Here is a 143,764-nt window from a genome sequence, read left to right as displayed (position 1 = left end):
TCTGTACCCCCAAGTGGGCCTCTTCCCCTGTGGATTCCTTCACCATGTGGCCGTGGTGAGGACTCATGGACCCGCTGCTTGACGGCAGGAAGCCCACAGCTGTCATAGCAAGAGGTAGCACACAGTGACAGCATGGAGCCAGAGCCCGCCTCAGCGCCCAGGACCCCCTCTTCGCTGTTTGACCTGACTTCTCTGGGTCTCAGTTTCCTCATCTGTGAAGTAGGTTGCCAAGGGCACCTAGAACAGCACATAAGTCTCATCAGCGTGGCTATTCTGATTCGCGTCTTTAAAGCCCTCTCTGGAAGTAGGTCACAGGATCCACCTACACTTCAGAGGCAAAGAAATGATGTTGAGAAAAGCTAAGTGGACGCTCCAAGGTGATGCTCTGGCTGAGTGAATTGTGCTGGGTGGTTGGCAGAGCCAGGCATTGCCGGGGGCTTTTCTGTGATCTTATCCTGTCTCTTAAAAGCAGCTGGCACTCCTGACTCCCTGCTCCAGCTTTTGCCAAACAGAGGTGGGGGCTTAGGCAGTGAGACAGACCTTTGTCCTCTTGCCCTGGAGCTAGGCAAGTTTCTGTATGGTGTTTGCATCCCCCTGCCTGCAGGGCCCACAGGGTGTCACCCAGTCACCTTGGCTCCTGCCTCCTGCCTCCTGCCCTCCCCTTCCCCACCTGCCCCTCAAAAAGGCCTCCATAGGACCTGGGGGCCCGGGCTCTGCGAAGGTCCTGGTGGTGCTGCCTGGCCGTTCCCTCCCCGACCCCACCCTGAGCCGACACCTCACTGCTTCCTCCTCTCCCCTCACAGGAGCCTCCTCCTCAGACCCTGTTCTTGGCCTTCCATCCTCTCCCCACGGCTGATGGTCCCGCCAAGGCCGACTCCTAAGGAATCACCATCACCCTCCTTTCTATTCTGGGGGCTTCTGAGAGAGCCCAGCCTGATGCCAGGACAAAGGACAGAATTTAAGCACAGAAATCCCAGACCTGTTGTTCTCTCCATCCAGCGTGACCGGGGCCCAAGAGACCTGAGGGTCAGGGTGGGGTGTCCAGCGCCAGCCAAGCTGCTGCTCCAGCATGCCTCGCCGGAGCTCCCCACACTGACGGGGCTGCAGGAGCAGGGGCAGTGGCACCCACACCAGCTCTGCAGTGATGCAGGCGGGAGGGAGATGGGAAGACCCTGCAGTCCAGTGGAGCATGGCTCTCCCTGGCTCCCTGCCCCTGAGCCCAGCACGACCACACAGGGAATTCTGACGACCAGAGAGCAGGCCGCGGGCATCACAAATGCCCTGCTTCTCTCCCCAGCCCCTGCTCTTTCCCAGAGCTGCCCGCAAATCAGACATACCTCTGTGGCTCTCCTCTGGTTCATGTTTACAGAGCATACGGCTGTCTTTGATCCCAATGGGCACCCAGCCCTGCATGGGGGGGAGCCCGGGGCCTAATAGGCACCCCTGTACCTCAGGCTGTAGCGGGAGCAGGGTCCCCTCCTCTGGCCCCTCTTCCCTCATGCCTTCTCCTCCAGCACTGGCAAGGGTGGGCTCTAGAGGCAGCACAGGTCACTGCCCGACCTGGACTAAGAACCCCACGGCACCTCTGTCCACACACTGCCTCCCCGCCACCCACCTGGGCTGCTCGGCCCCTCGCTTGGACTGGACTGGACTGGGGAGGGAAGGCGCCTTTTCCTGCAGTTCCTCAGAGCCACAGACTTCAGGGTGGAGTGAGCCCACGGTGGGCAGTCAGCAAGGCGGTGGGTGGCGGGCAAGGCGGGACCTCCTGCAGCCTGGAAAGAGGAGGCAGGCCAAGGCCATTCCCTAACTCCAGCTCTCTCCTGCCCCTGGCCTGAAGAGGAGGGCTCTGGAGTAGCAGAGGGACGGAGGAAAAGGGGACCCGGGCTGGTGGGACACTGAGCAGGAGGAGGCCCAAGCACACTGCTTCGGAAATTACTCTAAACACAAAAAAGGGAAAGAAAATGTCACTTCCCCTAAGTTGGGAGAATGCAAAGCTATCCTGCCTCGTGTCCGGCTGCCCACTTTCCACCCTAGAGAAAGGACAGTGTGCCTCACGCCCTCCCCAGGCCTCCAGGGCCGCTGGAGAGGGCCTGGGCTCCCCCTGGCCCAGCTGGGTTCTCTGGTGGTGGTCTGGCTCATTCTCCTGCAAGTTGGAAGCACAATTTTCCCCCTACGTGGAGGAAGAGGAAAGGGCCCCAGCCCACTGAAGAGGCATTTATTCTTTAACTAACAGCCTCCCACTCCATTAAGACTGACCAGGACAGGTCTGAGGACCATTCAGAACCCACACCTCACTGGGCAGGTGAGTGGGGCTCAGTCCAGAGACCTAACATTCAGAATACAGCATTGGCTGCCTATTTTGAGATGGATTTAACCTCCCTCAGTGTTCATGAGACCATCTGATGGAATCAGATCTCCAAGCCACCTTGCAGGACATTTTTCCCACCTCTTACACTCTGGATGCCATTTTGGAAACCAAGCCCTTGGAAGCAAGTGAGGTGGCATGCGGGGAGGTTCACAGGGGCTGAACTTAGGTGTGCTCCTGCCTCACTCACGGAAGCCAGCCCTGAGTGCCAAGATCAGCTTGACTGGTCTGAGGCCACCTTCTTAGCCAAAAACCCAGGTTTCATTTTCAGGAAATTGACAACGGACCACAAAATGGGGGGACTTCTTTTGGCAGATGCTAGGTCAGATGTTTTCACCTAATATCCTCTTTTAGCTGCATGTATATTTATTTATAATTATAACCCTGGTGGGCTGCAGCCTTCATCTTTGTTGGGAATGAGTTTGTTATAAATCAGAAATGGGTCCATGATGACGATTGTTTTCCAAACCCAGTCTGTTCCCTGTTCCCTTGCTGGCAAGCCCCACCACAAAGGAGTGAGGCCAGGGGCTGGGAGTTCCAAGAACAGAGGCTGGGGCGAGGGTGGCATCCAGGCAGCTGCATCTGGTCTGTTTTAATTTCACTGTATTTAATTTGCTTTCGAAATTAAAAGTCAAATACAGTTTTTAACAGTCCTAATCCTCTTCAGCCCTGCCTTATTTTATTCTCATTTGTTAATTTAGCTACCCAACAAGTATTTATCAGATGTCTGTTACAAGCAGGCGTGCTTCTAGGAGCCGGCACACAGCAATGAAAAAGATGGCCCCCGTCTTCACGGAACTGAGCCACTGACGAGAGGAGACGGGCGATAGTGAATGTGGGGTATTTCAGCTGCAATCTGTTGTATGGAGAATGATACTGAGTCGGGGAGACAGAGGGTAGCAGTGGAGAAGGGTCGGAGCTCTGTAGGGTGGCCAGAAAGGCCTCCCTGATAAGGTGACATCTGAGCAAAGCAGCAAACCCTGACATGCAGCTCCCTGGGTCCAAGGAGAAAGAACTCTCCACCAGGTGGAACACAGGCTGCTCAGCCTGCTTCCAGAGCAACAGAAAGACCATCGGGCTCAGCTGACCGGGCAGGGGCTGCTGGGCAAACAGCAGTGAGGGATGAGGTGGCATGAGAGCAGGGAGTCCCCAGGCATCAGGTGAAACCAGAAGGCAATCGGGGGTCCAGCACAGCGGACTAACAATCTATCCACCTCTCAGAAGAGCTGCCCTTCTCCTGCGCGGAGGAGAAACAGAGGGCAAGGGCAGGTGGAGGCATGGCTCCTGCAATCATCCAGGCCAAGATGCTGTGGGCTGAATGGGGGGCACAGGGGTTGGGCCAGAGAGAAGCGGTCAAATTCTAGCCGAGTTTAGGAGGCAGAGCCGGTAGGATCTGCCTCTGGATTGGATGTGGGAGATAAAGAGAGACACCCAAAATAGCCTGTGAAACGGAACACCGCTGCCATTTCCGGATAGGAGGCTGCGTGCAGGAGGGGTAACGTGGGGAACTGGAGCTCTGTGTCAGGTGCCTGTTAGATACATGCAGAAGAAAGGTGCAGAAAAGCCTTCCACACGCCTAGAGCTCAGGTGCAGGCCAGCATCAGCGGGTGTGTGTTGAACCTACTTCCAGGTGTCAGGTGAGACCTTGCACAGTGAATGTGGACACAGGAAAGAAACAGTCCAAGGAGTGAGCCAGAGAACCCCAGCATTCAGAGGCTGAGGTATGAAGGATCCTCCAAAGAGACTTAGATGAGGCCATACCATGTGGAATATATGGACAAATCTTTCGTCAACAATGGGGTGTATGTTCTGCCAAGAGGTACTTTGAGAGAGAAGCTGGGGAGTTAACTGGCAGAAGAGAAGGGCAAGAATAAGACGCTGGCACAAGACGACCTCACCTTCGGAAACAGCGGTGTGTCCTGCTCAGGTCTGCGTGGAAGCGTGATCCAAAGGCACTTTACAGGAGGATTTGCAGGAAGATGCCTTTCCATTCCAGTTCCATCACTTTCCTACAGAACGCAGCTCATACACAGCTTTGCAGAAGCACACACTCAGGTAAAGTGCGGCAGATGACCTGCGCCCAGCTCAGGCCACACCCAAGTACCCCCGGTCTCACCCACACCTTAGCCCCAGGCTTGCCGTTCCAAGGCAGTTCCAGAAGAACCGGTGAGTCTGGGCAAAAGCGAGGACACTGTCCACAAGCTTCCCTTTAATGAGCTTCATTTAATAAGCCCTTGACCCAGCTCAGCTGCGGGGCTGCACACCATGAATGTCCCCTGCACCTTCCCCTGGGCAGCCATACTCGGGCAGCAAGCCTGCTGGCCTTAGTGAGCTCCACCGCCCACCATTCCCCAGCCCACCTTCATGGGGCTCAGAGCTCTCACTGTGCCGGGGATGTGTGTGCTACTTGACTTTTTGACTGTTACTGGAGATTATTTGCTTTTGGCAGTAGATGCCAGATGTAGTTTGTGAAGCAAAACTCAGCCCCACAGTTAACTCATATATAGCGCCCCTGGCTGCCTGGCAGATTCTTACCCCTGTCCGCCAGCATGAGAATGAATTTGCATTTGACCTGTCCTCTCCAGGACACTTCTAATCCAGCAACATTTGAAGGGGAGGTGGGGTCAGGAGGAGAGTATGAGGCCAGGATCAGGGCCCACCCACCCCACAGATGGTCCAAGTCTGGACCCCTGGGCAGCAGTGGGGCCCAGCAGGAACCTGACCGAGAAAACAAAACTCATCTTACAGACAGCCTTCCCCTCTGCAAAGAGTGGCACACGTGACCACTGTCACCAGAGGGGGTGTGATTCAACACTGCCGCTTTACTGCAACTCAGGACAGAGAGCCCATGCCAGCTGTTGGGCTGAGCCCCAGAACAAGGCTCAGAGGCAGATGTGGACACACTTGGGAGGAGGGCTTCGGGGCAGGGGCCACCGAGCTGGGCCTTCTGTCCCTCCTCCCTGGACGTGCAGATAGGGGCCATGGCTTCTGCCGGGACCCACACGTCCTCCTCAATGAGCAGCAGAGACACTCGTTAACACAGGAAGACGCAGGGCTGAGGACTGGTTTCTCCAGCCCAGCCTGTCACCGTGGGAAGCAGCGAGTGGGAAGGGAAAAGGGAAGTCACATGTTTCTCACACAGAGTTCCTTCCAGAATCCCAAAGAAGGCTCAGAAGGTTGCGAAGGAAGAACAAAGTCAGCTCAGGTGAGACACCCCCTCCCCACCCTCTCCACTGGTGACACGCCCACAGTTTTGGGGATAAAAGGAACTGTGAGGGATGTGGCCGAGCCTCCCAAGAACCAGCAAAGAGCACGCCTGAATCCAGCAGACACTCGAGGGCTGTGATTTCCGGGGCAGGGGCACGTTTCAGCACCTTTTCTGAGGCCAAAGGCTTGACGATCTGATCAGCCGCTCCCACCCCAGAGACAGCCCGGCAGCCTTGGCAGAAGAGCAGGGCTGTAAGAAATGCATCATCAACACAGCCAGGCCCAGAGCCACCCCACCTTTCCCTGCAGGCTCAGGGTTTGGAGCGGAGGCAGGGCAGACTGCAGCGCCCAGTCCCTGAGATTGCTACTGAAGGAGACGCTTTTGCAGGGGAGGGGTGAGGCAGCAGCCACCAGGCTTCAAGTCAGGAGGAGGCGGCAGTCTCCCACAGGCGCCAGCAGGAGGGGGCGCGGCTGCTCACTTAATGTACTGGTTCCTGCCCAGGTGGGGGGTTTCCGTGAACTGTAAGGCAGGGCCCGCCATCATCTCCTCAAAAACGATGACCTACGGAGAGAGGGCCCTGATGGGAGGGCAACTGAGGTCTGTCCTGGAGCCAAGGGAGGTGCTGGCGGGCAGCAAGGTCAGAAGGAAAGGGTTTGGGAACCCGGCTGGAAGGGACAGGGACCAAACAACTCGTCTGCAGCGAGGAGGAGGGAGGAAGAACCCGGCTGACACCCCTGCATCCCCGCCACCCTGACCAAAGGCTCCCTGGGAGGGCAGCTGGGCAGGGCATCTTAGGGAATGGGCAGGGGCTGGAAGCTCCCACCTGGTTGATTCCGCTGCTCAACCAGGGACCTGGGAGGTACAGCGTCTTCTGGGGTCCAATGTTCCAGTAACGTCCAAGGTTCTGGCCGTTGATGAATACAACCCCCTTCTCCCAGCCCTTGAGACAGAGGGAAGGGTGTTCGTCTCCCACAAGAGCCACAGCAAAAGTCAAGGCAGACACACACCATGCGTGCTTCTCTCGGGTCCGAGAGACCAAAGCGAGCCAGTGTCTGGACAGCCATAAGGGTGAGCAGGCGGGATGCTCTGTTTCCGTGCCCCAGTGCCACGCCTCCCAGGCATGGCCCCCAAGCTCAGACTTCTGCTGTGAGCCCACTCCCCAGGCCCAGGAAGGCCCCAGCACCCTCTCAGACCCTCTGGGCACAGCAGCCACCAAGGGCTCCCGCCAAGCTCATGTGGCTTTGGCTCAGAGACCTCTGAGGTGAGAGGGAAGTGGGAGAATCCAGCAGAGAAAGAGGGCTACCAACCTCCAGCTTCAGAAAGGTGTCACAAGGAGTGGAGCTGATGGACAAGCTACTCAAGAAGAAAGCAGGGAAGGTGGGTGTTTCTGGGAGGGAACTCCATTTGTCTGGGCCGAACCTAAGGACAGAATGAGAGGCAGGAGAAGGAGGAGGCCCTTCCTCAGATCTGGTCCCAGTCCTGCAGCTAATTCCAAGGCCGCCCACCTCTTAACCAGGACACAGAACGGCAGCAGAGTAAGATGCTGAGAATTCCTAGTCTGCAAACGAGGCTTCCAGTGCGGATGCTGCCCCTCACCTTGGGCCAGCTGATCTGGCCCCTGGGTGCATTCACAGCTGGGTGAGGGCCAGGCCACAGTGCCCTAGGGACCCCCGGGCCCCACTGCACAGCGCTGTACCTATGAGAGCACGTGCTGGTGCTGGGCAGGGACCCACCTCTGAAAGAAGCTCTTCTTCATATCCAGGCTGTAGATTCTGAATTTTTTCAGGGGTGAATCATTCAGATAGAGATTTCCAATTAAGCCTGTGGGAGGAAGGCAGGACACGTGGGTAGTCCAAAGGCAGAGGCCGAGTTGGCCGGGCCAGGGCCCCGAGGAGAGGCCCTGGGAAGCTGGGGTGAGGAGTGCTGACGTGCACGCTCCCGGAGGCACTGTTCACTTGCAAGCAAGGCTCCCTAGCAACTCTATGGGGGATGGGAAGGAGGAAGTCCCTTGGTTTTGCCATGGGAAGGACATAGAGCTGAGGTGTTACAGGGCAGGAACAGCCTCTGGCCTCTCTCTGAAGGAACCCGAGAGGGTTCCAGCCTAGCTGTAGGGCCAGTTTCAGTGGGGCCCAGGCTACACAGACCGAGTAACTCAGGCAGAAGTCATCTGTGCCACCCAGGATGAAAGCTGTGCTTTAGGAGTATCTGTACTGTGATCGGATGACACCCTCACTCAGGCATCCAGCAGGGAGAAGCTGTGTCCCCTTGAGGAGCCACTCATCGGTCTCCGGGGCCCGGCCGGCACTGCCAGTCTCAGATCTCAGAGCGGCTGAGTGGGCAGCGTGGGAGTTTGGAGGCTTGGGACTGTGCAGAGGCCTCATGGGGCCTACAGACTCTGAAGCAGCAGGTGCAGGTGTAGGTGGGCACACACATTTCTCAAGGGAGGTCTGTGACTTGTAAACATTGAACTGTGATCCAGAAGACAGGCCTCTACAATGGGGGCCCGGGGACCCTCATCGAGGGGTCAGGGAGGCAAAGACAGGAACAACAGTCAGGCTGGTGCTCCTTCCAACTCCCAGGGTTGCAACGGAAGTGTGGACCGGCCCAGGGAGGGAGCTGCTGAGGGAAAAGGAGTGTGGGTCTGGGTGGTGCTGGATGCAGCTCTGAGGCCTGTCTGGAGGGGCCGTGATCCCCAGGCCCCAGGCCCCAGTGTCTGGGCCATGCTGCTTTCCTGGCAAGCCACCAGACGGCTCTCGGATGACATGTGGACCAAGAAGAGCTCTTCAAGTTTCCTGCACTATACATGCAGACACCACGAGAGAACGGGGAGGTCACCAGTGCTGCTCACCACAGTGGCATTCATTTTTTAATAACTTACCTGAAACCACCCACATTTAGCTAGAGTTTTTTTAAAGGAAGGGCTACATTAAAGCATGAAAGATCCAGTAGGCCAGGAAACGTAAAGCAAACTGGCAGCCTATTCCCAGAGGGGCACTGTTTGCTGTGTGACTCGCATCCTCCTCCCCCAGCACCCGAGGTAAGCTGTGGATTTCCCAAGATGGATCAAGAAGAGAAATCAGTGTGGAGGCCCAAGAAGGCAGGGGACTTGTGCCGTTCCTTGGATTCCTGGAAATCCCATTCATTGCTCCTCACCGCCATCCCCCAAGCAGACATCCCTGTGGAAACCGACTGCAGCCCAGGAGAAGCAAGAGGCCAGCTCAGTGATCACCGGCACTGAGCACATGGACGATACACATGTGCAGTGCTCACAGGGCTGTCATCTTCCAGACAGCCTTCCAGAGAGCCCCAGCGGCTTCTCCTCTTCCAGACAGCCCCAGCAGGGCTTCAGTGGGCCACTCAGAACTGGCCTCAGATATGGGACAACCCAGCCTCCACCTCTCTCTGCAAGGGGCCTCCACGGCCTGGTGGCATGCTGGCATAGAGCAGCAAGAGCCACCTACGTGCCCAGCACATCTGCTCTTCTTTCAACATGTGCTGGGACCCACCTTTGCGCTGGTCATCAATATTCTCCCCGTAGTTGACTCGCCCGCGATTCTCCACCAAGATCCTCAGCACGGTGTAACCCTGCCGGGAACAAGGGGCCAGCAATGACCTCCAGAAGGCCACAGCCACCCCTCAGAACTGGCCTGTGAGCCCCAGTTCTTCCGTACACTCTGGGGATCCCAGCTGGGCAGAAAGCCACGCTCGCCCTCTCCACCTGCAGCCTGTGGCTAAGGAGCCACGGGTCCCCAGGTCTGCCTCAGTGACTCCCCCCAGGCTTCCTCGAAGCGGCAGGGGCTAGCCATCACCCAGCTCCGAAAGACAACAAACCTGGATCAGGGGGACAGTGATCTTGGTTGTCTTGTAGTCCAAGAATCCTATGGATACTGTGTTCACAAACACCTGTCAAAGGGAGCAGATGGGAGCATCCATGGCCCACAGGAAGAGGGTAAGCGGGGTCTCCACAAGGCCAAGAAGGGCAGCACTGTGTGCCCGTGGGCAGACGAGGGGCCAGTGGGCACAGCAGAAATGAATGCCCCTGTGAAGACTCGCAGAGCTGATTCAGACGGGCCATTTTTACACACTGGCAAGTGCTGATTCTGAGGGGAGGGCATGAGATGCGTATTGCAGGGCTGCTCACCAGAAGGTCACAGGAATTAGAAGAGAAGCTCCTACCTGTCCCCGATCACGCACGTGGCCGCTGAGGATGCCGGACGAAGCGATGTTGGTCTCATAGAGTATGTATCCAAAGGACTGTCCGTTTCCCCCATTGACGGGCAGGTTCTCCATATTGATGGGCTTTTCCGATTTGATTGGCTGCGTACAGAAGAGACAGAGGAGCAGGCAGGCTGAGGAGAAGTGCGGTCATAGACAGACTCTGCCTGGGAGCTGGCACATGGGGTGGAAGCTGGGGTGTGGCAGGAGCTTTCTGTTTTGACTTCTAATGGCACTGAACCTACAACTCTCCAGGGTGACGGGGAAGCGGGCGGGACAAAGGGATGTGCACCAGCAGACTGCAGCCTGCAGGTGGGGGACACTCATCAGCCCCCCTCAGTCCGCTGGAGGAGGCACCCTCTTCACGGGGAGGGGGCAGCCTGTTCCTCTTCCCTCACTCTCCTCTCTGAGGCTGGAGGAAGGAAAGGCCCAGGGGCCCCCCACTGTCCCTCAAGGGCCTTTGTTTCTCCCCACAGCACACTCCAGCATGAGTTTGTCCTTTCCACTCTGGGCTCCAAGGCTGGAGAGCGGACCTCAGAGTCGTCAGGCGCTGGCCTTTCTCCCCCACACCCCCTATCTGCAGGGGTTCTGGGCCGTGCTGCCCCCACAACTGCCCCCAGCACTCACCTCCCCCATGCCCTTGAGGGCGTCCCACAGGGACAGGTATAAGACTGGCGTTATGGGCTCGTATGACATCTTGGGAGTAAGGTCAGGTGGGGGAGGCAGAGGGATGCCTGCAACACACAGATAACAGGGTCAACCCCAAGGAACCCAAATGTCACCACCTGCTCGTCCTCCCCACCCAGCTCCCATCCATAGGTCCAACGTGCTGCTGCATCCCAGCACCAAGAGGAACAACAGGCCAGCTCTTAGTACTGGCCGAGGCCAGGGGAGGAAGGCCAGGCCTGGGGGCAGGCTGGGGGCGTTCTCCCGTCCTCCAGAGGAGATAAGGAGCCTTCACACCTGTAACAGGTGAAGCTGGCAAGGTGAAGACTGCGAGGAAGCAGCCTCGCACACCTCCCTGTCCTCGTCCAGGACATTCTTCCACACAGATGAACTAGGGTGGAGGTGGGTCAGTAAGGAACTCTTTAGGGGTCCGACAGCAGAAACGGGGACCTGAGGTGACACTTGAGCCTGCTGCTGCTGGGTACCTGAGATGGAGCCAAAGAAGTCTCGAAGCTTCATGTACTTGGCCGTGTAATCTCCAGCTTCTGTCAGCACCGCGTCATAGTCTACAAGATACCGGGCCCTGTCATGGTCATTCCTGTCCCCAGCACAACACACGTGGCAGCATGCACAGGGAAAAGCTCAGAAGGGCAACAGGTCTTGATCTCAGCCATTGGGGAGGCAAGAAACTTTTGAGCCATTCAGACAAAATACCGTAGACACGAAAAACCACGCATCTACAGCAAGTGTCCATGAGGCCGGATGCAGTGGCTCACACCTGTAATCCCAGCACTTTGGGAGGCCAAGGAAGGAGGATCACTTGAGAGCAGCCTGGGCTACACAGCAAGACCCCATCTCTAGACAAAATTTTAAAAATTAGCCAGGGGTTGGGTGCATACTTGTAGTCCCAGCCACTCAGAAGGCTGAAGCAGGAAAACTGCTTGAGCCCAGGTGTTTGAGGTTGCAGTGAGCTATGATCACACTACTGGACTCCAGCCTGGGTGATAGTGTGAGACTCTCACAGACTCGAAAAACGCAAACTGTCCATGATCACAGCGGGGCCCTAAATTTCTAGCTGCAGGTGTAATTTCTACTTTCTGAGACTCTCAAAGGGTGCAGGTTCACACCTCCTCAAGGGCCTGGGCAGGGAGGGCCTCCCTGACACTGTCCCTCCCTGTCACCCTAAGGGGTCCTCTTTCCAATTCCTCTGGCCAACCTCTGCCAAAGAGGCCTCTCTGCAGCGTGGCCTGGTCACAGGCACACCACCTGGCCTGAGGCAGCCCTCCTCTGGAAGTGTAATATGACTGTCCAGGCAAAGCCCCTACCTTCTCCAGGTACTCTATTGCCAAAGACACTGAAAGTGCCAGAAGTTGACCCTGAGGGCCTCTCCACAGCAAGCCCCAGCCATGCCCATGCAGGGCAGACCAGGGAAAACAGTGTTGTTGAATACTTGCCGTAGCTGGTGACATCTGACTTGTAGTCATGGAAGTGCATGGCTCCATTCATGAAGCCAAAGTTGGTGCCTCCATGGAACATGTAGAGGTTGATGGAGGAGCCGGCGTCCACGATGGCAGACACTGTTTTTAAAACCTCTGCCGGAAGAGGGAGAAAGGGGATGTGCAGAGTGACTTAATGTCCTAGATGAGCCGGGGTCTCTTCACTACTCTCCTCTTTCCCAGTCCCACCTCAAGGCCAGCCTTGTTACTCTGTCCTTCTAGCTCTCACTAAAACCCCAATCACAAAGGATTAGGGATGGAGGAAGTATGGGCCAGAATCACGGCCCCGGAGCTCCAGCCTCCAGTTGTTTGTAAATCCTGGTCAAGCCTCCGAGTTCCATGCAGACCACCTGCAGCCCAGGCCGGCCCGGGCCTTGCAGCCAGCACGATCTCGTCAGGCGAAATCTGCCTGACCAAGTGTCTCCAATGCACAAAGATGGGACACATCCCTAGAGAGAAAACTCTGATACCTCCCCTCTTCTGCCTTTGTTCGGAAGTGAACCCTGACATGACAAGATCATAGCAAAGCAGAAAACGAATGGCTGATAAATATATATTTTATTAATATAAATCAAAGAAATGCAGACTAAAAACTATGTGCTGAGTAGACAAATATTAAAAGTTATTTTAATACTCAGTGTTGCTGAATCTGTGGGAAATGGGTGCGCTCATTCAGCGGCTGTGGTTGAAGCGGCCACCGTCTTTCAGGGGGCTGAGGGGTGACCATGCGCATCAACATGGCATCAAGGCGCGGCTGTGCGCACATCACAGGGAAAGCCAGGTGCGCAGAGCGCAGGCTCCGGGACGCTCACCCAGATGGCGCTTCACGGAACCACTGACCCGAGGGACTGGGTCGTCAAAGCGTGGGTTAGAATGGGGTTCCTCACATGCTTTAAAACGGTGATGTCAATCTGTATTTGGTCGTATAGAAAACTGTCCGTATGTGCATTAACTAGCACAAGCAGGTGATGCCGTGGAGTGTGAGTGCATCTGTCTTTGTGTGTGCCTACAGAGCTGTCGGTAGAGCTATATAAATAACTGCCTGCATGGGATACATCTAAATGTTTTTTCTGGGCTCCGGGATTTTTATTTCTTCTCTATCCTTTTTCTGTAATTTCCGGATGTTTCCAATAAGCATGCATTATCCTTCTAATTACAAAAATATGAACAAGCAATGTTAAAAGCCTTCCTATTCAGCAAAGTGTCAAGACAAATGACTCAGGAATATCCAGTCAATTTCTGCACACAGATAATCCCAGCAGTCTTGCCCCCACTGTGGCTGACTTACATCAGTTAGCAGGTGACTGAAACTCATCGTCACTTCCTAAGTAGCACACATGCTGGATGTAGTAACTGCAAGCACTCACCAGAAGAATCCAAGATATTGTGAGGGCCTCCCCACGAGTCAAACCACCCCGTCCAGTACTCCATCACCATCTTGGGCTGAGTCCCCTGGACACCACAAAATGAGAGTTAGACATGCAGACTGGCCAGACAAAAAAGAGGGAAGCGCTTCGTGGAGGGGAGCCCCAGGATCTCTGCCGTCTCCACTCTCCCCTGGCTGCATATCCACTGCCTAGAGGCCTTTGGAGGTGGGACAGAGGTGAGGGCCAAATTCACCTGCACACCACCAGCTCTCCTGTCACATGTGGACTCCACACCTGCAGGTAGAGAGCCAAAAAAGCTCCCAAAGTCACTATGGCAAACCCTGATGGTTTTCATGCTGCACGTCTGCTAGCAAGAAGACACCCATTTGCTTTCTGGATCAAGCCAAGCTTTGCCTGTCCTCTTCCAGGGAAGGGGGATGTTCTACCCAGGGCAACTCCATATCTGAGAGGGATATATGGACGCGGACCCCCCGGGTACTCCCTTCATTAGCAGAATAATCAGATGCCGTAGAGTGGGCCCTCTTCAAGGTCCAGCTCAGTTTAAACAGCAGTTTGCAGCATTTTCTGACCAGAAAACCAGGGTCTTATAGCGCAGCTATTCACAGTGCAGGTTCTGCAGCCACAATTTGGATTTATACCCTGGCTAGGTCACTCAACAAATCTTAAATCTTCTTTCTGAAGACTGACTTTGGCATAGGACTGCCCCAAGCAGGCCAAGATCATTCCTGGGACCATGTCCCACTCTGCCATGTTTGCAGAAACCCAGAGCGCCTGGGGTTTCTACTAACACGCTAGTATTTCAGGCTCTGTGCAAGGCGGCCTTCCTCACTCATTCAGTGACAGTTCATCAAGTATTCTCTAGATCAGTGATGGCCTTAAGTTCAGAGGGCAACTGCATACACAGGGAACAGGACAAACTTACGGTCCGTTAAGTAGAAGGTTAAAGCCAAAGTAGTTACAAGAATTTTTTTAGCAAGACTGGCAGCTTGGTTTTCTTTACAAGCCACCTACCTCCCAAGAAGGAGGCACACGGCACCACGTTGAAGTCACTAAAAAGGGAGATGCGGATTCGAAGTCCCGCAAGTCAGAAATCTCCCATGCCAGAAGCGAGCTGGTTGGCGTGGGGGTACCAGGGCTGAGGAGGTGGGTGTCCACACATGGGCCAGGCCACTGTACTGCACAACCACCGGCTAAGAGCTGGAGCCCTGCGGTCAGACTGCAGTTCCCAAGCCACCCCTTACAGGGTGCCTTAGGCCCTCTATGGCTGTCTCCTTCACTAGCTTATGTGACTACGGAGAATAAACAAGAGAGTACAAGTAATGCCCTTAGCACACTGTGCCTGGCGGGTAGGAAGTGCTCAAGAAACACCTGCATAGTTCTCCCCATCGTGAGTCGTGGACACAGAGGACAAGTGAGGTGCCACTGGACATCGCCACGTGGAGCACACGTGGGGTCTGCACTGTGCATTCAGAGAGGCACTGATTCAGACAAGGAGGTGTCCAAGTCCCCTTCCTTAAGGACAGCAGACATCTTTGGACTGTGCACAGAAAGCACTTCAGCAGGGCCATTCTGTTAGCAAGACAGCCAGCCTGGGAAGGCTGGGACATGGCTACCTCTCTAAGCATGACCTTGCAGGCTAAACATAAGGCATTCTGCTGTATCAGCTGCTGTGCTGGGTACTTTCCAAATATTACCTCATGTAATCGTCCAACAACCCTGTGACTTGACACCATAAAGTGATGGACAATCATCATTCTCACTTAGAAGAAGAAAGAGATGCACGGAGAGGTTAAGTAACTTGCCCAAGGTCACACAGCACAGGGCGGGAGACCCAGTCATCTTAGTCACAAGTATGAGAGCCCCCCACCCCGAACCCCACTGCACACACGGGTAGGCACTCAGGAAACGCTGAGGAAGGAAGGCTGGGACCCTGCTGGATCTTGTCTGAGCCGCCACACAGGAGCCCACCTGGGAGTGGGGCCAGCCCTCCCATTTCCTCCTGGGAGCCGCCTGCCCACTCTGGCATCTGCACTCCAGGAGGAGCCACAGCAAACACACATGCGGTCACATACAGCCGTGGTGGCTCCACACAGATGTGCCTGAGGGCGCAGCCCTGCTCTGAAAGACCATCAGCTGGAATGGAAAGCAGCCCAGCATCTCCACAGGCACCCATGCCTGTCCATCCTAGCACAGCTCCACTCCAGGCCCTGGACCAGTGTGACCATGTGGCAGGGGGACAGTCCGGGGTGTTCCCACCACTCAGTGAGCCAGGGGACAGCCAGGGCCTCCAGCTCTGCAGAGGGCTGCGGCTTGGCCCCAGTCCATCCGTCTCCTTCTGAGGGGCACATGAGCTCAAGAGAGGTCAGAATGGGAGTGCGGCGTCGATGCTCATCAGTCTGACGGATGTTGAGGGACATCTGGAAACTCCTCCCTCTCTCTGGACCTAGAGTGGACCATGTTTTCTGCCTTGCTGATAATACTGATCTTTCTAGGACTGCAGAGGCCTCACAGGTTAAGGCTAGATGCCTTATGTAGTATAGGACAGGGAAATTTTTCTTCCCCCTCAATCCCTGGGAGCAAATCTAGAGCTGGCTGAGGCGACAAAAGTCGAGTCCTCTAGGAATGCACCAAAAGGGCCCCTCTCCCGGGGCAGTGGGTGCCGTCTGCCCTGAGTCAGCCTGCACAGCAGCCCTCGGAGCTGTTTGTGGGTAGCGGGCCTCGCCGGGACACAGACGCATGGGCGGGCGGCCGGCCGAGAGGCCAACAGCTCTGAGTCCAGCTCCCCGCACTGGGGAAGCTGAGCACATTGGCTGGCATTCAAAACTCCTGCAGGCCGCTGAGCAGGGCGGGTGGCAGTTTCCCTAGGGCTGGACTTACCTGGACGTTGAAGAGAAAGGTAGTCAGTAGCTGCAGCTCGTGTGTTGACTGCAGGTTGATGGTGGCCAGCACTGTTACGGGGAAGAGGAGAGAGAGGAGACAAAACATTGCCCCCGAGCCCACTGTTTCCCACCTCCAATTAGGAGGCAACCACAGCCAGGCACAGTGGCTCACACCTGTAATCCTAGCACGTTGGGAGGCTGAGGCAGGAAGATCACTTGAGGCCGGGAGTTCAAGACGAGCCTGGCCAGCATGGTGAAACCCCATCTCTAATAAAAAAAAACACACAAAAGTTAGCCAGGCTTGGTGGTGCATGGCTGTGATCTCAGCTACTCGGGAGGCTGAGGTGGGAAGATCACTCGAACCCAGGAGGCGGAAGTTGCAGTAAACCAAAAATCACATCACTGCACCCCAGTCTGGGTAACAGAGTGAGACTCTGTCTCGCAAAAATAAATAAGTCAGCCAGACTTATTCTGTGGTCTTGCAGGTTCTGCCACGCAGCACAGAGCTGAGAGGCAGTCACTCGCTAGACACCCGACCTTGATCAGCTGTCACTTCTTTTTTTTTTCCCCAAGAAAGGCAGACTGCCACATGCAGCACCTCATTTGGATGTGTCTGGAGTCTTGGAAGCTTGACTACCCTACGTTCTCCTACAAATGGACCTGAAGAGCTTGTTTGGACGTTCTGGCAGGGAAGCACAGCTAGTCGTATACCCTCGACCGAAGACCAGTCCTCCTCTATCGGAGATGGTCATCCTCTTCCACCGAGCGCGCAGCTTCGGGAGGGACGCACACGGAGCGGTGAGGGAGGAAGGGGACACCCACCTAGCCAGCCAGATCGGCCGAATCAACCCTGGCGATCAATGGGGTGACAGATGTCGCAGCCAGATCGCCCTCACATCCGATCAGCTGTGACTTCTACAAGCCGAGTGTGCACTTCCGTCCCTTTCTTTTGTAAGAACCAGAGCTTGATCCTTCCTTGGCACCCCAAGCATCTGGTCCAGGGTAATGATCTAAATGAAGACTCCTCTCTGACTTCTTGAGAAGGGCTAATTCTGTATTCGACCCCGTAACACGTTCCTTTTACAATTTAAAATGCTATTTTCAGTGGCTTTCCATCAGTGAATATATGTTCAATAAATGTGCGTTCTGTTGGACTGACAGCCAGGGATCCCCGCACCCACCCCAGCAGCACAGCCTGACCCCGGGGCCCCTCACCTGCCTGATGTCTGCCTAACAGTCAGTTCAGGCGCATGGCTGTGGCCTGGGCTTCTACAGGCCTAAGCACACACGAGAGAGGCTGAGCTGGCCTGGCAGGCCCAGCCACCTTGACTCTGTGCTGCAGGACACAAACCTCTGACTGCCAGTGAAGAAACGCAAACAGCAGCTGAGGCTCTGTGGAGGTGCGATAACTTGCCTCCAGGTCACAATAATTTGACTCAAGGTAGTTGCAGAACAGGTTTGAACACTGGGACCCCGTGACACCAACCCATGGCCCTGCCTGAGCACTGCCCTCCAGCAACCCACTGGGTAAGACCCTGCACCCAGACCCCCCTCCCCTCAAGCCAGAAGCCCTTTGAAGACAGGAGGCCACTCTGAAACTGAGCAGACTGAAGCCTTAAAGTCCACAGCATGCACATAGCTAAGTGAACACAAGCATCTCCGTCCTTCCTTCCTGACACCTCTCACAAATACAAGACGGGGGGACACATAGACGGGCCACCAGGAACAGGAACGAGAGGAGTCATCGAGAACTCCTGGGACACAGAGGACACAGTGACAGTAAACCATCTAGGAGTGCAGAAGAGGTGACAGTCGGCTCCAGCTCCGGTCCAAGGCTTCACCCCACTCCCAGCACCAGGCCCAGAGCACCGTGAGGTGGCACCCCATCCCCAGCCTCAATGCTTGTTCTCACCTGCTCCCATCCCCTCTGCAGGGGCCATCCCACCTGAGAAAGCGGGCCCCAGTGTCTGTGGAAGTGTGCGTGTGTGGGGAGGTGGAAGGGAGGGTGGGAGGGAGTGTGCGTGTGTGGGGAGGTGGAAGGGAGGGTAGGAGGGGGAAGCAGGCAGTCTCCATAGTAGATTCCCGCCCGCTCCGGGCCTGGCCCAGAACAGCGGCAGCAAGACTCCAGGCCTTCTCTGGAAACACTTAACAGTGCTAGACATACCCTAAACCCTGACAAGTGAGTGTCTCTTCTTGAAAAAGCCACCATGGCCCAATCACCCCATGGGGAAGAACCGTCAACAGTCTCTCCCATGCCCAGCGCTCCCGAGTGGCAGCCCAGAGCCTCTTTTCTAAGCTGATGGGTAAGAGCCGATCCAGAGAATCCCCTTGTGCAGGAGACAGTGGAACAGGAAGCAGGAAAACAGGCAAGCAGCACCTGGGAAACAACCCTGGCAGCACCCGGGACAGGAACACGAGGAGCTCAGGGGACAGGAACACGGGCGGCGCCGGGGACAGGAACACGGGCGGCACGGGGTGGGGTTGTGGGGAATACAGGCAGCGTTTTTTTAAAAAAGCAAACTACTCTCGGAGAGAAATAAGAAAGTTAGTATCCATTTTTAGAGTATGCTGTGAGAAGAGAAATACATTCAAGAAAAATGTGACCCAGGAAATGACGGGAGGACCGGAAGATAAAAGTTCAGGAAGTCACTCAGAAAGTAAAACTGAAGGGCAAAGAGATTTAAGAAAGAAAAATAAAAAGACGCAGAGAATCAATACGAGCACTCAATACACAAACACCAGGATGACTGAAAGACCCGAGGACAAGTGTGTGGAAGGCCACCAGAGACGCACACAGGGAGCTCACAGGACCCGCAGCACAACACGAAGAGGAGGGCCGGCAGGAAGGGAGAGGACACAGGGAGGGCTCGGGAACCGGAGCGTCCTGTCCTGCAGCAGCAACAGCAGGTGCCGGGAAGTCTTGGAGCAATGCCCGCAGAACTCCAGGAGACGGGATTCCACGTGGGATGCCGCCATGCAGGCCTGAACCACGAGAGGGAGGCCTCCAGACAGCCGGGTCGGACCCAGCCGAATCAGACAGGTATGGGACCTGAGACGCACCGGCACATGTGTCTGGGACCTCTCTAAGCAAAGGAGAAAGCGGCAGGGGGTTGAGGGTAGCAAAGAGAATTGAAATGAAAAGAAAAACAAACAGAATAATTACACAGAAAACGAAGCACACTGCAAAACGAGCGGGTTGGCACCCTGAGAATTCACAGGCACGTGGCAGGTGCCCGCAGTCACACACCCACAAGGCCCTCGCTGGCGCCCCCGGGGGCTGAACAGCCATGCTGGCAGGAAAGGGCAGGGAGGGCAGGAAAGAACACTCATCACCCACTGGAACAAGTCAATAGGCAGAAGTTTAAGGCAAATGACGCAGGGTTCTATGTGCACAGTATTTAGAATTAAGAAGTACAATATCCCAAGAAAAAGTCAGACTTGAAAATGGTCATTTCTGGACAATGTGATGACGAGTAGGCAACACTATCTTTCTCTACCAACATTTTCTATTATTTCACTTTTAGACCATTTAATTTTTTTAATTAAAAAAAAAAATCATTCCAGGCAGCAGGTGGCACCAGGGACATGTGCAGGTGGGTGCCTGGAGGTGGGAGGGCCACAGGGAGAAGCAGTAGAGACTCCTGGCTAGATGTGAGGCCTGTAACCGGGAGACCGCCAAGCACTACAAACTCGCTCCAGCATCAAAAGGCATCTCCTGCACAGCCACAGCCCCTCCGGAGCCCGGAGCAGGCCTTAGGAGCACGGTGGGGACACAGTGCCACCGCGTGGAAACTTCGGGAATCACCACGGGTCCTCCCCACACCAGATGCACAGGGTCTGGGTCCTTGCCTGACTCACTTCGCCTGGGGACGAAAGCCCTTTCCTCCCCATGCATGGACCTTCACTCCCTGAGTGTCAGCCCCAGGCCAGGCGCTGCTGTAGGGATATAGAGCGATCTTCAGCAGCTCGGTCTGTGAAGGGAAATGCAAAAGAAGGAAAAGAAAGCGTGGGATGTGCTACAGCAGACACAAGCGCCCCTGCCCGAGGCTGCAGGAAGGGCCCTGCCGCAGGGGATGCGAGGGCGCTGCGCCCACCCACGACACAAACCACGCCTGGGCCTGGAGCACAGCCGCAGGCGGTCGGAGCCCAAGGCCCGCCCAGAGCACTGCTCTGTGAAACAGATCAGTGAAGTCGACTACCGCCGAATGTGAGAGCGCAAAACGAAAGCCGGGAGACGGACGGATTGGGTGAACCCCGGGAAGCAGGAGCTTCAACTCCAAGTGGGGTGCTAGAGAAACCTTCCCTGTGACGGTGACTTTGGAGAAGAGCTATGCAGCTCTCCGGAAGAAGAACAAAGACCCCGAGGCTTGGGGCTCCAGATGTTGGAGGAACAGTAAAGAGGGTGGAACAGAGTTAGCAAAGGGGAAGAAGCAGGGAGTGAGCTCAGCCAGGTCCTGGAGGCCAAGTGGAGAGGCCGTTCGAGGTCATTCCCAGAACCCGGGCTTCACTCGGAGTGAGACAGGGACGCCTGGCGTTCCGAGGGAGGTAGGGTGAGCCAAATGACGCAGAGGCTGATAGGCTGAGAACACACTGTGGAGTCGGCGGCGAAAATGCTACTGCAGCAATGCAGGCCAGGAGCACCGCCGGCAGGTGAGGGCTGAGGCCTGTGGAATTCCAGCCACACTGGCAGATAAAGCTAAGGGTGGCTTGGGTGCCAGGCGGACAGGAGAGGAGCTCACGGTCACTACCAGGTTCAGGGTCCATGCAGCTGGGAAAAACGGAGCTGCAATTTTCCGGTAACAAGAAGCCCATAGTCATCTTCAGAGTGCCCTTAAAGCCCGAGCACCCAGCAGGACGGGAAATCACCCACGCAGCCGGCCACGCACCACAGTCTTCACACGGACCCTCCGACCCTCTGCAGCCCAGTGCCACACGCACAGGAAAAGAACAGACACCGGAGACACTCCTGCTTGGGTCACAGTCCCACAGGGGAAGTGCGCACAGCCCGGCCAGGGGCGCCGCTGCCCTACATGGACCCACGCAAGTGCAGGTACCTCCGTGGACGATCCCCTTGCTCAGCCCATCCTTGTTGTCTGAAGTCAGGAGCAGTTCCACAATGCCGCGGTCCTCCAGCGCCTGCAGGGGAAGATCAGATCAGTCCGCGTACGCCCTGGCTCCTCAGAGCTTCTGCAGTGACGACTGCTGTGATGGGGTAGCCTGAAGAGCTAGAGGGAGAAATGCCAAATAAAGCGTTTATTTCTCTGCTGAAAACTGGCAAAGTCTCCTGCCGTCTGCACCGGCCATGCTCAGCACAGCTCCAATCGGCATGAATTCCCATCGCAGCAGGAGCAGGGCCGGCAAGCCGGGACAGCCCTTGGTTGCTCCAGATCTGGAAGGTGCCCCATGGGCCAGCTACCATGCCTCAGCGGGTCTACGCCACAGCTGGCTCGGGGAAGCCTGCTGCCATGTGTCACCCGCCACTGCCTGATGGGCTCCAGCCTGCAGGATGATACCTACATCCTTCCCTTCACCCACACCCCAAGCAACAGGCCTGTCCCTTCCCCACGCTGGCCGGTGTGGGTCTGGGGGATGGCAAGGCCCAGGAGAGCCCACCATGCCCTTTCACATGCCCATGGTGTGCTGCTCATGCCCAGAACAGCAGGAAGCATCCTCACAGGCTGTAAAGCAGAGTGAACTGGAAGGAACGCTGTGCTTGAGAGGCAATGACAACAATAACCACTCAGAATGTCCCCTGACGTCCACAGAGCAGTCGCTGACACACCAGGTCTTCCACCCAGCACTTTACACGACTGTCCTATGCAGGCCTCACAGTTAATATCTTCGCAGTACAGACGCGCCTCGGAGGGGTGAAGTCAAGCATCGTGGGTTACAGGGCCCATGCAACATAGGCCTGAACCCAGAACCAGAGACTCTGCTCTGAGGCTCTGGGCTTTTTTGGATCAGAAACCCCAGCAGAGGGGTCTTCCTGTAATCTTCCCTGCAGATATTATGACAAGACTGTTTACTTACACTGAAGTCTTTTGGAAGTGGGGAGGTAAGGAGATTATCTGCTGGGCGAATAAGGCTCATGTCCAGTCTCACATACTGAGAAGGAAAGAGCAGAGGGGGCTCTAGTCTTGGCACAATGGAGCTGCAGAGTTCAGCCGTGAGGCCACGTGGGATTTATCAAGAGCCCTGCATTTACCACCTCACACTAACGAGTGGTTCACTGATGTTTCGCAAGTGTTTACTTAGGTCCCTACCACAAACACACACACTTAACATATCCTGGGCATTAGTTTACTGACTCCACCCCCCAAGGGATAATTACTTCTTCCTGAGCACCGGAGACCCAGAGCTAGCCTGGGGCGGCCACCTGTTCTCGCCTCCCAGCAGCCTCACAGGGAGGCTGGGGCATGCTCCTCAGAGCTTCAGGAGCACAGAGGCTGGACGCTGCTGCTTCTCTTTGCCCACCTGAGTCACACAGGAGCACCTCCGCCCAGACACCAGGGAAGCAGGGGTGGAGGGACAGCGCTGCCGGAGCTCTACTCTGCTCTGCTCTCGTGGGGCTCTTTTCTGCAGGTGAGTAACTAAGTCAACAACTGCTGGGAGGCCCCGGGGCCCAGCAGACAGTCTGAGGACATGGGGTATAGCAGGAGACGCTTCAAGTCCTGGGCCAGGATGGGATCTTTCGGTAGGAAGCTGGAGGAGTGGCCTACCCCAAGCCATGGCTGGGCATGGCCATAGGATGGACCTTGCCCCTTTCCAGCTTGAGGAACGCCACCCTTCCTGGACACGGCCTTGCTCCCTCCTAAGAGGGCTTTCTGCAGGTGAGAAGGGTACATGCGAACCCACAAGCTGAAGGGTGTGAGCTTCGGTGTCCCATGTGGAGGGATTGAATTAATTTCCAGATGGAAAATGCTCCGAATGTCACAGCAGAAGGGATGCTGCCCGGGCATCAAGGCCCAAAGCCATCCAGCCCTCAGACAGGTGGAGTCACTGCAGCCACTTACGCTTCCTCAGTTCACACCACGGCCACACCTCCAAGGTACCACACAACAAATGCCAATGATTCCGTCAGGGTCTCTTTTATTGGCAACTTCCTAGAACAGTACTGAGCCGCGTGATATTACATCATACTCGCAATTCATAGAGGTGAATACTCTTATTAGTCCCACTTTATAGAAGAGAAAAAGGAGGCTTAGAAAAAACTCAAGGTATTTTTTCATGGTCTCAACTACTAAGGGACAGAAACCAGATCTGAACTGTAGCCTGTTCTTTTAAGTGTGGCTTTGCCCTTCCCTGGCCAGCCATGCATTGAGTCAGTGGCTCTCAGCCTTCCCTACACACTAAAATCAGGTGTCTGAGAACCCCAAGGATTCTTACTGGCTTGGTATGGTACATGGCCTGGCTGCAGGGATTGCTTAAAACTCCCTAGATAAAGCCAGGGTGCAGCCTGGGCTGGGAACCACTGCTTTGGATGCTGGAATTGAAGCAGCCTCTCCAGGAGGCCTTCCTAATCATCACCACACAATGAAGCCAATTCCTTTATTCCCAGCCCCTGTAATTCCACGTGTGTACTGAAATTCCCAGCTGAAATTCAATCAGCAAGTAAATAAGTGACAGCCCTGTTGAAATAAAGCAATGGAGAAATTTCACTAACAGATGATGTTGGAAGACGTATTAACATGATAAAAATATTAAACCCACATGTCGTACCACAGCCCATCACACACACCAGAGGAAAGAATATAAATCAACACACCAAGAAGACTCTTACCTTCTTGACATAGGGCATGTAAGCAGGGTCTTTGTTATAGGAACCATATTCATTCTCCACTTGCACAGCAATGATGGGTCCCCCACGCTTGTACTGAGGAGAAAAGACGGACAACCAGGAGCTGAGTTTCTAGGGGAACTGTAGTATCGAATCCACCACGCCCATCACCAATGACTAGCAAAATATCCCATTTGAAAACTAAAATCTCAAAAGATTTGGTATATAGTTAAGATTAGTAGCAATAAGACAGTGGAGGAAGAAGCACCAGGCCTTTGTTCTACCATGAAAGCATCAAAGAAACAACTCCAGACTGACTAAAATAACTTAATAGGAGCTCTGGAGACCAGTCAAGTGTCTAAGCAAACAAGTGACCACCAAATTAAACCAAAAAGCCATATGCAAAATGGCACAAAATTTTATGATGTTTTCACAAGTTCTTGCCCCAGCCCCTCCTCAGTGTAGCATGGTGTGGTCAAGAGTACTCGTCCCAACTTCCAAGTCCCCTGTTTACAGTGTCCTAACGTGTTCTGCCCAATGTGCTGGTTTCTGTCTTGTCTGACATGGAGCTCACACAAGAATCGTCAGCATAGTTTGGACTTCAGGTTGGAAGCTAAAGATGGCAGTGGCAGGTTCCGCAGCATATGAAAACTACCAGAAGACTACAAACCCTTGGATGCCTGGGGGCAAGGAATTGCAAGCAGAAGAAAATGAAGAGTATCTAAGGCCGCAAGTAGAAGGGAGTGAGACTCTCTAGGAATCAAAGACACTTGAAAGGGACCAGGGAGGTAGGGACAGGAGCACACACACAGATACAGACAACACATGCCCAGAAAAGATCAGCTCTTAAGTCTTCACACGGGGCTGATCTCTGGGCTTAGGGGCCCATTAATTAGTGAGGGTTCCCCTAAAAAAACTGCAAAAACTGAAATAGGTGTCTACTTTTTCAAATGCCCAATGTTCAACCAAAAAAACACAAGACGTAAAAAGAAACAAGGAAATATGACTCATCAAAGGAACAAAATAAATCTCCAAAAGCAGTATCTGAAGAAACATACGTACCAGACTCAGTAAAGCAAGATCATAACAGCTGTTGTAAATATGCTCAAGGAGCTAAAGGCAGGCAAATGATATATGAAAAAAATGAGAATATCAACAAGAGAACAGAGACTATTCTAAAAAAGAACTAAAGGAACTTCTGGGGCTGAAATATATCGTATCTAAAGTTAAAAATTCACTAGAGGGATTCAACAGCAGATTCAAACAGGCAGAAGAAAGAAAAAGGAAACTTAAACATAGGTTATCAGAAATGATCAGGTTTGAGCAGATAAAAAGAATAAAGAGAAGTAAACAGAGCCTAAGAGACTTACACAACACCTTCAAGCAGACTAATACAATAATTATGAGAATCTTAGAAGAAAAAGAGAGATAAAAGGGCAGGGAGATTATTTATACAGAATAATAGCTGAAAACTTCTCAAATTTGAGAAAAGACATGATTATGTAAATTCAAGGAGCTCAAACATTCCAGAGACCCACACGGGGACATACTATAATCAAACCATTGAAGACAAAAAGAGATTCCTGAGTGCCACAAAAGTTTTGGCCACATACAAGGGATCCTCAGTAAGACTGTAAAAGATATCTCAGCCAGAAACTTTTCAAGCCAGAAGGCAATGGGCTGATATGGTCAAAGTGCTGGAAGAAAAAAGTATCAGCTTTCTTTTCGACACTTCTATATCCAGCAAAACTCAAAAATGAGGGAAAAATTAAGAAATTCCCAGAGAAAAGCTAAGAGAGTTTGTTACCAGCAGACCTGTCCTAGAAAAAGCACTTAAAGTTGAAATGAAAAAATGCAAGTGTAATATGAAACTAGATAAAAATACAAAGTTCTCCAGTAAAGATAGACACATGAAAAATATATTTTTAAAGTACTATTATAATTTTAATTGCAATGTATATTTTTATTTTCTATGAGATTTAAAAGACAGATAAAAATGATTATAAACCTGAGTTAATGTGTACACCACATATGAAGACATGATTTGTGACATCAGTAAAATAAAGTGGAGGGGCAGAACTGTAAAGGAGTAGGGTTTTTATGTACAATTGAAGTTAGGTTTGTATCAATTTAAAACAGAATGTCAAAACTTTAGTATATTATATATAATCCTGAGGTAACCACAAAGAGCATATCTACAGAATATATACAAAATGAAATTAAAAGGAAATATAAAAAACGTCACTATAAAAAATGAACTAGATACAAAGTAAGGCAGTAATAGAGGAAATGAGGGTCAAAAAGCTGTAAGAGATGCAGAAAACAAAAAAAGGCAAAAGTAAGTGTTTCTCTATCAGTAGTTATTTTTAATGTAAATATATTAAACTCCTCAATCAAAAGACATACATTGGCATAATGGATTTTTAACAAACCCATGTCCAATTACATACTGTCTACAACATACTCATTTTAGATCTAAGGATACACATTGGTTGAAAGTGAAAGGTTGGAAAAAGATATTTTATGCAAACAGTAATCAAAACAGCAGGGGTGGCTTTACTAATATCAAACAAAATAGACTTTATATCAAAAACTGTTATGAGGGACAAAGAAAGACATTATAAAATATATATAATAATAAAAGGTTCAATTCACCAAAAGGATATAACAATTGTAAACATATATGCACCAAACACCAGAGTTCCAAAGTATATGAGCCAAACACTGGCAAAATCTATTTAAAGGAAAAATAGACAGCTCTACGCTAATAGTAGGAGACTCAATATCTGAATATCAATAATGGCTAGAATAACCAGACAGAAAATCAGTAACCAAATAGAGGACTTGGACAATATTATGGACCAGTTGGACCTAACATATATCATATACATATCATATATATATATATATATATATAAAATATATATAAAATATTCCACCCCAAAATAGCACAATACACATTTTTCTCATGAGTACTTAAAACACTCTCCAGGATAAACCATATATTAAGCCAAAAAACAAGCCTTAATAATTTTTTTTTGTTTTTTAAAATTACAGAGTCCCACTTTGTCACCCAGGCTGGAAGGCAGTGGCACAATCTTGGCTGACTGCCACCTCCATCTCCCGGATTCAAATTTTGTGCTTCCACCTCCCAAGTAGCTGGGATTACAGGTGCCCACCATCACAACCAGCTAATTGTTTTTTAGTAGAAAAGGGATTTCACCATGTTGGCCAAGCTGGTCTCTAAATCCTGACTTCAAGTGTTTTACCTGTCTCAGCCTCCCAAAGTGCTTGGATTATAGACATGAGCCACCATGCCCAGCCTCAAGCCTTAATAAATTTTAAAAATTGAAATCATACAAAGTTTTATTTTTCCCAATCAAAATGGAATGAAACTAGAAATCAATAGCCAAGAAACAAATCCTGAAAATTTCAAATATTTGGAAATAATCAAACCTTAACCAATAGTCCAAAGAGGAAATCACAAGAGAAATTAGAAAGCATATTGAAAAAAATGAAAATGAAAACAAAATTATGAATTACAGTGAAAGCAGTGCAAAGAGAGAAATTTTATAGCTATAAATATATTTAAAAGACAAAAGGTCTCAAACTAACAACCTAACATTACACCTTAAAAAAACAGAAAAAGGGAAAAAACTAAACTCAAAGGTAGCAGAAGGAAGGAAATAATAAAGATTAGAGCAGAGATACATAATGAGAGAATAGAAAAACAATAAAGAAAAATTAATGAAATCAAGAGTTGATTATTTGAAAAGATGAATGAAACTGACAATCTGTAGCTAAACTAAGGAAACAAGATATGATTCAGCTAAAATCAGAAACAACGTGAGGATATTACTGCTGATTTTATAGAAATAAGGATTACAAAAGAGGAATATGAGCAAATTGTATACCAACAAATTAAATAACCTAAATTGAAAGACACAAATTCCTAGAAACATATAATGTGCCAAAACTAAACCATGAAGAAATATAAAATCTGAACAGACATATAACTAGTAAGGACACTGAATCAGTAACTAAAAACCTCCCAACAAAGAAAAGTCCAGGACCAGATAGCTTCACTAGTGAATTCTACCAAACGTTTAAAGAAAACACCAATCTTCCTCAAACCTTTACCAAAAATTGAAAGGGAAGGAACACTTCCTACCTTATTCCATAAGGTAGAACACAGTAATGAAAGTAATGAACTCTCTATGCTTTTCTTTGGGAATTTCTTAATTTTTTCCCTCATTTATAAGTTTTGCTGGATATAGAAATGTGAAAAACAAGTTGACACTTTTTTCTTTTATTACAAACAAAAGCTGCTATAAGAAAAGAAAACACAGACTAACAGTCCTAATGAATACTGATGCAAAAACCCTCAACAACATGTTCACCAACTTGATTCAGCAGCATATTAAAAGAATTCTAAACCGTGATCAAATGAGATTTATTCCTGTAATGCAAGGATGATTTGCCATGTGAAAATCAATCATTGAAGGCCAGGCAAGGTAGTTCATGCCTACAATCCCAGCACTTTGGGAGTCTGAGTTGGATGGATCACCTGAGGTCAGGGGTTCAAGACCAGTCTGACCAACAGGGTAAAACCCCATCTCTACTAAAAATACAAAATTAGCCAGGCATGGTGGTGGGTGCCTGTAATCACAGCTACATGGGAGGTTGAGGCAGAAGAATCACCTGAACCTGGGAGGAGGAGGTTGCAGTGAGCTGAGATAGTGAGATAGAACCATTACACTCCAGCCTGAGCAACAAGAATAAAACTTGATCTCAAAAAAAAAAAAAAAAAAAAAAAAAAAAAAAAAAAAACAATGTATTATACCACATTAACAAAATTGAAGGGAAAACCCACATTATGATCTCAATTAATGCAGAAAAAACCACACGACAAAATTCAACATTCTTTCATGATTAAAAAATAACACTCAGTAAACTAGGAGCAGAAGGAAACTACCTCAACATAATAAAGGCCACATACGGAAAGCCCACAGCCAACATCATATTCAGTGGTGAAAGACTGAAAAGTTTTCCTGTGTGGTCAGGAACAAACCAAGTATTCCTGCTTTCAGCACTTCTGTTCAACATAGTACTGGAAATCCTAGCCAGAGCAATTAGTCAAGAAAAAAATAAAAGCATCCAAGTTGGAAAGGAAGAAGTTATCTCTGTACACAGACAACATGCTCTTAAATGCAGAAAGCAGTACAGATCCCCACACCCCGAAAAAAAAAAAAAAAACTATCTAGCTAATAATTCAGTAAGCTTGCAGGATAAATAAAATCAATGCACAAAAATCCATTGTTTTTATACACTATCAGGGAACAACTCCATTGAAGGCATCATCAAAAACCATAAAATACTTGGGAATATATTTAATCATGAAGGTAAAATATGTGTACACTGATTGTACATTACGAAAAAATACTAAAAGAAAATCAGGGACAAAGGAGCAAGATGGTGGAATAGAAGCCTGCACTGTTCATCTGTCCTGCTGGAACATCAAGTATTAACAATGATGTGCACACAGAAAACCACCATCACTAAAACCAAAATTCAAGTGAGTAGCCACAGTATCTGGTTTTAACTTCTTATCAACAAAAGAGACATTGAGGCAGGCAAGAGAGACAGTCTTACACCACTGATGCCACCCTCTCCCATCTCCCACCAGCAGCCAACCAATGAGGAGAGAAGACCTGTGCATTTGGGGAAGGGAGAGCCCAGCGACTGGGGAACTTTACACTGGACTCAGTGCTGCCTTGTCATAGCACAGAATAAAGCCATGCTGGGCTCAGCCAGCATCCACCTAGAGGGAGCACTTGGACCAGCCCTAGCCAAAGAGAAACTGCCCATCCTAGCGATTGGAACCTGAGTTTCTTGGCAAGCCTCACCACCGTGGACTGAAGTGCTCTGGAATCCTAGGTAAACATGAAAGGCAGTCTAGGACACAAAGACCACAATTCTTAGGCAATTCCTAGTGCTAGGATGGGCTTACAGCCAGTATACTAGCGTGGCACATGGTCTAAGGAGACACCAGCTGGCATGGCTAAGGGAGCTCTTGCACATCCTTCCCCCAACCCCAGGTAGCACAGCTCATAGAAACAAAAGTGGCCCCTTCCTTCTGCTTAAAGAGAGGAGAGCGAAGAGTAAAGAGGACTTTGTCTTGCGTCTTGGATACAAGATGCTCAGCCACAGCAGGAAAGGGCACCGGCCGAGTCAGGAGGTCCCCGTTCTAGGCCCTAGCTTCCAGACACTTCTAGACACACCCTGGGCCAAAAAGGAAACTGCTGCCTTGAAAGGAAGGACCCAGTCCTGGAGGGACCTGGTAAGGAATTGATATCCAGTAAGTAAAAAGAATTCCTGCCAGGCGCGGTGGCTCACGCCTGTAATCCCAGCACTTTGGGAGGCTGAGGTGGGTGGATCACAAGGTCAAGAGATCGAGACCATCCTGGTCAACAAGATGAAACCCCGTCTCTACTAAAAATACAAAAATCAGCTGGGCATGGTGGCGTGCGCCTGTACTCCGAGCTACTCGGGAGGCTAAGGCAGGAGAATTGCTTGAACCCAGAAGGCGGAGGTTGCGGTGAGCCGAGGTAGCGCCATTGCACTCCAGCCTGGGTAACAAGAGCGAAACTCCATCTCAAAAAAAAAAAAGAATTCCTATAATCAACAACATAAAAACAAACAACTAGATTCAAAAATTAGCAAAAGACTTGAATAAACATTTCTCCCAAGATATGAAAATGACCAATGAGCACATGAAAAGATGCTCAACACCAATAGTTATTAGGGAAATACAAACCAAAACCACCATGAAAGACCACTTCACACCCATTGATGGTTCTCTCCAGATAAACAGGAAATAGCAAGTGTTGGCAGAGAAGTGGTGAAATTGGAATGCTTGCGTATTGCCGGTGGGAATGTAATCTGGTGAAATTTCTTTGAAAAACAATATGGCATTTCCTTAAAAAAAAGTAAATGCAGAATGACAAGTTGATCTAGCAATTTCACTTCTAGGTATATACCCAAAAGAAGCGAAAGCAGGGACTCGGAAAGATATTTGTACACCCATGCTCATAGCAGACTTATTCACAGTGGCCAAAAGGCAGAGCAACCCAAATGTTGATGAATGGATACACAAATGTGTTATATACATACGATGGAATATTATTCAGCCTTTAGAAGGAAGGAAATTCTGGCACAGGTGAACCCTGAGAGCACTGTTAAGTGAAATAATCCAGTCACAGTACTATGTGATTTCACATATATTTGGTAGCTAAAGTGATCAAATGAATAGGGAAAGAGTCGAATGGTTGTCAGGAGATGCAGAGAGGGAAGAATGGAGAGTTTAACAGGCACAGAGTTACACTGGGGAAGACAGAAAAGGTCTGGAGATAGACAGTGGCTGCAATAGACTGTGTTTCCCCAAAACGTACATGTTGAAATCCTAACCCCCAGCGTGAAAGTATTCAGAGGTGGGACTTTCGGGAGGTGATTAGTCATGAGCAGAGTCCTCAAGAAGAGGGCTAGTGCTCTCAGAAGCTCTCTGACCCTCTCTGCCAGGTAAGGTATGTCAATAAGATGGTACCGTATATGCCCTGAAAGAGGGCCCTTCTGGACACCCAATCTGCTAGTGCCTTGATCTTGGACTTCCCACCCTCCAAAGCTGGGAGAAATGAATCTCTAGGGTCCGTAAGCCATTCAGTCTAGGTGTTTGGTGGCGTGGTGGCAGCATGAGCTAAGGCTGTCGAGATGGGCACACAACAGTGTGGGTGTACTCAATGCCACTGAGCTGTACACTCAAAGATGGTTAAAATGGCAATGTTTATGTTATGTATACTATACTACGACAGCAACAAAAATAAAATCAGTGTGTTATTATTTAAATATGTCAAATTTAAATAAGCTAAATAATAATAATTATGTTATCATTTATTTGAAAAAGAAGCATTGGCTGGGCACAGGAGTGCACAGACTGGGTGTGATGTCTCATGCCTGTAATCCCAGCACTTTGGGAGGCTGAGGCAGGCAGATCACAAGGTCAAGAGATCGAGACCCTCCTGGCCAAGATGGTGAAGCCCCGTCTCTACTAAAAATACAAAAAATTAGCTGGGTGTGGTGGGAAGCCCCTGTAATCCCAGCTACTCAGGAGGCTGAGGCAGGAGAATCACTTGAACCCAGCAGGTGGAGGTGGCAGTGAACCGAGATCACACCATGGAACTCCAGAGCGAGACTCTGTCTCAACAAAAAAAAAAAGAAGCATTGGTGATTTGCTGCACATCTGCTAGTGCCTCTAAGTCTGCTCCCAGAACGGCCTTCCTGCTGCCCACCCGACCCTTACAACCTTCTGCTCCCAGGACGGCCTTCCTGCTGCCCACCCGACCCTTACAACCTTCTGCTCCCAGGACGGCCTTCCTGCTGCCCACCCGACCCTTACAACCTTCTGCTCCCAGGACGGCCTTCCTGCTGACCACCCGACTCTTGCAACCTTCTGATCCCCTCATTGGCCCCAGCTTCCAGCAACATCTAGGCTAATGACTTCTAGCTCCTTGCTCCTATCATGATTAGAGCTGCCAGATTTAGTAAACAAAAATAGCGGACATAAGGTTAAATTTGAATTTTACAACAAATAAATTTTTAGCATAAGTATGACCTATGCAATATTTGGAATATATTTACACTAAAAACTTATTCCTTGTTTATCTGAAATTCAAATGTAACTGAGCATCCTGTGTTTTATCTGGCAGTTCCCTTTGATTTATGTGTGCAGTGAGTATTCCATACCACTGACTTGTACTAATTTTTTATTAATGTACTAATTTCTCAGTGTCATTCTTTATGACATTACCACGGGGTTGATTTTTCCCATTCCTGCTTTCCACAGCTTCCAATTATTATATAAAATATTAAGATACTTCGTTTCCCAAAATTTACCTTAACACACGTTTTGAATAGTAAATGTGTACCATGCAGCACCTTTTTGGTAGCAGAGGGAAGTATCTTGTAAAGTCAGCTACAGGAATTTTATAATACACAAAAAGTCCTGCAGTCTTACAGGCAAAGGTTAATCCACATGTGCTCCAACCTGTGCAGAACTGAGCCACAATGCTATTGGACACTGGTAGATAGATGTGTGTTCCCGGCTCTCAAGGCATCCCTGTCTCTCTGGCACCATGGAGACGCCAGTGGATGGGTGTTCCCAGCTGTCACTGCATCCCTGTCTCTCTGGCACCGTGGAGACGCCAGTGGATGGGTGTTCCCGGCTGTCACTGCATCTCTATCTCTCTGACACCATGGAGATGCCAGTGGCTGGGTGTTCCCGGCTGTCACTGCATCTCTATCTCTCTGACACCATGGAGATGCCAGTGGATGAGTGTTCCCGGCTGTCACTGCATCCCTATCTCTGACACCATGGAGACGCCAGTGGATGGGTGTTCCCGGCTGTCACTGCATCTCTATCTCTCTGACACCATGGAGACGCCAGTGGATGGGTGTTCCCAGCTGTCACTGCATCTCTATCTCTCTGACACCATGGAGACGTCAGTGGATGGGTGTTCCCAGCTGTCACTGCATCCCTATCTCTGACACCATGGAGATGCCAGTGGATGGGTGTTCCGGGATGTCACTGCATCTCTATCTCTCTGACACCATGGAGATGCCAGTGGATGGGTGTTCCCAGCTGTCACTGCATCTCTATCTCTCTGACACCGTGGAAACGCCAGTGGATGGGTGTTCCCGGCTGTCACTGCATCTCTATCTCTCTGACACCATGGAGATGCCAGTGGATGGGTGTTCCCGGCTATCATGGCATCCCTGTCTCTCCAGTGCCGTATGTGACAATGTGAGCGCTTACATCTGTCTTTCCTTTCAGTAACACACCTGAGTGAGACGACACTGAAATGCAGAGATCTTTCAAAAGACAACTATTGCAAGCCCCTCGGTTATCAGTCTCAGGCAGTGGGAAAGAGCATGTTCCTGTGTTCAAGAACACTGGAAGCCCCTCGGTCTGAGAACTAACCAAGGATGATCCACCACCTAGAGGAAGACAGGCGAAGATCAGAGAAGATTCCATTTGCTTGTACCTGGAGTGGCACCACCCTGGACATCAGGTGATCAAAATAAAGGTCCACTGCTTCAGTGAAGCCCTTGTACGTTGTCCTCAGCCTCATGCCAGGGTCTTGGAGTAGCCAGCTTGAAGTAAAGAGGGAGGGAAGGGAGGATGTTAGTGTCCCAGTGGGTTTGCTGTGAGCAGGCTGCTGGTGCCGGGAGAAGGGAGAGGCCCCACAGTGCTCTGGAATGGCCTGTGCCCTCCTCCACCCCACTCAGCCCGGAAGTGGGGAGACTGTGCAAACCGATTCTGGGGCGAGCACCCACTTGCCCACCTACAGCTTCCCTTCCCGAGGACACACAGTGGTGGAAGTTCAATTCTAGCTCCACAGCTGCAGGGCCTGGCTGCCAGCAGTGACAAAATCTTTTCACGGGACTCCAGGCCCAGTTTTTAAGAACTTGCTCTAAGATCCCATTACAAAGGGTAAAGCCAAAAAGGTTCAGAATCACTGCGGCGATGGAAGAATGGAGACACAGCTTTCCAGCATCACCCCGAAAAACAAGCCTGACGGGCACGGCGAGGGGCTGAGCAGGGTGCAGCCGCTGTCCTTGCCAATGCGGCTAACACCCCGGCATCGGTCTCACGGGCTGTGCAGAGCTCAGCGCAGAGCAGCCGGTGAGCAAGGGCGGAATTCTCCCTCCACCCAGCTGCTGTGATCCCAAACTCCCCAGAGGAACACAGCAGCATGGGTTAGTTCCAAAGCTGGGGTCAGGGCCCCTTCTTCTCACTTCAGGTTCTGAGAAGACACTTATATTTTCTAACAAAAGGCTCTGAGGCTCCCCTTGCCCTGGTCTGGAAGTCCTAAACAGGTTAGGAAATTATCCCATTTCTATTGGTAAAACAATGGGTGAGGAGAGGGTAGTTTCATCTAGACTGACATCCCCACATTCTAACCCCACCTGACAGGTCAGGTTTCTCTCTCCCACCCAGACTGCCCCTCCGCGGGCGTGCCCACATGCCCCTCTCACGAATAAGCAGATGCCACATGGGCAGGGTTGGGGGGAGAGTCAAAGTGCCACAGCTCTCCCTGCTTCTAAGTTAAGACTGTTAAACCCTTCATCCTCCTGTGCCCGGCCCTGGCTGAGCCGCGGAAATCGCTGACGGTGGCACACAGCTTTCTAATCCGCAGGGACTGGGGAAGCTGCCCTGGCTTTGTTCACGTCAAGGGCGAGCGTGCCAAGCTGAATGGATCAGTGCCTGAGAAGTGACCCTGGGTAGTGGAGACAGAAGCTGTGCCCACAAGGGAAAGGCAGGTCGTGCTGGAAACCAGGAGGAAAACAAGGCCAGGGCTCCCCAGGGGAGGGGAGAGGGCTTGGGGATAAGGATCAGCCTCTTCCCCCGGGGCAGCCCAGGTCTAACCACCTGGTACCGTGGGAGGCTGAGAACGGTATGCCTGTTAACAAGAAAATCTTAAAGGCAACAATGATGAGGATGAGGAATGAATGAGGTCCCAGCTGATTCCTGTCCTGATTTCTACTCCAACCACAGACTACCAACCTCAGCCAAGACTACGCCTGGGAAGATGATACACGTGGGCCAAGATATGAAGACAAAACCATAACAAGAATTTGTTTCTGTTGGGCTTTAGCAAAATACTTGGACTTTTCAAACTCTGCTTGGTAGCATTCCTAAGAAACAGACAGGGAAGGTTTCATCTTCCCCATACTGTAGACAAGCAGGTGAACGACCTGCCAGGGCTCCCAGCTTCACAGCAGAGCCCGACGCACGGAATGCCCGGAGGGTCAGCCCTGCTGCCGCCTGTCACACAGCAGCCCACGAGGGGCTGTTCGAGGCCAGCCACTGCAGCCTCGCTGAAAAGTGATGCCCCCGGGTGCTGTTCTTCCTGAAAAGGAGATTCAGTACAGAATGGGAACTAGAACACAGAAACGAAACTAAACCTGTGTCTGTGAGCTTTCTGCACAGCACACAGGACCCTTCACAATTCCGCTTACCTGGGCAAGCCGCCGAGGTCAATCTCACTGCAGATGTAGGGGCCTGGACGCAGAATCACCCACAGCCCGATCTCCGAGGCCATCAGGATGAAGGCCCTAGGGGGGTCCACATCGTCAGCCCTTCCCACAACAGCCAATGGTGAGGCTAGGTGGGGGCTGCAAGCATCACAGGGTGGAGGAGCTGCCCGGTGGGGTGAAGGGACAGCTCGGCCCCACCCCCACAGAGCAGGGACTCCCACACCAGGTCCGAGGCCCCAGCTGCTCCCAGCCTCAGAGCCTCTGCAAAGCCCCATCAGGGGCCTGAGGAGGAAGGGCATCAGCCAGGGCACAGGGATCTTCACAGTGAACCTGACCCCAGCAGCCTTGCCAGCCTAGAGGGGCCTCCCTGTCCCAGCCCAGGCGGCTGGACCCCATGCAGAGTCAGGCGGCTTCTGGGGTCTTCTGCCCTTCTGGGTTGCAGTGGAGAGGTGAGGCCCAGATGCTGCAGGCCCAGCCCTGCGGGGTGACAGGTCATGGATGGGGAGTGTCTGGGTCCTGGGTGCAGGGCCTCTCACAGTCCTAGAACAGGACCCAGACCCTGGTCCCTCCCTGGTTCTCTTTGCTAATCCACCCCCAGTAACCGCCTCTCTGCCCCTGCCCCTGGCCAGGTCACAGCAGCAGCAACACCACATACTCCAGGTCCAGGTTCCCAGAGAAGTCAAATTTGCCTCTTTCCGGCTCATGCAGGTTCCACGGAACATAGCTGCAACAGACATAATGATTATCAGCTAGCGTGTGTCACTCATTCCAATTCATCTCCCACATTACCTTCTTTATCCTAAAAATCAAATATGATGGCTGAAGATATATGTCTTCATGATTTTAGGACTAGAACCAAGAACTAAGTGAACCAATCTAGAGACCAGAATCGAGGGCAAGCCCTCTTCCTTCCGTATCAACAGGATTTGGACAAAGCGTAAGACCTGCTGAGTAAAAGGTCAGGTGCTCTGACCCCAGTCAGCTTACCATGCCCCCACCCCACTGGAACGGAAGATGTAACTTTATCCGATAAACAGCTAAAAGGAGCAAGAGGAAAGCTCAGTGATCATCCTGCGTTTACTGAAGCACCCAGAATTCCAAAACGTGCAACAGAATGAAGCTTCCAACTCTAGACAAGACAAGGGGCGGAGCAGGCTCATGGACAGGCTCAGCTCGAGAGGCGGAGGGGACAACTCCCGGACGACACAGTGACAACAGCTGCTCTTCCCCCGACCCCACCCCATCACTGGCTTTAGAGGAGCCTCTGCCCGCTATAGAGAATATTCCCAGCTGAAGGGAGGAGAGGCTGTCTGGCTTCCAGCTCAGACACACGAGGTCTGCATTTCAGCAAATATCCGCGGTGCTGCTCCTGTGGGGCAGAGCGCTGAGCCCGCAGCGTTCCCACACCCTGCAGGAGTCCTTTCCGGGAAGTCGTCAAGGCTCAGCACGTCTCTAACTCTTTAAGGAACTGTCTTCAAAATCGGTTCATATATCACCCAAGAAAAGCTACTCTTTGATTTGTAATCACATATTTTTGCCTGAAAATGGAATGATCCAGCTTCATCACCCCCTTTATTTCACAGATTTAGGGCCAAGTATCTGTTGGCAATTTGGGGGGAAACTCCATGAGAAGATCCAGGTTATTCACAACCAAGCACATTTTTTAAATGATTTGCAAAGTCCACATTTTATTGCGTGCCTACCCTGTGTCATCCCACAACAGAAGCCGGGATGACAAGCACAGCATTCTAAGACCACCGCCCTTGAGCAGTGCTAAAAACTGGGGGCACGGCCTCTCAGGCAACTCTTCTGAAGAAGACCCCATTCACTGGCTGTATAAACTGGAAGTGGGGAGACTCCTTGTTAAACAAAAAGGTTCGCTGCCAACGAATCACCTCCTCCACCTGCACTCAGCTCCTTCACTATACTCTCGTGCGACATTGCCACCTCGGTTCCTCTAGACCTTACATCCATTCACGTGCCTCCACGCCCATGAGTCAGGAGCTCTGTGGGGAGAGGAGGAGGGAGACCCCGGCTCTCTGCTCTCGGCAGAGGACCTGGGCTGGTTCCCCTTACATTTTTTCGCAGGCGGACACCAGGAGCCCTACTTGGGAAGCAAGCCCCGTGGGGAAAGGAGGCAACGCCTACGTGGTGAGGGTGTTCAAGCCACAGGCCTTCATCTTCAGCAAGCGGTCCCTCCAGTACTCCTTGGGCACACGGAAATAGTGGATGGAGCCCCCGAAGATCCAGAAGGTGGAGTCCTCCAGCATGAAGTTCCAGCCCTTGGCCTGCAGCCCCAAGTGCCGATGGCGGAGCCACAGAGGGACCAGGGTACTCCAGTCCAACCTGGAAAGACAAAGGCATTCTGGAGCCTAGAGACTCCGGGCCCCAGACAGATCAGCGCCCTCGTCCCGCCACAGGTCCTGGGCGTTTCCTTCTAGAGCGGGCCTGCGTCCAGGTGGCCGGAAAAGCCCCCCCTCTGCCTCAGCCAAACCTTGGAAGGGGTCTTTCTTCAGCACGGGGCCCCGCGGCAGGGGAAGGGCAAGCCAAGGCTGCAGCCAGGAGCAAGGCCAACGCAGCGCTCGGCATGAAGGCTGGCAGGCTAAAAGGACAGAGGACCACAGTCGGCCACTGGGGAGCTGCGGCCAGAGCCACCGCGGCAGCCCGACTCAAGGAGCAGAGACCTGGAAAGAGGGTCTGGGTTAACAGCGTCCACTCATCCACCCGATTCCCAGTCACAATTACTTTCTGAAGATCAGGCACCGGCCAGGAGGTGACCCAGCCACGCAGAGTCCCCCACGGGAAGGCTGTTGAAAGCTTTGGTCCAAGAGAAGCCCCTCCAGCATCTCGCAGGGGTGGCCCCGGGGAGCCCCTCGGGCGGGGGGGGTCCCAGTGACTCGGTATTGCAGGGTGGGTCTCCTTCCCGCCCATCTCCCAAAGGACAGGAGAGACCCACGTTTCAAGCCAGGAAGTTCATGAATGTTGGAGGCATGAAACAAGCACGTGGCCGAGTCTGGGGCAGGAGCTGGTGTTGGTGGTGCCTTTGTCCTCACCGGGCGCTCTCCAGCCCTGACACCCAGCGGGCCCCTCTGCACCAGACGCTCCCTCAGCTGAGTGTCACAGAGGGACAGGGCAGGCGAGGGCGCCAGATGGACAGACACGAGGAGGCAGGATGCCCACAGGACAGAAGACAGCCCGGACATCGCCCGCCTCTTGGGACCTCCATCTGGGACCACTCTCAGGCAAAGAAATTTGCTTTTGTACCTACTGCTTTCTACTTCTCGTAGCCCCTGGGGCCTTAGAACTCACACCCGAGCACCAGGACTACAGTTCTGCTGCGTCACAGGTGAAAGGGTCATCCCATCTGGGGCAACCTGGGAATCTGTTCACCACATTTTTCTTTCTCTAGAGAGAAAAGTTTCATGTTCTAGTAAATGGCTTGCAAATGACATTTTAGGACACAGTTCTTCCAAAGGACTGTATGGGAAAGTAAAAACAAACACACTAGCCAGATGGGAAGATCTGGACATGATTCCCAGCCCCTTCTTCACAGAACCGTTGCCTGGGGTCACTGACAGCAGTTTTGCAGGCAGGAGCTTCTTCCTCTGTAAAACAGGGCTAATGTCTGTCCCAACTGCTCAGAAAGGCTGCTGTGAGGGTCCCAGAGAAATGCTACCCTCTATGCTGTGCAGTCGAAGAGTCTTATCTCTATCTGAAATCCATTTATTTTAGCATGCGCTTGTATGCTAGAGAGCTATGGAAACCTACTCAGCACACGCTTTTCTCTAAAGAGAAAACTTTAGAGAGAGTAGCCTCAAGTGGGTTTTATGTCCCTAATGCAGAATAATCCCAGCCTTTCTATTCTCCCCATTGCGGTATATAATTTATGTGCTAGACTCTGTGCCAAGCCATCTTATGACAATTTCAAAAATTTGACAGTGAAAGATTCTGTACACTGATCCTATTAGATCAACACAGCCTGTAGACCAGAGGTGGGCCCACTTGGGCCTCAGGTAAAATCCAGCCTGCCATCTGTCTTTGTGCTAAGGATAGTTTTCACATTTGTGAGTGGTTGAAGAAAAATCAAAAGCATGATATTTGGGGACACATAAAAAGTTATATGAACTTCAGTGTTCATAGATCGTCGTACCGGCACACAGCCACACCATCTACGTACAGCTGCTTTTCGCAGTGGAGTACTTGCAATAGAGACCGTGCGGCCTGCAAAGGTGAAAACATTTGTGATCGCCCTTTCCCAGCAGCTGTGCTGGCCCACATCCTTGCAGATGAAGCCCTGGACTGCTAAGGTAAGGCCTCGGGCCCCTGTGGGCCACCATCCTGGCCTTCCCTTGGTGTCCCCTGCTCTGCTGACCAGGCGCCTTGTTTTGGTTACAGACTTCCAACTGCTCTGGCTTTGTCAGAAGCCTCCCTCACCTCAGACACAGGAGAGTCTGTGTGTCCCTTGATTCTGGCCACACCTACTCCAAAGCACACACTCTGTGTCCTGCTCAACTCTCCCCACCTCAGGTACTCACCAGACTCAGCTGCCCACCGCAACACGGGTTCTCCCCCCAGATCCCCCAGAAGCACACGCTGGGCTCACCCCAGGCCAGAACGAGGAAGAACCGGATGGACAGATTCTTTTCTAATAAACAGGGATATTTTGACAATCTGGTGGTGAAAATACACACACACACACACACACACACACACACACACACACACACAATATCACTGTTTGTAAAGACAGTGATAATACAACTTAACAATCACTCTACAAGGTAGCAAACCTTATTCTCCAGCCAGAACTTCAAAAGCACAATCTCCAATTCTTATTAAAGCACACATTACTTACCCTAACATCTATTTATGGGTGCCAGAGTCTCCACTCCCTACCCTGCTAAGTGCAGAGGTGTAGGCACGGTTGGAGAAGCTTCTCTGTGACCCGCATTCCAACATAGTCCCTGCTAGTAACAAACACCTTTAACCTGTCCCCTTGATTAGCTGATGACTAAGGATCAGCAAACCTGCCTCTAGGCTGACTTCTCCAGGCAGCAATGCCTCGGAACCCCCTCAGGGTCACAGCCACCTGACTCAAGGTGCAGACGCCGGGAAAGAGGCATCCCAATTCAATAGCTTCTATCTACCAACCAGATTTCCAGGTCTTCATCTGCAGCTTGTCAGAAATGCATAAACCTCATGTCTTACTTGCAACCTATTGAGTCAAAATCTGCATTCTAGCCAGTCCCAAGGTTACGGCTTGAGAAGCCCAATCTGTATCTTCTCCTTTGACACGTGTACACAGACTCCCTCCCTGGATAGAGCTTATCTTTGCTAGTGTATTTGTAGCACACCATTTTCATATTTTTAGGGAAAATATTCTTCTCAGTGCATTCAAGAGGCACGAAATAAACATCAAAAACCAAAAACAATCTAGCTGTTATCCGATTCCGAATTCTAGAAAATTCCACTGTTTCTCCATGGGAATTTTCTGGTAGGTTACTAGACAAGTTGTCAATATATGACTAAAAAGGATGGATTCCCTGAGCAAATGAGGATGCTAAGTATTTGTTTCTCCAAGGAATTCGCTGCAGGGAAATGAGGCCATACAAGTTAGAGCCTCATAAACAACGAAGCATCACGTAAATGGTTATTATCACTAATAACGATCATTAATACAAAGAATCATAAGATGGAGAATAACCCCGTAATTTTCTGAGTAACTCAGTAACAATAAAATAAAGGAAATATCAACTGTGTGGTTAGAGTTGGTTGGTTTAAAGGTCAGTAAGACTTTACTCCTAAACTAGGCTTGATACCAAGGAGCTAACCAAATCCTAAGGAAGCCCAGCGTGTTTCTGCCACTTTTCTTGGTGAGCAGTTCATCCATGATGGATCTTTATTTGATGAAAACAGGAACACCTGCCTTTTTTTTTTTTTTTTTTTTTTTTTGAGACGGAGTTTCGCTCTCGTTACCCAGGCCGGAGTGCAATGGCACGATCTTAGCTCACCGCAACCTCCGCCTCCTGGGTTCAAGCAATTCTCCTGTCTCAGCCTCCCGAGTAGCTGGGACTACAGGTGCACGCCACCACGCCCAGCTAATTTTTGTATTTTTTAGTACAGACGGGGTTTCACCATGTTGACCAGGATGGTCTCGATCTCTTGACCTCGTGATCCACCCGCCTTGGCCTCCCAATAGGTGTGAGCCACCGTGCCTGGCCTATGTTAACATTTTCTCCTGGAATTTCTGTTGCCTGTGTATCTTGGCTTCATTTATAGAAAGTGACTTTTCTGCCTTAGAAGACACTGCACAGCAGGCCCTGACCGCTGGCCTGAACTCAGTGCTCAGTGCCCAGGTCTGCTCTGCTCAGAGACAGGCTCTACTCCTCCACCTGGATGGAGAGGATGGCCATGGTCATAGTCCAAGGTGAGGTCCCTGGAAGAAGGCAGGTACGTCAGGACTTCTGATGGAGCCTCGCACAACTTGACAAGACCTCTGCAGCCCATCCTCACCAATTCCTTTTTGGCAAGTGGAAAGGGGCATGAACTATGGTGCTGAAGGCTGTGCAAGCTGCAGATGCAAAAATCGGTTGCAATGGAAACCTGAAGCAGAGGACATAGGTACCGAGTTCTGCTGTGCCCTGTGGTGAGGAAGCAGGGGAGGCGAAGCCTTCTGGAGCAATTTTCCCTTGACCGGTGAGGTGGGTCCTGAGGATGAAGGGTACAGGGCAGTCTCCAGCAGGCAGGAGTTCTGGGAGTGGTAAAGAGCACTGGCAGATGTGAGGGGATGGAAAGGGGCAGATGACCTCGTGGCAAGGTCACCACTTCTTTCTGGGAATGGGACTGGCTGTCAAGTTTCAGAGGGCATCTTGCAGGGCAGATGGGTGGGAGGTGAGCCAGATCCTATGGCCACCAGAAAGGATCTCCTTGAGTGAGTGTGCCAGGCGTGAAATGCGTCCTGCCATGCCAGGGGGCATCCCCGCATCCCTCGTCAATCCTGCAAACACTCATCAGGAACTGGGTCATGGTAGGGCTGGGAGGCCTCACTGGGGTCACAGTCATCTCTTTCTGGTCTGCCATGCAGAGTATGAGCAGACACAGATGGGCCAGGATCTACACAACTGGGCACAGCAGAGACGGCGGCGTGAACATGAGGAGTATGACGACCGCCAGCAGAGACCAGGCAGCACTCACGCTGTCCGAGGCTGGCCACGGGTGTATGCAAGCTGATGTCTGAGGCAAGAACTGCAATAATTGTCCTTCAATTCCCAGAACGTAAGTCCTTGCCGGCCCCAAGGGCCAGTTATTTTGACACTCTAACATATAATGTGCTCACGTACTTATTCATCGGAGATGATGGCTTACGAATTCAATTTCTAGATGCACTGCGGCCCTATTAGGGCCTCCATAAGCAGAGGTTCAACTGAATCCAAGTTCAGGGCATCCTATGAAGATCCTGACCAAGAAAACACTCACCTCTGCCCTCCTCCAAGCGGCCGTGCCGGAGACCACCACTGAAGGTGTGTTCAGCTGCCCACAAGACCTCAAGCACGTGGGAGTTCCTCACTTGGATCTGTCTTCAGTGCAGAATTCTATTCATCACTCTCAGGATTCTGGTTCAGTTCTAGGCTCCCATGAGGCTCAACTTCCTTGGACATCCTGCTCCCCTAAACTGTGTGTTTGGGGATATTTTGGTCCCAGCAGCCTTCAGTCCTGTTCTCTCCACCCTCAGCAAAAGAATTCGAGGGCCAGGGGAAGGACCTATTTACTCTTTGGCCCAGATGGTGCCCTTAACGCCTCTACTCCAAAATATCGCCTCTTGGACCAATCCCTGGGCTCCAAGAACTTCAGCCCCAGGGAAATGGAACTTGGTCCCTGTGCCTGGCCCAGCTTTCTCTCTATGTGCTCCTTGGTCTGGGCCCAAGGCAGTGGACTGCTGTTTTGCTGGGAGAGGCACTAAGTATGCCCAAGGGCTTGGGCCTGCCATTCCCAAGGCAAGCACACGCATTTTGCAGAAATGTGAGGTCCCCAGCGAGAGGTCCACAGCACTCCTGCAATCCCAGCTCCTCTGCTTTTCCCTCTTAAAAGGTCCCCAGGTAAAACAGGAACCCCGGCCTCACATCCAGGCTCTGACCCAGAAGCAATATTGGTGGCTCAGAGGGCAATCTTTCCTAAAGACTGCAGGAAGTGAGTACATGGAGAAGAGTTTTCTAGACCAAAACCTTGCGATCCAAGAGTGAAATAACAAAAACCCCTCACTGTAATCAACCACGTAACAACAATGACAACAACGAACAGTGTTCTAACGTTAGGTGACACCGCACTTCCGCAGCACTTTGGGACCCCGGACAGCATCATAAACAAGAAACGGACTGTATCTCACCCAGAGAGAAGTGAAAGCTGTGCTGGGTGACACAAGGCCTCTCCTGTTGGTAACAAGCCCCATTTCTTGGAGATGCTTATAGACTCTAAATGAAATGATCTCATAAATAGGAAACAACATAACTATGTGGAATATTTTTCTTCAATCCACCACACAGGACTTATCTATGAAGATATATACAAGACATGCACCGGTTCTTACAAGACTCGAGAATCTACCTGCCCCTGTCGAGCTGGGCTCAGAATCTCCTTCACACTGATCCAACAGAAATAAAATGTGCTATTTTGGAAATGTCTATCAAGATTTCAAATGAATCTCTCCTACGGTCAGCAATTCTACTTATAGAAATATATCCAACAGATATCTGCAGCAACTTTGTTTACAGTAACTAAAAGACTGCAAACAATCAATGCCCATCAACAGAAGACCGTTTAAATAAATTATGTGTCTAATGGACAAGTGGGATAATATGTGCAGCTCTCTTCTTGTATATGCATAGAATATCTCTGAGAGAAGCCATTATCAGTAACAATAGCTGATACTAAGAGGGGATGGGGAAGGATGCCTAGCCTAGAGGTCAGGAGTGGGAGTTTCTTTTCACTCTATTCCCCTCACACTCTGAATATCTTACCATGTTCATAAATTACCTACTCACAAAATAACTTCTTAAGGGAAAAAAAAATACAATCTGTGCTTTAAAGGAACAAGCCCACTAACTGTTTTGCTGAGTGTCAGAGAACAGAAGCTGTGAGTATCAACAAGGAGTCTAACCGGCAGACACCAGTCAAGAAATAGCTATCTCGTTAGCACGAGCCTCTAAAAACACCTGCTGCCCTTCTGTCGCAGGAAACATCCACACCCTGAGAACTCTTTTTCAATACCGTCTTCAATATCCAGAGCAATAGATTTAAGCAAAAGCTAAAACTGAGTGGAGAGGAAGCAGCGAATATCCCAACATCGACACCAAAAACCCTGCCTCTGCTGCATGATGCTGGCGAGGGAGGGAGTGCGTGCCTGGACCCCAGAGTCCTTTCCAGGTGCCAAATGTTCTAAAACCTTTCTCCTCAAGCTGCAGCATTTTCTGAATGCTTCCCAGAAGAGCATCTGACATGACCTTATGGAACTGTGCATCACTTCATCAAGGACTACATGTTTTTCTTTCACTGGCCAGTTCCTTGGTTTAAGGTGGGAAGAACCCTTTAGCCAGCTTTATTTCTGCAGCCAACGCTCTTTGTCCCCCGTCTTCTTGGTAGCCCAGTCTCTCCCTTGAATCACACCTACAACAATACTGTGGCTGCTCCAACACAACTCTGGGCTCCTTCAGTTGCTGGCTAGCATGGTCCTGTAAGAATCCCAGAGCTAACTCGATCTTCTAGCACACGGTGGCTCAGACATCCCTCTTCCTGATGATGAGCCACTGCTCAGGTAGCCCTGCCTCACCAACTGTATCCAACAGGTGATCACCTGCTGAAAGAGCTGCTTCCCTGATGCTGAAAACTTTGCTACCACAAGATGAAAGGAACACTGTTCAAAGCGTTTGAACATTCATGAAATATGACTCAGGCCTCAAGCAAAGCAGAGTCCTAGAATAGGCAAGGCCCATAAAATCAATCACCTCCCAAAAGCTCAAGAGGAGAGGCACGATTTGGCCACATACTCTTGGAAGACAGGACTGGCCATGATTTGGATCCAAAAAAAGTGACCCGCATTACTAAGTTAGCAACCTTGTTCAGGAGAAGGAGTTTGCTACATTCTCTTCTTTTTCCTTTCCAAAGGAAGAATTTGGCGTCTGGAATCTGGATAACAGCAGAGCAGGGCAGCGTGTTAGACAGACCTCAGAGAAGAAATGAACTTACCTCTTAGGAGCATGATGCTGCCTGCTCACCTGAAGGCTTTCCCCTCTCCCAACTTTCCCAGCTAAAATTTCAGGTATGACAGATGCAGAGTTGGCTGCATTTTTGCTCGGTGATGCATTTATATGAAGGAAAAATCCTGAGTGAGAACCATGCCCTTAGATAACATCAAGCAGGTATTCTTGTGTCCATGGAGTGGGAAGAAGAAAGGGAAGGAAAGGCAACTGGCTCAAAGGCATGGTTCACACTGATACATGCATCGCAGACCTCAAAATAACACACTGAGTGAAAGAAGCCAGACCAAAAAAGAAAGCATGCTTTAAGATTACAAATCTCTGAAACACTAGAAAATGCAATCCAATAGATCCTGGCAGAAAGCAACAGATCAGTGGTTGCTTGGGGCTGAGGACCAAGGAGGGGTAGGAGGGAGGGATGACGGAGAGGTGCATGAAACGTTGGGGGCTGGGGGCTGTTTACACAACCCTAATTGTGGTGGTAAATCCACAGCTGGATTTAGGTATATGTCAAAGCATATGAAATTGTACATGTTAACTAGGGGCAGTTTGTCGCACGACAGACAAACTCCAATAGAGGTAATTTTTAAGAAAGACCACTGTTCAAGCTTAAAAACAACCCAAGAAACCTAAGATTGACATCCTCCCCAAAAGTCAACCTGGCTCTCCTGGTTCTTTGGTATGATGTAACCCACCAGCCATGACTGACCATGAACCAACCCAAGGAAAAGTTGATGGGAAAAAAAAAAAAAAGCTATAGCCAAACACCCCCACCCCATGCCAGACACTGCCCAAGTACCTGCCTTCTGCTACAGGAAAGGGGCTGCTCCTGACAGCTCGGCTCCACAAAGCATGAACTTAGTGGCCAGTTTCCATGTGACCTATATTCCACTGGCCACCTCAACACTCCCTGGTAACAGCTGGGGGAGGCCCCCACCTCCCACTCAGTTAATGACCCAGTCAGAGCTGGAGGAAGACAGGAAGAAGGAGAGACAAAGAGGATGTTCTCCTCCTGCCTCCGGAGATATTACGGCAACGCATAATCATTGATGTCCAGCCCAAGTCAGACAGGAGGAACGGGGCAGAATGTACCAGAGGGTGAAAAAATCAAAAAGATGCCAGAAAGACATGTGTGCCACAGGATCCAAAGAGGACTTGCTTCAGGGCTTCCTGGGCTTCTGCCCTACCTGCTAGAAGGATGGAGTGGCAGGAAAAACGACTTTCCTAGGCATGTCAAACTGTTGCCACAGCCTTGAGTCACCGCTCCTTATTCTCTGTTGCCATTCCACACCGCTCCAATGGCCCCAGACTGATTCCCGGTGTGGCCACCCCGCCTACTTGGGGACACAGTTACCTCATCTCAGAGAAGCTCAGGCTTCTTCCCAGCTAGGTCAGACACCCCACCTCTGTCCCACCACACAACAGCAAACACTCAGCCTCCTTCCCATACCTTTTCCTGAGGACTTCAGATGTGCCACTCCGCCCATCTCTAGTCCACAGTGCTGCCCCAAAAAGTGACCTGCCTGGGTCCCCTGCACAGACTCCTATATCCCTGATGAGCAATAGGCCTGCAGCCGCTAGCCTTTCTCTGGGGAGCTTGAGTGCCTTGCTATTCTGCTGCATGCAGGAGGATCTGCTGCCGCCGCCCTGAGTAATTCTTCTGGGGTTTGCATAAGCTTTGCACAGGGAGGAAAGCTGAGCATCCCACAGGATCCAGGGCCAGTCAGAGAGGAATGGCTTAGAGATCTTAGGCAGGACAGAAAACATCTTGGGAACAGCTGGAGAAATGAAATGCTCGAAGTTTTCTGGGCCCCAGAATGAGAAGAAAACCACGTCCTTCTCCCAAACAATATTATCTCAGAAACAAGAATCAAGTCTTGACAAGGTGTAAACATAGTTTGTCAATGTTTTCTCGTGGCGGCAAAAGATTTCCAGATATTTATCTCTATCAACGACTTTCCAATCTCACAGGGGAAGTTTAGAGAAACTAAGAAGAGGAGTAAAAAAGAAGCAAATGACAAAGCTGAGCGGTGTAGTGACTGCCACCAGTTCCAACCGTTCAGCTCATTCGATACTGCCGGTCGGCTTCCCACTGGAGGTTTTGAATATGGAAAATGCTGACCTGAAAGATAGGGTCAGGGCTGTAAGATCCTTAAAATAGGCACAATCTAGAAAACCTCTGGGCTAGGGCACCCAGCAAACTTTTTCACAGGCCGTGGGTAAATCGCGGTATCACTGAAGTCACCCATTTGCCGTAAACAACATTTTGTAAAAGGGGGAGACGAAACGGTGAGCTGGTAACAGGTGAATGGTGGGAAAGTGGAGAGGGACGACCTATCAGTCCTCGAACTGTGCAAATAAACCATGGTCCAGGATCCTGGAGGCCCATGGGCAGTGTTCTTATGACCCTGCCAGGCGTGCTGGCTCGACCACAGCTGCGAGGCTGGAGCGCGGGCCTCTGCGGAATAAGGCGCCTACCAGAGGCTTGGGGGGAAAAGGGGGGCCTGGGGCCAGAGCAGAGGGAGCTTTCCGCGGAGCTGCGGGGACAGGGCTTGACGGCGGGAGGGCTGGGGGCGTCCACGAGGGGCAGAGCCGGGTATCACAGGCACAGCGGGGTGGGCGGCTCGGGGCACAGACACCGGCTCCCGAGGGCACGCCGGGTGTCGCCCAGAGGCCTGGATCGAGAGGCAGGAGCAGAGTGCCCGGAGGAGCCGCAGGGGAGCTCGGGGGTGTTGGGGAGCTCCCAGAAAGAAGCGACTGGGGCTGCTTCCCTCGGGAACCCGGGATTTGCGGGTCGCGAGAGGCGAGAACCCGAGGTGCGGAAGGCTGGGTAATGTGGGGTCCGGCAGGTGCTTCGCGGGGCTCTCTCTCACCTGCGGAGCACCAGGAAGCTCAAGATGACCAAAAGCAGGAGGCCCAGCGTGCGGCCCGGCCTCCGCCGGAGGCTCCACGTGGTCATCGCCTGTTCTCTGCTCTCGGGGACCAGCGTTCCCACTCCAGCCCGCACTCAGCCGCGCGCGGGAGCCCAGCGCGGGGGGCGGGGCCGCGCGCTGGTCGCCCGGGCAACCGGCCCGCCGGCTCTCATTGGCTGGGGCTCGCGGCCCCGCGCTTCCAACTCTAGGCCCTGCGCAGGCAGGGGCGGGGCGGGGCGGGGAGGGGGCGGGGCCTCTTCCGGGGGCGGGGCAGGACTGGCGGGCTGGGACGAGGTCTCGGTAGGGGAGGAGGCTGGCGGGGGCTGGGCTAGTGGAGGAGGGGCCTTATCGGGGACGGGGCGGGGCTGGCTGGGACAGGACCTCGGTAGGGGGCGGGCTGGGGCGGGGCCTCGGCCGAGGGGACGGGGCGGGGCTGGCGGGGAGAGGACCTCAGTAGGGGCGGGGCTGGGGCTTGGCCTCGACATAGGGGACGGGGCGGGGTTGGGGCGGGGCCTCAGCCGGGAGCGGGGGTTGGGGCGGGGCCTCGGTCGAGGGGACGGGGCGGGGCTGGAGCTTGGCCTCGGCCGAGGGGATGGGGTGGGGTTGGGGCGGGGCCTCGGCCGGGAGCGGAGCGATGGGGCGGGGTCTCGGCCGAGGGGACGGGGCGGGGCTGGGGCGGGGCTGGGGCGGGGCCTCGGCCAGGAGCGGGGGTGGGGCGGGGACAAGGTCTCGGTAGGGGAGGGGGCTGGAGGGAGCCCCTCCCGGGCGGCCGCGGGTCCCCAGGGTCGCGGAGCGGCGCCCCGTCCGCGGTGTCCCTGCGCGCGTTTCGCAAGCAGGTGCGGGAAGGCTGCGCCCCAGCCGCCCGGCGCTTGCGTACCGGTCAAACGAGGTGAAGTCACCCTCCGCCTCGCTGCTTCAGGAAGGACGAACAAAACGCGTCCGCAAAGCAGGGCAAGCAACAGAATCTTTTAAAACAATTCAGATTTGAAGCAAACAACTTTTTGAAGTAACAAATCATCCTGTGAACAGCCGGGATTTTGAAGAACTGTATTTGGACACATTTCAATGTGGTTCATGTGTGAGTAGGAGGAGTCCAGATATTTTCTGTCTGGTTTCCGCGAGTCTGACTCTGGCCTTGACAACAAGCACTTTCAATTTTTCATTTTAAAAAGGTCCATATAAAACCCTCACATTTTAGGAAAGGAAAAACACAATTCTTATTATGAAACAGAATTTATGTCCCAAAGAACAGTATGTCGTATTTAGGTGCAACTGACACTTTGTAGCAATCACAAACCCAGCTCCTCCCTGGAACAAAATTCAGATTTTACTGAAAGAAACTCGAGGATGCCAGGGCATCCGGGTTTGTCGAACGTCTCCCTTGCCGCATGCTTTGAATTCATTTCCTAAACGCGGGCATAGTTTTGAACTTGGAGAGCCGGCAGGAACCGAATGAAATTGTGGATCTTGGAACGAAGACACACACTTGGGTGTGAAGGGTCCTTCGTCTAGCATTAAGCACGTATTCAGTCAGGGAGCAAAAGTTAAACCAAAGAGACGCAAAAACAAACAAACAGACAAGAGGGGGAACGCTGGCAGAACTGGGAAGGATGAGCTGGGCTTGCTGCAATCCCGATCCGACCTCGGCACCGCAGACATTCCCAGGGGCTCACGGAGAGACCCCGCTCCGGAGGACGCCGCCAAGCCAGCTCCTTTTCCCCATTGGTAAGGCTCTGATTCCTTGATGGCTATGAAGTCTATGAGAACACGTGTTGGTTTAATTAGAACACCAGCTAGCCCCTAAGCATGTGGAGAAATTGTCAAAGCCTAGGGCCTTTGCCTGCAGGGGACCATCCGAAAGACACGCACCCCACATTCATCCTCTCGCTTTTCTGGTCACGCTGAGCAGTAGCAGAATCTATCAAATATGAGGGAATTCTCAAATGGTTTAAGCAATACAAGCATCTCCATTTTTCTTCAAATGTTAGCAAAAACTTAACATGGGTTCTAAAAACGGTGAACTCCTTGGCCGAACCTTGTGTCCTTTGTTTTTATTTGTGTGAGAAAAATACACACAGCTGAGAGTTTTCAAAAAGATTTCCCCTTAACCTTGTGGGAAGTTCAGAACTAGGGACACACCCTGCTCACAGTCTAGGAACAATTTTACTTTATCTGTGCTTAATGATGCCAGAGAGTGCTACAAAGGTAGCACTAATCCAAGGTGTTTCTTGCTGAGAGGCTGAGACTTTTTTTTTTTTTTTTTTTTTTCCAGGCAGAGTCTCACTGTATTGCCCAGGCTGGAGTGCAGTGGTGCAGTCTTGGCTCACTGCAACCTCTGCCTCCTGGGTTCAAGCAACTCTCCTGCCTCAGTCTCCTGAGTAACTGGGACTACAGGCACCCACCACTGTGCTCTGCTAATTTTTGTATTTTTAGTTGAGATTGGGTTGCACCATGTTGGCCAGGCTGGGCACAAACTCCTGACCTCAAATGATCTGCCCGCCTCAGCCTCCCAAAGTGCTGGGATTACAGGCATGAGCTACCATTCCCATCCTGAGACTTTTGTTTTTTTAAACATTAGCAAGATACTCATTCAGGGTCTCCTTTCCAACATGCTTAGTGATCTTAACCCAAAGCAGACAGCGAAAACAGTCAAATCCCTGGGAACAAAAGCTACAGTTACAATGTACTGGCATTAGAGTGATGTGACAAAGTGGTCTGGCAAAGTGCTTGGCTTGGTAATGAATCCCTGGTACACAGGAGTCATCCTCTTTCCAGGCCTTCCTTCTAGTGTCCAGGGTTTAGAAACTATATGAAGTGCTTTTAAAAAAAAAAAAAAAATTAAATCCTGTTGGTATGCCACGCCATTGCTCTAAGTCAGAGCTCCAACAGACCCAGAAGGCATAGTTTCTTCCTTGACAATTCCTCTGTCACACATAATCAGTGGGAAACAGAAACACACACAAAATGCACACACACAGGAGAATAAAAACGACATTCATTCAGAGTCAGTACAGAGGAGCCATGAGAGAAAAGCGATCATATCAAACTAATGTCATTTGCTGTTTCGCTTTTTATTGTTAGTAGGTAACAGGTTTACCGATCAGTTATTCATTCACATAACTCATTTTTGTGGGCATTCTGCTAATGCTTTAAATATAGTATATCTGAATTTTAGGAAAACACTGGCAACATTTCTCTTAGTCATGAGAATAAGATGAAAAAATGCGGCCTTCTATGATATTACAGTCACTTGGGCTCCTGGAGCAAGATATAACCCTCTCCTCCCGACCTCCTCCTGTGGAGAGACACCCCTGGCCAGCACTCCCCATCCACCCTCCACTCAGGAGGAGCAAAGTCCAGTTACCATGTCAAGTTGCCAGGGGTGTTGAACAAAGAAATTAAGAACACAGGGGAATTCCTGGAAATAAAAGAGGGCCATTTCAAGCCTAGACAAAAAGAAAATAACAAGTCCTGCAATGGAGATTTGGCCTTGGAAAAAGAAAAGCGAAGGCCGATCTAAGTTAAGGGAAGTAGACAAAGTTTTTGATCCCCAAAGATGTGTGAGTGGGACCGGAAGGGGCCTGTGTACATCAGGGAGGTATGCACAGAACTTGATCATTAGCTATAGCAGGCCTCAACGATCACTTTTCAGGCTCAGCCTTTGAAGGCCTAATAGCCAGAGATCTAATTCTACCACAATTATGTATTAAAAAGTAACTGACAAATTGTAATGACCATAAACAACCTGCTGAACACTGTTTCACATGCCTGGGATATATCAGTGGACAAAACAAAGATCTCTTCTCTTTGAAACTTCTGTTCTAGCTGGGGAAGAAAGACAACAAAAATTAACAGAATGAATAAGTAAACTGTGGAGTATATTCAAAGATAATAAACTCCATTGCAAAAATTTAAAAAGTAATAAGGAGGCTGGGCGCAGTGGCTCATGCCTGTAATCTTAGCACCTTGGGAGGCCGAGGCGGGCAGATCACTTGAGGTCAGGAGTTCAAGACCAGCCTGGCTAACATGGTGAAACCCTGTCTCTACTAAAAATACAAAATTTAGCCAGAAATTGCTTGAACCCTGGAGGCAGAGGTTGCAGTGAGCCAAGATCATGCCACTGCACTTCAGCCTGGGCAACAGAGCAAGACTCTGTCTTTTAAAAAAAAAAAAAAAAAGTAATAATGGTAATGTGATGGGGAGGGTGTGCAGAAAGGAGTTCTCCCTGGAAAGACATTAGCTCAACAAGGATCTAAACACAGTGGGAGTTCTCCATGCAAGCGAATCAGTATCTAACCTGGAGGAGGCACTGCCCAAGCAGAGAGAACAGCTCATACCAACGCCCTCAGGAAGGAGCATGACCTGGTGTCCTCCTAAAAGCTAGGGGGACAATGTGGGAGGTGATGGTGAGAAGGCAGGAGATGAGGAGAGAGAGATGCAGGGGCCTGGTCATGCAGGGCCTTTAAGAGAAGGGCTTTGACTCTGAATGAAATGAGAGCCACTGCAGGGTTTGAACATGGCAGTGATGATAAGTTAGAAGGATCACTGGTACCATGCAGGAATCCCTGTGGGAGACCGTGCTGACTCAGTGGACAGCGATGGAGGTAGTAAGAAGTGTTGGATTTCTGGAAGTATTCAGAAAGAAGACACAAGAGGGTAGTTGCAATTCGTGGATTGTTTGTGGAGGAAGAGAAATAAAGGGGTGCTTAAGAGTCCTCCACAGGCTGGGCCTGAGAGACAGAAGTGCTGGTCAGTGTAACCTGAGATGGGGAAGAACACTTGATGAGTATGGCGGGGACATCCGTAGCTCAGCTGTGACCTGCTGCATTGGAGAAGTCTGGGACACATCTGAGTGGAGACACCCCACAGGCTGCTGAATATCAATCCCGATGAACAAGAAAACATGTCTGGGATGGGGATACAAATGTAGGCGTTGACAGAGAGTTATATTTAAAGGCAAGAACCTGCAGCAGTGAACAGAGTCCAGGCAGAGAAAGGGGACTGAGGACAAGCCTTGGCACACCTATTACTGAGAAAAGACAAGGAGCCACACCACCAGCAGGTGAGATTAAAGACATACTGAGGAGGCCGAGCATGGTGGCTCACACCTATAACCCCAGCATTTTGGGAGGTCGAGGAGGGCGGATGACTTGAGGTCAGGAGTTCGAGACCAGCCTAGTCAACATAGTGAAACCGAATCTCTACTAAAAATGCAAAAATTAACCGGGCATGGTGGTGGGTGCCTGTAATCCCAGCTACTCAGGAGGCAGAGGCAGAAGAATTGCTTGAACCCAGGAGACAGAGGTTGCAGTAAGCCAAGATTATGCCACTACACTCCAACCTGGGTGACAGAGTGAGACTCCATCTCAATTAAAAAAAAAAAAAAAAAGGAGGAGGAGAAGAAAACAAGACAGACTGAGGATTGACCCGTGGATTTAGTATGTGGCAAATGTTGTTGAACTGAACACAGGCAGCTTGGGCAGACTTGAGGCTCATGGGATTTGGGAAGCGAAGTGGAATGGGTTCAGAAAGAAAGGGTGAAGAGAGATCTAAGACAGTTAATATAGATTATTCATTCAAGGATATAGGCTAGAGCGGGGACGCATAGGCTGGGTGCGGTGGCTCACACCTGTAATCCCAGCACTTTGGGAGGCTGAGGCAGGTGGATCACCTGAGGTCAGCATTTCGAGACCAACCTGTCTAACGTGGTAAAACCCCATCTCTACTAAAAATACAAAAATTAGCTGGGTGTGGAGGCGGGTTCCTGTAATCCCAGCAACTTCGGAGGCTGAGGCAGGAGAATCATTTGAACCCGGGAGATGGAGGTTGCAGTGAGCAGAGGTGGCACTACTGCACTCCAGCCTGGGCAACAAGAGCAAAATTCCATCTCAAGTAAATAAGTAAATAAGAAAGGGAACACATAAATGAGATGGTAGCTGGGGCAGAAGAGGGAACCGAATCAAGGCCTGTGTGCTGTTTTCATTTCTGCCACAGCATGCTTGTGCACTCAGAGTGATCTTGATCAGCAGACAAAGCTGGTGAGGTAGGAGAGACCATAGAGAATTTCTGGTGTGAAACCCTTGAGAAGGTGAAGTGTAGGGACAAGGTGACCAAGTGAACGGATTAGCTTTAGGTTGGAGCACATGGGATAGTTTAAGGCCTCACTGCATTCTTGGCAACAGAGTGATCGCTGAGGTTAATTTTAAACCCACAGCGTGTGAGAGTGAGGTATGTCTCTGGAATTTGTTATTAATATCAGAACATAGTTAACCCTCTGTATCCATGGGTTCCACACCTGTAGATTCAACTCACCATGGATTAAAGATATAATTTTGTAAAAAATTCATATCTAGGGTGGAGGGAGTGGAGATAGTTAATGGGTACAAAAATATATTTAGATAAAATGAATAAGATCTAGTATTTAATTGCACAACAGGGTAGCTACAATCAACAATAATTTATCATACATTTAGAAATAACTCTAGGAGGCAGAGCAAGGGGGCTCCCACCTGTAATCCCAGCACGTTGGGAGGCTGAGGTGGGCAGATCAGGAGGTCAGGAGTTTGAGACCAGCCTGACCAACATGGTGAAACCCATCTCTACTAAAAATACAAAAATTAGCTCTGACCTGCTGCATTGGAGAAGTCTGGGACACATCTGAGTGGAGACACCCCACAAGTGGCGTGGTGGCGTGCACCTGTAATTCCATCTACTCATGAGGCTGAGGTAGGAGAATCACTTGAACCCGGGAGATGGAGGTTGCAGTGAGCCAAGATTGCGCCACTGCACTCCAGCCTGGCAACGGAGCAAGACACTGTCTCAAAAATAAATATATATATATATATATATATATATATATATATATATATATAAACAAATATAACTGTAGGAGTATAATTGGGTGATTTGTAACACAAAGAAAGGATAAATGCTTGAGGTGATGAACACCTCATTTATGTTGATGTGATTATTATACATTGCATGCCTGTATCAAAATACCTCATGTAGTCCATAAACATGTACTCCTACTATGTACCCACACATTTTTAATTAAAAAAAGGAAAACTACAAAAAAAAAATCTGTACTAAACATGTACAAACATTTTTCCTGTAATTATTCCCTGAACAATACAGTATAACAACTATTTACATAGCATTTACATTATATTAGATATTATAAATAATACATATTACAACATGAATTTATATTATACTAATAAATAATATTATAAATAATCTCAAGATGATTGAAAGGATACAAGAGAATATTCGTAGATTATATGCAAACACTGCCTCATTTTATTTCAGGGACTTGAGCATCTGTGGATTTTGGTATCCACAGGAGATCCTGGAACGAGTCCCCAGGGATACTGAAGGACGACTGTATTCACTTTGAAATGCAAGTCTGCATTTGAGATGTAACATAAAGTGAAACACTAAAATTTCATCAATAGGTTAAAGTAAAATAAAGCAATTATTGATTCTTATAAAAACTATTGATTTAATGTCCAAAAACAATTATTAAGAACTTTCAAATATTGAAGCACATAAGGAAATAGAGTGACAGTTTATGTGAATATTGAGAGAGTATATTAGCTTTATAACTTTGGGAAGAATATATGCTCTTTAAGCCAGTAATGTATTTAAAAAATGTTAAAACATAAAATATGTGTATAAAATATGTAAACATTTTATATCATATGAAGTACAAATTTAAATGTATAAGTAATAAATATATATTAACATAATAAAGATTGTTATGTCATAATTTTTCATTTTAAAATTGCTTGATGAATATCGTTTATAACACTAAACAACGTGCGTGCCTTTTATAAACTAAATTTATTTTTATTATTTAATATAATTCAGGCCATGAATCTTTGAAGAAAAAGTCTTCTTTTTCCAAAAGAGTAAGGAAATCAGTATCCTTATTCTTGCCCAGGCTACAGACCTTTCCATTCCCCTCAATTGAGTATGGGAGGCAGAGTGAAACTTTTCTTTACGGCAGCTACATCTATAATAAATCATTTTCAATTCAGACGGAACAAAGAACAGGAAAAGTACAAAGAAAAAATGATAGCGGTAGGCAAAAATTAGGCACATTATGTTCTCACTAATCTAACTTCAAAGGACAGACTTATAATAATACTTTTAAAAGGTAATTTCTTATAGCTTTGAGTCTGTGGAGACTAAATAAAAAGCTTCTCGGAATAATTGCTGTATCCCGGTATTTTCAGTAGTTTTTTGGCGGCCAAAGAATTGTTTAAATTTGCCCAAGTTATGACTCCAAGGTACAAAGCTCCTTCTACAAAACATGTTACTAAAATATGTTTTCCTGACTTATATTTTACTGTGTATCAATCAGTGATGTTATTAAGTATCCATGTCTTATATCAGATATTTGGGTACGCAGAAACAAATAGAAGTTGCCTTAGAGTTTGGTACGGTAGCTTAATGAAAATTTTAACAATTCTTCTCCTTCATTCTTTGCCATGATTTCTGGGTATAGCACAACAATCCAAGAAATCGTTATAAAATAAAAAATTAGGAAATAAAGTCGCCATGTAACTGTCATTGGCAAAGAAAGAACAAACATGGCTAAGGCCGTAAATGGCTTAGGAATTACAAATCTATCATTGTTTCATTCATGACTTTTAGCTCTGCATTTAGAAAGAAATTTCAGCACAGTTTAAGGTAGGGGCTCTTCAACCAAAATCAAAGTCCATGACATACAAAAGATTTTGAAACTCTCTTATCTCTTTATGCAAGACATTCAGAAAGGTTGAATAGCACCTAATTCATGCTTTTAAAAAAAGCATAAGCAAAAAAAAAAGTCTTAATATTATGCTTTACAGAGAATAACAGCAACACAGGCCTTATAAGCAACTAATGATTTATTTGCTGAAATTCGCTAAAGAAGTAAACCCGGTGACATGGCCAGAGAGAAGTTACCCTTCCATGACACCTCATGAAAGACACTACCATCTTTCTGTGGAAATGAAAGCTGAAATGCACAGAAAATTTCAGAGATGATTTTTTTTTTTTTTTTGAGATGGGGTCTCGCTCTGCCACCCAGGCTGGAGTGCAGTGGTATGATCTTGGCTCAGTGTAACCTCCACCACCCAGGTTCAAGCGAGTCTCCTGCCTCAGCCTCCTGAATAGCTGAGACTACAGGCACCCACCACGATGCCTAGCTTTTTTTTTTTTTTTTTTTTAGTAGAGACAAGGTCTCACCATGTTGGCCAGGCTGGTCATGAATGCCTGACCTCAACTGATCCACCCACCTTGGTCTTTCAAAGTCCTGGGATTACAGCCACGTGCCACTGCACCCAGCTGATTTTTGTCATCTTAAAGTCCAGGTGCATTACTTCATTGCTATATGTTTGGACTCAGTGTTTAAGAGGACATTACGAATGGATATGTTGCATGGTTGTTGTTAAATTTAGATGTTGTAGATGTTCCATCTTAATATATAATCTGTACTCATGATCATCATGATTATTAGTTCTGCTTTCTTCCTTTACACTACATTTTCCATAGAGTTCACAGGTTTGTGGCTAGGTCCCCAGACAACAAAGTTTTATGTAGAATTGTGGAGGTACCTGACAGAATTTTCTTCCATTGAGATAGTCATTCAGACTAGTGGGAGAGAAGATAATCCGACACCTTTATCTTCATTCCAAACAGAGGGTTCTCTTCCCTCTGGACACCAGAATACTCACTAAGTTACTCAAAAGCCCTAGGCACTATATTTAACAGGTTGATAAGATTTGGTTATAACGCATTGGTTTGAATTTAGGCCAAGTGCTGTGTTTTGTATATAAGAAAGTGCTTGGTTCCCAATGGTACCATTTTTTTTTTTCTCAAATGGTACCACTGGCTTTCAGAGTGATTGGGATATTCCTATGTGTGTGGCTAATCTCACTGATATCTACCCACTATCATTAGTAGCCTTGACTATAACCAGATAGACAGGGAGTAAGAAGACACAGAGGACCCTGTGCTAAGCTCTGTTGTCACACATGTCTGAAACAAATGACAAAATTGCTGTTCCTTCTCTGATTGGATGTGGCACACAGGCTCACCTTGTGGACACATAGTTGAAGGGAAATGCCTAAAGACATTGCTCATTGCCCTCTGCTTTTCCCTACTCCTACATATACAGAGAGAAAGAGAGAGAGAGAGAGAGGACAGAGACCATGAGTTTGCCCATCAGTACACACAGTACTCTCTGGCATGGGGAAATCAATATCCTTACTCTTCCCCAGGCTACAGACCTTTCCATTCCCCTCAATTGAGTATGGGAGGCAGAAGTGAAACTTGTTTTTATTTTATTCACATCTACTTAAAGGCACATTTAATTAAAGAATAAGAGCCTGCTAAGGATTAAGCATTAAACTAGATAAATCAGTCATTAAAGATTTTGAAGACTTGTTGGAGCCTAAAAATAGGCATCATATAGACAGACTACAAAATACATAACAATTACTCTGCTGGGTTTTTTTGGTTATTTTCACATTTTTGCCATTGCAGGCAACCCTATGATAGATAATCTTAACATAAATGTTCTTCTCCAAAAATGACTTATAGATGAACTCCAGTAACCCAAAAAATGTGTTCGGACACGGTTTTACAGCATTGGCTTGTCTGTAGATTCAATGTCTGAGCCACTCAACATCTTCTCAAACACAATGACCTGAGAAGAAAAGGAAGATTGATAGTGGGAAAGGTGAAACGTGTTTAGTACGGGATGAAAAAGACACTGCAATTCACATTGATCTGAAAGCTTATGAGATCTCAAGGCAGAGATTAGAGTGACCCACCTCGTTGTCTTCTGGATGAAGCCAGGCTCCAGGAAGGTACAGTGTTTTCTGAGGCCCAATATTCCAATATCGCCCAAGATTACGTCCATTGATGAACACGAATCCATAATTCCAGTTCTGAAAGGAATGGTGGCTTGAGATGTAAAAATAGGTTCACATTAGCAAGGTAAAACCCAAGGCACTTGGGGAGTGAGAGCAAGACTGAGATATTTTATGACACTCAAAGTGAGTTTAGAGTGAGTTCAGAGTGGGACATGTTCTGGAACTCCTAACTTGCTGTCTAGGAATTAAAGAGAAAAACATAAATAGAACTAACCCTTTAATGGTAAGGCTGCTGTTGCTTCTGTTGTGTGATACATAATGTTATATATTTTAAAGAGCAGATCTTCTACTTCTAGAAATAAATACTAGGTAATAGTGATGAACACCACTGCTAACAGTGGTTAATATAAAAGCTGCACGTTTTTTAAAAATTTGCTTGCAATGTAATGAAGAATTACAGAACCAAGATCTAGAAGAAGAAAATGGAAAGACAGGAGATGTCCAGGCAGTTTTTCCACTAGAGGCACTTGCTTATTCTGGGATGTAACAAAAAGGCCTAGTGTGTAAAATTGGACTCCCTGAAATGCTCAAAATTAAAGGCCAAATTTGCTGAAGTGGATTTCAAATAAAGTAGTTATGTGCTATGTATAAGAGAATCATCAAAAACATAAGGTACTGAAAAAATAAAAGAAAAACAATGGATAAATATATGTAAATCCTAACCAAAAGGAAGTTGTTATAGTCCTGTTAATATTCAGAAAAATAATGCTTTAAGGCAAGAAGCATTATTAGAGATAAACAGGAACATTTCATGGTGGTAAAAGTCTTAATTTACCATAAATCTACATATAACATACATAAGGAAAATAAAAGCATAGATTCAAAACATATCAGTGAAATTGACAGAATAATAAAGAGAAATAAATTTACAACCATAGTGGGAAATTTTATACAACCTTTCAATAGGCAATAGGCAAAGCAAATAAAAATAAAGATATGAAACATTTGAAAAGATGATTAACAAAATTGAACTAATTGACAGAACATTGATTTAACATCTACAGTATACACACATTCTTTCAAGTATACCTCAGAATATTTGCAAGCTGGACCATGTGTTAAACTAGTCTTCACATAAACTTCTCAGACTATAATGCAGTTAAGCAAGAAATTGACAACAAAAAGATAACTATAAAATATCCAAATTCTTGGAAATTAAGAAAAGCACTTCTAAATAATCCATAAGTCAAATGAGAAATGACAAAGGAAGTTGGAAGTATTTTAATTCATTGATGATGACAATAAAATACACAGAAAGTTATAGGGTCTAAGACTAACAGCAGATTTTTTAGCAGAAACCTTGCAGGCTAGCATGGAATGGACCAATATATTTAAAATGCTGAAAGCAAAACAACTGGCAACCAAGGATAGATACTACATCCAGCAACATTGTCTTTCAAAAATGCAGAAGACTTAAAGACTTTCAGACAAACACTGAGGGAGTTCATCACCACTAGACCTGCCTTACAGTAAAGTCTGCCTTACAAGACTCAGGAAGATTGGCCCTAAAATGCAGGAAAATGTGCTGGCCTTCTCTTTTTTTGCCTGCCAGCTTCTTACAAAAACGAAAAATGCTAAAGGAACTCCTTCAACGTGAAAAGAAAGGACCTTAAACATTACCAAGAATGCACAAAAATATAAACTTATTGGTAAAGATCATCAAGTTTCTCTCCAGCAACCACATGGTCCCCAGAGTGGCCTGCAGCCTTCTGAACAGCACTGCCAGGACGTCCAGCCCCTTAGGTTGACTACTACCTGCCGAATGGCACCTTCAGGCTACACTACTTCCCTTAATCTGGGAAGAAAGCACAGCCCTACTATAGCAAAATTCTGGTCCCAGGGAAGCTTCTCAATGTCCCCAAAAACATGGAAGTTGTCAGTATGTGCAAGTCCTCGTGAAACAGGTGACCTTCAACAATCCACACAGCCATATGAAGGAAAAGTGACATTCCAAATTAAAATTTAGAGGTGAAAGAGCAAGAATAGGTATTTCATAATTCCTGGCAGACTCAAGAAGATTGGCCCGAACCTGCAGGATAATTTGCAGACCTTCTCTTTTGTTGGGTTTAATTTGCCTGCCAGCTCCTTACAAAATCATCCTTAAGACATGCTAAAATGCCAGTACTGAAGTCAATTTGATACCTTCAGAGGACCACCTACATGTGAAGTGTTGGCCTTTAGTATCAGCCATTTCTTATGAAACATTTATTATTTTTTAGATAGAATTTGTAGTTATGATTGAAACGTTAGGCTAACATAGTAACCCTAAAGCAGCAACTATCCAACTAATAAGACCCTAAAATGATTCATCTCTTTCTATATAGACATCACTTGTCTCACTACAATTTATTTTTTCTGTATTTCAATATCAACCATTACCCATATCATAGAAAGTATAATACAAAAATTAATGATGCACTGATATGAAATATGGCTTATAATTACATACATTCTGAATTCTTGAAGAATGTAATTCCTAAGTCATGAAAATAAAATATATTAAATTTATTCTTATTCTATGTAAAAAAAAAAAAAAGAAAGAAAGAAAAAGAAAAAGAATGGGACTCACTTCCAGTATAGGCAAATCCATAAAGATAATAAAAAAATTGCTGTTGCCGGCGGGTAGGAGGAGCAGAAAATGGGGAAATAATTGCCAAATGGTTATAGAGTTTCCTTTAGGATAATGAAAATGCATTTGAACTGCAGATAGTGGCCACACAGCATTGTGAAGGCATGAAATGCTACTTAATTGTTCACTTTAACAGAGTTAATATTATGTTATGTAATTTTACCTCAAAAAATATTTTTTAAAACTTACGGGATGCAACCAAATCCATGCTTAAATGATGATTCGTAACCTAAATTCACATAATTAAAAAGAATAAAGACTAAAAATCCAGTATCTAAGTATCTATGTCAAGACATTATAAAAATAAAGCAAATTACTCCTAAACTAAGAATTTGAATAAACAAAATAATAAAGATAATGACAGAAATTAAAGAATCAGAAAAGAAATACATAATATAGTAAGAGTCATAGCCGAATACTGTACTTTGAAAGGTTAATAGAATTGATAGTGTTCTGGTGAGAATTACCAAGAAAAAAGAGTACATCAATATCCTATAACAAATGGCAAGGGGAATGCTACTACCAACGATCTAGACATCAAAAACAAACATTTTAAAGAAAACATATTTAAAATTTTAGATTAAGTGGTAAAATTCCCAGGGAAATATATTTTCTCAAAGCTCACTTTAAAACAAAATCTAAATAGTACTTTAAGCTTTCAAGAATTGAATCCACACTTACAAACTTTCTCAAAAAGAAAATGCCAGCTCTAGAAGCCTTCACTAATGAACTCCACTAAATGTTTGGGTTTTTTGGGTTTTTTAGTTTTTGTTGTTGTTGTTGTTTGTTTGTTTGTTTGTTTGTTTTGAGATGGAGTCTTGCTCTGTAGCCCAAGCTGGAATGCAGTAGCGTAATCTCAGTTCACTGCAACCTCTGCCTCTTGGGTCCCAGTTCAAGCAATTCTCATGCCCCAGCCTCTGGAGTAGCTGGGATTACAGGCACACACCAACATGCCCAGCTAATTTTTGTATTTTTAGTATAGATGGGGTTTCACCATGTTGGCCAGGCTGGTCTTGAACTCCTGACCTAGTGATCCACGCTCCTTGGCTTCCCAAAGTGCTAGGATTACAGGCGTGAGCCACCATGCCTGGCCCATTAAATGTTTAAGAAGTAATACTTGTCTTACACAAATTCCCCCCCTAAATTCCTTTATGAGAGCCCTAAACCTTGGTACCAAAACCTGACAAAGATATCTCAGCCATGAACATAAAAAAGTCTTAATTATTCATCATAGACAAGCCCTAGATATCATCTAAATGTTCAGAAACAGCAAAATGGTTAAATAAATTACGGTGTATTTACTAAAGGAACCCAATACAACAGTGAAAATGAACAAGTCACTGCAGCATCAATAAATGGCTGAACCTCACAGTGTTGAACAAAAGAAGACATATGAAAAAGAATATTCCCTGTACGATTCCATTCACAAAAAGTCAAAATAGGGGACACTGGCCTGGGGTGTCAGATGTCAAGGTAGCAGAGACCTTTGGAGAGAAAAGGGACAGCGGTTGGGAGGGGTGCTCACGGTATTTTTAAATTTAGGTGATAATCATATGGTGCTCACTTTGTGATCGTTTGTTCATCTGTACATTCACATTTTATATGTTTATGTTATTTATATGTATTTATACAGAAAAAGATATTCTAGGTAAAAACTAACCTACCAACTCACGCCGCCCCCCGCCCCCACCGCCAACACACACACAAAAAAGCAAGTTGCAGAATATAGTACGTGGCACAATTCTATTCGTGTAAAAATAATTGTGTATGTGTGTGTTCGGACAAAGTCATATATAAAAATGTCCCACAGCTGGCAGTGCTGAGTTCTCAGAAGCAGAGGCGAATCGGAATGGGGTGGGTTGGGAATCTTCAGGCTTTGCTCTCTCCTCTTGCTATTGTTTGAATTTTTAATTGTTTTGATGTGATATTCTCTAAATAGTGATAAATGAGTTCGACTGATCAGTGTTGGAAGGTTTGGTTGGAGGTGGGGAAAGAAGAGGAAAAGAAGAAAGGGCGTATTCCCCAGGAACACTGGCTGTGCTTCAGGGCTCGAAAACTAAACTCGGTGTTGGGAACAGCAGGGCAGCAGAGGGCGGCACCTACCCGCAGGCTCAGGAAGGTGTCCTTGGGAGAAGGGCCAGCCCGCAGGGTCCCACGGTAGAAGGCGGGGCCCGGGTGGCTGTCTGGGACAGGCCTCCAGGTGGCGGAGCGGAGCCTAAAAGGAAGGCCGAGCGTGTGGGAGAGCAGTCCCCCTCCCAGCCCGGCTCCCAGGACTGAACCCAGGTGGCCTGGGCCGGGCCCAGGATTGTTTCAATGAGCTAGAGTAGACTAGACACGTTGGGATCGGAATCAGGACGCCTGATCCAGGGCTCCAGTGCTGATGCCCAGGCACTGGACGCCTGGAGGAAGCCGCTCCGTCCCTGTACCTCTGCAGTGAGCAATACGAAATCCCAGAGTTCCCCGATCACCGAAGTGTGCATACCTCTCAAAGAAGCTCCTTTTCATCTCCAGGGAGTAGATGGTAAAACCCTCCAGGGAAGAGTTACTGATGCTCACAGACCCGGTTATTCCTGCAAATAGGAGTCAGGAAAGAGTCTATGAGGCAGGACTGGCTAGTCTCCAGGTATGAAACGAAGAAACGCAGACGTGTCGTCCGTGCCTTAGGACAGGGGCTCAGCCAGGAGGGCAAACGTTTGTCTGACCTGCCATTGAGTACCGGAACTTTCCCTGAAATTCCCAAAAGGATACTGGTCCTGCTCCAGAACAAGCCAGCACTGAACACCCTGGCTCCACCCTCTGGCCCCGGAGATCCAGGGAAGGCAAGACAAGCCTGAGGGGCAGACTTTGTATCTCTGCTCCCGGGACCTGGGACGCTCCCAGCTGAGAGGCTGCTTCATCCCTCCCAACCCCAGCAAGTAGCCTGGGTCTTCGGGTCTGAGTAACTGAGGAGAGGACACAGCCAGAGCCCACCTTTCCGCTCATTCTGTATCTGCCATGAAAAATTGACTCGTCCTTGATTCTCCACCAGGATCCTCAGGTATCGGCACACCTGCTGGGACAGGCCGGTTGATGGAGACCAAGCAGCTATGGAGGGCACCTACCCTACAACCCATTTTTCTGTCTCAGTTCCATATGGAGACACAAATGGGAGAAACGGAAGCTCCAGAGCCCAGCAGCCTTCCCTGTCACCTAAGGACCCCCTTGTGTTCCTATTCCATAGTCAATCTTCCCTTTCCCTTCTGCTGATCCTACTGGGAAAGGCAGAGAGACTCAGCTATGCCTTTTACCAACTCTGAACGCACAGAAACTCCACCAGGGGCTGAGGACAGACCGGCTCAGGGCTTAGTGAGGAAATCCCCCTCCCACTGCGGCATGCACGAGGTAGCTTCTGAGACGCCAGGGCCTGGGAGGCACACTTCTGCTACGGCTCCAGGTGAGGAGCAGGACCAACAGCAGGGGCGGAGAAGGGAGGCTGACTGTCTCAGGGCCAGGCTCTGTCTGCATCTGAGGGGAGTCGAGGGCGTCACCTGGCCTCTTAAATTACGTACCCTGAGTTCAGGAATGTGCAGGTTCTGGTTATTCTCATTCAGAATCCCTATCATTGTCTCATCCAAAAACACCTGCAAAAGAAGAGCCAGCATCAGACTGCGAGGCCCACCTGAAGAAGGGAGAAGAGGCTGGGCGCGGTGGCTCAAGCCTGTAATCCCAGCACTTTGGGAGGCCGAGGCGGGTGGATCACGAGGTCAAGAGATCGAGACCAACCTGGTCAACAAGACGAAACACTGTCTTTACTAAAAATACAAAAAATTAGCTGGGCATGGCGGCGCGTGCCTGTAATCCCAGCTACTCGGGAGGCTGAGGCAGGAGAATTGCCTGAACCCGGGAGGCGGAGGTTGCGATGAGCCGAGATCGCGCCATTGCACTCCAGCCTGGGTAACAAGAGTGAAACTCCGTCTCAAAAAAAAAAAAAGAAAGGAGAAGAGAGGCTGTGATTCTGGCAGCAGGAGGTCAGTATGAAGGCAGGGGCCAGCTGTGGTGCTCACAGACGGCCCCAAGAGATTCTCAGTGGTGATAACGCTGAAAACAAATCTATTTGGCCTGACTTTTTATTCCCAAGGCCTCCCATATAGTAGGTCATCAGAGAGCAACGTGTGTCCTCAGTCAACCACCCTGCCCAACAGCACGGGGAGGTGATGCATTTTGCTTCCTGCTCGCCCTACCTGTGCCATGTCGTGAGCGTGGGCACAGAGGCGGCCTCCGGAGCAGATGGACTTCTCATACAGGACGAACCCGTAGGACTGGCCGCTCCCATTGTTTATGGGCAGGTTCTCCATGTTGATGGGCTGATGTGACCTGACTGGCTATGAGGAGAAATGGCAGGAGCAGAAGCCCAAGGGCTAAGCAGTGAGGATCCTCCTTCCTAAGACCCTGTCATTTGATATGGTCCCACCTAATGGTCCCCAAGGGTTCTTTGAATGGGAAATGATAAAATACATGACATGTGATAATGTCTGTGCTTATGTCTCCGCTGCTCAGGAAACTCAGGGGATTGCACGGCATGGTGACGTGAGAGCAATCGCTCTAATCCTAAGAACTGATTAACAGAGGACACAGCTGGGGTGCAGGGGCTCACGCCTGTAATCCCAGCACTTTGTGAGGCCGAGGCAGGTGCATCACTTGAGGCCAGGAGTTTGAAACCAGCCTGGGCAACATAGTGAGACCCCACATCTACAAAAAATTTAAAAATTTAGCTGGGCGTGTTGGTGTCCTCCTGTAATCCTAGCTACTCAAGAGGCTGAGGCGGGAGGATTGCTTGAGCCTAGGAGTTCAAGGCTGCAGTGAGCCATGATTGTGCCACTACATTCCAGCCAGAGCAACAGAGCAAGACCCTGTCTCGAGAAAAAAAAAATAAAAAGAGTAAACTTTATTCTAAAATTGCTGAAGTCTAGCAATGAACTATGCACCAAGCAAATGTTTATTTCATTAAATTAAATTTAGTTACATTAAATACATTTAGTTTTTTTAGTGTACCAGTCACCACCTTTTCTCTAAGATAATGATAGCAGAGGTGAAACCAATGTGAATTCAAGGGCCACTGTTACCATTCCAAACAGCTTTCACCTTTCCTCAAAATAGGACAGGAAGGCTGATGGGAACGGATGAGCAGGAACCCAGGAAGTTCAGGCCCAGCTTCTGGTGAAGCATGGGCAGAAGCTGGTCTCCAGATCCCAGCCCAGTGGCTCTTCCTACATGGATTCCATAAGGACCACAAAGTGCAAACAACAGCATCCCCAGATAGGTTCGCCTGAGCAGGGACCCGGGATCCTCTGACACCCTGCCACCCCTGCCAGGGATCCAGGATCCTCCGACACCCTGCCGCCCCTGCCGGGACCCGGGATCCTCCGACATCCTGCCACCCCTGCCGGGGATCCGGGATCCTCCGACACCCTGCCGCCCCTGCCGGGGACCCGGGATCCTCCAACATCCTGCCGCCCCTGCCCTGCACAGTGACTCCAAGGTCAGACCCCTCATGGTCCACCCAGAAGGAGCTGGTGGCTTTTGTCCCACAGCTCTAAATTTGGATGAAATGCAGATGATTTGTTTTCCCACTTCCCAAATTTGTTTTCCCACTTCCCACTTCAGTTTCCTGAAGGAATCCCCTTCCCCATCTCTCCAAGGCCACTGCTCCTCCTGTGGCCAATGAGCACTCACCTCATTTAAGTAGGCTAGGGCATCCCACAGCGGGAGGTACAGCGAGGGCCTCACCGGGGAATATGCAGCCTTGGGGGTAAGTTTGGGTACTCGGGGCAGGGGAATTGCTGCAATGAAGATGGAGCACAGGGCAAAAAGTGCCTGAGATGACCACTGCCTTGTCTAAGCCCCCTCCCCTGTGCCTATCCAGTATGGCTTTTGCTTTTGTATTGGGGGTTACTATGTCATCCACGGTACTAAGAGCTTTACAAAAAGTAACTTAAGCTTCACAGTCATCACAGGAGACCAGGGTTACTACCTTTATGTTTCAGTGAAGAAACTGAGGCTTAAAACGCTTAGAAACCCCTATTTTTAAAAAACACACAGATTTTAAGCAGGAAACCCAGGGTTGGAAGTGAAGGTTGCCCTTGTTCTCAGGAGCTCGGTTAAACTCCTGCCCACAAGGGAGACCCTTGCCATCCTCACTCTTCCACAGAACAGACTCCTTACACGAGGGCTGGCCCATAAGGTAAATGGGTGCTGAGTACCTGAGAAAGATCCAAAGAGTTTTTGAAGCTTGAAATATTTTTCTGTGTAATCTCCAGCCTCCGTGAGCACAGCATCATAGTCTGCAAGACACCAGGGCCGGTAATGTGCCATGTAGTCTCCACAGCAGGCCCTGTTTCAGCAGCGCTGACGTGAGACAGCCAGGGCCACTGAGAGTGAGACAGAAGGAAGACGCCTTCCGTCCCACCTGGGAGTGTAATGCCAACCTAGACACGTCCCGTCCCACGTGGGTGTGTAACACCAACCTAGACACCTTCCATCCCACGTGGGAGTGTAACGCCAACCTAGACACCTTCTGTCCCACGTGGGTGTGTAACACCAACCTAGACACGTTCCGTTCCACATGGGAGTGTAACGCCAACCTAGACACGTTCTGTCCCACGTGGGAGTGTAACGCCAACCTAGACACATTCCATCCCCCATGGGTATGTAATGCCAACCTAGACACATTCTGTCCCACGTGGGTGTGTAACACCAACCTAGACACGTTCCATCCCACGTGGGAGTGTAATGCCAACCTAGACACATTCTGTCCCACATGGGAGTGTAACGCCAACCTAGACACCTTCCGTCCCACGTGGGAGTGTAACGCCAACCTAGACACATTCCATCCCCCATGGGTATGTAATGCCAACCTAGACACATTCTGTCCCACGTGGGTGTGTAACGCCAACCTAGACACGTTCCGTCCCACGTGGGAGTGTAACGCCAACCTACACACGTTCCGTCCCACGTGGGAGTGTAACGCCAACCTAGACACATTCCATCCCCCATGGGTATGTAACGCCAACCTAGACACGTTCCGTCCCACGTGGGAGTGTAACGCCAACCTAGACACGTTCCGCCCCACGTGGGTGTGTAACTCCCACCTAGACACGTTCCGTCCCACGTGGGAGTGTAACGCCAGTCTAGGAACATTCCCCACAACTTGTCCCAAGGACCTAAGGCCTCTGTGACACTGGTCTTGCCCCCATTTGACTTTCTAATGCAAACTTGTTCAACCGGGCCACTGGCAGCCCAGGACAGCTCTGAATGCAGCCCAACACAAATTCATAAACTTTCTTAAACTGTTTTGCAAATTTTTAGCTTATCAGCTATCATTAGTGTTAGTGTATTTTACCTATGACCCAAGACAGTTCTTATTCTTCTTCCAGTGTGGCCCAAGGAAGCCAAAAAGCTGGACATCCCTGCAATGGATACTCTTTTCTTTGCTCAGTCTGTATTGCCCGGCTGTGCCAGTCTGTGTCTTTACAGCAGTCACCGTTCGTACCCCGCCTATCTTCAGAGATTCAAGCCAACAGGGCAGTGTGCGAGGGGCATGAAGCCGAGCTCTAAGGTGCAGAAAGCCCTGTCTACCACTATGACAGCCTGTTGGGTCATTATGAACATACGGAAGAAAGGAAAATAGAAAAATCCTCAGTACTCAGCATAGATTATAGGTCAAGAACCCAGTGATGCCAGAACAGGCTTCCAGAGCCTCTTCTGTAAAGCCCCAGCACCACCCATGCTGGAGAGACCACTACACCAGCAGACACTTGCCATAGCTGGTAACAACGCCAGTGTGCTTCCCGAAATACGTGGCCCCATTCAGGAAACCGAAGTTGGTTCCACCATGGAACATATACACATTGAAGGAGATCTCATATTTGATGAATTCAGACACAGTACGTTCAATCTCTGAGAGGGAGGAGATGAGAACACAAGAGAATGTTAAAAATTAAGAGGAGACAAAAGTCTCTAGCAAACTCTTAGCATTTCCAACCCACCCCACAATCAGTAACAGTAACTCCTTGCTTGACAACTGTCTATACATTCTTGGAAACGGAGACTTTAAGTGAAATGATATCTAACAAAACTGAATTTTTTCTCAATTTTACCATGACACAATGTTGAAGGAAACAACATTATATGAGGATGTGCTGTGTATCATTTTGTTTAAAGTTTCCAAGAATCTACTGATGATGTTAGACCTACTGCAAATGTTTTATCATTCAACCTCTACAAAGATTGCAGCAAAGAAATGGGTGGAATTGGCCAGAACTACTCTAGGACACTGAATCCTGTCAATCCCAAGAGATTTGTGAACTTTTTTTCCAAAGTATTGATGTAATTGGACTCCAAACTATACCTATTAATTAAGAGCCTAAGAATTCTCATGTCACTTAACTATCTAATTTCCACTAAATTTTTTTGAAATTATACATATAATTAGCATAGCCTCGTTACTACCTTCCAATATCATGTTTCTGGGAACACTGGCTTGGAAACACTGCAGTGGTCCACAGTGGCTGCTCTTAATCTTTGGCCACAGAAACTTCTATTTTGTACCACGTTTTAACAGCTACAGTCATCTCTCCACTGGCCACACTGGGAAGAAGATTAAAAGTCATTTAGAGTGGGAGTGGATTCTGGCTGTGCTCTTTACTGCTCGTACGACCTTGGAAAACCTATTTTCTTTCTCAATGCTACTGCTTTCCGATCTATTAAATGAACATATTCATTCCAACGATATCATGAGACTGATGAGAGCATTCACTGATGAGGTAATATTTGTGGAAACATGGCACAGTGCCAGCCATGCAAGAGACCAGAAAACTGTTATTGTTGCTAGCACTGCTTCTGGTGTTACTGGTGGTGATAGTGGTCCTTTGACTTTTTTTCTGTTTTTAACCCAAAACAGCCTTTTCCCAGGCCTTAAGTATTTTTCAGTGTTTTTCTATACTTCGGATACAAGTGGGCTTGTTTTCATAATAGCATTTTCAAAACATCTTCTGTAGACACATACAGCTAGTAAGTAAATGACTGCCAGGCATTGCTCTAAGTGGCAGCACTTAATCCTTGCACCAGCCCCGTGAGGTCGCTTTTATGATCATCCTCAAGTTTGGATGAGGTCACTGAGACTTAAACCGAAGGACACCTGCCTGAGGTCCCATGGCTAGTACTGTAGAGCTGGGATTAAAACCTCATCTCTTTGGCTGCACGATCCATGCTCTTGGCCATCGCTGTAAGTCGTCCCCTGATCGTTGTTAGTGTTTAGTTGACAACGGCCGTAGACGGGACCGATGCACTGCTAGCGATGATTAACGCTCCACCTTCCCCAGAGACGCTGCGCTGTCAGAGAACCTTCTGTAACCACCTAACCTTACCTGGGCAGGTCTCTCTTCTATCACTGCACCCTGTTTGTTTGCTTCAAAGTACCCGCCAAACATGGAACTATATATTGATGGCTTTACTTTGTAATGACCTGTGGACCTCACTAACTTATACCCTCTGGGGGGGGTCGGAACCACGTAATTTCTATCCACCAGACCATCCTGGCTGAGTGCTTGTATATAAAAGGTTACACGAATATCTATGACTGATCAGGTGAATCAATTAGCAGAGAATTATATGAATGAGTTCTCAGGGGACCCCGGGCCATCGTTTCCTGGAGTCAAACGCTGCAAAACACTCACCCTTTGCATCCATAACATGGTGCTTATCTCCCCATCTGTCGAACCAGCCGACCCAGTATTCCATAATAAGAAGGGGCTTATCTCTCTAGAAACAAACCAAAGCAAATACTAAGTTTGACCAAAAAAAAAAAAGAAAAGAAAAGAAAAGAACAATCAGAAAAACTGAATACAATAGATGAGAACTTATGGAACTCATGCTTTTTCCCGATTCAGAGCTTTCCCTTTTTGATCCAGTATTTCTTCCCCCATCCCCTGCCCATTACCCCTTGGCTATCATTCGCAGCTCTGGTTCCTCCACTCCTAAATGTCCGTGGTCTCCAGACTCTGTCTAGCTTCACATGCCTCTCCGCTATACCTGGAAAGCACCATCAGTAATTTCAACCTTGTCTCACCCACGGCTGGCATTGAAAGAATGGGTTTTTGGACACTCAAGGACCTGACTGCAATTCCTTAGGTAGAAACTCAGATTTCACAGGCTTTCAGCCTGACATCTGCATTCCACTTCTAGCCTAGCATTTTCAGGGCTGCTGAATCATGTAAGTTCTGTTTTCAAAGGGTGGCACCTCCTCCGCAACAGGCCTAGCTGTTGCTGTGCCGTGGATTTTAAAATGAATGACGGTGGCTGAGCTTCTCCTGGGCGATATGTCAGCCACTCAGCTGCACTCCTGAGTCCTCCGGCGTACTGCTGCAATTAGATGGTCTCACTCTAAGCCCAAAGAGCCTTCAGCCTAGGACTTCTGTTAGCAGCTCCCTGGATTTGGATCATGATGTTTTCCGGATCCCATGTCCTCTTCTACCTTGATTTCATCTCTCGTTTCCTGCATCCTTCAAACACCTCCGTAGAGAAGATGAGTGGAAAACAAATATTCTGAGTCCTTAAATGTCTGGCTATCAACACAATTAATATTTAGACTGGGTGTACAATTCTAAGTTAAAATTCATTTAGCCTCAAATTTTAAAGGCATATGCCATTGTTTCCTATTATCCAATATCTTACAGTCCTATGCCATTCTAATTATTTTTGCTTGGCATGTAGACCTGTGGTTTTTCTCTCTGTAGGATGCGAATTTCACAATGCAGGCCTTTTTCCTCACTTACTATGCTTACCATTTGATGTACACTTTTCATCTAGACATACAGGTCCTTCAGTTAAAGACAATTCTTATGTGATTTGCAATTTCCTTTCCGCCCTGCTCTTTGTCCACTCTTTCTGCAGCCAGTATTAAATAAGATGCTGAGTCTTCTACAGTGATCCTGTAAGACATTCATCGTGTCTCTTTTATGTTTTGTTGCGCTTGTACTAATAGTAATATTAGGAAATTTTATCATCTCTACCTTCCAACTTCTATATTTAATTTTTAATTTCAAATACTAGATTTTTAATTTCAAAGATTTGTTTTTGGTTCCCTAATTGTCCCTTTTACTTAACAGCCCACTCTTATTCATGTATAATCTTATTCATAGCTCTATGCATATTAATAAGCCTTTTTACTACTCTATTCTGTTGCCCGAATTAACTCCATGTTCCCTGATTTCCATTTTCTTCTTTATTTGCAGTTTAATTATTTTCTCTCTGTGAAATCGTATTAAATAAATACAGATCCTTAATTTGCCATTTGTATTCCAGAGGAAGGACTGCCTTCTGGTGTTAAAATGGTACTGTGGGCTTCATATTCTCCTCTTGGAAATCTTCAGAATCAAAATACGGACTAGAAATGCAAACAAACACAAACAACCTCTGCCGTGAATCTAAGAGACATCTGAAACTTCAAAATATAAATTAGGAGGAAGAAGTACAAAAGGATTGAAGGTCTACCAGGGGTCCAAAAAAACATAGAGAAAGAATTCTCTTTGTTGAAGATTTTAGGAAAGGCTAACAGCACAAATTTCTCCCAAGTAAGAAGCTTACTCTATAGTGCGATGCCAACCATGTATTACCAGTTACAGAATAGGGTGCACACGCTGGTGAAGGGAATACACTTTACATAATTCAATGCATCAGCAGCTTAGAATGACAAAATTATTGAAGAATCACAGATGAGAACTGTAAGGAGAAAGAAGTTGCTGCTTGTGAGGCATCTGAGAGCAGTCCTGCAATCTACACTAGCTCCCTGAGAGGATGGAGAAAGCAAGAAGGAAGATGGGTAAAGGTAAGAATTCATCCCTGCCTACAGCAATATGCCACTAAGATATATGGTTAGCACAGTCACGTACGGTCAACCACAGCAAACTTCTCTTGAATCCTTGAGCCAATAAGAACTCATCTCCATCAAAGATGGATCAAAAAGAAATTACTTTTAAAATTCTAATAGAATAGAATAGAATCTACTTTTAAAATTCTAATTTAAAAAAAGAGAGTTTTCTTTTTTGTTAACAGGGTAAGAAATTAGAGGAGGAACACCAAAATCTTTCTATAGCATAGGTCAAAATTGTGATCCAAAATTATTGTTATAAAGTTAAAAATCTCAGTGAAACAATTGCTTCTATAAATTGAGAGCATAAAAAGAGAAAACTAAAAGTCCTCAAGGAAGACATGGTAAGAAAACGGAAGGAACTAAAATATGACCTGGCAAAGGTTTTTTTAAGGCAGATAAAATAGAAAATATTAAGTCCAAACTGGAGGCAGATAAAAGGAAAATAAACATTGTGAGAAACATGAAAAGAAGAGGAGTGAAAAGTGATCACAGTTAAAATGAATACAGAGTAGAAAGAATGAGAAAAAAAATGGATGCAGGAGATGTGAAAGTAAGACAGAAGAACTTTGCACTACACATAACTTCTGTCCCTAAAGAAAATAAACCAAATAAAAATTTTTAAAACATATTTAAAGATATAATCAAAGACCTACAATTTCCAACAATCATGATCTATGTTATTTGGACCAACCCTCTCACTGAGGATTTTTACAAAGTTAAATAAACTGTAATATCACCATGGATACAGCTGAAAGGAGAATCAGTGTATCTGAAGATAAATCAGAAGAAAGTATCCAAATAGCAGCATAAGGAGACAAAAGTACACAAACTAAAAAGATATACAGCACATTTGTGAAGGTCTAATGAATTTAGCTGAAATCCCAGGAAGAGAAGAGTGAGATAACAGAGCAGAAGCAATATTCGAGGAACTACTAGCCAGAAATACATACATTCTAGAAGCCCAACAAACTAGAAGACTAATAAATAAAAAGATACTCACAAAGAGACATAGTTAAACTACAGAAAACCAAAAACAAAAAATTCTTAGTAGCAAAGGAGAAAAAAAAAGGCTAACAGAAGACCTCTCAAAAACAGCTGTGAAGTTAGCAGACTGCATGCTGAAAGAAAACAACTTTCACATTAGAATTCAGAACCAGTAAGAGACTGAAGCCAAAATCAGAGAGTTTACCATAAGCAGACATCACTAAAGGCTATACTTCAAGCCGAAGAAAATTGATCCTGAGTAGACTCTCCAGATTATGAAAAATAATAAATAGCAAAAAGATAATTATGCTAAAACTAAATGAATATTGATTGTCTAAAACAAACATATAATATTTTTAGAGTTCTAAAAAAATAGAAATCAAATACAAGAAAAAAACAGAAGATACATCAGCCAGAGTGGCCAGAGTCACAGTGCCCTGAGACACTTGTACAATCCAGACAGAGAGCCCAACTTTAGACTGTGCGGGAATCAGTACGTACACTAAAATTTCAAGGATGACTTTTAAAAGATAAAAACAGACTATAACTCCACCCTGATATAGGAAAAAAACAGAAATTGATTTTTTTGAATAGTCCAATCCGTGAAAAGAAGCCAAGATTGTAAAGAAAACGAAAAGAAACGTTGAAAAGTAGGCACATAATCAGATAGCAGGTTTAAATTCAATCTAGCAAGAATTATGTGAAACAGAATGACTGAGGGCTCCAAATAAAAGTTTCATTGTGTCAGACTAAAATAAAAATATTCAACTCATTTCTAATCTCTAATTAGAGAGGTGTCTAAAGAAAAATGTAGAATTACAGCAAGATTAAAAAGCAAATTAGGATATAGAAAATGACACACCATTCAAATATGAAACAGATCTGGCATGGCAATATCAGTGACAGACAAAAGTGACCTTTAGACAAAAAGCAATACTGCATGCAAACAAGATGACTCCCTCGTGACAAAATTTCATGTCCATGAAGATAAAGCAAATCCAAATTTACAAAGCCTCAAAATACATCAAGCAAACTTTAATAAATTGGCTAAAGTACAGGTAAAATATTAAGGACTACTGGTAGAAATATGCAAATCTGCAATTATGGTAGGAAATATTAGCACATCTCTTTCAGTGACCAATATTACCAGCCAAAAATATCAATTGAAAATAGAAAAATAGAATAACACAATAAATAAAATTGACATAGAACTTAAACAGAATACCGCACCCAGTACCACAAAATACATTTATCACAAGCACACAGGGCAGTTACCAAAACTGACCATTGATAGGACATAAATACGAACAAAATTAAATAAAAAAATAAAGAATAACACCTAAAAATTGAAAACAAACTTAAATGAATCTAACTCTACATCATGTTGATAAAACAATGATATAAAACAAAGAAATTATTCCATGTAACCTTAGTACACAGAATTTTGACTACACATTTTCTGTGTGATATACCTTAAAGATAAAATAAAAACCACAGAAATCTTAAAGATCATTAGATTTTCTTAATTTCAGTAATATTATCAGTGTTATTTCAAACCTATTATAAATATATTGCAGAATTATGTGAATAATAAAATTGTGAATATTGTTACCAATTTTGATGTCCAGAGTCAGAGAAAAAATAAAAATATAAATCAGAAAAGTTAACGTAAGTTCTATAATTTTAAATTTGTATTTTTAAAAAATGAATGAAACCACAATTTTCTTCTCTTCTAAAACATACCAATATCCTGGCCCTACACACTGAAAATTCTTAGAAATAACAGCAATTTGATAGTAAGCATAGCTTGTATTCTACAGAAACAACAGGGTTCTTAGGAGAATCACTATTTCTGGATTGAGGATTGGAAATTTATCAGGTGACTCTGAGACATTGTACTTGGCTGGAAACCAAGTGAACTATGAAAGACTGATGGGGTCATGTCAGAGGAAAGAGGAGCTAGTGGCGGGTGCTTCCGGCAGGCCAACAAGAAGCCAGTTTAGGCTTCAGCAACATAATGATTACGAGTGATAAAAAGGCATTAAACATACTAAAAAGTCATGAATTAATAATAAAAGAAAACAATTTACAAAAGTTTGAAAAGGTACAGAGTATGTTTTCAGGCTTCAATGAAATAAAGAAAAAAATATAGAAACTCCCTATGTCTGAAAATTGAATACACACAGGCCAAAGAAACAATCATAGTGAATATTTGAACTAGTCTGAATTGCAATATATCAAATATACCAAATATAAAACTCACGAACTGATAAGAAATCTATACCCTTAAATGTTCATAATAAAACATACAGATAAAATGTGAAGGCTAATTATCCACCTCAAGAAATTAGAACAGCAAAATAAACCAAAAAATAGCCGGGCACGGTGGCTCAAGCCTGCAAGCCCAGCACTTTGGGAGGCCGAGGCGGGTGGATCACAAGGTCAAGAGATCGAGACCATCCTGGTCAACATGGTGAAACCCCGTCTCTACTAAAAATACTAAAAATTAGCTGGGCATGGTGGCGCATGCCTGTAATCCCAGCTACTCAGGAGGCTGAGGCAGGAGAATTGCCTGAACCCAGGAGGCGGAGGTTGCAGTGAGCCGAGATCACGCCATTGCACTCCAGCCTGGGTAACAAGAGTGAAACTCCGTCTCTAAAAAAAATAAAATAAAATAAAAATAAACCAAAAAATAATAAAATAAATAAAGGAAATATAAACCTAAGAGTAGAAGCAATGTAACTGAAATTAATTTACAATAGAGACAGCTTAAAAAGAAAAATTAGTTCTCTGAAAAGAACTGACATGCTTCTGATGAGACTGAGAAGACAGAGTAAAAATAGATAACTAAGATTAGAAATGAAAAGGAAAGACCAGCACAAATGATACAGCCATTGAAAGCAAGCAGATAGTGAACATAATTATATGCCATTATAATTTCAGTTTGGTTGAAATGGACATACTCCTAGAAAAACTGTAACAACCACATTTACTTAGAAGGAAATAAACTTCTGAGTACAGCTCAGAGATACAGCCATGGGAAAAACATAAATCTTATTCTCACAGCAAGGACAAGGTTGAAAAACTGCAAGTTCATGGTTTCTTGGGTTCATCAGAGAACCTAAGTCACAGAGCAATCAAACAACCTAAAATCCATGGAAAACCTGATGCCTGCAGGAAGAAGCTGGACTCAAGCACCTGCTTACCTATGGCTGGATCATCTAATATAATACAAATAGATCATATTAAAGATGTGCTAAAGACAGTGTGGGCCAGCACGAGAGTATAAAGTCAAGGGAGCCGAGACTGCTTACACCCTCATGCTGACTTTCACTCCCTAAGTCTACCAGCTGTTCTGACGGGAGACTGGGGAGAATCCTGGGCAAGTCTTTGCTGTGGGCTGAATTGTGTCCCCAGCCAAATTCACATGAAGGCTGTACCGCAGAATGTGACTGTACTTGGAGACAGGAACTTTAAAGAGGTAGTTAGGTAAAAGCGAGGCTGTTAGTGTGGATCTTAATCTTACCTCACTGGTGTTCTAATAAGAAGAGGAAATTTTGACACACCAGGGTCTCATGTTCATGGCAGAAAGAGCACGTGAGGACACGTTGAGGAGGTGGCCATCTGCAAGCCAAGGAGAAGCCTGGGGACACCTTGATTAAAATGTGGTCAGTAGGATGGGCCCTAATCCAATATAAGATGTATCCTTATAAGAGGAGGAGATTAGGGCGCAAACACACACAGAGAAGAGACCATGTGAGGACCCAGGGAGGAGAAGACAGGCATCCCACAAGCCAAGGAGGGAGGCCTCAGAAGAAACCTACCCTGCCAGCACCTTGATTTCAGACATCTAACCTCCAGAATGTGAGAAAATAAATGTCTGCTGTTTAAGCCACATGGTCCATGGTCCTTTGTCATGGCAACTAGCAAAGTAACACAGCTTCCTTTCTGGTGCTGGCTGAGGGGAGGGAGCCATGGCCACTGCCAGACCTTCTCCCAGCCCATCTTCCCTAGGGAACAAAAGTCCGAACCAGCTGAGAAACAGCACAGAAGCTGTCACTTAAGGGCAGCTTAATTGCATCTGAAAAAAGGGGTGGGGGATGCACTACCCTTCGGAAAGAAAGCGTATATGCTAGGATCAGATCTGCTGCTAGAAGAAGAGCAGGAGCAGGAGCGCCTGCAAGGGTCACACCCCTCAGACCCAGAGACAGCATCTACTGACAATAAGGCATAGTCAGAACATCAGGGAAAGCCTTTCTCCCTCACCTGCGGGCTAACCAAGCTGGAGAAAATATAACACATACTATAGCTGAGAGAGCTGCAAGCAACAGATTCTCTGTGGGGCACTGTGCAAAGGCGACACTCTGAGAGGAATGCAGATGTAGAGAAAACAAACTCTGCCAAACCAGCACTTGCTCTAGACACCAGGAGCATTTGAAGCCCATGACGCACAGAGGATAACACAGCAACAAGCTTATAACCAGCCCAACGCCATATGCGATGAATACAAAATTCCACATGGTCTAGCAGAAGGAAAAGCATGCTGATCTCTCAGACAATATCTATGTCCTATACATGATGTGCCGTTTTCAATTAAAAAAAATAAAAAATTACGAGACATACAAAAAGGCAAAAAAAGAACACACTTGGAAGAGATAAAGCAATCATCAGAAACAGACTCAGATAAGACACGGGTATCACAGCAATCACACAAGAAATTCAAAATAACTATGATTAATATGTTTAAGGCTATCATGGATAAGGTAGATAGCATGCAAGATCAGATAGGTAATTTTGGCTGAAAGATGAAAACTATAAAAAAGAAGCAAATGGAAACACTAGAAATCAAAAACATAGCAAAAGAAATGAAGAATTTCTTCAATAGATTCATCATTAAACTCAACAGGTATGCAGAATGAATCACGGAACTTAGAGATAGGTCAATAGAAATTAACCAAACTGAAAAATAAAGAGAAAAAACAACAGTGGGGAAGAAAACAGTATCCAAGAGTTGTGAGACCATACAAAATGGTCTCACGTACAGGCAATTTGAATTGCAGAAGGTGAGAGAGCAGACAGAGCAAGTATCTAAATAAGTGACGACTCAGAATTCTACAAAATTAATGGCCGAGTCTTGCATTCCTAGGATGAATCTCACTTGAATGTAATTATATTAGTCCGTTTTCATGCTGCTGATAAAGACATACCCGAGACTGGGAAGAAAAAGAGGTTTAATTGGACTTACAGTTCCACATGGCTGGGAGGCCTCAGAATCATGGCAGGAGGTGAAAGGCACTGATTATATGGCAGTAGCAAGGGAAAATAAGATCTCATGAGACTTATTCACTATCACGAGAATAGCAGGGGAAAGACCGGCCCTCATGATTCAATCACCTCCCGTGGGTCTCTCCCACAACACATGGGAATTCTTGGAGACACAATTCAAGCAGAGATTTGGGCGGGGACACAGCCAAACCGTATCAGTAATGTATTATCATTTTACATATTGCTGGATTCAATTTGTTCACCTTTGGCTGAGAATTTTTGTTTCCATGTTCATAAGGAAAATTGGTCTTTGGTTTTCTTGACTTTCGTTGTTTTTATTTGATTTTGGAATTAGGACAATGCTAATCCTCATAAAATGAGTTTAGAAGTGTTCTCTCCTTTTCTGTTCTCTGGAACATATTATGTAGAATTATTATTATCCCTTACTTAATGTTTGGTAAACTTCACCAAACCACAGATACAAGCAGGACAAATTTTAAGAAACAAACCACATCTCGGCATATCACACTCAAATTTCTGAAAATTAAAGACAAACAAAATTCTAAAGGTAGCCAGAGGAAAAAAGATAAGGATTAGAACAGGCTTCTCATCAGAAACCAGGGAAGTAAAAATGATAACGAAGTGACATCTGTAAAGTGGGTAATTAGGAAGATGCTATTGTACAATGCTAATATTAGATACACTTTAGTATGTTTTAGGTTAATTTTTAAATGTGTATTTTAAATTCTAGGTCAACAGCTACAATTTTTTAAACTGACATAAGTAGTAAGTCTACAGCACAGATAAAATGGAATCAAAAAATTATCCATTCACTCAGAAAAAGGAGTAAAAAAGAACAAGAAAGAGATAAAGTACAAAAAAGAAAAGAATTTGCCAAAAGGTAAATTTTACTCAAACCACATCAGTAACTACTTTAAATGTGATAATCTATCCACATTATCTTAAAATACAAAAACTGGCAAACTTAATTTTTTAAAACAATATGTAAATATACGATGTCTACAAGAAATCCATTTTAAATACAGACTTTAAGGTATATAAAAAGAAAAAGGATATATAAAGATATGCCATGCAAATACTAATTAAAAGAAAGCTAGAGTTGCTATATTTACATGAAAATAGAATTCAGAACAAGGAAGAGGGACATTATGTAATGATACAGTGGCCAATCTTCCAACAAAATATCATAATCCTAAATGTGAATGCATCTCAAAACAGAGACAAAAATCAGTAGGCCTAAAGGAAAAATAAACAATCTGTGATTACGTTTAGAGATGTCAACATCCTGCTCATAATAATTAGTGGAATGAGTGGGCAGAAAATCAGTAAAGAGCCAGTATCATCCATTAGCTTGACCTGATGGGAATTTATAAACAAATGTAAACTACACATTATTCTCAAATGTACATGGAACATTCACGAAGAATAACCATATTATGATCCATGAAACAAACCTTAACAAATGTAAAAGAACAGAAATTATACAAGTATGTTCTAGGTCCTTAACAGTATTAAACTAGAAATCAATTATAGAACGATACCTGGAAAATCCTCCAACGTTCAAAAATGAAACAGCACACTCCCAACGGATGCATAGAATAAAGTCTCAGGGGAAATTTTTTGAAATGTTTTGACATTTTGAACTCGATGAAAACACAGTCCATCAAAATTGGTGGGATGCAGCAAAACTACTGCGTACAGAGAAATGTATAGCATAAATGCTTACATTAGAAGAGAACTCCCAACTCCGTAAGCTTAATTTCCAACAGAAAGAAGCAAGAGAAAGAACAAATGCAATCCGAAGGCAGCAGAAGGGAGAAAATGCTAAAGATCAGAGCAGAAACGGAGGGAGCTGAAGACACAAAAGTAACAGAGAAACAAAATTAAGCTGAAGACTAATTCTCTGCAAAGATCAATAAAAATGATAAACGTCTAACCACATGAACCAAAATAAGTACACAAAATTAGCAATATTAGGACTGAAAAAACAGCCATCACTAATGACAACAAACACAGTAGGGGTTTAACAAGGGATTATTATCACAAACAACTCTATGCCCATGAACTCAAAAATGTAGATAGAATAGAAGAGAATGGGTAAACTAGATTCTTGAAAGACATAAACTGTTAAAACTCACTCAAAAAGAAATAACTTAAATTTTTCTGTATTAATTAGAGAAACAGAACTGCAAGTTACAATTCTTCTAAAAAGGAAAACTTTAAAGGAAAAAGGTCCAGATAGTTTCGGTGGTGAATTCCCAAGCATTAAGTAACAATTCTACAGAAGCTGTTCCAGAAAATAGGAAGAGAGAGCATACTTCCAAACTCCTTTTATAAGGCCAGCGTTATCCTAATTCTAAACCCAAACAAATATCTTTTAAGAGAACAAAACCAAAGACCGATGTCTCTCATGAACACGGAAGTGAAAATTCTCAAGAAAAATATGAATAAACCAAATTTGGCAAAATCGAAAATGGTAATATTTCACAATCAGATGAGATTCATTTCAGGAACACAGGACTGGTTCAACATGCAAAAACCACAGTCACGAGATTAACATACTAACCCAGGACCACCTTTGGGTTTGACTGTGACTTTACATACATGACAGCCAAGCACAGTCCAACCAGCTATCAAACAAGATGAAGCAGTGAGGCATGCTACAACATGCATCAGTGAACCTCAAAAAAACACCACACTGTGTGAAAGAAACCAGATGAAAAAGACTAAATACTGCATGAGTCCACTTACCTGAAATGTCTAGAAAAGGTAAATTTACAGAACTAGAAAGCAGATTGGTGTCTGTCTAGGGCTGCAGAAGGGATTAACTCCAATGAGCATTAAATGCAATGAACACTTTGGATCGTGGTGATGATTGTGAAACTCTGAAGGTTGAATTGTATGCTTGCAACGGGAGAATGTAATGGTGTAAAAATGAGATTTCAATTAAGTTCTTAAAGTGACAAGAAAGAACAAAAAGGAAGAAGACTTAGCGAAGGTATTGAAAAACCTGAGATAGTCACAGATCCACAGAGCCCTGGCAGGGCCCCTTCCTTTCACTAAGTTGGAAACTATAGATATTAATGAAAAGCCAGGCGCAGTGGCTCACACTTGTAATCTCAGCACTTTGGGAAGCTTAGGCAGGTGGATCCCCTGAGGTCAGGAGTCTGAGACCAACCTGACCAAAATGGTGAAACCCCATCTCTACTAAAAAGTACAAAAATTAGCCGGGTGTGGTGGTGGGTACCTGTAATCCCAGCTACTCGGGAGGCTAAGACAGGAGAATCACTAGAACCTGGGAGGTGGAGGTTGCAGTGAATCAAGATTGCACCATTGCACTCCAGCCGGGGCGACAAGAGCAAGACTCTGTCTCAAAAAAAAAAAGAAAAGAAAAGAAATTGATGAGAAAAGGAAGCAAGGTTCATGAGTCTTATTCATAATGTAGCTGGAGGGTGGGGACAGAGCCGTCAAGCTGTGGAGTCTTTGGCTAGGTCAGGGCACCACAGTGCGGGAATGGAAGGAAGGCCCTCAGGGGCGGGGTGGCAGGGCTAGCAGTGGAGGCAAAGGCTCACAGTGCCCCAGCAGGCCAAGGCGTAGGGGCTGGATGTCATCCTGGGCACAAAGAACAATCTGGAAAGCATGATAAGCAGAGGAGACCATGACCAGGCCTGGTTTTGAAGCTCACACTCTAGCTAGTCTGTAGAGAAAGGACAGATGTACTCCCTGGAGGCTGGGCTGTGGCTTGTCCTTCACTGTAACTGTCACAGGAGGTCACCCACTGAGAAGAAGGTGGGAGCCTCTCAATCCACGTCTGTTAAATCAGTGCACACACAGCTGCCATCCCTTCCCATAATGCATATAGCTGAGGTGGGAGAGCCTGGTGCACCAGAACTCCCTGGGAGGCCTCTGTCAAACGCTCATAGCCCATCTCTGAGCTCTGTCTTCAGAGGGGACATCATCTCCCTCTGATTCCCGTCACACCCACCCTTCCCACTCATCTCCATGAAGTGATCCACAAGCGGAGGTGACACAAGCAGGGTTCCCTCCTCCCTCTCCACCCCAAAAGGCTCCCGAAATGGCTTGTAGCCTGCCAAGGCCCCAGGGTAAAAACCTGTGGTCTTCTCGTCAAACCTGTTTTCACAGAACACCAGTTACATAGGAGACAGGAGGAGCTGCAGAACCCCGCCTGTCTGAGATGTCTTACCTGGACTTTATGAAGCTGATTGAAAATATTCCGGTGAAGTTTCTGCAAATTGATGGTGGCCAGCGCTGCATAAAGGAGAGAGAGGCCCGGCTGAGCCGTGAGTCAAGTGCTGTTGGGGAAGGGAAGGCAACCCTCCAACCCCGCCACCCCACACGTAGCAGGAATGAAGGCTCGGCCGTAAGGATGGAGAGAGATACTGCCTGGGTCCCACCCTGCAACGTCCAGAGGGCTGCCAGGGCCATCGCCACATCCCTGACACTTTCGAGGGCACTCATTTGTACAGAGGGGGCAGTTAAAATTAACCACACCCTGTGCAGAGAAGTGAGCCAGGCTAAGGCTCCCTGACATGATTAGGCCTGGAAACGGAACGCAGGCTTCCCAGCCCCAAGCTCAGCATGTGCTCCAGTGCGCCATGCTTCTGAGGAAGAGCCGCTGCTGAGGAGGCAGAACAGTGACTGCCAGCAGCAGCTTGCCCCACCGGCCTGTCACACCCGGGCGTGTCCCTCACTATTGCCATCCGATGAGTCCGTCCCGAATCATCCTGCCACTTAATTCTCTAGATCTCCTAAGTGTCCACACAGAGCCTTGGGCGGTAGGATCCCAGGAATGGAACTGGGCCTAGGCGGGGTTCCCGACACAACACCCATCTTCTGGTTCCCTGTGTGGTTTCCCACGTTAGTAGAGACGGTCCTGACCCCCAAGCCAGGCCCAGCACCCACGCAGGTGCCTTGCCACAGAAGAACTATGGGAGGTCGAAAGCTGTCCTGAGGACAGAGGAGCTCCAGTGTGGCTGTGTTTAAAGACGGCAGGGGCAAGGCCAAGAGAGGGAGCTGGCCCTGAGCCTTGACCTGAGTCCTCATTAATTGTAACATCGAACCCCAGGATCTACTCCAGCGGACATGGGAAAGGGAGGCAGCCAGATGCACTTGGTTTCCTCTGGGGTGCGTTCGAGATTTACACGGGCTGGCTGAGAACCTTGTTCTCCTGTGAACTAACTCTAAATGCGTACCCCCTTTGGTGTGGCCGCTCAGCACATTTTTCTCACCGTCGGAGGTCAAGAGAAGCTCCACAATCCCTCTTCTCAGCAGGGCCTGTTGAGAAAACTGACCAAAATAAAACCACTTCCGGCCGGGCATGGTGGCTCAAGCCTGTAATCCCAGCACTTTGGGAGGCCGAGGCAGGTGGATCACAAGGTCAAGAGATCGAGACCATCCTGGTCAACATGGTGAAACCCCGTCTCTGCTAAAGGTGCAAAAACTTAGCTGGGCATGGTGGCACGTGCCTGTAATCCCAGCTACTCTGGAGGCTGAGGCAGGAGAATTGCCTGAACCCAGGAGGCGGAGGTTGCGGCGAGCCGAGATAGCGCCATTGCACTCCAGCCTGGGTAACAAGAGTGAAACTCCGTCTCAAAAAAATAAATAAATAAAATAAAAAATAAAAAAATAAAAAAATAAAACCACTTCCCTCACTCCCATGGGAAAAAGAAATACATACAGCCTCCATATTCATGGGTCCTGCATCCCTGGATTCTGCAATCACAGTCAGAAATTTTTTTTTTTTTTTTTTTTTTTTTTTTTACTTTTTTAATTTTAAATTCTTTTAGAGACAGGTTCTTACTATGTTTTCCCAGGCTGGAGTGCAGTGGCACGATCATAGCTCACCGTAACCTCAAACTCCTGGATTCAAGCCATCTTACCACCCCAGCCTCCTGAGTAGCTAGGACTACAGGCACACACCACCACATCCAGCTATTTTTTTCTTTTGTAGAAACAAGGTCTTGCCTTGTGCCTAGTCTCAAACTCCTGGCCTGAAGGAAACCTCCTTCCTGGGACTCCCAAAGCACTGAGATTACAGGTGTGCGCCACCACACCTGGCCAAAAATATATTTCTTAATTGCATCTGTACTGAACATGTACAGGCTTTTTTCTTGTCATTATTTACATAGCAACGATTTATGTAGCATTTACATTGTATTGGGTATTAGAAGTAATCTAGAGATAACTTAAAAGTATATGGGAGAGGCCAGGCGCGGTGGCTCATGCCTGTTAATCCCAGCACTTTGGGAGGTCAAGGCATGCAGATCACGTGAGGTCAGAAGTTTGGGACCAGCCTGGCCAACGTGGTGAAATCCTCTCTAATTATCTGGGTGTGGTGATGTGTACCGGTAATTCCAACTACTTGGGAGGCTGAGTCACAAGAATCGCTTGAAACTGGAGGCGGAGGTTGCAGTGAGCTGAGATCACGCCAGCCTAGGTGACAGAGTAAAACTGTGTCTCAGAACAAAAAATGGGAGGTTGTGCATAGGTTGCATGGAAATGTCACATCATTTTATGTAAAGGACTTGAGCACCCACCAATGTTCGTATCCATGGGGGCCCTGGAATCAATCCTCCATGGATGCCAAAGGACGACTGTATGAGAATATTGGGACCAAACACAATGGTTCAGTTGAGCAGGATGTGAGCTAGACAAGGGTTTGACTGCAGAGTCTGACATTCTGCAACTTAGTAAATTGGTGGAACTCACTGTCTCTGTCTCAGCCTGGTGGTTTTTGTGGGGAATGACCCTAAAATCAGCCAAGCGTGGGCTCTGACACCCTGTGATCAAAGTCTCCAGGGAAGAAAAGGACTGAGTTTACCAGTAAACACCTTGGGAGAGGATCTAAGTCACTGAAAGAAGAGGAAGAAGATTGGGAAGCAACTCTGTGCTGGAAGCGGGGAGGCTGCAGCTGTGGGGTCCTGAGAGCCAGCAGGGACTTTGCCAAGCTCCGGGGATGCCTGAACACTGTCAAGGGGGACACGGAAGCCCACCATGACTGCAGGGACGGGAAGATCTAATCTGAAAAACCGTGGTAACGAGGCAGCTAAGGCCGGGCTGTATGTCTCCTGTGTTCATCGAGCCAGATCTGGACTGGGAGGGGAGTTGAATGGCAATTTCTTCTTTTTTTTTTTTTTTTTTTTTTGGTTTTGAGACGAGTCTTGCTTTGTCACCCAGGCTGGGGTACAGTGGCGCAACCTCTGCTCACTGCAACCTCCATCTCCCAGGTTCAAGCGATTCTCCTGCCTCAGCCTCCCAAGTAGCTGGGATTACAGGCACGTGCCACCACACCCAGCTAATTTTTCTATTTTTAGTAGAGACAGGGTTTTGCCACACTGACCAGGCTGGTCTCGATTCTCCTGACCTCAGGTGATCCACCCGCCTCAGCCTCCCAAACTAGTAGGATTACAAGCGTGAGCCAGTAAATTTTAAAACAAAAAACAAATACTGCTAGCTGAAAAAAACCGATTGAGGGCAGCCACACAGCCCCTGGGATAAGTTAGGGAAGGAAATTACCCTCTGACCTTGTCCAACTCCAGAAGCCACAGCTGTAGGGCAGGAGCCGGCGTGTGGATGAAGTCCAGCCCCGCCCTCCTCCCCGCTTTGCCCAGCTGGGAAGCCCTGCCCCTCCCCTCCCGGCCTCCAGCCAGAGGTCTCCGCGCGTGGGCACTGCTGCAGAGTCAAGGGTGGAGTCAGGATGGCTCAGGCCAGCCGTGCAGCCCTGCACCCTGTGTGGCAGCCTAAGGAGTTCAGTTGAGACCAAATCTTATCAGCTTCCTGAATGTGAGACATCAGGGGTCAGCAGGGGCTGAGCCACCAGAAAGGACAGCAGGCAGGACAGCAGTTATGCCCAGGCCTGAAACGTCTCTCCATTAAGGAGCAAGGGGGGACAGAAGAGATGATGTTTATCCTACAGGCCAGAAAGCTTCAAGCTGACAGCAACATCACTAATTCTTGAAGCATTATTTACAGTGGAGGGAAATTCACCAACCCCAGCTTTAATGAGAATCGTGGGTCACAGAGATAGGAAACAGAAAGGAATCGCCCTTTAACGTCGTGTTCTATCTTCTAATAAATTATTTAGGTACATCTTGGCCGGGCGTGGTGGCTCACACCTGTAATCCCAGCACTTTGGGAGGACAAGGTGGGGAGATCACGAGGTCAGGAGTTCAAGACTAGCCTTACCAAGATAATGAAACCCCTTCTCTAATAAAAATACAAAAATTAGCCAGGCATGATGCCTGCAATCCCAGCTACTCAGGAGGCTGAGGCAGGGAATTACTTGATCCAGGAAGGTGGAGGTTGCAGTGAGCCGAGATTGCACCACTGCGCTCCAACCTGGGTGTCAGAGCAACACTCCATCTCAGGAAAAAAAAAAAAAAAAAATGTTATTTAGGTACATCTTGATTGTTCTGACTGTTGTAAATTCACAGAGAAAATGAACTTGGTCTACAGTTGAACCTTGAACGACACAGGTTTAAACTATGCAGATTCACTTATACTCGGATTTTTTTAATACAAGTTACAACCAATGTAACTCCCTTCCCTGCCTCCCCTTCCAACCCCTCCACCTCTTCTGACACCCCTGAGTCGGCAAAACCAACTCCTCCTCCTCCTCCTCAGCCTTGCTCAACATGAGGATGATGAGGATGAAGACCTTTTTGATGATTCATTCCTGCTTAATGAAAAGTCAATATATTTTCTGTTCCTTATGGTTTTCTTAGTAATATTTTCTTTTCTGAAGCTTACTTTATTTTAAGAATATGGTATATAACAGAGATATAAAACCTGCATTAATCAAACTGTTTATTATCAGTAAGGCTTCCAGTCAAATTTAGTCACTAAATTTTGAGGGAGTCGAAAGTTATACGCAAATTTCAGCCACGCGGGGGGCCGGCACCCCTCAGCCCCTCGTGTTCACAGGCCAACTGCATATTCTCAGAACGCACAGTGCCCAGCCCGTTCACCCATGCAGCCAGGAACCAGAAAAGGATGCCAGAAAAGAGACAGATGGAGGAAGGAGGCATGTAAACGTGGGGCCAAACCCAGGGTCTCTTACCTTGCGGAGATAGGGCATGTATTTTTTGTCCTTATTGAATGAGCCGTATTCATTCTCCACTTGCATCGCGATGACAGGGCCTCCCTGGCGGTACTGAGACATGAGCAGAGGAGGGTTAAAGGGTGAGGCTATTCGGGGCAAAAGCCTGAAGTCTGTGGGCTTGCTGCTGAAGGCTGCACAGCTGGTGAGGCAGGCTCTGGTCCACGGCCCCAGCGGTCCGCACGCTCTGCTCCAGCACTGGAGTTAAGAGTCTGCCGGGTCGCTAGCTGTTGCAGGGGCTGCCTTCCCCAGTGCGTTGCAGATACATGACTGCCACAGTTTTCCCTCTGTCTCTCACACTCGCTGCTTAGATTTGAGTCCTCAGACCTACAAATACGCCTGCTTCCACCCCCATCCACATTCCCTCCTCCCTTCGGCCTTAGGGTCATGCCACCACTTGTGTGTGGGTCCCACGGCCTTCCATGGCCCGCTCGGGAATGTGGCTCTGGGCACAGCCACTCTCCCCTCTGTGCCTTTGACCTTCCTTCACAACAGGCTGACCTCCATGGTCATGGAAACTTACCCAGGACCCTCCGCATCAGAAAGAGATGGAGGCAGGGGCCCAGGAACGTTCCCCTCTTCCCACTCTCCTTGCTAAGAACCTCACTTCCTGGAAGAGGTACCAGTCGTCTACACCCACATCTTCTGCTCAAACCCCCTTGAGAAAACTTCCAGCCCATCATGGCATCCAGACCATGAACAATGATCGAGTTAGGCTAAACTCAAAACCCTTTTCAGGGTATCTTCGTTCGGGTCCTTCTTCTCCTTGGAGGCCAGCCACAGGGAAGGCAGCCTGAGCGCTGGCAAGCCAAGCTCTAACCTTTTTGTCCTGACATACAGCAGGCTGTGGTCCCCACTGCCTACAGCGTAAATGTCCTGCTTAGAGTACGTTCTTCCCTCTTGGACAAAGGAATGCTGGCTCCGAGAACACAAAGGAAGGAGAATGGGCATGACTGTCAGGTCTTCCTTCGCAGGGTCCCCTCTGCCTCCTTCCCCCCCGTCACTCTCCGCCAAGGCATGCTGGCTTCCCGCAGCTCCTACTGAGATGTGGTTTGCCTCCACGGGCAGCACCACGCCTGTCCCCACGAGTGGATGCATGGCCTCTGCCCCGTGCCTGGGACACTCAACAGTGACCACACAGGGCCTGGTGCTCAGCAATTACTCGCTGGATGGACACAAATATTCTCAGCTAGTGAGTTGAGAACAATTGTTTTCATTATTGAACCAGCTGAAGGGTAAGACGTCTAAAAACCCCATTGCAGGGGAATTCCCAGTCGGCCTTATGAAATAAACAGGATGAGAAGAATAAAAGTCCCAAGTAAAACAGTCATGCGCTCCAAAAATTATTTTTACATAACAATAAAGATAACCAATTCAGTAAAGGGACCTTAAAAGACTAATGATTTATCAATAATTAAGTTATGATAAGGTATAGGGCATTACATTCCATTTACATTTATAATTCCTTGCTTCTTAAAAAATGTCCTAGGATTTCCCACCCTCACGATTCAATGGGATGCCTGTAAATTTGCTTTCCTTGTCACACACATATGAATGGGAATGGCATTTGTACTTGTGCCGAAACTTCCATCCAAATATTCAGTCTTTCTGGTTTTAAGGCATACGCCTACCACTGAGCCCCACCTAGATTGCAGAAATGCAGCCAGACACATACAGCTTCAGCCCTTCAAACAAACGACGTACCTCAACTCCACCCGACAGAGCACAGGTACCATGCATCACCATCCTCATGGCGTAAGCCAGGGTTTAATCCTACAGAAAAGGTTTTCTTCCTCTCAGCAGTACCTGTCTCATAGCTGTATTGCAGCAATACCATTGCTAAGCCCTCTCTCACATTCTTCCTTTCTTATCCCTCGATTCTCCTCTTTATAATTATCCTAGTAAGAACAACTCACAGGTCGGGGACAGTGGCTCACGCCTGTAAACCCGGCACTTTGGGAGACTGAGGCCGGCGGATCATTCTGAGTTTGTGATCAGTCCAGGCAAAATGACAAAACCTCATCTCTGCTAAAAATACAAAAATTAGCTGGGCATGGTGGTGGGTGCCTGTAATCCCAGCTATTCAGGAGGCTGAAGCAGGAAAATCTCTTGAACCCAGGAGGCGGAGGTTGCAGTGAGCCGAGATTGCACCACTGTGCTCCAGCCTGGGCCACAGAGTGAGACTCTGTCTCAACAACACCAAAAAAAAAAAGAAAAAAGAAAAGGGAATAACATACATTTCATGATTCAGAATTAGTTACCAAGGCCTAGATTTGTATGTTTGCCATACTTTCTCCCAAACAGAAGAGTAAGATGAGCTATCAGGCGACTACCTAAAAATCCAGGTGGTTTTTTCGTTCGTTTTTGAGGCAAGGTTTTGATCTGTCACCCAGGCTGGAGTGCAGCGGCACGATCTCAGGTCACTGCAACTGGGCTCAAGCCATCCTCCCACCTCAGCTTCAGGAGTAGTTGGAACGACAGGTGCGTACCATGCTCTCAAATGTGTGTGTTTTTTTGTAGAGATGTGGTCTCACTCTATCGCTCAGGCTGGTCTTGTACTCCGGGGCTCAAGCAATCCTCCCACTTTGGCCTCCCAAAGTGCTGGGCTTAGAGCCGTGAGCCACCATGCCAGGCCACAATCTAGATTTTTAGCCCATCTCAAAGTACATCAAGAGATGTGTCCTTAAACTGGGATTGATTTTTCTTAATAACCATGTGCATCTCCTCATTTGGAAGAGTTAATTGTTTAAATTAAACTAATATTATAATGATCAAACAATGCTGTCTTATAGACAGCACAGGACAATGTTTGTTTGTTTTTTTTGTTTTTTTGTTTTTTTTGTCACAGACCTGACTGTGTGCTCTAGGTTGCCATGGTGAAAATGAAGGCATTTCTTATCCAGTACCTGAGGTCTGAGTATGCCACAAAGAAGGTGACGAATGGCACGTGTGCTCTTCCCATCTGTGGGACAAAATCAACCTGGAATGCTGGCAATAGCGAAGAGACTTACACAGATACAGAACGGGGGTGCACAAGTTATTTGTTTACGACACAAATGAGAAATCCAAATGTCCGTAAGTAGGGTATGAATTCCTGTTTTTTGGTTTTTTGTTGTTTGTTTATTTGTTTGTTTGAGACAAAGTCTCACTCTGTCGCCCAGTCTGGAGTGCAGTGGAGGGCTCTCAGCTCACTGTAACCTCCACTTCCCAGGCTCAAGCGATTCTTCTGCCTCAGTCTCCCAAATAGCTGGGATTACAGGTATGTGCCACCATACCCAGCTAACTTTTTTGTATTTTTAGTAGAGACGGAGTTTCCCCATGTTGGTCAGGCTGGTCTCAAACTCCTGACCTCAGGTGATCTGCCTGCCTCATTCCCCCAAAGTGCTGAGATTACAGGAGTGAGCCACCGTGACCAGCCTGAATTCCCGTTAAATGAACTGTAATATATCCCTACTATGGAACACTGTGCAGGCACTAAAAAGAGTGGCTGATTTCGAATATACGTATTTCAAGTAACAAAAGAAAAATGCCTGAGGGGAATCATATATTTTTATATTAAAAAGGATATATATTCTTTTTTTTTTTTTTTTTTGAGACGGAGTTTCACTCTTGTTACCCAGGCTGGAGTGCAATGGCGCGATCTCGGCTCACCGCAACCTCTGCCTCCTGGGTTCAGGCAATTCTCCTGCCTCAGCCTCCTGAGTAGCTGGGATTACAGGCACCCACCACCATGCCCAGCTAATTTTTTGTATTTTTAGTAGAGACGGGGTTTCACCTTGTTGACCAGGATGGTCTCGATCTCTTGCCCTTGTGATCCACCCGCCTCGGCCTCCCAAAGTGCTGGGATTACAGGCTTGAGCCACCATGCCCGGCCTATATTCTTTTTTTCTATATTCTTTTTTTCTTTTGAATCACAGTCTCACTCTGTTGCCCAGGCTGGAGTGCAGTGGCATAATCTCAGCTCACTGCCACCTCCACCTCCCGAGTTCAAGCAATTCTTCTGCCTCAGCCTCCCACATAGCTGGGACTACAGGCACCTGCCACCATGTTAGACTGATTTTTTTTTTTTTTTGTATTTTTGGTAGAGACGAGGTTTCACCATGTTGGCCAGGCTGGTTTTGAATTCCTGACCTTGTGATCCACCCACCTCAGCCTCCCAAAGTGCTGGGATTACAGGTGTGAGCCACCACCCAGCCACATTTTTTTAAATGTAAAAACATGTACGTGTCTGTGTGTTCATGTCTCTGTGTATATAGACATGTACGTATAATTTGCTTCCATGTTGATAATACCACTAAAAAGAGACACAAAATCTAGTAAAATTGGTTGCCTCCTGAAAGGACAACTAAATGGCTTTGGGACAGGGTGGAAAGGAAGACTTTTATCTGACCATAAATTCATTTGTGCCTTCTGAGCCTTTTTGCCTTGTTAAGAGTGGAAGGAAGCAGTGGGAAGATTGGTGAGCTTGAGAACAGTAAGTTCACGTGGACAGCCAGGACACCCGTTTGCGCAGTCCCCGCCCCATGTGATGAGACTTCGTGGAAACCCCGGGACAAGCACACAAGGACACGGAGGACAGGACGGGTCAACGCGTCTATCCTTAAGACGAGGGTCCGGAACCCAAGGCTACAAGAAAGTCAGCTCAGTTGCTCGTGGAGACCGCATGTGGGTCTTTGGTGATCAACCCAAGCAAACTCTTTCCCTAAAGTGCACGTAAGAAAGACGGAGGAGGTAATTTGGCTTTACCTGGAGAGGAATCACTCTGGGAATCAGGTGGTCAAAATACTTCTCGACTGCTTCCATGAAGCCCTTGTTGGTGGTCCTCAACAGCAACCGGGGGTCTTGCAGGAGCCAGCTGGGGGCGAGAGGGGCAGGCTCAGGGTCTGAGACAGAAAGGCAGGGGGAAGGAGGATTGAGCTCAGACCTGCCCCGGCTCACTGCCCATCTGCCCAGCTGCCTCACTCCTCTGGTCCCGTAGCACGCAGGGGTGCTGGATCCTGGAAGGATCTGTGCCACTGACACTTTCAGGCCATTCTTGTAGACTTGTGGGATTTGGAAAGAAAACACCTGCCTCCACCTCCAAGGCACTTCACAACTCTGGAAGAGCCTTCAGCTCCCTTTGGTCCAACGGAGGGGCTGGCCTGCCAATGCTCTTACAGCCATGTGTTAAAGAGCTTTTTCTTCTAGCATTCGTTGAACACTCTCCATTATTTTTCAGCTTATTAAAAACAGTTTTCCTGGGGACAACCTCTGTTCCTTAGGTACAGTGTGGCATTTCCACTAAGAGTTAAGTCTTCAGGTTCAGGGTGGGGGCCTGTGCGCCAATGATACCCCACCCTCTCCAGATCACCGGGAAAGTGTCAGGCAGGCCTCCGGCCAAGCCATGCCAGGAATCACTGTTTCCCGAAAACTCTGCTCCCCTCAGCTCGGGTTTTCTCTGCCCCTGAGCTGGATGGGAGAAAGGACTCATCTGGAGAAAAGCAAAGGTCTCATTTGACCCTAAGTTGCAAGAGGTGCTCCCTGGAGGCAGAGCCTCAGATTCTCCAGGGATCCCTGCCTGACACAGGGGTGGCAGAGAGGAGTCTTGGAGTCTCACCCTGACCCTCAGCAGTCTGGGCTGGGGGCCGGCATCACAGAGGAGAGAACAAGGCAAAGAAAAGCAAGAGGGAGTGGGGAGGGGAGCTGAGGGTGGTCTCACCGCGTGGAGAAGGCAGCCTTCCCCTTGCAAAATAAGCAAAAGATCAGAAGTTTTCAAAACAAGTCCAGGGTTGTCAGAACCTTCCCTTGCAGGCCATAAAGCTTCTGGTCCCTTTCTTCCCAGGACATTTTGGGAAGGACAGAGGGGGCCACAGCCCTTCCTGAGTGGGGAATGAAGAGTGGGAGGCTCGTGTGGCCACCTCTCCCCACGCACACCGTCTTGGCTGCATGCCCAAGGCCCCAGGACCAAAGCCTGGAGCTTCTCATCTGTGAATGGGGATGGCAACAGCACGCGCCCCTCCCCGCAGCACCACAGGCTTCACTGGAGACGGCGCAGGCACGGTGCCTGGCGTGGTGCAGCACACCTCCTATCTGCTCCGTGAATAAAGGTTATTTTCCTTGTTACTAGATTAAAATTCACTTTTTGTAAAGCAAGTACTTCACTACAACCACGATTTTGAGATTATAGCCCCGCTTACCTGGGCAAGCCGCCAAGGTCAATCTCACTGCAGATGTAGGGGCCTGGACGCAGAATCACCCACAGCCCGATCTCCGAGGCCATCAGGACGAAGGCCCTAGAGGGGTCCACATCGTCAGCCCTTCCCACGACAGCCCAAGAACAGGCCAGGTGGGGACCGCATGCATCACAGGGTGGAGGAGCTGCCCGGTGGGTGAAGGGACAGCTCGGCCCCACCCCCACAGAGCAGGGACTCCCACACCAGGTCCGAGGCCCGAGCTGCTCCCAGCCTCAGAGCCTCTGCAAAGCCCCATCAGGGGCCTGAGGAGGAAGGGCATCAGCCAGGGCACAGGGGTCTTCACAGTGAACCTGACCCCAGCAGCCTTGCCAGCCTAGAAGGGCCTCCCTGTCCCAGCCCAGGCGGCTGGACCCTATGCAGAGTCAGGCAGCTTCTGGGGTCTTCTGCACCTCTGGGTTGCAGTGGAGAGGTGAGGCCCAGATGCTGCAGGCCCAGCCCTGCGGGGTGACAGGTCATGGATGGGGAGTGTCTGGGTCCTGGGTGCAGGGCCTCTCATAGTCCTAGAACAGGACCCAGACCCTGGTCCCTCCCTGGTTCTCTTTGCTAATCCACCCCCAGTAACCGCCTCTCTGCCCCTGCCCCTGGCCAGGTCACAGCAGCAGCAACACCACATACTCCAGGTCCAGGTTCCCAGAGAAGTCAAATTTGCCTCTTTCCGGCTCATGCAGGTTCCACGGAACATAGCTAGAAGAGATGAAAGGGACGTATGATGAGTGTCTTCTTACTTCTTCCTCCAAGTTGTTAGGTCCACCCCAAATCCAAGCCAAAACCATGCACAGCTCTATTTTGAAATACATTGAAGTTTCCAATGGAAATTAAACCTCTATTACACTAACCATGACTATCTTTAATAGTTCCTCGCTCTGTTATCTAATTGTGGTTCAAGCCGCCAATGATCCTCTGATGCTAGATTTTTTTGGGATTTATATATAAATTATTCTACTCACTGCCCTATTCTTTGGGCAGTAACACCCATTAAAGTTATAAATTTAAAAAAGAGAACAAAAACAAAAATGTCTACATCTGCCTTATAAATTATTACTATGAGTTAGTCAAAATAAGAATAAATATGGAGTTTCTGCAAAGATAGTGGAGATACAGTAAATCTAGTAAAGGTACTACTATCTTTAGACCTTAGCAAGAAGGGCCCCTGCAGGACCCTCCCCCAAAGGCCTATGAGTACAAATTTTATCAGACGTACTAGACATAGTTCACTAGGCAACTGTTGTTTTTTGTGTCACTAGCAACATTTTTTAGTGGTATGCCCCAATATCATGTTTCCTATAAGCCCAATCGTTTTTATTACACAATTTTGTGCAGTGCAGAGATTTTCAACAATACATTGTAGAACTGACTGTATGACCCACCAAGAAGATATACTAATCATGGCCTTCTATGAACTTAACAACACAGCTTGTCGTAAGTCAAGGAGAAGCTGACTGAATTAGAGAGAATATGGCTACATCAGTTGTCAACACAGTGAAAAAATTTAAAGTACCCCTCTAAAAAATAAAGATAATAAGCAGCCAAAAACACCTGTAAGGCTATAGATTTGAACAGCAGAATTAAAAGGCTTCACCTAATAAATAAAGAGAGAACCCAGTAGCCAACAGATGGAGCATTTACATTCCCTTAAAAATTTCATCCGTAGAACTAAGAATGAAAAAAGAATGTAAAATTTAAAGGACCAAACAAAATTTAAAATGCATGAAACAGTTGTAAAATATTGGCAGGTATTATGTCACAAACTAAATCTCAACAAATTCCAAAAACCTATATCACATAGTCCAGGATCCCAAGACAAAGGCAAATAAATTTTAAAATTACAGTTTAAAATAGTAAAAATTGAGATTTCCAGCAAGATGGCTGAATAGGAACAGCTCCTGTGTGCAGCTCCCAGCAAGAGCAACATAGACGATGGGTGATCTCCACACTTCCAACTGAGGTACCTGGTTCATCTCATTGTAACTGGTTAGACAGTGGGTACAGCCCAAGGAGTGTGAGCTGAAGCAAGGTGGGGCATCACCTCACCTTGGAAGCACAAGGAGCCAAAGAACTCCCTCTTCTAGCCAAGGGAAGCCATTAGGGACTTTTCCTGGCACTCTGGTGCTCTGGCTCAGATACTGCACTTTCCCATGGTCTTCACAACCCGCAAACCAGGAGATTCCCTCCAGTGCCTAGAACATCGGTGCTCCAGGTTTCCAGCACAAAACTGGGCGGCCGTTTGGGAAGACACTGAGCTAGCCACAGCAGTTTTGTTGATGTTGTTGTTGTTGTTGTTTCTTTTTTTTTTTTTCTTTTTTTTTTCTTTTTTTTTTTCATAACCCTGTAGCACCTGGAATGCCAGTGGTACAGAACCGCTCATTCTCCTGAAAAGGGGGCTGAAGCCAGAGAGCCAAGTGATCTGGCTTGGGGGGTCCCACCCCCACGAAAACCAGCAAGCTAAGACCCACTGGCTTGAAATTCTCACAGCCAGCACAGCAGTCTAAGCTTGACCTGGGACATGAGAGCTCGGGGCAGGGAGGGCATCCACCATTGCTGAGGCTCGGGTAGATGGTTTTAACCTTGCCTATGTAAACAAAGTCGCGGGGAAGTTTACACAGTGACTGGGCAGAGCCCACGACAGCTCAACAAGGCCACTGCAGGCAGACTGTGTCACTAGACTCCCTCCTTCTGGGCACGACATTTCTGAAAAAAGGCAGCAGCCTGTCAGGGTCTTATACATAAAGCCCTGGCCTTCCTGGAATGGGGCACCTGGGAAAAGGGGCAGTTATGGTTACAGCTTCAGCAGACTTAAACATCCCTGCCCAGCAGCTCTGAAGGGAGCAACGGATCTCCAAGCACAGCTCTCAAGCTCTGATAAGGGATAGATTGCCCCCTCAAGTGGCTCCCTGACCCCTGTGTATCCTGACTGGGAGGCACCTCCCAGCAGGGGTTGACAGACACCTCATACAGGAGAGCTCTGGCTGGCATCTGATGGGTACCCTTCTACAACGAAGCTACCAGAGGAAAGAACAGGCAGCAATCTTCGCTGTTCTGCAGCCCCCGCTGGTGATTCCCAGGCAAGCAGGGTCCATAGCAGACCTCCAGCAAACTCCAGCAGACCTGCAGCAGAGGGACCTGTTAGAAGGAAAACTAACAAACAGAAAGAAATAATTTCAACATCAACAGAAAGGACGTCCACTCAGAGACCCCATCCAAAGGTCACCAACTTTAAAGACCAAAGGTTGATAAATCCACCAAGATGGGAAGAAACCAGTGCAAAAAGGATGCCAACTCAAAAAACCAGAATGCCTCTCCTCCTCCAAGGGATCACAAGTCCTCACCAGCAAGGGAAAACTGGATGGAGAATGAGTTTGACAAATTCACAGAAGCAGGCTTTAGAATGTGTGTAATAACAAACTTCTCTGAGCTAAAGGAACATGTTCTAACCCAACACAAGGAAGCTAAGAACCTTGAAAAAAAGGTTAGATGAAATGCTAACTAGAATAACCAGCATAGAGAAGAACATAATAAATGACTTGATGGAGCTGAAAAACACAGCACAAGAACTTCATGAACTGTATACAAGTTTCAATAGCCAAGCTGATCAAGAAGAAAAAAGGATATCAGAGATTGAAGATCAACTCAATGAAAAAGAACAAGAAGGCAAGATTGGAGAAAAAAGAGTAAAAATAAATAAACACAGTCTCCAAGAAATATGGAATTATGTGAAAAGACCTAATCTACATTTTTTTTTTTTTTTTTTTTTTGAGACGGAGTTTCACTCTTGTTACCCAGGCTGGAGTGCAATGGCGCGATCTCGGCTCACCGCAACCTCCGCCTCCTGGGTTCAGGCAATTCTCCTGCCTCAGCCTCCTGAGTAGCTGGGATTACAGGCACGCACCACCATGCCCAGCTAATTTTTTTGTATTTTTAGTAGAGACGGGGTTTCACCTTGTTGACCAAGATGGTCTCGATCTCTTGACCTTGTGATCCACCCGCCTCGGCCTCCCAAAGTGCTGGGATTACAGGCTTGAGCCACCGCGCCCGGCCCTAATCTACATTTGATCAGTGTACCCGAAAGTGATGGGGAGAATGAAACCGAGTTGGAAAACGCTCTTCAGGATATTTTCCAGGAGAACTTCCCCAACCTAGCAGGGCAGGCCAACATGCAAATCCAGGAAATACAGAGAACACCACAAGATATTCCTCAGGAAGAGCAACCCCAAGACACGTAATTGTCAGATTCACCAGGGTTGAAATGAAGGGAAAAAATGCTTAAAAAAAAAAAAAAAAAAAAAAAGGAGGGCCAGCCAGAGAGAAAGGTGGGGTTTCTCACAAAGGGAAGCCCATCAGACTCACAGCAGATCTCTCTGCATAAACCCTACAAGCCAGAAGAGTGAGGGCCAATATTCAGCATCCTTAAAGAAAAGAATTTTCAACCCAGAATGTCACATCCTGCCAAACTAAGCTTCATAAGCAAAGGAGAAATAAAATCCTTTATGGACAAGCAAATGCTGAGAGATTTTGTCACCATCAGGCCTGCCTTACAGAAGCTCTTGATAGAAGTGCTAAACATGGAAAGGAACAACCAGTACCAGCCACTGCAAAAACATACCAAATTGTAAAGATCATCGACACAATGAAGAAACTGCATCATCTAATGGGCAAAACAACCAGCTAGCATCAAAATGGCAGGATCAAATTCACACATAACAATATTAACCTTAAATGTAAATGGGCTAAATGTCCCAATCAAAAGACACAGACTGGCAAATAGGAAAAAGAGTCAAGACCCATCAGTGTGCTGTATTCAGATAATCCATCTCATGTGCAAAGACACACATAGGCTCAAAATAAAGGGATGGAGGAATATTTACCAAGCAAATGGAATGCAAAAAAAAAAGAAACAAACAAAACAAAACAAAACAAAAAAAACAGGGGTCACAATTCTAGTCTCTGATAAAACAGACTTTAAACCAACAAAGATCCAAAGAGACAAAGAAGGGCATTACATAATGGTAAAGGGATCAATTCAACAAGAAGAGCTAACTATCCTAAATATATATATATATATATATATGTACCCAATACATGAGCACTTAGATACCTAAAGAAAGTTCTTAATGACCTACAAACAGACTTAGACTCCTACACAATAATAGTGGGAGACTTTAACATCCCCACTGTCAATACTAGACAGATCAACAAGACAGAAAACTAACAAGGGCATCCAGGACTTGAACTCAGATCTGGATCAAGTGGACCTAATAGACATCTACAGAACTCTCCACCCCAAATCCACAGAATATACATTCTTCTCAGCAACACATCACACTTATTCTAAAATTGACCAATAATTGGAAGTAAAACACTCCTTAGCAAATGCAAAAGAATGGAAATCATAACAGTCTCTCAGACCACAGTGCAATCAAATTAGAACTCAGGATTAAGAAACTCACATCAAAATCACACAACTACATGGAAACTGAACAACCTGCTCCTGAATGACCACTGGGTAAATAATGAAATGAAGACAGAAATAAAGATGTTCTTTGAAATAAATGAGAATGAAGACACAAGGTACCAGAAGTGTATAAACACCTCTATGCAAATAAACCAGTAAATCTGGAAGAAATAAATAAATTTCTGGACACTTACACCCTCCCAAGACTAAACCCAGAAGAAGTTGTATCCCTGAATAGACCAATAAAAAGGTCTGAAATTGAGGCAGCAATTAATAGCCTATCTACAAAAAAAGTCCAGGATCAGACTGGTTCACAGCCAAATTCTACAAGAGGTACAAAGAGGAACTGGTATCATACCTTCTGAAACTATTCCAAACAATAGAAAAAGATGGATTCCTCCCTAACTCATTTTATGAGACCAACATCATACTGATACCAAAACCTGGCAGAGATACAACTAAAAAAGAAAATTTCAGGCCAATATCCATGATGAATATTGATGCAAAAATCCTTAATAAAATACTGGCAAACCAAATCCAACAACACATCAAAAAGCTTATCCATCATCATCAAGTCGGCTTCATCCCTCGGATGCAAGCCTGGTTCAACATATGCAGATCTATAAATGTGATCCACCACATAAAGAGAACCGAAGACAAAAACCGCAAGATTATCTCAATGGATGCGGACGAGGCCTTTGACAAAATTCAACAGCCCTTTATGCTAAACACTCTCCATAAACTAGGTATTGACGGAACACATCTCAATAAAAGCTATTTACAGCAAACCCACAGCCAATATCATACTGAATGGCCAAAAACTGGAAGTATTCCCTTTGAAAACTGGCACAAGACAAGGATGCCCTCTCTCACTGCTACTATTCAATATAGTATTGGAATTTCTGGCCAGGGCAATCAGGCAAGAAAATGAAATGAAGGGTATTCAATTAGGAAAGGAGGAAGTCAAATTGTCTCTATTTGCAGATGACATGATTGTATATTTAGAAGACCCCATCGTCTCAGCCCAAAATCTCCTTAAGTTGATAAGCAACTTCAGTGAAGTCTCAGGATACAAAATCAATGTGCAAAAATCACAAGCATTCCTATACACCAGTAATAGACAGAGAGCCAGATCATGAGTGAACTCGCATTCACAATTCCTACATAGAGAATAAAATAACTAGGAATACAACTAACAAAGGATGCGAAGGACCTCTTCGAGGAGAACTACAAACCACTGCTCGAGGAAATAAGAGAGGACGCAACAGATGAAAAAGCATTCCATGCTCTTGGTTAGAATAATTAATATCGTGAAAATGGCCATGCTGCCCAAAGTAATTTATAGATTCAATGCTATCCCCATCAAGCTACCATTGCCTTTCTTTATAGACTTGAAAAAAAAAAAACACCTTAAATTTCATATGAAACCAAAAATGAGTCCACCTAGCCAAGACAATCCTAAGAAAAAAAAAAAAAGCTGGAGGCATCAAGCTATCTGACTTCAAACTATACTACAAGGCTACAGTAAGCAAAACAGCATGGTACTGGTACCAAAACAGAGATATAGACCAATGGAATAGAACAGAGGCCTCAGAAGTAATGCACACATCTACAACCACCTGATCTTTGACAAACCTGACAAAAACAAGCAATGGGGAAAGGATTCCCTATTTAATAAATGGTGTTGGGAAAACAGGCTAGCCACATGCAGAAAGCTGAAACTGGACCCCTTCTTTATACCTTATACAAAAATTAACTGCAGATGTATTAAAGATTTAAATATAAGACCTAACACCATAAAAACCCTAGAAGAAAACTGAGGCAATACCATTTAGGACATAGGCATGGGCAAGGACTTCATGACTAAAACACCAAAAGCAATGGCAACTAAAGCCAAAATAGACAAATGGGATCTAATTAAACTTAAGAGGCAAAAGAAACTATCAATAGAGTGAACCATCAACCAACAGAATGGAAAAAATCTTTTGCAATCTACCCATGTGACAAAGGGCTAATATCCAGAATCTACAAATAACTTAAACAAATTTACAAGAAAAAAACGACCCTATCAAAAAGTGGACAAAGGATATGACCAGACACTTTTCAAAAGAAGACATTTATGCAGCCAATAAACATATGAAAAAATGCTCATCATTACTGGTCATTAGAGAAATGCAAATCAAAACCACATTGAGATACCATCTCACACCAGTTAGAATGGCAAACATTAAAAAATCAGGAAAGAGCAGATGCTGGAGAGGATGTGAAGAAATAAGAACACTTTATTAGTTCAACCATTGTGAAAGACAGTGTGGTGATTTTGCAAGGATCTAAAACTAGAAATACTGTTTGACCCAGTAATCCCATTACTGAGTATATACCCAAAGAATTGTAAATCATTCTATTATAAAGACACATGTACACGTAGGTTTACTGCAGCACTGTTCACAATAGCAAAGACTTGGTACCAACCCAGATGCCCACCAATGACAGACTGGATAAAGAAAATGTGGCACATATGCACCATAGAATACTATGCAACCATAAAAAAGGGTGAGTTCATGTTCTTTGCTGGGACATGGGTGAAGCTGGAAACCATCATTCTCAGCAAACTGAAACAAGAACAGAAAACAAAACACCACATGTTCTCATTTAGAAGTAGGTGTTGAACACTGAGAACACATGGACACAGGGAGGGGAACATCACACACTGGGGCTTGTCAGGAGGGGAGGCTAGAGGAGGGAGAGCAGGGGGTGGAGGGGATAGGGGAGAGATAGCATGGGGAGAAATAACTAATGTAGGTGACGGGGTGATGGATGCAGCAAACCACCATAGCACATGTATACCCTATGTAACAGACCTGCACATTCTGCACATGTACCCCTGAACTTAAAGTATAATAATAATAATAACAGCAAAACTTAAAATAAATAAAACAGAAAGCATATTCCCAAATAGCTAATGAAAACAACAACAAAACTTAAGAAATATTTGAAAATAAATGGCATTCAAAGCACTATGTAGCAAAATTGGTGGGCTATATAACCGAAGCAGCACTCAGAGAAACATTTATATCGCTGAATGAATATATTAGAAAACAGTAAAGACTGGAAATAAAAGAAGCTAAAAATTAACTCAGGGAAGAAAGAAGGAGGAGGAGCAGGAAACGGAAGAAGAGGACAGAGAAGAGAAGGTATTAAGTTGAATAAACTAAAGAAAATGAAATTACACATAACTCAGACCATGAAATATAAATCTGAAACATACAGAGTATTAACAAAGCTACAAGCTAGTTATTTGAAAAGACTCAAAAGAGACAGATAAGATTTAGAAAAAAAGAAAAAACAACGCAAATATACAACGTGATGTATATAACTTCCAAGTGAGTACAGGTAAGGAAGGAAAAATTGCTCAAGTCCCAGTCAGTTCAAAAGAAGAAAGAAGGTTGGGCATGGTGGCTTATGCGTGTAATCCCAATTCTTTGGAGGCTGAGGCAGGCGGATCACCTGAGGTCAGGAGTTTGAGACCAACCTGAACAATATGGTGAAACTCTGTCTCTACTAAAAATACAAAAATTAGCTGGGGTGGTGGACGCCCAGAATCCCAGCTACTCGGATGCTGAAGCAGGAGGATTGCTTAAACCCAGGAAGCAGAGGTTGCAGTGAGCAGAGATCACACCACTGCACTCCAGTCTGGGTGACAGAGCGAGAGGAAGGAGGGAAGGAAGGAAGGAAGGAAGGAAGGAAGGAAGGAAGGAAGGAAGGAAGGAAGGAAGGAAGGAAGGAAGGAAGAAGGGAGGGAGGGAGGCAGGGAGAGAGTGAGGGAGGGAGGGAGGGAAAGGAAGGAAGGGAGGGATGGAGGGAAGAGAGGGAGGGGAGGTAGGGAAGGAAGGAAGGAAGAAGAAAGGAAGAAAGAAAAAAACATTAAGAAAAAAAAGATCTACAGGGAGAAAACAGGATGTGCTCTAGAAAAACAGAGAACATGAGTTAATAACCATTCGAAGAGCTATGTCGTCCCAAAAACCTTCACCTCACAACCTCAAAAGGTAGTAGTCATAGAGTTTACAGGTGAATCTTAAGAAACCTTCAGGGTAAAGATAATTCTTGTGCAGAATATTTTCAATAAGTAAGAAAAGAAGATTTACACACTTTATGAACTTACTATAAGAGTGATTAAAAACTGGAGGAGAATACTAACAGAAATAAAATTTTAAATCAGTTTCACTTATAATCATAGATAAACACATTCTAAATAAAATAGTAGCAAATAAAGTCTATGTGTATGTAACGTGTACATATCTCAGAACCAAGCAGAGTTTATACCAGTACCATATGGTTGCTTGACTATCAGAAAAATTGCTGATGTAATTCAACACTTCAAAAGAAGAGTGAAGAAAAACTGTATTATCCCCCAATAGATGCAGTAGCAGCTCTCAGTAAAACTCAATAATTATTTCTGATTAAATGCTTTGCATTTTAAATGAGCCAGTTATCAATTTACTGCCTCTCAGCTTCAAATTCACCCTTCAGTAGCAGCTCAGCAAAAAGGCACAGGGCCCTCTAAGCATCTCCTCCTTTACAGTAAGTGTGATGGCAAGCTGGCCACAAGATGGTGGCAGGCCCTCAGGTGGTCGAGGACTCTGATTCTGGAGCAGTTTTTGCTTTTCTGTATTTGGTCATACGGGGTGGCTGGTCAGTTGTGTAGAAGTATCAGGACAACCATCAGGTTTCCTTTTTTAAAATCCAATGTAGTGTAAGTACAAACTATAACAACTTGGAATTAACCAAGGAAGGCAATGTAGAGTTAAATATTTTGGCATTGGCCGGGCGCTGTGGCTCACGTCTGTAATCCCAGCACAGCACTTTGGAAGGCTGAGGTGGGCATATCACCTGAGGTCAGGAGTCAAGACCAGCCTGACCAACATGGCGAAACCCTGTCTCTACTAAAAAATACAAAATTAGCCAGGCGTGATGGCACATGCCTGTAATCCCAGGTACTCAGAAGGCTGAGATAGGAGAATCGCTTGAACCCAGGAGGTGAAGGTTGTGGTGGGCAAGATCGCACCATGGCACTCCAGCCTGGGCAACAAGAGTGAAACTGAGTCTCAAAAAAAAATGGCATTAGCATAACCAATATAATTACAGGTGTAAAATGTTACATTATATGTCCCATAGCATTTTGCTCATACTTTTTCTGTCTTTCACTTTCCATATTGTAAATCTGAGCTTCTCAGGACTACTTTCATTTTTTTCTGTTGTTAACTTCATGAAAACAATCATCTAGTGCAATCATCTCATCAAGAAACATATAGATAGATAGATAGATAGATAGATAGATAGATAGATAGATAGATGTACACATACACACACACATATATTCTGTATCATAAAATTGCCCCTGCAAAGGACACTTAGACTTAAATGTTGCCAAGTGCTGTGAGCCTGCCCTCCAATCCCTGAGCAATGCCCACAGGCCTGCAGGGAGTGGAATGGTTCAGCAGCCGGCCTGGAGCCCCACTGTGGTCCCAGCACAGCTCTGCTAACTATTACTATGTACCTTTGTCACTGCTTGACTTTGGAAAAGTGACAACCTCTCTTGGCCTGTTTTCTCATCTGCAAAAGGTGATCATAACACTCCTCACCACATATGACTGCGATAGGGATTAAACGAATTTGTCTTTCTCAAGCCTTACAGCAATGCCTGGTTATGTGTAAATACAACATGAGTGTTTAGTCGATAACCAAAATCGATATCTTGCTTTATAGTAGTAGAATATTTAAATGAGCATCTCTGTTTTGGCAATGGCACAATCATTATACTAAGGGTGGTCTTCCTGCCTTCCCCCTAAAATCCAGGAACACCAATCCTTTTACATGAAGCCTCAACAACGCACCCTTCCACAAAAGATTTTCTTGGGGTTCACTCTTTTATGCACCTTAATTAGCTCCCAGTTCTCTTGAGTTTCAAGAGTTTTCTGGAAATGGTTCTGTTATGAAGCCAACTCCACTGTTCCCAATTCAAATATGATTTTTACAGCCAGGTAGAGTGGCTAGCACCTGTAATGCCAGCACTTTGGAAGGTGGGAGGATCGCTGGAGCTCCGAAGTTCAAGACCAGCCTAGGCAACATAGTGAGACCTCATCTCTACAAAACATTTAAAAATCAGCTGGCATGGTGGCATGACTGTAGTCCCAGCTACTCAGGGGGCTTAGGCAGGAGGACCACTCGAGCCCAGGAGGTCGAGGCTGCAGTGAGTCATGATTGTGCCACTGTAACATCGCCTCGCCAACAAAGCCCTGTCTCAAAAAAAAAAAGAAAAAGAAAAAAAGAAAATACGATTTTGGGTTTGGCACAGCTTTTATTTGACTTGCCATCTGTGTGCAGGCAGGAGCCTACGTCCTGCGTGTGTCTTCTGTGGCATCCACGCTCACAGCTGCGTGGTCACACCTGGAGGCAATCACGCTGGGAAGGGCATCGCATGCATTAGGGAATGTGGGCTCTGCAGCTGCACTGCCTGCCTCAGTTCAGACACTACCCACCTTCGAACAAGCAGGTTAACCTCTGTGTACTGCGTCTTCCCCTGCAAAGCAGGAGTTACAAGCTCCATCTCACAGGACAGTTTCAAGGATTAAGTGAAAACACTTAGAAAGTCCATGGCTGTCAGCACCTACCAAATGCATGTGACCTTTTGTCAGCATATGGGTAATCACATTAAATTCATGCTCATTTATATTTCAGTTCTTCTGATTGACTAAACTGGGTTCCTATCTCTTTTTGCCAACATTACTGAGTACATACGCATGGCAGACATGATGACAGGCATTGCACTTAAAGAAGGTAAAGATTTTATCCCCTTTAAACATCAATGCAACCTTACGAGGCAATTCTTATTCTGCCCATTTACGGACGAGGACACCAGGCCCTGATGCAATGCTTAGTTAGAGGCAGAGCTGGGACTGGAAGTCACGTCTACCTGCCTCTAAATCCCCATTATCTTAATCACTAGCATACAGTGTTCATTCTGTTCATGCCTTTAAATTTCACTTTAGCAATACTGGTGTTTCCTTGCATGTTCATTTTTGATAATGCCGGTATTTCTCTACCTGTTCGCCTTCACAAACATAAATAAAAATTGTTGGCCGTGTGCAGTAGCTCATGCCTCTAATCCCAGCACTTTGGCAGGCTGAGCGGGATGAATTGCTTGAGTCCAGGAATTTGAGCCCAGCCCAGGCAACATGGCAAAACCCCATCTCTACAAACAATTCAAAAAATTAACCTGGTGTGGTGGCATGCCCTTGTGGCCCCAGCTAATCAGGAGGCTGAGGCAGGAGGATCACTTGAGCCTGAGAAGCAGAGGCTGTCATGAGCTGAGGTCATGCCACTGCACTCCAGCCTGAGCAACAGAGTAAGACCCTGTCCCCCCCAAAATTGTTTTAAAACCATGTATGTATCTGTAAGTACATGTTTATCTGTAAGTGTGCCTTAAGCTTATGTCATTAAACTGAGTGCTCTTAGGGATCCTGGTATTCCTTCGTTAGACAGATTCCTGAGGCAATAACCTCCTCCCTTTAGCTTCTCCCACTAACCCTATCCAAGTCTTTAATTACAGAGCAAACTCAGCAGGAGACTTAAATGACAGCTAAAAGGTATGTGCTAGAAACATTCAAAAGGTAAGTCCTCAGGCCGGGCGCGGTGGCTCAAGCCTGTAATCCCAGCACTTTGGGAGGCCGAGGCGGGTGGATCACGAGGTCAAGAGATCGAGACCATCCTGGTCAACATGGTGAAACCCCGTCTCTACTAAAAAATACAAAAAATTAGCTGGGCATGGTGGTGGGTGCCTGTAATCCCAGCTACTCAGGAGGCTGAGGCAGGAGAATTGCCTGAACCCAGGAGGCGGAGGTTGCGGTGAGCTGAGATCGCGCCATTGCACTCCAGCCTGGGTAACAAGAGCGAAACTCCGACTCAAAAAAAAAAGAAAAAAAAAGGTAAGTCCTCACGCTGGACCCCAAAACCGAGGCTCCCAGGCAGGATGCACTTGTAGGGTAACAAGGTCATGGAGGTGAGGGGCCGGCACTCACGTGGTGACAGTGTTCAAGCCACAGGCCTTCAGCTTCAGCAGGCGGTCCCTCCAGTACTCCCTGGGCACCCGGAAATAGTGGATGGAGCCCCCGAAGATCAGGAACTTGTGGCCCTCCAGTGTGAAGTGGGGGTTACCCTGACCTGTGCTTTCAGTTCCAAGTCCCACAGATCGGTTCTTCAGCTCCAAAGGAGTCAGGTGAGACCAATTAAACCTGGAGGAGGCGGGCGAGGGAAAGAAAGTGGAAAGGGAGAGAGGGCTCGGGAGAGAGCTCGGGAGAGAGCTCGGAGGGACGGCTGAAACCCTAGCGGAAAAAAAAGTTCTTGTTAGTGGGGGGTGTTCTGTGCACACTGGTGATATTATTTTCTCCAAGAAAGAAGAGATCGCTCCCCTCCCTCCCCAGGAATGTAGCTCTCAGGCAAACCTGGGCTGGGGCGGATGCGCTTTTCCAATCACGAGGTTCTCTTCCTGTTTAAACCGAGGACCAAAACCTGATAAGATAAACGGCAGGAAAAAGATGCCCACCATTCTCTTCCAGGAGAGCCACGGGCTGAAAGGAGAAGGGATAACAGTGACAAGCGGAAGGCGCTGGTCCCACCAAGCGGCAAGGGCCGGGCAGCCGTGCCCGGGGCGCTTTAGAGGCCAGAGCCCCGGAGGGGGCCGCGACACAGGCAGGTCTTCCAGGCGGCTCAGGGCCAGGAGAGCGCGGCATCGCCCGGTCAATCCTCCTCGGTCACGACGGAGGCCGGGAACAGACGTTCAGTCCTAGATCCGACAGACACGGCTGGGCACCGCGGGCGGGTGCCCGGGAAACGGGGAGGTGGGCGCGCTTCCACCACCAGGTTCAGGAAGGACGCGGTGCCCAGCGGCCGGAGCCCCTGGCCTGCATCCCCAACCCCGATTTTCTGGCATCTGGTGAACAGCCCCTCCGCGGGGCGGGGGTAGCGAGGGGATCTTCGGACAAAAGCTGGGGAGAGCGGGCTTGAGGACGGAGCCTCGCGCCGCGCGGCCTCGGGCGCCTGGCTGGCCACAGGACCCGGGGAGGTCTGGAGGCTCCCAGGCACGCTGGGGTGGTGGGGAACCCGAGAGGGCGGGCTGGGCTGCGGCCGGGACAGCGGCGATCCCTCACCTGAGTAGAGACGAGGACCCCATCGCGGCGAGGCCGTGGCACCGAGGGTCTCTCGCGGTTCCCGTCCCTCTCCGCTCAGGGCTGCGCGCTGCGCCGGGAGCCGGGGCAGAAATCCGTCCGGAGGCGCGGGAGCCTGGCCGGGGTCCCAAGGCTGCTCTGTCGGGCTCCGCACCGAGAGGACAGCCGGGCGCCTCTGGCGCTGCAGGTGTCCGCGCAGCCCGTCCGGGTGTAGACGTCTCTCGGCCCTTGGAGGGAAAACGGGAGGGCCCGTGGGTCAACGCCCCGACCTTGGGCTTCCTGACCTGGGTCGACAGCCAGCTGGCACAGAAAGGCCCGCGCGTGGGAGAGAGGCGGAGAGAGAGCCCAGCGCGGGGCACAGCAGGAAGTCTCCAGGCAGCGCGCTCTAGAAACCACGTGCAGATCATAAAGCAAGGATTCACAGCGGAGCACGAAGTACAGGCGAGAGTCCTCGGAAAATTCTAGTTTCCCCACGCTGTTACCTCGTGATAAACGAGTGAGAATTAGAGCGCAGAGCCGTGGGAAAGCGGTTCCCTCGGCGAGAGCGGCCGGAGCACAGCTTCACGGCAGGCGCGAGCGCTGCGGGGGCTGCGCGGACCAAGTTGCAGGACAGGCAGAAGGCAGGCGCGGGGTGGGGGCGGTGGACGCCTAGCCCCTTCCAGAAAACAATGGGGACTATTACACGGTTTACAGCAGAAACTAAGCCAGGTGTTCGTTTCACGGAGATTTACTCGGCTGCAGGGTGGAGGCTAGATGAGAACCATGTCCTCTCGGGTAGGTGGTAGTAACGCTACCCAAGAGGAGGGCACGGGTTCCGGGAAGACTTAAGAGGTTCAACCCGCCGCTCTTGATGACTGAGCGCATGAGGTCGGTGATACGGAGCGAGGAGTCTGGACGGCCGCATGTTTCAGGCTTAAGTAACTTGGCGGTGACGATGATTGAGACGGGAGACATGGGAAGGGATAGAGCCTGCCTAGAGGGAAAGGTGATGAACTCGATTTTGGAAACGGTGATGTGAAATCCCTATGATGGAAACAAAAATACACCTTCTGATTTCTCCCTTTGACGTCTTTGCTTCTCACATTTGAAAGAACAGAGCCTACCACATCAGGTTGAAACCAGGAATGGAGTTCTCAGAGAATACTGCGTTGGGAGAAGGGAGTTGCTCTTGTCTCACTCATTACAAGGATACTTTCCTCTCTAAAACCTTAGCTCCCTGAAAATGTGCAAACTGTCCATCTTTTCCTCATTTTTAGGTTGTAAGTAATGAACTGTTAATAATTTTGTACGTTGTGGTTTTACAGCCACACACTTTATGCTTCTTTGTCAAGTTCAAAGTATTCTACGGCTTGTGTCTTCCCACATAAAATTTAGAATAAACTTGTCTATTTCTACAAAAAGCCACGCTGGTATTCCTATAGGAATTGCAATCAACCTAGAGATCAAATTGAGAATCATATCCTTATTGAGTCTTGAACCCACAAACACGTATGTCTCTCTATTTAAATAGTTCTTTTTCCACTTCATCAGAATTGTGTGATTTTTCAATATACAGATCCTATGCATGTCTTGTCAGGTTTATACTTAAATAATTCTATTGCTCTTAAGAGGTTAAAAATGTTATTATATTTTTGATTTCAGTTTTGACATGTTTGATGTTAGCATATAGAAATGTGATTGAGTTTCCCATGTCGATCTTGTATCCTGTGAGCTTGGTAACACCTACTAATTTTAAGAGGTTACCTATAGATTACTTGGCATTTTCTACATAGATAATTATGTCATCTGCAAATACGGACAGTTTTATTTCTACTTTTCCAGTCTACATGGCTTTTTATTCCTCTTTTATGTGTCTTAGTATGATAACTAAAATTTCTGTGTTGAAAAAGAGTGGCAAGAACTGACATTTTTACTTTGTTCCCAGCTGGAAAACATTCAATTTTTCACTATTAAATATGAAGACAGCTATAGGTTTCCTGTACATATTCTCTATCAAGTTGAAATAGTTTGACAGCTGGGTCTACAGTCACCAGCAACCCTGTTGTGATTTATTGGAACAAGCTATATATCAAGAATTGTGATTTTCTGCAGACGCTGATGGAGGAAATTTGACAAAGGTAGAAGAGTCAAAGAATGGATTATTGGTTCATTTGAAGGGTGACTCATCCTGTGTCCTTTTGCCATCTGGGGCTCCCCTCTGCTGATAGGAGTATTTGAGAACATCTACAAATGAACCCTGGAGAGTGTGAAAGTTCCCCCAGATTTCTGTGTTCATTAAACCTGTAGAAGTCTTGAAAATGTACAAGGTAAAGTAACAATTTTGATCAAACAAAGCTGTCAGTTTCTGTCTTGAGAGTACAGAAGTACTCTCAAGATACTCTACAAGGCCAACATCCTGAGCACAGGAAACACCAGCTACTAGGGCCACAGACCCAGCATCCTGATGCAATTTGTTTAAAAAAAAAAAAATCACTATTTTTTCCCTTCAGTTTCTAACCAGATAATTGATGATGAAGCGAAGAGTTAACTTCCCAAAGCAGACAGAAAACATCAGAAAGCTTCCAGAACTGCTTGCAAACTTCCTGTGCCAGCACTTTGATGTTAATTAAGCACAATTCCTGCTTTTAGATTGCTCTCTTGTAAGAACAGCAGCTTCTAGAAAAAGAAGGCACCGCCCTCTGTTGCTTTAGTAGTGGACAACCCTATAGGAGTTCATGTATAAACCAGAAAAGACCATTCTTGATTTCTTCTTAGGGTGGACTTCTTTAAAAAATGTATGCGACAGGCCAGTCATGGTGGCTCACACCTGTAATCCCAGCACTTTGGAAGGCTGAGGCAGGTGGATCATGAGGTCAGGAGATCGAGACCATCCTGGCCAACATGGTGAATACAAAAATGAGCTAGGTGTGGTGACACGTGCCTGTAATCCCAGCTACTCAGGAGGCTGAGGCAGGAGAATTGCTTGAACCCGGGAGGCAGAGATTGCAGTGAGCCGAGATCGTGCCATTGCACTCCAGTCTGGTGACTGGCAAAAAAAAAAAAGAAAGAAAAAAGAAATGTGTGTGACAACTGTATAATAAGAACCCTTCTGAGACCCAAAAATCTGGCTTAGGAATTGATATTATCAGTGGAAAATTAAAGGGAAAGATTATCAATTATTAATATTCCAGTGGTCAGAGAGCTGTGAACAAAGAGTCGAGACAGAGGTATCTTTAAGATTAGAGTAGGCAAAATCTGTTGTCTACTTACAAGATCATCTTTCTAGGTTTACTGATAGTTAATAAAAAGCAGCATAATTTCTAGAAGCGAAAATTTAGCCACTTCTATTTATAAACCATGCTTGTTAGAGAAACTTTGTTTGCTTAAGTCATGATTATTACAGAAATTGAAAAATGCTCATGTGAGCTATTAAATGGACCTGTGGTCTCCCAGTAATTAATTTAACCCATGATGATACACAGTTAACAGGCTGAGATGGAGGGATAGGTAGATTACAGATACATCCCTGCTAGAGATCTTCAGACCCCTAGCTTTAAAACAACTTACAGACATTCAAACTCAGGTAAATTGATAATCAATATGATACGGATCGTCTCCAAAAGATTTAAAAACAAATGACATAGATATGCACCATGCAGGGCTCCTCCCAGAAGAGGGAAGTGAAGCCGCCCACCTCCATCTCTGCCTCCACCTGCTCCTCCACAGGGTGACTAATGCCAAGTGCAGTCCTCTCTGAAGGAGGTGCTCAGCTTTGGGCAGTCCAGCTCAGCTGCCTGACTCTGGCTGTTACCATTCAAATGTGTCTTTTTTAAGGACTGAGTCTACTAGATGCATTCATTAGTTAAGCAAATGGAAATTCAGGCAGAACTGTGTGGTGAGAAGCGAGGGTTAAAATGTGTTATCAAGCGTCTTTTCTCCTAGGAGTTGAAGTTAATCAGCCTGATCAGGTCAGGGTGGAAGCCTTGCCTTCTGCATGAGTGCATCATTGATGATGAAAAAGGGCCAGCCTTGAGAAGGTAAGACAGGAGGATTGCTGTCTCCATGGGGCACCCAGAAAGAGGCTGCTGTCCTTGCAGATAACCTGATCCATTGAGCCAAGAACTGGATGGGGAGTGTCTGTAAGAATATTAAAATCCTTATCCCGAAGTGATTTATTTTTGTCAGGTTTTTTCCTCTGTTATTAACAGCTGACATTTACCAAGCACTCCTACAGTCCTACATGTTTGACATTTCTATTCTTTTCTTTTCTTTTCTTTTCTCACTCTGTCACCCAGGCCAGAATGCAGTGGCGCGATCTCGGCTCACTGCAACCTCCACCTCCCAGATTCAAACAAATCTCCTGCCTCAGCCTCCTGAGTAGCTACAGATGTGTGCCACCACGCCCGGCTACTTTTTATATTTTTGGTAGAGATGGGGTTTCACCATGTTAGCCAGGATGGTCTCGATCTCCTGACCTTGTGATTCGCCTGCCTCGGCCTCCCAAAGTGCTGGAATTACGGGGGTGCGCCACCGTGCCCAGCCCTATGTTTGACTTCTGTTGTCTCTTAACTCTCACAGCACCATAAAGCGGGTACCATTAGTATCCCTCCTTTATCAATGAGGAAACTAGAGCACAGAGGCTTTCAGTGAGGTGTACTGTCATACAGCAGGTTGGTGACAGCTGGGATCTGAATGCCCTGTAATAGAAATATTCAGTCTCACATTGCCGAGATTGGTTCACCAGACTCTGCTCAGCAAACAGCCGCGTGCAAAGCACTGCTCCTGTTCAAACTAAGTGTGATGGCGCAGGTGAAAGTGCTTTAGGAAAAGTCCACAAATGCATTTCAAATGAAAGGATAACCATGTGTCTAGCAAAAGGGAAAGTGAAATGCTTCTAAACCATCAGGTCTGTAAAATAAACTACGGTAACATGGAAAACTATATCCAAATATTAGAAGGCTTAAAAATTCTTTTTAATTGATTTTATAGTTTTTTCAAAATCTTTTTTTAGAGATGGGGTCCCACTCTGTTGCCCAGTCATAGCTCACTGGAAAATGCCTGAAGAGGCCCCAGTTCCCAAGGGCTCTGCTGCACACAGCACATCCTTGCCAGCTGTGGGTTCCATGCAGGACTCTGAAAACAAAATTGCGGGAGTCTGTGAGCCATGTGCTTTTTTTTTTTTTTTTTTTTTTTTGAGACGGAGTTTCGCTCTTGTTACCCAGGCTGGAGTGCAATGGCGCGATCTCGGCTCACCGTAACCTCCGCCTCCTGGGTTCAGGCAATTCTCCCGCCTCAGCCTCCTGAGTAGCTGGGATTACAGGCATGAGCCACCATGCCCAGCTAATGTTTTGTATTTTTAGTAGAGACGGGGTTTCACCATGTTGACCAGGATGGTCTCGATCTCTTGACCTCGTGATCCACCCGCCTCGGCCTCCCAAAGTGCTGGGATTACAGGCGTGAGCCACCGCGCGCGGCCTGAGCTATGTGCTTTTAATAAACCACAGCGTCACCCAGTGCCCGTCAGTGGGTGGAAAACCAGGAAAGAGATTAAGGGGACAGTCAGCGAGCCCTTACTTCTGTGGAAGGGCTTCTCACTACAGGGGCCCCAAGAAGCTGCCTTCCTCCCACTCACGACCACCCCTTTCTGCCCCAGTCAAGCTCAGGCTCGGCTTCCTCCACATCCTGAATGCCATCGTCACCACCCAACTGGGTTTCTTACCTGCTGCCTCCCCATTCATATTTGCTCTTCAAAATCTCTCTCAAATGTATTGTAAGGGGTTGGGGAGGCGGTGGGAGCATATCCAGCTCCCGGAGATCAGAGGTTCTGGGCCTCTCTAACCCCGAAGAATGGGAAAAGGGACCCGGAGAAGCGGGGAGTTTGCAGTTCGAATAAATATCATGGACCCGAAGAGTTTTGCAGAAAAGCGATTTGTTAGAGAGAGAGAAAGAAGACAGCTCTCACGCTTTTGTGGGAGGGGACCCCGGAGAGGGAAATCCGTTTAGGTGGGAGCCGCTGGAGGGTGAACCCTTGAGTTATTCCCTCCCCATTCATGTTCTCGTCCAATAAGAGTTCTCGCGAACTTCCTCCAGAGTGATTGATCTTTGACTCTGATAGTGGATTGGTTACTTGGTCCACAATCCTGAGTTGCAGAGCCCCCTCCTCCCAGAGCTTTGGGCCGGATTTTGGGACAAAAGAGCCCCATCTGGCTTGGCTCTGCCTACCTGGCCCGACGCCCGCAAAAATCAGACAAAGATCTTTGCATCTGAAATCCCTCTGGTCCCCATATGGAGGCGTGGAGGAGGTGCTCAAATCCCTGCATTTGAAATCCCCGTGTTTGAAACCACACCCCTCGCGGACCAGGGAAGAGAAGTCTCTCGGTGTCACTCTCAATAGATCTGATTTTTAAATTTTTAATTAAAAATTCTAAACTTCACTTTCATTTAAAAACATTTAATTTTAAAATTAGATTTAAACTTAAAACTAATTAACAATTGCCTATTAAATAAAATCGAAACTTCTTGCCTAACATTTATAACCCTCTGAGTTCAGGATCAACTTAACTTTCCAACCTTACTTAGCTTTCTTCTCCATGTTCACCACAGACAACCGGTTATAAGCTAAAAAAACAAGCACCCCACCCCGGACCCCAGCACACCTGGACCTCCCTTCCTGCCCTGGAAGGATGCACTTCCCTCATTCACTTCCAAAATCATGCCTATTTGTAAAGATTGAACTCAAAGTAGCCTCCATCATGAATCCTTCCAGCCTGAAATACTTTCTCCCTCTAACAAACATATATCATGACCTAACCTTCTAGCTAAATGTTTATACTGTTTAACCATGAGCCTTTTGAAGGCAGAAATTGTTTTAAATTTAAATTTTTAACCATTTAAAAATTTAACAATTTAAAATTTTTTCACAATTTAAAATTTTCAATTTAATTATTTAAAGGATCTTGGCTCCCTGCCAACCTCCGCCTCACGAGTTCAAAGTATTCTCATGCCTCAGCCTCTGGAGTAGCTGGGACTACAGGCACGCCTCGCCGGATCTGGCTAATTTGTTTGTATTTTTAGGAGAAACGGGTTTTTGCCATGTTGGCCAGGCTGCTCTCAAACTCCCGACCTCCTGTGATCCCCTTGCCTCGGGCCTGGCCGACACTGTTCTTTCTGTGCCGAGGGAGGGGTTTCTTTCGAGCCTCTTCAGCTTCTTCTGTCAGGTCACGCATGTAGCCTGCAACGTCTCTCCCACGACATGCTCCCACCATACTTCCTTGCTTTCGGAATCATAACCAGGCAATCATTTGGTACTGTGAGTGATTAACAAGCCTCCATCCTTCAGGGCCCCAAAAACTTTATTGCCAGTGGTAGTTCTGGCAAGGCCTGCATCCAAATAGCAGGTGCAGCTCCCCTATCCCCCACCAGGCTGTCAGTGCTCTCCATGCTGTATTCATCTTCGGTCACCTCCACCTGGCCTTCATGGATCTTGCCCACACCAAGCCTGTTGACAAGCTGGGGCCAGCACAGGCCAGTACCACACGCTGCAGCTTAAGCTATCAGCCGACATTCACACAGAATCTCGGCAGTTCGTGTGCGTAAGCTGCCCACACTATCACAGCTCCTATCTGGGCATAAGCCCTCCGACCAATGGTGTCTCTGTTTGCCACACAAGCTATCATCCTGTGTTTGGGTGTGCTGTACTTATTTTTACCCTGTATCGCCAAGCGTTTCTGAGCTCAGTCATGTTTTACCCTCACATCCCCTTCTGAATTTCACTCGTGTCTCTGAAAGCAGGCTTTACTCTTGACAACTTTAAGAAACCCTGCACAAGAGAGACCTCCATCTGTGGCCCTACATGGATCTCGGGATCTCTGGAAGTAGAAGAAACAGAGATGTTTCCAAACATCGCCTTACTTTCTGAAACATAGAACTAGAGATATACAAATGATCTATTACTTGTTCAAAAATATGTGTGTGTTGCCTGATGGAGTTGTGTGCTTGACTCAAGATTTAAAGATCAATGGGATGTGTTTCCTACCCTTAGGCACTTTCAGCCTAGGCGGATTATAATTGTACAGAGAATATGATGGTTAATTTATTTGTCAACTTGGCTGGGCCTGGGGTGCCCAGCTCTTTCATTACTCATTATTCTGTGTAGATGAGGCATTTCTGGACAAGACTAACATTTGAAATCATAGAATGAGTAAAGCCAGTTGCCCTACCTACAGTTCGTCCACCCCATCCCATCTGTTGGGGGTTTAAATAAACAAAAGGCAGGATAAGGGAGAGCTCACTCTCTCCACCTGTCTTTGAGCTGGGACGTTGGCCTTCTCCTGCCTCTAATTCCAAATCTGGCTGGCACTTTAGACCATCAGCTCTCCGGGGTCTCCAGCTTGCTGACTGCAGAATCTGGGACTTCTCAGCTTCTGTAACTATTTGAACCAATTCCTTATAATAAAAGTCTTTCTCTACATACATTTTATTGGTTCTGTTTCCCTGGGGAGCCCCAGTAGAAGAAATCCAAGACACGATGCAATACGTGAGTGCCACGATACTGAGAGTGCTGCTCGAGGCATTATGGTGGAGACGGGGTTCACTGAGGAGCGGGTTGACTCATCTCAACAGGTAGAACAGGGAGACCCGCTTCGATTCATAGTTCAGTGGGCCCTTCTGCATGGTAGCAGAGGGCATGCATTTTAGGGTCAGTACAGATATAAAACCAACACTAAAGCACAAAGATCAGATTAATGGCATGAAAATATGTCTACAACATGGTTAGCTTTAAACAATATTTAAACTTTATTATCTAAGTGTTGTTATCTCACATCTACCTCAGTAATCAACTCATGCAGCTGCCTTATTCATAAAAAAATTTTCAAGCTTGACTGTCTGTTGGGCTCCAAATCAGTCTTAGAAATTTTTGAATAATTGACATTTTAGAAAAGGCATTTTCCATACACAAAAGGAAAATAAGAAATCAGCATCAAAAGATTAAAAAGCCACATATTTGGGAACTACAGTCAAAATAATCAATGCATTAAAAAGGAAATTAGAATGCAAATGTTTAAATGTTTAGATTGAATGAACTTGGATGGGCTTTACATCAGAATTTCTGTGATGGCTTTTTGGAGCCAGATCACGTATGGAAAGCAAACATTCTCTGCTTTTCTTTGTACACTCTTGGGGTAGGTGTTCGTCCTGTTACCAATGCTGCCTGTGTGTGAGCAGGGACCGGGTAATTGGCTTTTGACAAAACTTCAGTTCCTATACTTAGGAAACTAACTTCCTAACTTTAGGAAGTTAAGACAAGAACTGAAAAATAAATTTCAGGCATCTAGACATGGAGACTATTTGGATTATGGACTGCAGAGAATTTCTAATGAAGACAAATAGCGTGGTTAGGGATCTCATCTTGTTCAGTGACTTTCTCAAGCGATGAGTTCTCTTCGTTGAGGGAATGAACCCCCAAAGTATTTGAAAGACTTTACGTATATACAAGACACTGCAGATTCCTGTGTGAAGAATGGTACTAGAACAATTGATTAACATGTTTTTAAAGTACTGGATCTTACCTCACAACAGATATAAAAATTAATTTGAATGATGCACAGATTTTCTAGGGCTGTTGTAACAAGTACCATAGACTGGCAGGTTTAAATAACAGAAATTTATTTTCTCACAGTCCTGGAGGCTGGAGGTCCAAGATCAAAGTGTCAGCAGGGCTGGCTCCTTCTGAGTCCCTTCTTTGGTTTGCAGATGGCCATTCCCTTCCGTGTCTGCACATGACTTCCTCTGTGTCCTGATCTCTTCATACAGGGACACCGGTCACACTGGATTAGGACCCACCTTAATGAATTTATTGTATCGTAGTTACCCTTTATAGACCATATTCCCAAATACAGTCGCATTCTGAGGTACTAGGAGTTAGTTAGGGCTTCACACAAATCAGCGCCTAGCATATAGATTAAAGATTTAAAAATTAAAACAAACAGTAAACTTTTAGAAGAAATTATAGAGAAACTGTTGTTACAGTTTTGTTACAGTAAACTATTTTCTTAAGTAAGACATGAAAGCTCAGCCACGGAGTAAAAGCTAGGTCAACCCGACTACCAAAAATAAACAGAAAGCTTGCTGTTCATAGAAAGACCCCATTTTTTTAAATTGCATTTTAGATTTTGGGGTACATGTGAAGAACATGCAAGATTGTTGCATAGGTACACACACGGCAGTGTGATTTGCTGCCTTCCTCCTCATCACCTATATCTGGCATTTCTCCCCATGCTATCTCTCCCCCACTCCCCACCCCCTGCTGTCCCTCCCTTATTTTCCCCCAACAGACCCCAGTGTGTAGTGCTCCCCTTCCTGTGCCCACGTGTTCTCATTGTTCAACACCCGCCTATGAGTGAGAACATGCGGTGTTTGATTTTCTGTTCTTGAGTCAGTTTGCTGAGAATGATGGTTTCCAGGTTCATCCATGTCCCTACAAAGGACACGAACTCATCGTTTTTGATGGCTGCATTATAGTCCATGGTGTATATGTGCCACATTTTTTTAAAAAGGAAAAGACAAGCCACAAATTGGAAGAAGTTATTTGAAATGTTTATATTCTTTAAGAATAAACATTCAAAAAAATGAATAAACATTCAAAATCAACTCAAAAGGAAATCAAAAATAAACTAAAGCAAAACATTACAAAAATGGGCAAAATATATTAGAAATACTCATTTCACAGAAGTATAAATGACCAATAATCATATTAAAAGACACTGACTTCCTTACTAATAAAGAAATACAGTTTAAAAGAAAATAAAAATTTACACACATATGTTGATTGGCACTGTGGTTGAAGTTTATTCTCAACTACTCTGGAAAGGAATTTGGTATCATCTAGTGAAATTGAGAATGTGCTAAGTCCTAAGACCAGTTTTACTTCACATTGTCCGTCCTGCAGAAATGCATTCACATGCACACTGTGAAACCTACACATAAATGTTTGCATCAGCATTGTTCATAATATCCCCAAACTAAATAAAGCTAACTGTCCCCCACAAAGAGAATGTATAATTGCTCTTTAGTGCATTCACAAGTAGATTTCTATAGAGCGGTGTAAGTAATGAACTCAATGTTGTATAACAACAAAAAAATAGTCGAAGAATACATATAGTATGACACCAAAATAATCTAAGAGAATCACACAATACAACACCATTTATATAAGATACTCAAAATGCACAAATACAAATAGTATCTTAGTGATAAATGCATAGATAGTAAAACACTGAAGTACACCAAGGAGAGAATATGAACAAAATGTAAGCTATTCCAGTTACCACTGGCGCAGGAGAGGAGAAAACGTAAAGGTGCGAGTTGGTAACGTTCGTTACTATTCTAATGATTACGCTACATGACTGGCAATGAGTAGTCATTTTATTTTTCTTCATATGTCATATAGGTGCATCTACTGGGTCATGGTTTTTCGTGATATGCTAAGATGAGATGAGACGCTGGGAGTGCAGACTTCGTTGAGTCAGCTATGTGATTCTTTATATGGGATGACGAAATAACAAGAATTCTTTCCAATAAAATTTTAAAATGGAAAAAACATTCTGGGATGCTGTTAAAATGACAATTAGATAATATTTATAAACTTAAATTCACCATTAAGAAACACAAAATAAAGAAAATAAAGAAGCTAATAATTCAATACAAGTGGGGAAAAGAAAAACACAGTACACACGGAAAGTAGAAAGAAATGCAGAAGAAAAGGTGCAAGCAGAAATAAAGTAACAAAATTAACACCATGGTAGAGATAAGCAACAACCTAGAAGCAGTACTTTGAAAACATTAGTGAAATTGAGAAATCTTTAGGAAGACTGACCAAGAAAAGCTGGCAAAACGAAGCCATAAAGGATAAAATGATTACAGTTACAATATAGATTAAAAAGTACTTTTTAAAATTTCATGACAGAAAAAAATAAAAATCAAGATGACAAGGGCAATTTTCTAGGAAAAAAAAACCATACAAAAAGAAAACTCAAATACCCAAGCCATTAAATAACTTAATCCAACATAAAAAGTAAAATAGATGTGTAAAAAATGGGGTTTTTTTTCAGAAGGTGTTCTGAGAAGGTGGTCGTGGTTTGCTTTTCATAAGTTTCATTACAGCGAAATAACCACACCTGTCTAACAAACAACAGGAAATGTACTGCTTTTAACTAAACGGACTCTTACTAAAAGGACTCTTAGTACAAGGGCCAGATGACTTGCATGCTGCAGACATACCCTGGCCTCTGCAGGACACAGCAGCCTGTCCTGTCTCCCTGAGAGGCCTCCTTCTCATCACTGCTGCACAGCCAGGGAGGGCCTGTCTCCCAGTCACTGGATAACAGCTGCTGAAATGTTCTCAGAGGCTGGTGTTCTCATGGTTATGAATCCACGGTTCCTGGCTACAGAATGCGTTTCTGTTGGGCCACTTCTGTTGTCTCTTTAGAGTTGAGGGCTGCCACTCAGGACTTACTTCTCCCAGTTGATCAAAGCAAGTGAGACATTGGCTCATCCCAATGTTAGGAAGTTAGTTGGGGATGGGGAGTCAGCTATTGGTTGGACTTCAGGTGGCAGAGAGGATCCGAAAGGGGTTCTTACTGTTTGCCCCACATGGTGTCACCTGCCTTGGGGATCAAGATTAAGGTATCATCCACAGGACTGCAAGTCCACAGAGGGCATACAGACTTAAAGATTGTCTGGGTCTCTGTGCTGAATTACCTTCTGTCCTACACATTTGTCAAAAAAGAGAAGAACTTGCATTTTCTGTACAAACTTAATTTACTCAAAAAGGAGAAAGGCTCCTTGAAACCAGCTCATAGCATTGGGTTCTATGTCCCCACCCAAATCTGATCTCAAATTGTAATCCCCATAATCCCAATGTGTCAAAGGAGGGACGTGTTGGGAGGCGATTGGCTAATTGGGGTGGTTTTCCCCATGCTGTTCTCAGGATAGTAAGTCTCACAAGATCTGATGGTTTCATAAAGAGCAGTTTCCCCTGTACTCACTCCTCTCTCTCCAGCTGCCTTGTGAAGAAGCGTCTGCTTTCCCTTTCACCATGATTAGAAGTTTCCTGAGCCCTCCCGCAGCCATGCAGAACTGAGTCAATTAAACCTCCTTTGTTTATAAATTACCCAGTCTCTGGTAGTATCTTTACAGCAGTGTGAAAATGGACTAATAGACCAACCTAGCCTTTAACAGGTTACAAAAAGGTTTCAGGTTCCCCACTTACTTCCCAGACAAATTTCTGTTTCCGTGGTTGAAAGGATAAGAGGCTTTTTTTTTTTTTCCCCAAGACGGGGTCTTGCTCTGTCACCCTGGAGTGCAGTGGCATGATCTCAGCTCACTGTAACCTCCGCCTTCCCGGCTCAAGCAATTCTCCTGCCTCAGCCTCCTGAGTAGGTGGGACTACAGGTGCCCACCACCACACGCGGCTAATTTTTGTATTTTTAGTAGAGATGGGGTTTCACCATGTTGGCCAAGCTGGTCTCGAACTCCTGGCTTTGTGATCCGCCTGCCTTGGTCTCTCAAAGTAACAGGATTGCAGGTGTGAGCCTGAGCCACCTCACCTGGCCTAGGAGGCTTTCTTGTTACTCGGGGAACTCTGTATGATGGAGGAGAAAAGGACAGAGCTCTCTGTTGGCCTCCAACTTCTTCAGGCTGCCCCTGGAAAAATAAAAATCCACTTCGGATACAACAGGCGTTTAGTACTGCCGCTGAGACTCTGGGAGGAATCTGGGTGAATTAAAGAGGGTCAACAATTCATTCTCCAACACACTTGAGTAGAGAAAATTGTGGCTTCTATAATTAGATCTGACATTCCACCAGGGTGTCGGGGATACACCACCACCACCAGCACCATGAAACTCCCCTGAAAGCTTCTCCCCACGGGCAACTTGGATTAGAGGAGAGTGCCTGACGGGATGGGAGCTCTGCACACTGCCTGGGACCAAGTGGTCATGAAGACCGGGAAAGGGCCTGGCACCAGCGATCACCCCACCCAGTGTTTCAAACTTTTTACGATACATTGAATGAACCAGTTCCAGAACTCCCCCAGAAAGAAAGAAAGAAAGAAACTCTCCCAAAGAAAGAAACTTGCTCTTTCAGTTAGCCAAGACTTTAAAAGTGCATTCTTGCTCTGTGTATGAAGGAACTATATAGGGGATCGGTGACCATGGGAACACGCAAGCTTGTGCCTGCTAACCCTGTCCCTAATGCGACCTATGTGCAAAAGGGCCTGAGTAACAGCTTCTAGATCTTAAAAACCTCCATCACCGGACAATATTGTCTGGCCAGAATAGGAAGGGGTATGATGGTCCCAATGGGAAAGCTAGGCTGTTTGGGACAGAAGGTATATAATGAAACCAGTAAAACAGTCACTTAGTGGAGTTTAAATAGAACCAAGACCAACCCTTTCCAGAAGTTTCCCACCTTACAGGTGGCCGGGACCTACCCGGAACTCCACCGGGACTGGGTAGTGCCTCCTGGCTTGTACTGGATACGTGGGCACAGGGCCTACACCCAACTGCCAAACCAGTGGATGGGCAGTTTGTGCCCTTGGTACCATCAAGCCCTCTTTCTATTACCCATAAAAACTGGGGGGGGTTAGATTTTCCTGTCCATCACTCATGAGACAAGTGAAGCCTACTTACAGGGGAGGGGACTGGAAAGATGATGAATGGTCCCTGAGAGATTAATACAATGTCAGCCACATGGGCAGAGGACGGCTTGTGGGGCTATCATACTCCAATCTATGTGCTTAATTGAATTATTCAGTTTCAAGCTGTCCTAAAAATCCTCACCAACAAAACTGGCCAGGCTCTAACCTCCCTGGCACGGCAGGAGACCAAAATGAGGAATGCCATCCACCAGAATAGACTGGCTTTAGATTACTTACTGGCAGCTGAAGGAGGGGTATGTGGAAAATTCAACTTAACCAACTGTGGCCTGCAAATAAATGACCAGGGTCAGGTGGCTGAAACTATTGTAAGGGCCATGACAAAACTGGCACATGTGCCCGACAGGCCTGGCGTGGGTTCGACCCTGAATCAGTGTTTGGGAACTGGTTTCCTGCTGTAGGAGGGCTCGAGACCATTATTATACATGTGTTACTAATAATAGGGCGTGCGTATTGCTCCCCTGCTCAATGTCCTTGCTCCTTCAAGTGATAAAAGGATTTATAACTGCCGTGGTTTAAGAAAAAACGTCAGCACAGGCCTATGACATGAACCACTACCAATCTGTCTCATCAAAAAAAACCCTGACAGTAAGGCTAAAGGTAAGAGTGAGAATTCTCACCAAAAAAAAAAAAAAAAATGAGAGAGAGAGAGAGAGAGGTGAGATTCTCAAGGGGGGGTGAGAGGGAAGAACCCCCTCGCCTCCTTCAATTTCACCTCCTCCCTCCCCGCTTCCAGATGGTAAGGAGGGTGAAGAAGGAAAAAAAATGAAATAAAATACCAAAGAGCTGGGAAAATGACTCCCTCTTTAGTTCCCAGAGTCTCTGCTATCTGTTAACCTTGAAAGAGCTGCAAATGATTGTTAGCTCTGCCGGCTGGAGCCTGGCACTGGGTCACACTCCCACGTCTCCACGACCAGGCTCTCTCCTGGAAACACCTCTGCCAACAAACAGCTCGTTGCTTTTGTCTTGTCTCTGTAAGGCCCCCTCCCCTGCTAACCCCGGCTCACGCTGCATATGAATTAGCAAATCAATGAAGCCAAAATATTGTAAGGTCGGACGTCCAGCAAATGGACAATGACATAGTCCTGCCTCAGTTTCCCCTTTAGCTTTGTAAGCCTATAAAAGGGGAGAGAAGCTGCAGCTTGGGGAGCTCGGTGAATGAGGCTGTAGCCCCCCACAGCTTCCAGCTGAATAAAAAGCCACTTCCTTCCTCAGTTCTCTGTTCAGTGTTTGAGAGGTTTGTTCCCCACCACTCCTGCTACAGAGGAGAGTCCCTGACGGGCCAGGAGCTCTGCACACTGCCCAGGACCAAATGGTCATGAAGATGGGGAAAGGGCCTGGCACCAGCGAGGAGCTGCCCCTTGATAGACGGGATCTGTAGCACCACCCTCAGCGTGCCTGCCTTTTACAGGTGTAAAGGGAGCAGAATCTGTAAAAGTATAACAATAATTTTCTATTTAGCCTCCCCCATGCATGGCTTTTACCCCAATTTACTCTAGGAATCCATTATCTGTGGGAATATCAGCATTTGTTTCAATAGCAGAACAGGAGAAATAAGGAACAAGCTGTTTCTATATTCAGAAATAGATTGCGCAGAAGAAAAACAGGTTCATCTTTGTTTCTTCATTTATAAAGGACTGATCCATGAGGCTCTCCTGGAGGGTCAGAAACACAACCTTCTGCCTGGGAGAGCAGGCAGCTCCACAGAAGAGCTTTCGCCTGGTGGGATTCTCATCCCCAGAGAACATTGGGTGGTGTCTGCAGACATTTTTGGCTGTCACAACTAGGAGTGGAGGGTGCGCCCCTGGCATCTGGTGGGTAAGCCCAGAGGATGCTGCTAAACATCCAGCAATGCACAGCATGGTCCCCACCACAGAGAATGGCCTGGCCCCAAGCACTGTGAGTGCTGCGGGTGAGACCCTACTAACGGCCGAGGTCTGTGAGCGCCACCTGGAACCCCACTAGAAACGCACACCCCCAGAGCCGCCTGCCAGCAATTCCAGGAGGGCCCAGCCACTTTTGCTTGGGCAAGCCCGCCAGGTGCTGTGATGCGCCTGAAGTTTATGGAAGTAAGAGGCCATGACGTGGGGATTCCTGACACTTTCTGGCTCTGGACAGTGGTGGAAAAGAGGAAGAAAAGACCAAAGGATGGAGCCAAGCTGCTGTCTGTGCTTCCTCTTCTGTGGGCTGCAGCTGAGAAACCAAGCTTGGGCTGGGCAGCAAAGGAGACACCTGAGCAGGCAGCTCTTGCCCCCTGACCTACGTGGGCTGTGGAGGGCCTCGTCCACGTGGGTAGCCTCCTGGCATCGACAAGTGCAGGATGCAAGGGGCGCACTCACCATCCTGTCCGGGCTGACTGGGTCTGGTTGGGGCGCACTCACCATCCTGTCCGGGCTGACTGGGTCTGGTTGGGGCACACTCACCATCCTGCCTGGGCTGACTGGGTCTGGTTGGGGCACACTCACCATCCTGCCCAGACTGACCGGGTCTGGTTGGGGTGCACTCACCATCCTGCCCGAGCTGACCGGGTCTAGTAGACCCTGTGCAACCAGCCTGATGCCGGCTCCCATGGGAGATCACGGAGTCTCTTGAGGTCTGGCTGGATTCCTTCGGGTGTTGGCATGGGCTCTCTGCAGCCCTCATGCAGTGCTAGCTTGCCACTAGGGTGACCCACTCCCCCAAGCTCCCCTGAGAGCCTGTTGGGTAACTCTGGGCATTTGTACCACCTGGGAACTTAAAAGACCAAAACACCAAAAGTATCATAAATCTCCCCTCTGCATTCCCATGCGGTGCTACCAAGCTGGCTCACCCTGGGGCTGCGATGGCTCTCTCTGCCCTTTCCTATGGCTCAGAAAGAAAAATGGGAGAAGAATAGGGACCCATCAGGGCTGTGAGTTCGCTACATATGGTGATGAGGAGAGAGACAGTGGGTTGGCCTAAATCTCAGAGAAGCAGGGTTTCTGCCTGACTATGGAAAACCAATGGTATGGAAAACTATGGGGAAGAAAAAAGGAAACACCTTTTAAAAATCATAACACTGAAAACACAAAGCATCTATGGACGACCCGTGATCTCCTGCATTCGCTTTTCTGTTTTACTTGATTTCTTGGAAAGGTCACTTTGCTCCAGACATGCGTTTGCACAGTCAGGCGTTCTGAGCATCTCCTTTCTGTTTTCAACACTGTATCTGGGGGTCAAACACTTTTTGCTGTCGCCATATAATGAAGGGTGTGCAATGGGTGGGCTTAAGCCAAGCAAAAAATGTCCCCGCAGGTTAGAGGGTGGACAGCGGACCCAACGCAGGGCAAATCCTGTGACCCAGGCTACTCAGTCACCACTGTGGAAGGGACTCAGCTCTGTCTGCTTTCTGCTGCATGTCACACCCCTCGAGGCTCCGTGGCCTGGAAAAGAAAGTCCCACCAGCCTCGTGGGTACCACACCCCCACGTGGGGCGGAAGCAGGAGTGCAGCTCAGTTATTAGGCCCACAAAGGTTTCACTTAAGTGGGGTGACTCCCCAGAAGCATGTCTGGATCCCACTGCTAACAAAAGGAGCTGGGGAGGCAGGGACAGACCACGGGCAGCCACTGCAGCAGGCACCAGATGGCCCCACTGCAACCTCACGTAACTGGTCCAAGCCATCTCTACCCACGGCAGCCCGGGGAAAGGTACTAGAAAAAGTGCCCTGGTGCTACCACCACAGCAGCGAAAGACAGCAGTGGGAGCAGGGTATGCTTCAGAAAGGCCAGGAGTGAAGGCTGGGATGGGCTGACGGTGAGACCGGGATCCCGAAAACAGTGGAGATGTGTGGAAGGGGGCCGAGGGAGCCGGGCTCAGGCTGTTAGAGGAGTGGACTAGTTAGGTCATAGTAAAATCAAAGGGGACAAGTGGGGCTGTGCAGGCCCAAGAGAACCCGTCCATCAGGCAAGGACGGAGGCCACTTCAGGGCCCTGCGAGAGCACACATCCTGCCTCCTTTGTTCCTGTCTCAGCTAGAAACATCCAGAAGGTCATCCAGATGCCACAAAAGACCCTTCGGAATGCCATACCCAAATGATCCGGCTACAGAGACCAGCTTCCACTTCCTCAAACACGATGATCTGTCAAGGACAAGGTGGAGCGGCTGTGAGGTTCCAGTTCTGCCTCTGGGTGGACTGGGGCACAGGTGCCATGGGCAGAGTTCGCCTCATCTGTTCCAGAATGAAGCCATGGTGCTGTCTGGGTAGAGGGTGTTCTGAGGACCTAACGACCAGCAGCAGCCCGGGTTTTGTCCATTGGTGAACACAACTCCTTTCATCCAGTCCTGAAAAAGACTGGAACAGCAGATTGAAGATCTGAGTTCTAGATGTAAAGACGCAAGGGTGAAAGACAGACACACACACACACACACACACACACACACACCATACACCACCAACACACCAAATCAGATCATGCAAGGATGGAGGCTGCTTGGGGTTCCTGCGAGAATGCACATCCTCCCTCCTTTGTTTCTGTCTCAGCCAGAGCTCCCTACACAGGATGGATGACCAGCTGGGTCCCTGGATGAGAGGTGCCCCAGGGAGTTCGGTACCACCACTGGCTTGGGCTTGGCTTGGCACCTAGGCCTCATGGGAGAGGGCTCTGATTTCTAACAAGTCTCCCTGTGTCTGCCCCAAGCCAACAGAGGCTGTGGATTCCCTAAACATCAGGTATTCATCAAAACACACTGGTGGGTAAGATGCCTCTAAGCTCACGCTGCAGAACCTTGGGTGTGGAGCAAATGTGTGCGGGCATCTTACCCACCACATCCCTGCCACGGGCTGGACGATATCTGGTACTGGCATCTTACCCACCACATCCCTGCCACGGGCTGGACGATATCTGGGGACTAGTGGATGACTGTCCCCAATTTCCTCATGCAGTGGCTTCTCTAGCCACCCCCACTGGAACACACTACTCACATATCTGTGCCACGTGGGGTAGCTGAGGCCCCAGTATTCCCTCACATGTGGGCGTCTCAGAGCTGGGGGCCCTGGCCTCTTCCACGCCACACGCCTGTGCTCACCGCCCTCAGCTTGGGGTGACGGCAGCAGCGACTGGAGCCCACCTTTTCTTTCTGCGCCAATGTCCCGCCCAGGGGTGAGGAGGCCTTGGTTCTCCCCCAGGATCCTCAGAGTGCCGCTGTCCTGGTGGCCCTGCCCGGGACAGAACAGCCAGGGTGGGCACCATGAGGCACTCTTCTGTACTCCTTCTGGGTCTCCCCGACACAACGAGGGCACAGCTGCAGGACTGGCAGGCAGCAGGCCTCAGGGCCCTACAGACCCCCAGCACCGAGCCAAGCAAACCCCTGGCTCCCGCTCTCCCCACCCATCCACCCACCCTCCCAGGCCAGGCCTGGCAGGAAAAGAAAGAATCCCTGGAACATTTTATCAGAGACTGCTCTGGGGCAGGAGGCCAATTCAGAGTTTTTTGAGCAGCAGATACTCAGGATGTAAAAGCTCTGCTTACCCATGGCACACACGCTTGTACCTCAGAAACCCACAGAACTCTCCCTCCTCCGAGTTGGGCTCCTTTGAGGAGTAAGCTAAAGGGCGGGGAGGAGCAAATGGGCTACCCAGGGCCAGGCCACGCCCTCAACACACACAGGGCCTGGCAGGGCTACCCAGGGCCAGGCCACGCCCTCAACCCACACAGGACCTGGCAGGGCTACCCAGGGCCAGGCCACGCCCTCCATCCACGCAGGGCCTGGCAGGGCTACCCAGGGCCAGGCCAAGCCCTCAATCCACACAGGGCCTGGCAGGGCTACCCAGGGCTAGGCCGTGCCCATATCCCACACAGGGCCTGGCAGGGGTACCCAGGGCCAGGCTGCACCCATATCCCACGCAGGGCCTGGCAGGGCTAGAACTTGTTCCTCACTGGGTTGGATACATTTTTCTTAATAGCTGATGGGTGACATGATCCAGGACTCCCACAGACTTCTCATTCAAAAACAGCTGCCAAAGAAAGAAGGCAGAGCTCTTAGGTCCTCATTAAGAAAGGGAGGACAGGAGCCTTAGAAAAGCAAAGAAAAGGGCAAATCGAGGAGAATAATAAACTCTTTGACTCCCAGAATAAGCCAGCTGCCCTTGAGCTCACAAAATCCAGCCGGAGTTCAAGGGGCACAGGGACACCCTGATGGAGGAGAAGGCCGAGGAAGTGCAGTCAGGATGCACAAGGCCTCAGCTCCACTGCAGGGCAAGGAGGGGATACTTAAAAGACCTGCAGGGAATGACGGAGTAACGGAAGGTGGAGGATGAATAGATACTGTCAAGAAATGGTGATAAAAGCGAAGGCATGGAGATGCAGGAACGGCAGTTGTTTCTGCGTCTCCCCACCTGGCCATCTGGGATCCTCTCTGCCACAGATCCCATTCTGGCAGGCTTCGTCAACTCTTTTTTTTTTTTTTTTTTTTTTTTTTTTTTTTAAAAAACAGGGTCTTGCTCTGTGGCCCAGGCTGGAGTGCAGTGGACTCAATCACAGCTCACTACAGCCTTGACCTCCTGGGCTCAAGTGATCCTCTTACTTCAGCCTCTGGAGTAGCTGGGACCACGGGCGCACTCCACCACGCCCAGCTAATTCTTTTCATCGTTTATAGAGACAGGGTCTCCCTATGTTGCTCAGGGTGGTCTCAAACCCTTGGGCTCAAGCAATGCTCCTGCCTTGGCCCTCCTAAAGTGTGGAGACTGCACCATGCCCGGCCTCCTATTATTTGGAAAGGCTGCTGCCACCCCCTTGTCTGGTTTGGGGGTGATCTAAATGAAAACCCGTTTCTTTTCTATTCCCTACAGGATTGCTTCAGCCCCAGATGGAGCTACCCAGAAGACTCCACTTGAGCCATGTAACACCAGATAAGGATAAATAATTTGCTTCTTAGATTGTTAAAGTTAAATCACAATTTTTCAAATCAAATTTGACTCTGAAACTGTAACAACTGGATTGTGGGTTTGGATTAAAATATATATGTGTGTGTACATATATATGTGTATTCCAGAAATGTTCATTTACATGTTAAAAGCATGTAAATGTTTATATTATTTAGAAGGGCCCCCCAGTCCCCTTTCATAGCCTGTTAGGAACAGGGCCTGACAGCCGGAGGTGAGCAGCAGGCAAGCCAGCATTACCACCTGAGCTCTGCCTCCTGTCAGATCGGCAAGGCATTAGGTTCTCACAGGAGCGCCAACCCTATTGTGAAATGCACATGCGAGGAATCTAGGTTGCAAGCTCCTTGTGAGACTCTAATACCTGATGATCCGAGGAGGAACAGTTTCATCCCGAAACCATCCCCCACCACTGTGGAAAACCTGCCTTCCACAAAACTGGTCCCTGGTGCCAACAAGGTTGGGGACTGCTGCTACACAGAACACAGAATTCATAGTTGAAGCTTACTGGAGTCTAATGACATGATCATTTATGGGATACCTACTGCATGACTCAGTATTTCTCTGGGGAAGCGTCGCTTAGTGAAAACAACCCTGACCATTGAGGAACTCGGAGAGTTTCACAGGCACGGTGAACGCACACGGCAGCAGGTGCCATACAGCTGTGGGCAGGCTGCCAGGAAGCACCAAGAAAGCAATGCCGAGCCCCGTCCAACCACGAGACTGGTTGCTTCCCAGGCATGGGCACAGATGGCCAGGGAGAGCAACGGAGGGTCGAACAGAGAGAAGCGGCTTGGCGAGCCTGCTGCCTTGGGAAGAAACCCTGATGGCGTAGGAGGGAGGCAACCAGCACGAAAGAGAGGAACCACAGGGTGAAGGTGCATGGCCTGCAACAGGAAGGTCAGCTGTGAGGGTCTCACAACAGAAGACAGCAAGGCAAGACGGAGGCAACAGCAGCATGAATTTTAAAAGACGAATCGAGCAATGTGGCACCAGACAGGGCCAGTCGAAGAGAAGAAACGAAGAAAGAGGAAGGAGACCACAGGAGCAGCATTTTCAGGAAGGGGGGCTGTGAGTCCACGAACCAGTGTGAGCTGACTTAGGAGCTAACGGCATGAGGAGTTTAGAAGCCTATGCCATGTGCATACACCACCTGAAGATAAATGTCCAGCAAACAGCCAGAAATACGGGTCTGCTGGTAAGGAGAGGAGAGGGGGCTGGAGTCACATGCACACAGAGAAGGCCTTGAAGCCTCGGAGGAAGATGATCGGGGGAGCACAGTGGGAGAAAACAGCTCTGAACCGGGAGTGAGATGAAACCTTCAGCCTCGGCTCTGCGACTCCCCAGCTGAATTTCATTTGACTCCTCTGAGATTTCCTCGCTGGGCATAATATCTCAGGTATTTTAAGAGCGAAGAGCCAACTACAATATATGTAACTTGTAAATGTTAGCGATTGATGTATAACAAGTACAGGGAATTTATGCTCTTCCCAGATCTTAAAAACACACCATCAGCTACCTAAAGGTTCGGCGGGTACCCTGCAGTGGCATTCATATAAAAGACTGCACTGGAGAGACAAATGCCAAGAAACGCATGACGTTTTTGAGAATCAGAAAGTTCTGACCGTTGTTTAGACATCCATCCCAGCAGCACAGCTGGCCTACGACAACAGACAAGTGCCCCGTGAGGCCCGTTCATTGTCTCCCGCCTGCCCCCAATCTCAAACATGACCCCTTGAGAAAAGGAGGCTCCACCGGAGATGTAGGTCCCATAGCGTGTGCCCGGAGGACTCACCGCTCCCTTGGTTCGCAGACAGCATCTCCATGGACAGCGGCTTGATAGACTGGACCAGCTGTGGCAGAGACAGGCGCAAACACCAGGCAGAAGGTTCAGGCTGCACAGAGGATTTCAGAAACCCCTGCCCAAAACCGATTTCTCCAAAAGAATGGCCCCAAGACCAACACAAACAGGAGCCTAAAAAAGGAACACTCAACAGGAATCGTTCTTAAGCATGGCATGGAAACTGCCCTTTGTTTTCCAAACCAGCCTCACGTTAGCTGCACATTTTCTGAATCTGCTAGCTAGGTATTATTATTTCTTAATGCAAAAGCTGACGTCAAGAAAAGGGAGTGATTTGTGGGCCTTGCTCATCAGTCCACAGAAGAGTCTGGGTTAGACTCCTGAGTGCAGGAATCCCAACCCAGGTATGCCAGAGCTATGTGTCCCAGCCTTCTCTTCTTCTTTCTATACTACCTAAGAGAAATCAGCTAGCCCATGGTCTAACCAGCTGGAATTATTCATAAATCTGCTTATCTACCACTGCCCTGAAGCACCCATGTCTGTTTCTCTTCCAGTGGCGTTCTTGTCTGGGAGGTCCATATGCAGTCCCAAGGAAGCATCACTGAACTGCATTTACAACAACACTTCCCCATCCATCTTTCCTTTAAAAAGAGCAACACCCTCCAACTAGTCAAAAAGGCAAAAGGAAGAACAATGTCTTCTCCCTCCCTTTCCCTCCCCCAACATCCTACATAAAGCAGTCATCACTTCCTGCACAGTCTGACTCTAGTGTCTGTTTTACTCATCCTCCTTCTTCATTCCTACTCCCTAAGTTCAAGTTCAGTAGACTTCAACTGGGCTTTGGTGCTCTAACACCACCCCAAACCAGCAAAGAAACCGTTCTGAAATGCAACGCTGGCCACCCAGCTCCTGGCCCTGCTTTAAAGTACCTTCCAGCTGAGTGCAGTGGCTCATGCCTGTAATCCCAGCACTTTGGGAGGCCTAGGTGGGTAGATCCCCTGAGGTCAGGAGTTTGAGACCAGCCTAGCCAACATGGTGAAACTTGGTCTCTACAAAAACACAAAAATTAGCCAGGGCATGGCGGCACGCACTTGTAATCACAGCTGCTCAGAAGGCTGAGGCAGGAGAATCCCTTGAATCCAGAAGGTGAAAGTTGCAGTTAGCCGAGATCACATGACTCTACTCCAAGCCTGGTGACAGAGCGAGACCCTGTCTCAAGGGGAAAAAAAAAAAAAAAAAAGACTTCCCACAACTTTCAGGGAATGTTCAAGCTTTTTAGCATAAAAACATGCATGGCCCTTCGAAACTTGTTGTAGAAACAGATGCCTATAAAGCCTGAAACACACTAAGGAACCAAAAACAAAGAAGATATCAAAGCTATGCGAGTCAGGTCAACACCATATATTTTATAATTTTAAGCAGTGCTATGCTAGAGGTACCTATGCTAGTTCATCAGAGCCAATGGCACGCATCTCTTCCCAACTCTGTTTCCCTGTCATCGTGTTAATAGCCTGAAATTCCCTATGTTCAGAGGATTTACACCTCAGAAATTGGCAAATGCTGCTCATCAGAGTTTTTCCTTCCAGACAGTAAACTGCTAAATACTTCCCGGCAAATCTCAATCCTTATCTTTCAAGATCATAGTGAACAACTTGCCACTAAGAGTGTATGATGTCTAGGGCTTGCTTTAGATTAAGGGCAGAGAGGGAAGAGTGGGGTGCTGATTAAACAAAGCTAACCATGTACTGATAAGTGGAAGCTGGGTTCTGAGCTCATTTGGGTTCACTACTATTCTCGCTGCTTTTTAAAATTCCATAGGGAAAAGCTAAAAGCACAACCACAAAGGCCCCCCATGTGTGCTGCCGGTTTCTTCCCAACACTCCCTCAAAGACCTTCCGCTCCAGTCCTGACTGCAGCTCCCCAATGCGCAGCTTCCTCCGCGTCTTCACGGTTGGGCCCCTGCAGCTCCCCCGATGCCTCTCCCTCTCCCACGCCTCCCTACTGTCAGCCAGTAGCTCCCACTCATCCTGCAGCTCTCAAAATCACTCAACTGGAGCGTCACATTGCATCCTGCAACTGTCCAGCATTCTACAGCGACACCCACAGCAGCTGACACATACCCAACCCTCACTCTGTGCCACTGTTTAATTCACCACAATACCATGAGGCAGGTGCAGTTATTCTCACCTTGCCGATGAGGAGACTTCGACAGAGAGAGGTTAAATGACCCCGTCAGGCCTCACAGCTGGCTAAGACAGGAAAAGATTTGAACCCCGGCAGCCTGGCTCCAGAGCCTCAGCTCCCCGCACAGCAGTGTGTCCCCTTGACAGTGCTGTGTGGTCTTTACTCCTCTGCCATAGGACCCGGGACCTTCCTGTCTCTCCTGTAATTGCCTTTCTCACCCATTAGGCTGCGGATGGCCTAAAACAACATCGTGATAATACAGTTCCCCAAACAGTAATATTCAGTAAATGTTACATCAGTATGTGCTTTTTTTCCCTAGGCCAGTGGTTTTCAAACTGTGTTCCTCAGAAGCCTAGGGGCAAGTCAGACGTGGCCCAGGGACCAACCTAGAGAAGGGACAGCTGACCCTCCTCGAGGAGCTACAGAACTACCACCCCCAGTTTATCCAGTGTACGTCTCATGTACCGAATTTTGCAGTAAATTTGGAGAAAGAGTCCCTCTACTAAATCAGAAGCTTGAAAATCATTGCCCTATATCGAGTCAAGGTGCCTTCACTGTAACCAGAGTGACAGAAGAACAGTTCCCCTGCTTTTCTTTAGAAAGCAGGGATCTCTTCCCAGCTCGGTCAAGAAGGGGATTCTGCTCCAATCCTAACTGCGGTCCCCAGTGTGCAGGCATTATTAGCTAGGATACTTCCCAATATCCTGCAATGTTCACATCATTTCTTCAAATTTAATTTTTTTTTTTTTTGAGACAGGGTCTCACTCTGTTGTCCAGGCTGGAGTGCAGTGGCATAATCTCAGCTCACTGCAACCTCTACCTCCTGGGTTCAAGCGATTCTCTTGCCTCAGCCTCCCAAGTAACTGGGATTACAGGCAAATGCCACAATTCCCAGCTAATTTTTTGTTTTTTTGGGTTTTTTTGAGACAAAGTTTCGCTCTTGTTGCCCAGATTGGAGTGGAATGGCATGATCTTGGCTCACCACAACCTCCACCTCCTGGTCTCAAGTGATTGTCCTACCTCAACCACCCGAGTAGCTGGGATTACAGGCATGTGCCACCATGCCCAGCTAATTTTGTATTTTTAGTACAGACCGGGTTTCTCCATGTTGGTCAGGCTGGTCTTGAACTCCTGACCTCAGGCAATCCGCCTGCCTTGGCCTCCCAAAGTGCTGGGGATTACAGGCGTGAGCCACCGCACTCGTCCTAATTTTTGTGTTTTTAGTAGGGGTTTCACCATGTTGGCCAGGCTGGTCTCAAGTGCCTGACCTCAAGTCATCCACCTGCCCCAGCCTCTTAAAGTGCTGGAATTGCAGGCATGTGCCACCGTACCCAGCCCAAACTCAAATTTCTAATCTGAATTATTATTCTAAATTGTACAATTAGGAGAAGGAACTAAAATTGCTAAGGATTATTTTTTGTTCCCCAATAATTTGGGGAATAACTTGTTTCTTGAGCTAAGCCTTCCTCTCCTCCCTCTCTTTTGTCCAAAGACTATCCCGTATATCCGTGTCTTGTAAATGCTCATCAGGTCCAGGTAGGGCAGAACGTCCCACAGTGACATGAAGTATAATTGTATCACTCACTGTCTTATGCACAGCCTTTGGTGGAGGTTCTGGCTGGAGGGCCATGGGGACCTCTGCAATGAAAAGCAGGTGCTTGGGCCATTCCAAGATCTCCCCCAAACCCAGTCAAGGGCACCTCGCTATCCCAAAGCCACAGGAATTAAGCGTGCAGTCACAGGGCTTGACTTCCTAATTCCAGGAAGGGTCATAAGGCAGGCAGTGAGTGAGCAGGACTCCTCTCATAGCCACAGGCTCCGAGGCAGGGTACTCTGCTGTCTTGAAAAAGAGGAGACCTCAGCTCCACCCACGGGACCAGTAGCTCTCAACCTCAGCTGCTCATTGGAATCTCCTAAGGCCCAATGAGAAAATACATATGCTCAGATTCCATCCCTTCCTTCCCATTTCGACCACGACATACTCATCTAATAGCTCTAGAAAGGTCCTGGAACCTCTGAATCTTCAAAGTTCCACAGAGGATTCCAATACACAGTCAAGTCTAAGCGATATGGCCCTGGTCGGTAGCACCTAGAGAGCAAACCCCATATCTCAAGTGCCTAATGATAAAATAAACTGTAGCCAATGGACATCCCCCAAAAGACCTCCATGCACTCCCTCACTCTCTGCTTCACAGGACAGAGACCCCTTCAGAAGGCCAGCTTACCATTTAGCCTGAGGTTGTGGCAGGTACCTCCGACTGGGCTAACAAAACTCTTGGAATGTGAGATACTCAGGTGTGTACTCTCCATCCTGTCAGAAGAACCCCATAGTCTGAAAAGTAGAAAGAAATGTGTAATTTTCCCCCAAGGAAGCCCAGCTTCATTCAGCTTATTTCCCCAGAAAGAGATCAGAGCTTAGTACAGAGCAAAAGTAGCTTAATACAGCAGCTCTGGGAGAAAAGCTTCCGGCATTAGACAAGAAAATGCCACATCCCAGTTAGACCAACCCAGCAGCCAAGCTTTTCAGGGCTTCCACTAGGAGGCAAACAGCACCAATCCATGGGTATCTAATAAGCCAGCTGGGAGCCCAGGGCGCTCTAATGCAGCGGCGTCTCCCTCCACTTCCATTTCTTTCTTTCTTTCTTTCTTTCTTTCTTTCTTTTTGAGACGGAGTTTCGCTCTTGTTACCCAGGCTGGAGTGCAATGGCGCAATCTCGGCTCACCGCAACTTCTGCCTCCTGGGTTCAGGCAATTCTCCTGCCTCAGCCTCCTGAGTAGCTGGGATTCCAGGCACGCGCCACCATGCCCAGCTAATTTTTGTATTTTTAGTAGAGGCGGGGTTTCACCATGTTGACCAGGATGGTCTCGATCTCTTGACCTTGTGATCCACCCACCTCGGCCTCCCAAAGTGCTGGGATTACAGGCTTGAGCCACCGCGCCCGGACTCTCCCCTTCCATTTCTAACCAAGCTCCCTTCTTTTGCCCTTATTTCTCAGTCTCTTAGTAGACTTGCAGGCTGGAGAAGACACATTCATCTATTGGCAGATCCAAAGTAATTGCTTCTGTAGGGAACTTCTGAGAAGAGGGGTCTGCACAGAAGATGGATAAGACGAAGCTGCCAATGGCTCTGAAAGCCCCGGAAAGCCGAGATTCTCGTGGCAGGTAAATTTTACTACTGTCAAATGAAACAAAGGCCAAATCCTCAATCTCCAGCCTAAGTTAAACGCAAAACAGATGAACAGCTCCAGAGAGTGCCTTCAGAAGCCCGCCCTAAGAAGCTCCAGTCTCAGATGGTGGGATGGCCTAGGCTGGAGGCAACTCTGGGGGCAAGTACTTGCCATAGCTAGTGAGGGGCATATAAGTGTTTAGCGGTGTAGCTCCACCGATGAAGCCGAAGCTGGTGCCACCATGAAGCATACAGAAGTTGAGGGAGAACCTGAGCTTGACCATTTCCCACATGTCCTTCATCAGCACTGTACACAGGAAGAAAAGGGAAAATGGGGAAGAGAATTAGATTTGTGAACATTAATCCCCCCCCCATGGATCTTTCAAACCATCTAGACCTAAATATTCAAGATCTACCAGGATCTCGTGCCCAGAAAATGTGTGGGATTAGCCAAAATTTGCTGGGAAGGATTGGTGAAGTTATCATCAGTATCAGTTTCAGAACCCGAAGCCATTTATTAATTTCTCCACTGAGTTTCGATTTTAGAGATTTTCTTCCTAGCACACAAACTGCATGTATCAGACACTGGCTTGTTCCTCTTTGTCTTAGGCTGAGTGTCGGAAACCCGACACACTAACTTCTAACCAAGGACTGATCTGAAATTATGGAACCAGGAACATTTACTTTAAAACTCCATTTTATTTGTTTGTTTGTTTGTTTGTTTGTTTATTTTTCTTCAGAAATGGAGTTTGGCTCTTGTCACCCAGGCTGGGGTGCAATGGCATGATCTCAGCTCACTGCAACCTCTGCCTCCCAGGTTCAAGAAATTCTCCTGCCTCAGCCTCCTGAGTAGCTAGGATTACAGGCACGCACCACCACACCCGGCTAATTTTCGTATATTTGGTAGAGACGGGGTTTCACCATGTTGGCCAGGCTGGTCTCAAACAACTGACCTCAGGTGATCCGCCCTCTCTGGTGGCCCAAAGTGCTGGGATTACTGGCGTGAGCCACTCACGCCCAGCCCAAACACCATTTTAATGATTACTGTCAATTCACCAAAGAGGACTATAGAATCCAGATCAGATAATCTGGGACCAGATCCTTTCCTACTTCAGCCCAACACATGGTCACTGAATTTCCCTATTTGTCAAAACAACTTTTTCTAATTACTTTAATAGCCTCAACAAAATATAATTACAATAGAAGCCCTGTTAAATTTAAATTTCAAGTAGAGTGATGTTGGAGTGCTTGTTCTATGTGGCCATTTTACCTGCACAGATGTCTGTGAGGTGTCTAGTTCATCACATTGATGTCTGTAAATATAAAAGATCTAGGAGCCTTGTTCCCGAAATCTGAAGTACACTGATCACAGAGAAAACAGGCCCGTGCCCTCTGTGGCCTGCATTCTCCCAAGACAGAGACTACTAAGTGCTCACTGTGTAGCTCCAGGGTGCACCAGATAGCACCCCACGAGTCAAAACACCATCATCAGGATGGGGCTAAGACTCTGGGAAACACCAAGAAATTTAGAAAGGTAAATAAAGGCAAAGGTCAATTTAGAAAGGTAAATACAATTCAGAAGCCTTGAGTTGCTTGGAAGGGAACTGTAAAGTCTGGCTGTCACATCTCCACCCACTGTGTAACTCAGAGCACCCCCACTCACTCACCAACTCTAAATTCTACTCTCCCATTCTCACAGCGTTTTCCAGGTCCCGTTCTTGTGGTTTCTCTGTTCCTCCAGCCCAAGTCTTAATAAAATCAACTGCCAGTTCAAACATTCCCCCTTCTAGAACTTTCTGGAAATAGAATCTAGAACTTTCTAAAAATAAAATCTTCCATTTCCTTGAATGACCAATGTAGACTGAGGTTTAGTAAAGAAGTGCTGACAGAGAGGAAGCACTAAAAATGTTCAACAAATAAGTACTGAAACTGCTAACTCCCATTAAATGAGAATTCCCCACACCCTGCGTTCCCACATGTCGCCAGCTCCCTCTCCTCACTCTGCCATTTACTAGCCTGTCTACTCAGGCTGGACTCCATTCTTGGCCCTTCTAATTTTGCTTCTTCTTGTACCTTAGAGTTAGAGTCCCTTGAATTTCTGTTCTCATTCCTGTCACAATCACCAACTCTGGGACCCTACCAACCAGCCCCCAACAGCATCCATGCTCACGCCGAAGCTGCCAATAGTTCAAAGAAAGTCATAAAACACTGCCAACTCAATCTACCACGTCATGTGAGATGACCTTATCTTTATCCATAGTTTTGCCTGGTAATCTTATACTTAAATATTTACACATTCTATTGGATTCCAAAAATAATGCTCTCAATTCTTTAAGACAAATTAAACTGAAGCCTGTGGTTCAAACTCCTACAACTTACTCCTAGTTTCACGGAAGCCCAGAATCATAGTGCTATTGTCTGAATGTTTGTGTCTGCACCAAAATTCATACGCATCCCCTGCAAAATGATGCTATCAGGAAGTAGAGCCATTGGGAGGTGATAAGTCATGAAGGTGGAGCCCTCCTGAGAGGGATCAGGGGGTCAGTGCCCTTACAAAAGAAGCCCTGGAGAGTGGCTTTCCTCCTTCTATCACCTGAGGATTCACCAAGAAGGCGCCATCTGTGTACCAGGAAACAGCCATCACCAGACACTGAATCTGCCAGCAGCTGGATCTCAAACTTCCCAGCCTCCAGAACTGTGAAAAATGAAGCTCTGTTGTTTTAAACTCCCCAGTTTATGGCATTTTGTTATAGCTCCTTAAACAGACTAAGGTTCATAGATCTGATTTTAGAGAGGATTTTCTAGCGGAGGTTTTCCAGCATGTCACTTCTCAGCTCAAGCAGACATTGCCGTCTCTAACTCGGGACCACATGCAGGCACTCTGTAGCCTCCTGTCAGTTTTGTGTGATGAGGAAGTGACCACTACATAAGGCAGTCCATTCCATTTTTATATAAATCACACTGTTAGAAATTGTAATCCTTATTAACAAGCCAAAATACGTGTTCTCATTCATTTTTACAGATTTAATTCTGCTCTGTGGTACTACAAAGATTTTCCCTTTGACATAAAAAAAATAAACTCTAAAATTTTGAATGCCCACCAAATGAGTCTTGTCATTAAAATGAGACTCATTCCAGTGTTTTTTACCTAACCCCTAAACCACATGTCCTGGATGAATCCACTTTCTCAAGAAGCCTCACTTTTAAATTTCTCAAAATGTAATTGGATATTCAAACCAAAAATAATGACAATGTATTATGAGTTTTGTAGCTTACAATGAAACAAAACACATGCTATAACATAGCACAAAAGACTGGAAGGGTAAGATAGAGGTAAGTCATTATGAGGTTCTATGGTCAACAGCTTTTAATTTTTTTTTTCAAGAGAGAACAACTTAAAAATTGGATTTAATAATTTTAAGAATGTGAATATACAACTTTACTTAAGGGCCAGGCACCATGGCTCACGTCTGTAATCCCAGCACTTTGAGAGGCTGAGGTGGTATCACTTGAGCCCAGGAGTTTGAGACCAGCCTGAGCAACATAGCAAGACACGCATCTCTACCAAAAAAAAATTAAAAATTAGCCAGGCATGATGGTGTGTGCCTGCCGTCCTAACTACACAGAAGGCAGAGGTGGGAGGATCCCTTGAGCCCAGGAAATCCATGCTGCAGTGAGCTTACATTGCACCACTGCACTCCAGCCTGCATGTCGGAAAGAAACTCTGTCTCAGAAAGAAACAATTCAGAACAAAGGTCTCCAAGGGAAGAAAAAAAAACTGTACGTAAGATATTTAGCAAGAAATCTAGGATCCTCAAAATATGATAAAAAAAATTAAAGTGAGAAAAACGACAAATAAGAAATTGGAAATTAAAAAGGGATAGGCCAAACATGGTGAAGGCTGTTAAAATAATTCATGGACTATTAGGCAAAATTGTATACAAAGAAATTAGAAATCTCTAGTAAATAGAAAATTGTTTCTAAAAAGTGGACCGATTTGAATATAAGTAGAAAATT

At 47.2% G+C, this 143,764-nt stretch overlaps 3 protein-coding genes and 1 long non-coding RNA gene across 7 annotated transcripts in view; 1 reads left to right on the top strand and 3 right to left on the bottom strand.

Moving 5' to 3' along the window:
• B3GAT1 (beta-1,3-glucuronyltransferase 1) overlaps positions 1-3,022 on the top strand; it is a 31,691-nt gene extending 28,669 nt beyond the window's left edge. For 2 of the 3 annotated variants that reach the window (XM_010330788.3, XM_039462236.2), the window contains one exon: positions 804-3,022. The gene's annotated coding sequence lies outside the window, so the exon portion shown is untranslated. The other variant, XM_039462237.2, reaches the window with a different exon arrangement.
• GLB1L2 (galactosidase beta 1 like 2) lies at positions 2,956-49,460 on the bottom strand. Its single transcript, XM_003942950.4, has 19 exons — positions 49,211-49,460; positions 38,236-38,433; positions 36,743-36,811; positions 36,070-36,165; positions 34,092-34,200; positions 23,998-24,090; positions 21,272-21,353; positions 16,216-16,286; positions 13,318-13,402; positions 11,909-12,046; positions 10,940-11,020; positions 10,416-10,522; positions 9,750-9,890; positions 9,405-9,476; positions 9,080-9,158; positions 7,307-7,394; positions 6,881-6,992; positions 6,397-6,513; positions 2,956-6,134 (listed from the first exon to the last, which is right to left on the bottom strand). Exons 1-19 carry the CDS (start codon positions 49,294-49,296, stop codon positions 6,048-6,050), a joined length of 1,911 nt encoding a protein of 636 aa, XP_003942999.1. The 5' UTR covers positions 49,297-49,460; the 3' UTR covers positions 2,956-6,047.
• A 9,917-nt stretch (positions 49,461-59,377) lies between these two features.
• Positions 59,378-111,371, bottom strand: GLB1L3 (galactosidase beta 1 like 3). 2 transcript variants are annotated; one of them, XM_039462249.2, is made up of 20 exons: positions 110,988-111,371; positions 110,283-110,408; positions 109,860-110,162; positions 96,948-97,016; positions 96,276-96,371; positions 94,846-94,954; positions 90,061-90,153; positions 86,195-86,276; positions 85,186-85,250; positions 72,517-72,601; positions 70,601-70,738; positions 69,043-69,123; positions 68,516-68,622; positions 67,024-67,164; positions 66,352-66,423; positions 65,774-65,852; positions 65,286-65,373; positions 64,907-65,018; positions 60,073-60,189; positions 59,378-59,945 (listed from the first exon to the last, which is right to left on the bottom strand). In XM_039462249.2, the coding sequence occupies exons 1-20, from the start codon at positions 111,008-111,010 to the stop codon at positions 59,880-59,882; spliced, it is 2,052 nt and encodes a 683-aa protein (XP_039318183.1). In that variant the 5' UTR covers positions 111,011-111,371; the 3' UTR covers positions 59,378-59,879. The 2 variants fall into 2 exon arrangements, with proteins under 2 accessions (XP_039318183.1, XP_039318185.1); XM_039462251.2 differs by having other exon boundaries at positions 109,860-110,072.
• A 10,313-nt stretch (positions 111,372-121,684) lies between these two features.
• On the bottom strand, positions 121,685-131,248 carry LOC104650070 (uncharacterized). The gene is made up of 3 exons (XR_743796.3): positions 131,188-131,248; positions 130,787-130,874; positions 121,685-130,010 (listed from the first exon to the last, which is right to left on the bottom strand). It is a non-coding gene; the product is annotated as an uncharacterized LOC104650070 (long non-coding RNA).
• Between the last annotated feature and the right edge of the window lie 12,516 nt (positions 131,249-143,764).

Source organism: Saimiri boliviensis, chromosome 6 (assembly GCF_048565385.1).
Source record: "Saimiri boliviensis isolate mSaiBol1 chromosome 6, mSaiBol1.pri, whole genome shotgun sequence".
NCBI classification, from domain to species: Eukaryota; Metazoa; Chordata; class Mammalia; order Primates; family Cebidae; genus Saimiri; species Saimiri boliviensis.
Note: the sequence above shows the minus strand (reverse complement) of the source record. Positions and strands in the feature narration are given on the sequence as shown.

Bases quoted from the DNA above. Each gene is read 5' to 3' on its own strand.
- GLB1L2 (XM_003942950.4), bottom strand. From the start codon at position 49,296: ATGACCACGTGGAGCCTCCGGCGGAGGCCGGGCCGCACGCTGGGCCTC. The intron at 9,891-10,415 runs GTGAGTGCTGGG...TTCTGTACGCAG, and splicing joins CCCTCAAGGGCATGGGGGAG to CCAATCAAATCGGAAAAGCC. The intron at 7,395-9,079 runs GTGGGTCCCAGC...TTCCTCCCACAG, and splicing joins TATTGATGACCAGCGCAAAG to GCTTAATTGGAAATCTCTAT.
- GLB1L3 (XM_039462249.2), bottom strand. From the start codon at position 111,010: ATGGGGTCCTCGTCTCTACTCAG. The intron at 97,017-109,859 runs GTGAGTGCCGGC...CATCTCTTCTAG, and splicing joins GGCTTGAACACTGTCACCAC to CTATGTTCCGTGGAACCTGC. The intron at 65,853-66,351 runs GTACGTAATTTA...CTGTCCCAGCAG, and splicing joins TGCACATTCCTGAACTCAGG to GTGTGCCGATACCTGAGGAT.